Below are 144,179 nucleotides of genomic sequence, written 5' to 3'. Positions count from 1 at the left end.
TTTGCAACAGCTTAGCTAAGGTTGAGAAGGTTGACATAACCGCTACAGTATATCTTAGCAGCTCTTCATGTCTGGCGAGGGACTGTATAAGGAGCAAATAATATTTTATCATTTCTCCACTACCTACCGCTCTCTCTTCCCCTCGATTTTTCGTTATCTTCATCCCCAAAACCCTCCATTTCTCTTTCTTTTCTTTTTTTTCTCCCGAAACTCCCTTCTCTGTCTTCATCCCCTTCTCTCCGTAGCATTTAATATTGGAACCCGCAAGCTCTTTTCTTCTTTAGCCCATCGCAAGATAATCAACCCACAAGCGTCCCCTTCTCTCCAACGATCACCTTCTCCAGCGGTTGCCGTCGTCTTCATGCTCTCCAAAGTAAGTCTCTCTTTCTCGCTCTTCTCTGATTCTTACTTTATCTTCAACAGCCCGATTAAATCACCCCCTCTTTTGCATTGCAAGGTCAGTTAATTGCTTAGCATCGGCTTGCTCCACGAATCATCCCTAAGGGTCTTCTTCCTCCACAAATCTGCCACTACTGTTAGCATCTGTTTGGGTAAATACTTTGCTTCTTTTTTTTTTTTTTTTAGAATGAAATGGTATGTTGATATTGTGTATTAAATTTTCCACATATTTGTTTGGTATTTTTTTGGGCAATCATTAATATTAAAGATGATTCTTTGTTTTGGCATATTGCTATTGGGTATGGTGTATGGTGTATTGCATTGCTTTCTCTAAAATAGCAATATGGTGTATGGTGTATTGCATTGTTTTCTCTAAAAGGGTATGGTGTATTGCATTTGATATTGGGTATTAATTCTCTACCATCTCTATTTTGGCATATTGTTTGTCTATTGTGGACTGTTGATTTTGGCATTTTTTTTTTCCGTGATGACCCCTTATTTATTGCCAGCTTGATGGTTCAAAAAAATAGACATAGGCATATAGTAGCTTGATGTTTACATCATGATGTGCAACTTTTTAAGCATGAATGCTGCATGAGGAATACGATTGTTGTCTGCAGCAATCACTGTCTCTATTGCCTTTTCTCTTTTCAATTTGCTTTTCCATGGCATTGTGTATTACTTCATTTGACATTTGCTCTTCATTAAAAACTTTTCTAGATTCCTGATGGTCTCCATATTTAGCATACATATCTATGAAAGCATACTTAATAATGAAAGCATGAGACTGTTTGCCCACATCTATAGCATCTATTTGCAAAGTTACAGAGCCTCTAAATCATATCCATTCTATTGATAACAACTGACTATAGAACTCCAAGAAGTTTCATCCTTCTCAACCAAATTATATTATGTAAGACTTAATGACACTCCATTCCGTATTGCTTTTCTAATGTTTTTATTCTCTTTATTTGCCACTCCCTTTCTTTGCTTCTTTCTCATGACCCACTTTTCTCTTTTTCTTTCTTGTGTTGGGGATAATGGTTGGTTTCAAATTTATTTTAATTTTGTTGTCCCCCCCCCCCTTCAAGTTTTAGTTTTAGTTTTAGTTTTTGGCTTTGGTTTTGGTTTTGGTTTTCGTGTGTCCATTTAAAGTTTTTTTTTTTTTTTTTCGTCTAATTGTTTCTCTTTCATTGTATCCAAAAACTTAAAAAAGGGTATGTGTGCCATACTTGTCATCCCAGTACATTGTACTGATCTGATATAGCTGCTGTGAGGACCTGAAAATTGCAAAATTAGGTTCACTAAGATCCTGGGAAGAGGTGAAGTTGAATTACTAATTTTTCGCTAGTAACGGCAAAGTATAATGAAGTATTGGAAGTTGCTTCTAATGCATTACTCATTGGGCAAAGATCATGGTTGATTTCATCTAGTGTTTTCTTTAGTTTTTGATGTATGACATGAATCAGAAAATTGGATAATTCAGAAGACTACTAGTTGCTCCACCATTAGCATATTAAATTTGGTAGAAATGGGAAATAACCAATAATAGAAGAGGATACCAGAAACCCAATAGTCTGTTTAATATGCTTGACTTCATCCCAAGAAGAACCTGCATACTGATATATATATATATATATATATTTTTTTTTAGTTTGGTTAATTATTAGAGATATATCATAATATCAGAGCATTTGATATATCACACAAATATTCCAATTCAGCTAGCCCAACTTTCACGTAGTCACCATTATTGAAGGAATAACACTCTGCCCTTAAAAAAGACTATAAAAAAGGGTATTTGGTAAATGATAAAAGAAAATTTTCTACTAAAAAAAATTTTCTACTTGCATTAGATTTAAAACCCAAAAGCAAAATGTAATTGTGGCATAGACTCTACACCTATTAAATAGCTGAACATTGATGAAAGAATGGTATAGACCTTGCTGAAATTGTGGCTTTTTAATGGTGCTGACCTTGCTAATTTATTTGCTTATTTCAATTATGCCATGCCACACTTTGCCTGAATGGATGTTTGATGTTTTCATTATTCCTTTGATTTTCATTATTCAATTTTCCTTTTTTTATGCAATATGATGTTGAGATAATGCAATATGGATTGAAATACTGCAATATGATGTTGAGATAATGCAATATAGACTAAGATTCAAAAATATGGACTATTCAGATACTTTATAATTCTCAGTAATATGCTGCTGAGAATTTAATATTGGACTTGAATATTGGGCAACTTCTCTAACTCTTTGAAAATTTAATATTTTTTAAGGATAGACATACATTTTGATGATTACCCATTCTTCACCACTCTATTATAAAGTGGAAAAGGAAGTTGTAATAGCACCCCAATGTAACATTCGAATGTTGTTGTTCAAGCAACCCCTAATAACAGTGAAAAGAGGCATCCTTCAAAAAAGGGTCAAAGAGGTACATCTTTCACCATTGAAGATGATAACCTCCTCATCTCAATTTGGCTCAACATTAACATCAATGCTATAAGGGGTACTCTTCAAAAGTCAACTCAAATGTGGGAACGAATTACCACATTTTATCATGAGTATAAAAGACCAAACATTGCCAACTGTTTAGATGACTCTTTGATAAATCGGTGGTTCACGATTCAAAAATTGACAAATAAGTTTTGTGCATATGTAGCACAAGTAGTGTCATTGCACCCGAGTCTTGCAATGGAGCAAGACAATATATGTACCCTAAAACCTTTTTTCATGCAATTTGTGATAGACTTACTTATGAACTAACAAATATTTCTTCAATATTATAGATTGAGAAGACAAAGGTGTTGTACAAAGAGATGCTAGGATGTAATTTTACAATGGAGCATTGTTGGTGTCTTCTGAGACATCAATCAAAATGGTAGCAATACACCTCCACCATTGGTAAGAAAAGAAGGTTACCTAAAAAAGTGTTTGGTATTGTTGATGTTAATCAAGTTGAAGACATAGAGGTTCTAGCTGAAAAACCTCCAGGCAAAAAATTTGAAAAAGAAATGGAGAGGAAGCAGAAGTCCATGAAAGACAACAATGGTGAGATCAAGATTGTCTTAGCTAAAATGATCGAGGATAGAGCGATGACCGTGGAAGAGCGTAGAAATGCCAAGCTGAAGGCAGACACAGAAAGATCAACTGCATTTGAACTAAAAAAGAAGAAGTTCGAGGTAAAGATGATGTTGCTAGGTCTAAGTGGTTTGAATGTCATGCAACAAGAATATTTCGACCATATTCAACTCAAAATTTTTGAGGAATGGAGGAAGGATACCGGTGGTATATCTACATCTCATTCGACATCTTATAGAGGTGTCTAACGTCAAATGTTGGTAGTGAAATTGTTTTTTGAAATATTAGTGGTTGTCCAACCACATGTGGGCTAGATAAACATGTGGCTGGGTAAAAACTAAATTAAAAGACTAATTAATGAAATTTTTTATTAATTATTGAATTGTTTTGGTAATTAGTGGAATGTTTTGGAGTACATTAGTAGATTGTAGTGGGGGTTTTTTGTAAACTGTTGGTTTGTACATTTGTGGACTATATTGAAAATGTGGAAATAGAGTATTATGGATGTTAGTGTTGTTTAGAAACATAGTAGTGATTTCTAATTGTATGTAATGTTTTTTAGATATCTTTGTAAAATGAATTGCTTATTTGGAATCTCTTCCGTTTGTTCATAAATGAATTGCTCAGCTCCAAGATATAGATGGCGTTCATCTTTAACGATCATATTATATAAGATAATGCATGCGTACATAATGTCTTTTAGTACTTTAGGACGAAAAAGCCTCGCAGATCCACGCACAATTGTAAATCTACCTTGGAGTACTCCAAATGCATGCTCCACATCTTTCCTTGTAGACTCCTGGCGAGTAGCAAAGTGTTTTTCCTTATTTCCCTAAGGACATGGAATTGTTTTCATTAATGTTGCCCACGAAGGATACATACCAACTGCAAGATAATATCTCATTGTATATTCATCATCATTGATTATGTAATTACACGGAAGAGCACGATCTTCGGCCAACAAAGCAAAAACAGAAAATCGATCAAGTACGTTAATATCGTTATGCAACCTAGGCAAATTAAAAGAAACATGCCATATCCAAAGATCATAAGATGCAACAACCTCTAAAATAATAGTTGGTTCATTCACATGACTAGAATACATATCTTTCCATGTTGTAGGACAACTATTCCATTTTCAGTGCATACAATCAATACTACCCAACACATCTGGGAATCCACATCTTTATCCAGCATCTAGTAACCTCACTATATGACTGCTATTTGGAGATCTCAAATACTCATTATCAAAAATTGAGACAATTGCCTTAACAAATTTCTTTATGTTTTGTTGTGTGGTACTTTCTCTGATTCTGATGTACTCGTTCATTAGATCTACGATGACCCCATATGCTAGCATCCTAATCGTTGTACTTATCTTTTAAAGGGAAGTCTATTTAAGCCTCTCACTAGCATCTCTCTTTTGGACAAAATAATCATCATAGGAGACTACTGCAGTATGTATGCGTAAAAAAAGATCACGACTCATTCGAAACATTCTCCTAAAAAGATGGGGTGGATATATTGGTGTTTCAACAAAGTAATCATTCCAAAGGCATTGATGTCCTTCAAATAAATCACATCTGATGAACCTATAATGTTGAGGATTATGACGAGGTGTAGAAGATGTTCCCTCAGATATCATTGCAATTGCTTGCATCATATCCAACTCACGATTAGAATAATGATCATAAAAATTTGAAGAGGGATTCATAGCAAATTGAGGGAAAAAAAATAAAAGAATTGGAGGAACAAATTTTGGCTTTTGATGAGTAGAGGATGTGTCTATTTATAGGGTTTGATCCTCAACTATTAGTTACAACTAAAAAAGTTGGTAAAAGAAGAAGGGTTGGAAAAAATTAGTTCATTCAAGAATTGTAGATGGTGATTGGTTGTTATAAAAAGTTGTTGGCATGTTTGTTGGCTTCAATACAATTCTAAATATAAAAGTTGGGTAGAAGAAATATTGGTATGTTTATATATGTGATTGTTAGGTGAATGGTTGGCAAAATATATTTATTGAATAAGTAGGTTGAGGGAAAAAATAGTTAAAAAATAATAATCTGTAGTTAAATAGTTAAATAATAATTTATTTAATAAAGTTATTAACTAACATGTGAAGTATATTTGTAAAATATTAAAAAAAATCAAATATTATTAAAATATATAATATTTTATTATTATCTGGACTTTAAGATAGATAGTCCAATGTGGACTAATCTATCTAGAAGTCCATGTTAGAGCTAAAAGTTAACATTCTAGCTAAATTATAGACTTGCCAGTGTTCTACCAAATGCCAATGCAAGTCCAAACTTTAGCTAAATGTGAGAAAAAGCCTCCACATTGGACTAGCCAAAAGTTTAATTAACACTTGAGTTACAGTAAATTAAGGGAGCTCTCCATTGTTGGAGAGTTACTGTTCACCCTTTATTCAATTATTTTATTATTTTTAATTATTTTATTCTTTTTATCAACCTTACGCTCTCTCTTTACCACATTAAAATAAATTACTACATTGAAATAAATCATAAAAGTATTACATTGAAATAAATTATCACATTTTATTTTCTAATAAAATTATTAATTAATATATGAAGTGTATTTGTAAAATATTAAAAAAAATTTAATCAAATATTATTAAAATGTATAATGTTATATTATTATTTTACGTTTAAGATGACTAGTCTAATGTGGACTCATCTTGCTAAAAGTTGATGTTATAGTCAAAAAGTGAGATTTTAGCTAAACTTTAGGCTTTGCAGTAGATAGGCCATTGCGAATGCTCTTACATTGGTTTCATAATGCTCTTATATAGTCTTTGGCCTCCTATATATAGGCCACCTTGTACAGCATAATTGATATATATATATATAATTGATCAATATAATTCTAACATGGTATTAGAGCCACTACTTAGATCCTTTATATATAATGAGTTTTCATCCATCTCAACATTTTTCCGCTGCCTTTATCTTCTACAGTTGAGCCATTCAAGTGTTGCTCCCTGCCATCACATAGTTGTAATTTCTGTGAGGATTACTACAAAATTTTAGAATCATCATGCCTGGAGCTCTGGTTTGATCATGCGACATACTATTGGAAAGATCTCGCCAAGACCAACTCAACATCGGCTAAATTAGTCATATTGAAGATTGAACGTGCCTTCATGCTCTCTGTAGCTCCACTTCCACATGCCTCACAGTGCTGACGCCAGCCCTAGGCTTGTCAGCAACCACATCATCCTGCTACGTTAGCCTCTATGTGCCACGTAAGCAGTCTTCCATATAAACATTATTGACCGTTGACTTTGACCATTGCTTGACTTTTCCTATCCAGTTGTTTTCTACATATTTTCATGTGCTTATCTCATTTTTGCATTCTATTATTGCATATATGATCTCATAATGGCTCAAAACAATGAGATTCTTCATCCTGTTCATGTTATATTAGAGGGTAGAAACTATTTGGTGTGGTCTCAATCTTAAAGGCCGTGAAATTTAATTCTATTGCATGAGTGATTGGACAAAGACAGTGCAAAAAGGAGATGAATGAGCAGAACAATTTCTACAGTGCCTTCTCAAATGGGATAGCCATAATCATCAAATTCTTACTTGGATGCGCAACACATCCATTTCAACTATCTCCAATCTACTTGGTAGCTATGATGATGCTCTATCTGTTTGGACCATGTTAGTCTGATGTTATGCTACTCCTAATGGATCCAGAGAGTACCAACTTATGGTCGAGTTATATCAGCTCAAACAAAAGATTGGCCAATCCATCAATGACTTCTTTGATCGTCTTTGTCAAATTTGGAATCAGATTGATCTCTCTGACCCACTCTGGAAGGATCTCATTGATGCTAACATGTATCCCATTCATCTTGATTAGTATCGTCTCTACTCATGGCTTTACAGGATGCATTTGAGCTGATCCGTGGTCAACTGCTTAATCCCACTTCGACTCATTCCCTAAACATTGATGTCAATTATGCGTTGATCTTGGAGGAAACTCATCTGTAGATGTTATAGACTCAGAACAAGCTTGGTGTCATGGCTCCCACTCCATCAGTTGCCTTCTCTGACCAAACTTATCAATCTAGTTCTGAAAAGCATGGTCCTAGCAACTGCCACTCCAATAAGTTGTTTTGTCATTATTGTAAACGTCCTGGCCGTGTCATCGAGACCTGTTACCATCATAACAAGAAATGAACTCCTACTGTTGCTATTGCTAGTTCAAACACTCCTTAAGCCTCTAAATCCTTTAGAGATGCGCCTTAGTCTTTTGGATCCACTGTCACTCTGTCTACAGTTGACTTAGAGAACCTCCTCAATCATCCTCCTCTGCTCTTTTGGTTCTGCATGGTAAGTCTCTCTTTTGGCTTATGGATTCTGCCTATCACAATCAGATAACATTACCATCGTCTTTGTTCTCTAAAATGCATCTGCACATCCACCACTTGCTATACACACTGCCAATGGATCCATTATGCTTGCTCCTTGTATAGGCTTTATCTCCTAATATAGGCTTTTATTTTTGAAGTGCTTCATGTTTTAAAACTCTCTTATAACTTGATTTCTGTGGGGCAATTGGCTCAACTTGGCTATCGTGTGATTTTTTACTACTTTGGTTGTACTATGCAGGATCTACGGACGGGATAGGCAGTTCGGGCAAGCCCTAGAGTGAAGCATATGTTTCCAATGAGCACTTTGCATCTTCCCTCAGTTGCTCCTAGTCCACCTACTGGTGTTTCTGTTGTCATATTCGTTTCTCCTTCATTCACCCTCTTGCACTCTGGACTTGGTCATACATCCACTTCCTGAATACAATAGTTAGTTTCTCGAGGTCTTTTAGGTTATGTGTCCCAAGATAACTTTAATTATATTTCTTATCAGTTAGGAACACAACCTGCTTTGCTTTTCGCAGTTGTGAGTCAATGTCTACTAGTATTTTTTATTTAATACACTTTGATGTTTGGGGATCTGCCCCCGTAACTAGTATCAATGGATCTCATTACTTTATTATATTTATTGATGATTTCTCTCTTTACAATTGGGTCTATCTCATGTGCTCTCATTATGAACTATTGCATATTTATTGTAACTTTGCAAAAATATAGCACTATCCATCAAACCTCCTATCCAGACACCTCTTAGCATAATGGACGAGCTGAACTAAAACTTCGTCATATCCTTGACATAGTTCGAACTCTTCTCCTCTCTGCTAAAGTCCCTACCTCATTCTGGGGTAAAGCTACCCTTACTATAGTTCATACCATTAACCTCCCAATTCCAATAATCTCAAATCAGTCTCCATATGAGTGTTTGTTTGGATCTCCCTCTGACTATCAACACCTTCATTTCTTTGGTTCTGCTTGTTTTGCCCTTCTTCAGTCTCATGGACATGTAAAGTTGAAGCCATCTTCTCACCTTTGTTGCTTTCTTGGCTATCGTGAGACTCAGTACGATTATCAATGTTATGATTCTATTGCTCATCGCCTCCACATTTCCCATCATGTTGTGTTTTGGGAAGATCATCTGTTTACTGAGATATCTACTTTTAGTCCATCTATTTCTCAATTCCATACCTTAGAGCTTTTTCCATATGAGCAATCCAATCATTATCTGCTTATGTCCATATCTGATGTTCTATGCATTCCAACTATTCATTCTTTGGACACTCCTAGGCTAAGATCTCCGTCTCTTGAGCTACCTCCCACTCTGGCTGCAGCCCCTGAACTTGCCTTGCCTACGGATCACACAACTGAACTTTTCCTTTGTCGTTCTTCTCATGTAAGATCTATTCCTACTCATTTGCATGATTTTTATTGTTGCGCTGCCCTTGCTACTTTGCATGAGCCTCACTCCTACCTTGATCCACTAATCCATTGTGTTAGGATGCAATGATTGAGGAACTTAATGCTTTATCTAAGAACCATATATAGGATTTGGCTTATTTGCCTCCCAGAAAGTCAATGATTGGTTGTAAGTAGATCTATAAGATCAAGACTCGCTCAGATGGTTCTATTGAGATATATAAAGCTCGACTTGTAGCCAAATGTTTCGTATAGGAGTATGGCATTGATTATGAGGGGACTTTTGCCCCAATTACCTATCTCTCCTCTATTTTCACTCTCTTGGCTATTGCGGCCTCTTGTTAGTGGAAGCTCTTTCAGAGGGATGTAAAAAATACCTTATTGAATAGTGATTTGTGTGAAGAGCTTTATAAGCAGCCTTTGATTGGTCTCTTTCATCCACTAGCCAAGGTCTGCTGCCTTTGGTGTATTCTCTATGGCCTTAAGTAAGCTCCTCATGCCTGATTAGCAAAACTCATGACGTAATGGAAGCTAAAAGAAAAAAAGATAGAGGAAGAGCTGTGTCTTCCAAAGATAAACAACTTGTTAAAGGCAACATACTTTTATTATAATATCATCAATGATCCTTCACTCCTACAATGGAGGTCAATATATAGGGGCCTATGATAGTAAAGAGATTCATTTTAAATTGGAAAGTAAAGACAAAATAAGAAGGAAATAATGATATTTGTGGTCTAAAGGAAGTTTGTAGAAAAATCAACATGTAAATGGCAATTTGCGAGATTCAAGATATAACTTTGTCAATGCTTAGCCTAGCATCTTTCATCTTCAATGATCTTCCAGAAGAAATTCAAATGTGTTGTCATGTTTATTTCCTTATTGCTTTGCCACATTATTTCAACTTAGCTCGTATCCTTCATCAGTTTTCCTCCACTTAAAACAGAATTCAATCTTGAGTTATTATCGACATATAAGGTTTGTCAAGTAGGTAATACTCAAAGAGGTCCGCCACATAAAAAGTGGAGGAAATGGACATGTCTTCAAGAAGCTCAATCACATATGCAATGACACATTAGTGTTATTTTTTTTTTTTAAATCTAGAAAGGTCCATATTTCTTGTTCTTCAACTTCTTATAAGTGCCTACAAGGAATCGAGATTTGCATATGTGGACCATCACTAAGTCACATTCTTGAAAAATTTTGGCACGCTTGTGCTTGTCAGCTATGGTTTTATATTGTTCATTAGCTTTTTCTAGATTGTTACGAACTTCTAAATGCACTTCTTGGATGTGCTCAGCCATGTGCTCAGTTGCCACACTTAAGACAGGGAGTTTGGGAAGGGGAACGAGGTCTAGAGTATGCTCTGTGGCTGGGTATACACGACCTCAAAAGGTGTTTTCCCAGTGGAACGATTGCACATATTATTGAAAGGAAACTCCACTTGTGGAAGGGCAACGTCCCATTGCTCAAAGCCAGTAACTTTTGATTGTAAAGTTGTAAGTAATGTCATATGGCAGCTTAGTGCATCGGCTACTCTGTTTTGCTTGCCAGAGTTTGTGTTTCATCACCATGGTGAATTTCTGTATAAAAGTTATCCAATGAGCATGCATTCGATTTAAATGGCCCTAGGTGTTGATGAATGTCACAGCTTGGTGGTTACTATACAATACAAACTAACATTGAATTAAGTAATGCTCCCGGCCATGCTTTAGAAATCAGATGAGGGCATAAAATTCCAACTCATAGGTAGTCTATTTCTTTTTACTTCATTTAAATTTTCACTAAAAAAATTCAACAAGGCTTCCTTCTTGAGAGAGAACAGCTCAAATGCCAATAACAAAAGCATTGTACTCTACTTCAAATAAGTTTTCAAAATTGGGCAAGGCAAGTATTAGTGCAATGGACAATTTTTCTTTAAGACTTTGAAGCTAGTTTCCTAGTCTTCTCCCCCATTGAAACTTGCCTTTGTTCATGCATTCTTTGAGGCATGCAACAATAGTGCTTAAGTTTTGGGTGAAACATCGGTAGAAGGTTTCCAACCCGTGAAAGCTTCAAACTTTAGTAAAGGTGGTGGGATGGGGCCATTCTTAAATGGCACGAACCTTTTCTTAATCTACATGGACGCCTTTTGTACTTACCACAAAACCAAAAAATAACAGCCTGTTGGTGACAAAAGTGCACTATTTTAGATTGACATACAATTTATTACCATGTAAGACTGATAATACCTCCTACAAGTGACCTGTATGTTGTCATTCATCTTGGCTATAAAGGAGGATGTCGTCAAAATATACAATGACGAACTTTCTGATAAAAGGTTTGAGGACTTGATGCATGACATGCATGAAGGTGTTGGGCATGTTGGAGAGGCCAAATGACATTACTAGCCATTCATATAGTCCTTCCTTGGTTTTGAATGTCGTTTTCCATTCATCGTCAGGCCGAATTCTAATTTGATGATATCCGCTTTGCAAGTTGATTTTGGAGAGAATTTTGGAACATGCAAGCATATCCAACATGTCATTTAGCCTAGGAATGAGAAACCTATATTTCATTGTAATTTTGTTAATAGCACAGCTATCCACGCACATCCTCCAACTCCCATCTTTCTTTGGTGTGCGTAATGCTAGTACGGCGTATGGGTTCATGCTCTATCAAATCAAACATTTGTGGATAAGTTCTTCAATTTGACCTTGCGGTATCTGGTTTTCATTAGGGCTTATACAATAATATGGGAGATTTGGTAGACATGCTCTTAGAACCAAGTCTATATGGTGTTGGATCTCCCACATGGGGGAAGGCCCTTGGGTAATTCTTATGGAGCGAGTCCCTCAAATTCATCCAACAGATGTTGCACTTAAGGATGAACCTTCTCGATTTTTCGCTCTCCCTTCACAATTTAGGACCATACTTCCCTAGCCTCTTTAACACCTCTCATGAATTGGTCTTCAACCACTATTAGGAAAGATTTCTTTTGCCCCATAGCTATAGGATCAGAGCCCTTGATTATCATGGGTACCAACACTATTTTTCTGTCATGCCACCATAATGACAACACGTTTTCATGCCCCATACAAGTGGCATCTGTATCAAATTGCCACAGTTGCCCAAGCAACATGTGGCAAACATCTAACTCAATGACATCACAAGTGGCCCCATCCTTGTAAAACTTCTCAATGGAGAAAGGAATGCAACATATAATTGTCACTCATGCTTTTGCCTTTTTTCGGATCCAATTGATTTTGTAAGGGTAGGGGTGCTTCTCTATTTTCAATTGTAGCATTGTTACGAGGGCCTTCGACACTATGTAATTTTCACAGCTACCACTATCAATTATTAAGTTACACACCTTGTCACTCACTTCTTCCTTCGAGTCACTTTCTTCTCCTTCAATCCTATTGACTAGTCAATGTGTAGGGCCCTTATTGGAGCAACGCCCAAGTTGGTTACACAGAAAACACTTGCCTGTCATGGGTTTGGTGTATGGATTATTCTAGAGTTTCCTCTTTGTATGGGTGGCACAACAGAGTTCCTCTATGCTTGTTTACTACTGCTGCTCCTTTGGAGCCTATTGGTTGATGGCATTTGTGGGTTGTTAAGTTGTTCGTCTATAACTTTGGTTGATGGCACAAAGCTTGGCATTCATAGTGCTGGGCAAGCTAATTGCATCTCAATCTTCATGGCTAAATTGATAGCTTCTGACAAAGTCCATGCAATGTGCAATGTCACTTTGTCTTGAATAGCTACTCGTAACCCCCAATATACCTTGCAACCTATTTTCCTTCAGTTTCAAATAAATTGTTTTGTGAGTTCAACTGATAAAATTCCTTAGTATACTTATTGATAGTAAAAATTCCGTAGTATACTTATTGATAGTTCTAGTTCCTTGTCGAAAATTTTGATATTGTTGGTACAAAATTTTCTCATAATCTAGTGGAAGAAATCTTGCACTCATTAAATACTTCATTTTTGGCCTTGCATGAACTGGTTGTTTGCCTTGATGCCTTCGGTTATTTTGCATGTGTTCCCACCAAGCTGATACACCACTTTTTAATTTATATGCCACTAACTTCACTTGTTATGCCTCAGGAATATGCATGTAGTAAAAGAAATTCTCTACTTCTAGTAGTAGTCAATGAAGTTTTCCTCGTGGAGATGACCATTGAAACATGGCTGATCGATTTTTATATGGTAATTACTCATTATCAGGGGCTCTCCTATTACCTTGGTCTCCCCTAACAGGGATTTTGATTTCTTCATTGCTGGAAGAGTCATCGACTGCTTGGTGCCTTTGTTATGGTAAGTAACCATGACCTCCACCCAGTCGATCTTGACTTCCATCCAAACGGTCCCGGCCTCCATCATTGCAAATTCTGTTACCATCAACCTGAACATCTACGATGGTCTGTTGTATCTCCTGTAGCATGCACTCAATACCTTGTATCTCCTGTAGCATGCACTCAATACCTTCGAAACACTGTTGTTTTGTTGGCTTTGTGAAAATACAAATGCTCATAGGGATGAGACTCCACGTTTTGCACCACTGGAGTGATTGCTTTTAACCTCATCCTTGCCATTAGGCCAGGTGCAACTTGCTCTTATGCCAATTAACATAGCGGAAGCTAAAGTAAGAAAATAGAGGAAGAGTTGTGTCTTCTAGAGATAAACAACTTCCTAAAGGCAACACACTTTTATTATAATATCATCAATGATCCTTCACTCGTATAATGAAGGTCAATATATATATATAGGGGCCCAAGATAGTAAAGAGATTTTTTTTTTTTTAAAATTGGAAAGTAAAGACAAAATAGGAATGAAATAAATCAAGTCGTTGTCTAATGAAAATCTGCAAAAAAATCAACACATAAATGGCAATTTTGCGAGATTCAAGGTATAACTTTGTCAATGCCTATCCTAGCATCTTTCATCTTCAATGATCTTCTAGAAAAAATTCAAATGTGTTGCCACATTAATTGTCTTGCCACGTTATCTCAACTGAGCTCGTGTCCTTCATCAATTCACCTCTACGGTTTTTCGCTTGGGCTAATTCTTATGACTCGGCCCTTTTCATTCATCGTTTCAAAATGGGTCTCATTTTGCTACTACTATATATGGATGACATGATTATTACTAGTGATGATTTTAATGGCATTCAGGAACTTAAAGACTTCCTCAATCAACAATTTGAGATGAAAGATCTTGGTCACCTCCATTATTTTCTCAGTTTGGAGATCACTTCCTCCGCATATAAATTCTACTTCACCCAAGCCAAGTACGTCTCTGATCTTTCTTCTTGAGATGGCCTTATTAATAGCAAGGTTGCCGATACACCCATCATGTGGGGAATTATTATCTTGATTCACCCTTTATCAATAGCTAGTTAGTGGCCTGGTTTACCTTACAGTTATTCGTCCTGACATTTCTTATGTTGTTCATTAGGTGACCCAATTCATTTCTACTCTCGAATAGCCCACTATACTGCTGTCCTATACATTCTTCAGTATCTTGAGGGCATTCTCTTCCATTGTCTACACTTCTCTGCTCAGTCTCCACTAGCTTTTCAAGCATACTCTTATGCTTATTGGGCAGGTGATCCCATTGATCCTCATTCCACCACTATTTAATACTTCATTCTCGGTTCCTCATTGATCTCTTGGCGTAGCAAGAAACAGATTGTTCTCTCTCGATCCAGCATTGAGGTTGAGTATTGTGCCCTGGTAGACACCACTACTAAACTCCTTTGGCAGCTCTAATGTCTACTACAGGATTTAGATGTAACTTTCATCTCTGCCACTCCTCTTTACTATGCAATCACAATGCCATCCAGATTGCTCATAATGATGTTTTCTATGAGTGGACTAAGTACATCAAAATTGATTGTCATCTTTGCTATAGGGTTCTCTTCAGTTACTCTCTGTCTAGATCTCCTCTCAAAATTAGCTTGCCAAAATCATTACAAAGTCTCATCCTATGGCTCAGTTTCGTTACTTGGTTGACAAGCTCAATGTAGTTTCTCATCCACATTGAGTTTAAGGGAGCTGTTAGTGTATATCATTACAAAGTTTCAATTGGGTTAGTAATGCTCTTGTACAATCTTTCCTATATAGAAGCCACATTGTACAACACAATTAATATATACAAAATTAATCAATACAATTCAAAGAGATCGAGAGGTTCGATTGACAAAACTATCAAAGTCAGTAACAAAAATAATAAAAATTAAAACCTCAAGAAGCAAAAACAGAAAAACATATGAAATCGGGATATTTCATATTTGGTAAGAACACTACATAGAATAAATTTTCATGACTTGACGTATAATTTTTAGGAAGATGAAAATTATGTGGTGTATAGCTGGACCCACGTGCGAGGGAGCCCACCACAGAGAGAGAGAGAGAGAGAGAGAGAGAGAGAGTATATCGAACGATAAAAATCCCAAAGGTTTGCTGTAATGTACGGAAGTTAAAAGCCCCGAGTGGGGTATGAGGACGAGCCACCCAATCAAAGAAAAAAGCAGGACGTCAGGTTTAAGATGTGGCAAGACTTGACATGTCCGTGAGATAAAAATATTGATGAATGCATGTGAAAGTATCGGCTCTGCAGCGTGGAGATAAAGGCGGATTGAAACGGAAGAGAGCACGGTTATTGGTGGATGGGGTTAAAATAGGTTACGTCAGTGAGGGAAGAATGCATGGGAAGGGACACGTAGTACAAAACTACGCACTCCGCCGCTTCGCCCCCGAATCCATACAAACTACCTTACGTACTGACACCAATACCCCCCTTCCCCCAACTCCCTCCATTTTTTCTCATGCACATAAACCTAGTTTCTCTCTCTCACTCTCTCTGTGTATAATGAGATAAACAAATTAAGCCGTGGCTGGATTTATGAGATAAATTAATTCATTGGGTCCTCCGGCCCCAAACAAAAGTTTATTTTTTGTCTAGGAATTTTGATATTTGAGCGCTGAGAAACGAGTTTTTTAGTACTATTTTGAAACCTTTATCACCTTATAATTAATCTGTAATAATATTGATAAATTCTGAATTATTTGAATATAACACCAATATTATTATTGCTCATAGATTTATATTTTGACATGCATATAAATTCGGAATCAATTGATTTTATTGTTAGGGTAAATATGTTTAAATATATAAATTTATTGTGATTTTAGAAGTAATTGGGAATTGTCATATATAATGGGAATGAATTTTGGGTTGTTCACATGGATGAGGGAGTTACATCACTACTAGTGCTTGAAGAACTTAACAAATCGTACAACGTTTTTAGTGTTTTACTGTAATTAATTTTTAATTTTAAGATGCGCCATTAACTCTTATGATCATCATTTTGCTCATAAAGGTTAATACACCGTCGGTCGCACCACTCAGGTGGGAACGTATGGAGGGTGGCACAGAAACCGGAGTGAGGCTGAGAAACTAGCGGCGCGAGGTTTTGTTTTCTTCTTTCTCTTCCTTTTTTGTTTTCTTTAATCTCTCTCTCTAGAACTTTTCTCTTTTATCTCTCTCTCTCTACAGACGATGAAGTTATTGTGTAAAGAGAAACCGGCCCCTTAAAAAGAAAAACAAAAACGTATATTGAACTTATCTGCAAAATCAGGGAAACTTCCCAGAAGAAACCTGCAGAACACGCATGGGTGAGGTTCGAGTTTTGGAAATGTTTAGGCATGTGGGGGTGTCCCGAAAGCCGCTGTGTTGATTGGTTTGCCAGATTTGAAGCCTAGTCGTCCCTGCGTTTCTCTTGGTTTCCGATAATTCTATATATGTAAAAAGTAAATATCTTTATTTAATTTTGTGTCTTTCATGTGATCTAGTTTTATTGATCGGTATCGTATGCAACTCTTTGATCACTGATCATGTCTCTCATAAACGATGCAATTAAAAAACTAACAAAGTTGTGGGTTAGAGAAGAGAGGTCGCTTTCCTTGTTGCTATAATTGGATATCATTAATATTGTTTATGTTATCTTTGTTGTGTGGAGATAGAGCCAGATGCTTTATGTTGCTACTCTGTTTGAGGATCTGATCATGGGAAAAGCGGGCCCTTCTCTCTCTTGCTTCCTTAATCAGAAACAATAAAATATCTCTCTTGCACTTATCCGTACACAGAAAACACCATTTCCTTCCTTTCATTTTCCTCGTCATTCATACTTTCTCCCTCGAAACTCTATCTGTGGGCAACAAACTCAAAAAAGGGTTTCCGGTTTCAACTTTTTTTTTTTGTTTGGTTGATTTTATCGTTTCTGGGAATAGAAAGATGGAGGGCGAGGAACTGCAAAGTGAAGATCTCCAAGCAGGGGTTAGGAAATATGGAAAACCTACCGGCTCTGATGCCATGAAGGAGGAAGAGGCATTGAGTGTTGATGAGAGACAGATCTGGCTTTCAAATGAACAAGATCATCTGCTTGCAGATGTCCATGATATTTCACTCTTTTACACTGACTTCCCTCCTCTCCCTGATTTCCCTTGCATGTCATCATCTTCATCATCATCATCCATTCCAGCACCAGTCAAGGCTATCACGTGCTCCTCGTCATCGTCTTCGGCCTCTTCGTCCTCTTCCGCAGCTTCTTGGGCGCTTCTGAAATCAGATGCAGAGGAAGATGTGGAGAAGAAGAATCATCATCACAACGGCCTGCATGACCCAGTGGATGCGCTGCCTGGAGCCTTGTCTTCCACCGCCTCCATGGAGATCCCTCAGCCGCCTGATCACGGCCTTGAAGATGTGGACTGTATGGATGTGATGGAGACTTTGGGGTACATGGATCTAATTGAAAGCAACGATTTCTTCGATCCATCATGTATCTTTCAGAGCGAAAACAACCCCCTCGAGGATTTTCAACAGGAACAAATGTCTCTAGAAGAACATGCAATGCAGCAGCATGCACATCGGGAACATGACCAGCTGATGTTACAGGGTAACAACGACAAAGAGACCGGCCATGAAGAGAAGGATCCAGATGACATGGCGACGGTGTTTTTGGAGTGGCTTAGAACAAACAAAGAGACCGTCTCTGCAGAAGACCTGAGGAGTGTGAGGATCAAGAAGGCCACTATCGAGAGTGCTGCAAGGCGTTTGGGTGGAGGAAAGGAGGCCATGAAGCAGCTGTTGAAACTTGTACTGGAATGGGTTCAGACGAACCATCTTCAGAAAAGGCGCAACAAAGAATCACCCACCCATTTTCCTGAACAATACCAAGACCCTTTCCAAAACTCTAACCCTAACGCCGATCTTAATTCTGAGTCCGTGACACCTGAACCAAACCCTTGTTTTGCTACACAGTCATCATGGATCCCTCAAACACCTTATGTTGCCGAACCGACTGCCGTGCTGGGGCCACCGGCGGCTTACCCTCCAATGGTTGGGTATATGGGTGATCCTTATACACATGGAGCTTCCAATCTCAATAGCCACAGTCCTTACCCAGCTCCGACAGAGTATCACATGCTGGACTCCTCGCATTCATGGTCTCCATCGCAGTTTTCTCTGGCGTCTCATTACAACGCCTTCCCAGAAAATAATCTTCACCAGGCTCCACAACCTTTTGCAGGGTATGGAAATCAATACCCCTACCAACAGTATTTTAACGGTCACGGCGAGAGGCTGTTGAGGTTAGGTTCTTCAGCTACTAAAGAGGCAAGGAAGAAGAGGATGGCGAGGCAAAGGCGGTTTTTATCACACCATAGGCATCATCACAATCATCATAACCAGCAAAATCAGCAACAAAGCCAGAATGTAGATCAGCATGCAAGACTTGGAGGTGACAATTGCACCGCAGCCGCAGCAACTCAGGCCAATCCAGGAAACTGGGTATACTGGCCCTCTACTACAGGTGGGGTGGCTTCGGGCTCGCCGGTGATGCCTGCAGAGATGGCACTGGGAATTCCGGAGGATCCGACGGCCATGCACGAACAGAATTTCCCGGGGAGAGTTGCATCAGATAGAAGACAGGTAGCAAGGCTCTTTGTCTTGATTTTGATTTTCACACCCAGATCCAATGTTAAATCCTGTAATGCGGAATGAATATTTGGGAAGCGATTGAAATAGTGCTTGATATTTTAGTGCTTCGAATAATTAATGATGCATGCTTGTGTGGAATTGATTGAATAGGGCTGGAAACCTGAGAAGAACTTAAGGTTTCTTCTCCAAAAGGTGCTGAAGCAGAGTGATGTGGGTAACCTTGGAAGAATTGTTTTGCCTAAGGTAGTCTTCATTAATTTCTTTCTTTGATATTAGACTGTTCCATTAAATAGAGATATTTTTTTCTTGCCTATCTTTGCTGATAAGTACGCTTTTAAGGGCCAATAAAATTTCTTTTGAAAATTTAATCAGAAGGAAGCAGAGACCCATCTTCCAGAATTGGAGGCAAGAGATGGCATTTCTATTGCCATGGAAGACATAGGGACCTCCCGTGTATGGAACATGCGCTATAGGTATCCCAAACTTTAACTAATCAATGATCTTATTAATTTCCCTTCCCGTTTATTTCATCTTCATTTTAATACAATCGAAATAATCACGTCGTCTTCCTTCCTTCCTTTTTTTCCCTTCTCATGGAGTTGCAGGTACTGGCCAAACAATAAAAGCAGGATGTATCTTCTTGAAAACACAGGTGGGTAATTGCATTGCGGCCGTCTAGAGCTTTATATGTTTCATGTAAGTTTTTTATTTGATTTTAGTTATTTTGGTCATCAATATTATTTCAGGAGATTTTGTGAGGGCCAATGGACTCCAAGAAGGAGACTTCATAGTCATCTACTCAGACGTCAAGTGTGGCAAATATGTATGTTATATATGCACCCTCTGATCATTTTCTCTTCCTGCTATCGTTGTACTCTTAATTAATTTTTGCTTCTTTTTATTTTATTGTTGACTACTATTTTCTAAAATTTTGCTTATGATTCTAAAATTATATTTTGAGTAATTAAACCTCGCAGATGATACGAGGAGTGAAGGTACGGCAACCAGGGCCGAAATCCGAGAGCAAAAGGCCTGGAAAATCGCAGAAACTCCAGCATGCAACTTCAACCACCACTACTGCTCCAGCTGGTGCTGAGGGTGCAATATCATCTTCGCCCACAGCACGCAAAAAACAGTAAAGTGAGAGAAGAAAGGTGGAGCTAGCAAAGCAGCGCATGACACTTCTCTTTCATGCAAAAAAGACGAATGGACAAATGGATGGCCTAGCATGCAGTACTTCTGGATCTGAAGCTCCGTCATTGGTTAATAATTTTTGTTTCAGTCAGGAGCGCCCTTAGAATTAATATATATATATATAGATGCAAATTATCACAAACTGCCGACCGAGTGAGAGTATTAATTAATTAAGGAGATTGGCCTGGGGACTCAATGCGTGCGTACGTTGATCAGGACATTTCTAGCCACTCGTGATTATAAATCAGCAGTTAGGCTTAGCTTAATTATACTCGGTTTTAATTAGGTGTATCATCTCCATTTAATATTAAGTACTCTTCATGTAATGCTTAAAATTAGGTGTTATATATTTATATATAATATGCTGCATGCATGGGGTGTACATCAATTCAATATATATTAATATTATATATAACTACAATTGTATCATGTTTACTATTCATACTTGGTTATTATGATCACTAGGGTTGCATACGTGTTTTGTATTTCTGCCGATGACTTTCAGTAACTTGCAATCAGAAAGTAGGTGCGCCTCGATGTGTCAAGGGACACTTCTGATGCCTAAATTAGTATATCGCTTGAAGAGTTTCAAATTTCAAGGAGTTTATATGTTACTTTAGGCGAATTCTTTGAACTCTTTTTATATGAGTTGGGTGTGTGATGAGAAGGCATGCAGCTTAACATTCTCTAGTTTTTGTTGGATCATAGATTGTTAGGGCTCCATATCAGCTATTATGTCAGAGGGAATTATTCTCAGACAAGTACCACGGGCGAATATCACGCTAGATATTATTTGCATGTTAAGTCATTAATTCGTGATTAATGACATCTGGATTTGAATTCCGCATTGGCGCATTGTGGCTTGTTGGCCCTTTGATTATTGGGTTGTGGGCCCTTGACCTTTGATTCATGGATCTTCATGGTCATGAGCTTGGCCCACTCTTTAAGAGGGACTATTCGGCCCTCCAATCAGTATTTCATCAAGAATGAAAAGTAATGGACATTAATTTATATTGTGGTTTCACGTTGTTTACTAATTAGGCTCCCCGATTGGATATGAAAATGGTGCGAGTTATTACCTCTAAATTAAGAGAGTAAGATCATTCAAGATATTGATATTGGTTTTGAAACTGTTATTAATGGAGAAATGCTAATTTAGCCACAAAGAGATACAACAGAAGTTATATATAAATGTTACTTATTAATAGCCTTTTTATTTTTTAAAATTAAGGAGATGCTATTTTTTCTCTAAGCAAGCAAATATTTCATTAAGAAATGGAAAGTGAGATACATAATAAGGGAGTGAGGTTCTCCAAAAAACACCTTATTTCAATAATCACAATGCTAAGGTGAAAAAGAAATCGGGTTTCAGGGCCAAAAACTTGGTCCCAATCCATACCCTACAAAGGAGAGAGCCATCTTAGGGCTTTTGGATACCTAAATTCAAACTATCTTATCTCATATAATCATTACAACTTTAATAAATTTTCACATAAAATATAATAAACAATTCAACATTTTCAAATCTCAAAATAAAACTATAATTAAAAAATTATATTATAACAATATTTTATTTAACTTTTAACAAAAAATCTCATCTCATTTCATCTGAACTGGATAATCAAACGAGGTCTCAAATGATAGTTTTTTATAGTTCGCATAGCTGTGCAAACTATGATGACACCATTAGAGGTGGTGGATGTTGAAGATGTACTACAATTTGTTGTCCTAAGATGTTTCCTGAAGAGACCCATGTTCACTTCCACAAAATTATTGATTAGGGAAATTGGAAATATAGTAAGGAGATCGGCATATAATGGGTTGGACTGCAGTGGATTGAATTTCTTCACACTAGCCTATGGTAGCATGTGGTCCCACACATAGGTGATTGTGAGGTGGGGTGGGTCAATCTGGAAGGTTTGGAGATGGAGAGTCTTCCCGCATGATGCATGTAACCGCTAGACATATTTTGTTGCTACTACGCACCGAACAAGCTTGTCGAGACCCCAACAAAAATCATCCTAGGATAAAATCCTAGACATGTATGGACATCCAAGATTGGGCCACATATGGGGTCGAGCCTGGCTTTGGAGGACTTCTCAAGGAGTCTAGTGTAGACCCTAGGGAGGTTGCGGGAATAACGCGGGTCAATTGGAAGATGGCTCACATATTTTCATTTGACTAAGCCATGGCTCAGCCTTGATAGCCCATTGTCACTCTTATGGGCATGCCCTGACAGCCCCACGGGCCTTGCCTTAACACTGTCACTGACATGCCTTGATAGCCCCATGGGCTACCAGAATGACCCTCAACACGCCCACAGGCATGTCATGGCCCCAACCATGGCACGCTCCTGACAACACCACCATCATGCCATGGTCCTTGCCATGGCACTTGCATGATAGCCCCACAGACAGGCCATGGCCCCCGCCATGGCATGCACTTGACAATATCGCTAGCATGCCATGGCCCATTGCCATGGCACACTCATGTCAGCCGCTCAGACATGGCGTAGGCATGCCATGGCTCCTACCATGGCAGGCACAGGACATCCCAACTAGCATGTCATGGCATGACCAGGACAGTCACATGGCTAGGTTGCTTGCATGCCTTGACACACAGCCGACACCCAGGGAGATTACTGGCCACACACAGACCATGCATGTAGGCATGCGCATTCCCTTGAGTGTGCACCTGTGCGCATGCATGCGCGCCCCAGCACCATTTAGCAAGGATAGTGGCGTGCCTGTGTGCATGGCTCAAACCTGTGCCTTACAGGCAAGGCTATTGGCATGCCCACCAAGCATGCCATCCAGCGCACGGCTCCAGCCCGTGCCTTACAGCCCCAGCGCCCAAACCTTCAGCTTGGGCCATGCATGCTCATCACCCAGGGCACCAGCCTAGGCCATGCAAGACCACCGCCCAAGCCACTTGACTGGGCCTCACCGCAGCAGCACGGCACCATCCTGTGCCCACTATCAAGCCTAGGCTTCGCACCATGCCATGCCCACCATCAGCAAGCCACGCATAGCACCATATCGTGCCCACCACCAGACCAACGCATGGCCCATGCCATGCCATGCAATCGTGCCATCCAGCAACCCATGTGTGGCACCATGCCATGCCCAGCAACAAGCCATGCACGGCCCCAAGCCGTGCCACCCATCAAGCCATATACGGCACCATGTCGTGCACACTATGAGCCACCATGGCCCATCCATGGGCCATGGCATGCCACGGGCCACCATGGCCCGTCCATCACTATGTTATTGCTTTTAATTTATTTATTTATTTATTTTACTGTACTGGGGGCTTTTTGGAGATTTCCAACTTGTAAGCTCTATAAATAGGATCCTTAGGCATTTCATTTTGCATCTTTGATCATTTGTCATTTGGAGCATTTACTTGGCCAGCCTTAGGGTTGGATATCTCATTTGGTGCTTTTACACTTGGGCTCTTTTGGGTGCAATTCATGAATTCCAATGAGAGGATCATCACCGTACAATTCGTAAATTGGTGTTAATTCAATTTATCAATCTTATGAGTATTTTCTTTTGCTCATTCAATTATCTATCTTTGTTCTTGTTTATTTTCCATTCAATCTTCAAATCATTCATTTATCAATCTTTTTCATATTTCCATTTTCTATTCAAAAATCCAAAAATACTTTTATATTCTTATATTTTCTTGTTGTTCATATTCTTTCTTGCATTTTCTTCTCGCATATCAAACATATCCTAAGCCTTATTATTCTTATTCTTTGATTTATCAAAATATTCATATATACCAAAAAGAAAGCCTCAATCTTTCCTTTGTTGAGTCGTTGAGTCTTTGTTCATATTGTTCTTTCGTGTTCTTCGTATCCTTCCATCATGTTCATAATTTCTCTAGCTTTAATCCATTTTTCAAACACCACACTCCTACCACCTTGTTTCCCATAGTCCATATTTGACCAACACTTTCCAAAGCGCCCTCTTTCCATTCTCACAAACCCTAGCCAAAACCATCTAGATTCCCACTAGATAATTCCTACATTTTAGGAATCCTTATCTCATTTTTCAAATCCCATCTTATCCTTTCATCTCCATCTTCGGCCAACCACTTTTCCAAATTCAAACTCAAATTCCAATCCCAACATTTAAGGAAATCCAATCTCTAAACTCCTTCAATCATCTCCATCTTTTCAAATCCTACGAAAGACCCTCATCCGCTTGCCATATCAAATCCCTTCATTCTATGAACTACCCGAGAATCACTCAAACTTTAAATCCCTTACTCCACTCTTGCCTTAGCCGAATTACCCTAATCCCTAAATCATTTCCTACCTTTAGGAACTCATCTTCTATCTTCCAATCCATCCAAATTCGAAATACATCCTTTGCCTTAGTCAAACTCCAAGTTCTAAACAACTCCCATCGATCTTATCATTTAGGATCACACCCTAGCCACCTTATCCATCATACAAACCCTATCTTCCATCTCCAAATTCCTACACTCTAGGAACAACCCAAGACTCATTCAAACACAATCCAACTTCATCATCTTACCATATTCAAATCCTACCTTCTTCATCTTATTTCAGTCAATCCCTAAAGTCAAGGAGCAACCCTAGACTCTTTCAAACACCTTCCAAATCGTAGCAACCCATCCTAGACTCCAACCCTAATACATCACTTCCAAATTTCGTAATCCCCTTTAGCTACCACCCAAAACCCTAGTTACACTTCACCATACCAATCCTAAGCATCATCTAAGTGGTGCCAATATCAAGGGCAACCATCAAGTTGTTCCACATTGCATCAAACACCCAAATTCACCACTTAGATCACCCGAACTCATTATCATCATCACATCCATCACTAAACACCATACCTTCATTAGCTTAGGAACCCTTCATTGCCATATCTTAAAGAAGACCAAGCAAGGTGACAAGGAACATTCAGTCATCATAAGGCGATGCAAGACCCGTGGACCCCTAATGTTTGGGAACTAGACCGAGGTCCCAACAATCTACACGTGAGCTTCACACGTAGAGATTTTCGTCATGGTTCTACTTCATCCCAGTAGATTAGTAGATGTGGGGTTGCGTGGTGGTGCATGTACAGGCCATTGGTTGCTAGAGTGCAATAGATCTGACCAAAATCGAGCCGATAGAAATGAGGGACTAAAAACATTTGTTAGAAAACTTATACACAAACAAGAATTAGAAAATGAACAAAGAGAACCTCCTCTCCAGTGGAAACATTGATTGGAGAGGATGAGAACTTTCTAGAGAGAACAGGGAGTTTCTCTTTCTAGAAGAGGCAAACCACCGAACCCCCAATTAAGGGGATGCTTAGGAAATAAGATAAAGTGATAAATTTGTGAATAGTAGTAAAATGGTTTGAGTTATGATGTTTTATGGGGTTTTGAGAAAAGAAAGAGAAAAATGTGAATAAAAATATTATAAAGTTAAATATTTTTAGAATATTATAATTTTTTAATATTATTTTTGTTTTCAGATTTGAAAAATTTGAAATATTTTTTGTGTTTTATTTGATAGTTTGAACAAGTTGTAATGAATATATGGAAAAGTTAAAAATTCAAAATTAAAAACTATATGTTTGATTGGTGTTGAGATGTTGAACAATATCTCAACATCTAAACAACCCCTAAGAGACAAATGCTGAACGTTGATGATGATCATGAGGCACTTGAACAGTTTATTAATTAATGGACTTTTGATCATATAGGACTAGCTAATTAATATTAATGAATAATGATATATACAAATTCAAAATGTACAACAGACATTTTATATAATAAAAAAAATGGACCCCACCATGAAAAGTGTTGTGAAAAACTCATTTTTTCTTAAATAAAAGTCACTTTTTTACAAAATACTTGCACAAAAATTTCATCCAAAAAAAAAAGAAAAAGAAAAAGAAAAAAGTAAGTGAACTTGGATTTCGAAGCAAACCATAGAACCTGTTTTTCTATTTATCTTAAAAAATAAGTAACAAATAATATTTATTTATTATAATATACATATAAAAAATATTCTGCCTAGATGGGAATCATGCATGTTTTTTCAAAATTAATTAATTTTGACCTTGAACCGGCCGAGACCATTCAAGATTTTCATTAAAATTGTTAAAGCTACAACTCATCAATTTTATTAATTAGACCAGACAGAATTTTCAGAAAAGGATAAATCGCTCAAACTTACTACATACGTAGAAAACTAATGCATGAAGAATGGGGACACTGGGCATGCAGTTCTATTAATTATTACTTTCTTTTCCTAGCTATTTTCCTCATGACTTCCCCAAGCTGATGATGTAAGATAGACTTTGAATATCAATCCCTCTTTCTAAATACACTTCTCGATTACGCTCTTTTTTCTCGAGGTGCTCCCCTTGAGACCTGTGTAGAAGCTTTGGTTTTTCTTCATGAGGCTTTCAAACAAACGATGAGGAAGGTATGGAGGCTTGTTAAGGGTGTAAAATTTTGAGACTTGAATTCTGTTTTTACTCTCGTTGAATTTGAAGATGCTCAAGATAAATTAAAAGTTATGGGCAAAGGTCTTTGGATGTTTGACAAACATCTAGTGCTCTTGAAGGAATTTGATGGAAAGATACAGATCCATAATCTACATTTGATTCATGCTCCCTTCTCGGTACGTATCTATGACTTGCCTCTTATGGCACGAAACTTATATGTGGGTAATCTGGTTGGTAATTCATTGGGTGAGGTGTTGGAAGTGGATTTGGATATAGGGAAAATAGAGTGGGGAGAATACATGAGAGTTCGAGTGAACCTGGATATTTCCAAGCCATTGTTATGAAGGAAGCGTATGGGAGTAGGGGATGGTAAGTCCTTCTTGCTTTGTTTTGCTTGTGAAAGGTTACTGGATTTTTGCTATCAATGTGGTCTGGTGGGTCATACTCTATGTGAATGTGATGAAGTTGAGGCAACCAATTCGGATGTAGATAACTATCCCTAAGGGCAATGGCTGCATGCTGGTTTTTTTATCGATCAGAGAGGTGGACGGCGAGCTTTTGAGGTGAAAAGGTCGAGGGTGTCACCTAGTGCAGAGCCTCCGCAAAAGGTGGCTGCCAGTGGTCTAGTAAGTAGTAAAGGTGGGAGTTATGTCTTAGCATCAAAGGTGGAGAAGGTTACGTCCATTCATAAGGGAGTTATGAAGGGAGTTTCAGTTGCCACTAATGATGGGGTGGAGTGTTCTCCTGAGAAGATTTCGAATGTGAGTGCAGGTTCATAAATTTGGAGGTAACGAACAATAAAAGGAAGGAGGAGGTAGATTCAAGTTCAAAGGGGCAGGGCCCAGTGGGCTTTAAATCACGAAGGGCAGTTGAGGAGGGGGTATTAATGGATGTACCTATCCTTAGGTTGTTGAAGTGGGCTTGGGGTCGAATGGGCTTATGGAAGTGGGGGGAGCCAGTTTTCACAGAAGGTTTGTTAGATGCAAAGGGTAATCACAAGGGCCTTTCTCCTCATCAACTTAGGGCACATTCGAAAAGGACACAAAAGATTATACATGCTGTAGGAAGATGTGGTTCGTGACAAAAGAGGAAGGGGTCCGAAGCATCTACACCAGAGGCAACCAGTTCGAAGAAAGTTGTAGGAGGGGCCTAGAAGGTCGACGCTATCCAACAACCTGAGCTATCGGCGGTGGCTATGTCACAACCCCACCAGATGCCATGAGAATCCTAAGTTGGAATTCTCGTGGGCTTGGAACCCATGAGGAATTCGATCACTTCGTGATTTGATCATGAAGGAAGCTCCTAATGTGCTGTTTTTAAAAGAGATGCAATTGTTTTCACGGCAATTCGATCTTTGTACTTTTACATTTGGATTTTGAAGTTGTTTTGTTGTGAATTGTGTGGGTCGTAGTGGTGGTCTAGCGTTAATGTGGAAAGATGATCTTGATTTGTCTATTGTTAATTTCTCTAAACATCATGTGCATGCTGAATTTCATGGTGCTGATGGGAGTAATTGTTTGTTAACAGGTGTATATGGTCATCCTGACCCTAGTAAACGTCCGGAGGTATGGCAATTAATTAAGGGTTTGGGTCGTGGTGTTGAGTAGCCGTGGTTAGTGTTTGGGGATTTTAACAAGATTTTATTTCATTCTGAGAAATGTGGGGGTAGGAGTAGAAGTGAGAAACAACTAAAGGATTTTAGGGATGTGTTAGCAGTGTGCTGTCTTAGACACTTGGAGTTTCATGGGGTGCCTTACACGTGGTGTAATGGGAGGGAAGGGGACTTAATTAGGGAACGGTTAGATTGTTTTCTTGCAAACTCTGTGTGATGTGATTTGTTTCCGAATATGAGCTTGCATCATGGGGTATCTGCTTACTCGAATCATGTTCCTATATGCTGGGTTTCAGATGAAGGCTTTTCAAGGGTTCGTCACAAAAAACTATTTCGGTTTGAGACTATGTGGTTAGGGGAGAAAGAGTGTGCAAAGGTCATTGAAAGGGCTTGGAATAGGTTGGATGGGTCCCATTCTCTTAACCAAGTAATGGGCTCCATAGCTAGATGTGCTACTGACTTTGGTAGATGGAACCAACAATTTTTTGGGAATGTCCAAAAGGAGTTGTCTAGTGCTAAAGAGAGGCTGAGATTACTGCAAGAGGCTGATCCTGTGAATTTCTCTCATACAAAACATAAAAAAGCTAGAGATGATGTTCACAAGTGGCTTGAGAGGGATGAAGTCATATGGAAACAGCGATCACGGGTTCAGTGGCTCAAAGAGGGAGATAGTAATTCAAGATTTTTTCACTCAAAAGCTTCAGCACGCAGAAAGAAGAATTCTATATTTCAATTACAAGACAACTCCAGTAGCTGGAAGAGAGGATCTCAATCGGATGAATTAGTGGTGGACTACTTCAACAAGTTGTTTACTGCTGCAAATTAGGTGGAAATGGATGAGGTTCTTTCAGGGATTGAGGTTCGAGTGACTAATGAGATGAATGGGGACTTTATGAGACCATATGTAGCTGAAGAAGTTGAAGTTGCTGTTAAACAAATGCGTCCATCAAAGGCTCCAAGATCGGACGGGATGTCTCCAGTTTTTTATCAAAAGTATTGAAATATGATTGGTAAGTCTATAACTGAGTCAGTGCTTTTGGCATTGAATACTAGAGAGTTTCCCAGGGATTTGAATCATACTTTCATAACTCTAATTCCTAAAAAATCTGGTCCGACTAAAGTGGCAGATTTTAGGCCCATTAGCTTTTGCAATGTGCTTTATAAGATTTTATCTAAAGTTATTGCAAATAGGCTAAAACAAGTGCTCCCATTGGTTATTTCCGATACCCAATCTGCTTTTGTGCCGGGTAGGCAAATTTTATATAATGTTATGATAGCTTATGAGTTGTTACATTTTTTTAGGATCAAGAGGAAGGGTAGAAAGGGTTTTATGTTGCTCAAACTTGATTTGAGTAAGGCATACGATAGAGTGGAGTGGCTGTTTTAGGAGAAAATGATGGAGGCTCTTGGCTTTGCTAGAGGACTGATTAGTTTTGTTATGAATTGTGTCAAAACAGTTTCTTTCTCTATTTTGGTAATTGGGAGTCCTAAAGGGCATATTATTCCAAGTAGAGGTATTAGGCAGGGAGATCTTTTGTCCCCCTACTTATTTCTCTTATGTACCGAAGGCCTTATTAGCTTGTTAAAAAGATCCGATGGAAGGGAGGATGTGGAGGGGGTGAGAATTTGTATAGGAGCCCCAAGAGTTAATCATTTGTTGTTTGCCGATGATAGTGTGATTTTTGGTAAGGCAGATGTAGAGACTACTGCAAAAATTCAATCTTTATTGAGTTCCTATGAGAAAGCATATGGGCAATGCATTAATAAAGAGAAGACTTCCATGATTTTTAGTCGGAACGTTAATGAAGACCTAAGGGCTCAGATTATGCAGCTGTGGGGGGGTAGTCATATTCAACAATTTGGAAAGTATTTAGGTCTCCCACCTGTGGTTGGTAGGTCAAAGAAACAAGCTTTTACTAGGATTAAACAAAGGATGGGGCAGAAACTTCAATTGTGGAGGGGTAACTTGTTATCACAAGGGGGGAAAGAGGTGTTAATAAAAGCTGTAGCTTTGTCCATTCCAACTTATGCTATGAGTTGTTTCCTGTTTCATAAATCTCTTTGCATTGAGTTAGCTAACAACCCCACTAAATTGTCTACATTGGAAGAGGCAAAGGCAATTTTTTCACTTACAAAGTATAGTAAATCTATATATTCAGATAGTTACCATTCATCTATTGAATATTTTATGAATTATTTCTCTATTGTCCCACTTGATTCTCCTTCTCGACAAAAGCCCTTCTCTCTCTCTCTCTCTCTCTCTCTCTCTCTCTCTCTCTCTCCAAAACCCCAATGGCTCTCACTCTCTCTCGAAAAAACCCCAACGACTCTCATCTCTCTCACGACGGTTCTCCCTCAACAGAAACTCGTTTGCATTTATAGAAATCGGTAAGATTTTCTCTCATTGCTGGCTTCCAATTGTAGAATGAGTAGAATTTCTTCATTCTCTCTCTCTCTCTCTCTCTCTCTCTCTCTCTCTCTCTCTCTCTCTCTCTCTCTCTCTCTCTCTCTCTCTCTCTTTGTGTGGCTAAGTCGAGTCTTTGTTTCCTATTTCTCGCTTCGTTCACTAAAACATGTGAAATTCATTTCCAGGTTTTCGGTCTTCACATTCACACGTTGCACTTCCCTCATTAGCGTATCTGTTCATCACCGATGCTACTCTTCAATGTCTAATTTAGGGTAAATGAAGCTCTCTCTCTCTCTCTCTCTCTCTCTCTCTCTCTCTCTCTCTCTCTCTCTCTCTCTCTGTGTTTGGCTATCATTTTTATTACTATGATTTTACGATGAAATTGATTTTGTTGAAGTTTTGCTTAATCCAAGATTGATTTTAGGGATGATTTTAGGGTTTTTATTTACTAGTGTTTTGAAGTTTTGCTCTCACGATTTTTGGGATTATTTTAAAGTTTTATTTGTTGTTTTTAATGGGTTCATTTTAGATTTGCCATTTTGTAATTTGGAGAGAGCAAGAGTGAGTAATGGGTCTTCTGGTTTTTACAAACATGTAAGAGCAAGAGGGTTATTCTTCAACTTTATCCTCTGGTTTTGAATAACCTTTTTGTTTGAAGCATAACCCTCCAATGAGTATTGGCATTAATATATGCTAGTTGGCATTAATATTATTTTTTTCTATAAGCTCGTAATTGCAGTGAATATATAGGCTAGTTGGCATTAATATTATTATGTTTTGCTATAATAGAATGTTTATACTATAACAGAATATTTTTAGGCCCATATTTGTACTGAAGAGAAATGATAGTGTGCTGCCCAGATTGTACCTCTCAACAATTTATTTTGTATGTATTTTTTTACTTTTAATGATCAAGGAAATGATTTTTAGCGTATTGATATATTTTTTTATTTTTTAAAAATATTTAAAAATATTAAAAATATGAAAAAAAAAACCTCAAATTGTGCTAGGTGGCACGCTCTGCGGTTATTGTTAGGCAGTAGCCTAGCATGACTGTTGTAGTGAATATGTAGGATAGTTGGCATTAATATTACTTTTTGCTTTGAGAATATGCATACTGAAACATACAAACAAATGGTTTTGGCATGCTTCATCTTGAATGATAATGAGACTGTGTATGGGACTATGGGCTTATTTTGACTTGTTGGTGGCTTACAAATGTGGAGAATTGATAATGAGGCAGCACATATTTTCTGTATTTCTATAATACATGTTGCTGCCTATTTTTGTTGTTTAGTAATATTTTATCCTTCAATATTTTGTTAAAGGATGAATAATAATTAATGAAGATCTATTTTTCACCACACTCTTACAAAGTGGTGAGGGTGGTATTAACAACCCCCATATGGATAGTGCACATGATAATGTTGAGATCCAAGCGATGCAACCCTAACGGAAAACAAGGGCACCTGTTAAAAACTCTCAACTGGGTATGTCATTCATTGTAGAGGAAGATACTTTCCTCATTTCAACTTGGTTTAACATTAGCATAAATTCTATATAGAGGACTAACCAAACGTCCACACAATTGTGGAATAAAATTTATGATTATTACAATACCTGTGAAAAATCTAACAGTTCGGAACGGTCTACACTCTTTTTGACCAATCGATGATCAAGCATTAAAAGATGCACAGATAAATTTTGTGTTTCCTTAGTGCAAGTTGAAAGAATGCATTCAAGCGGTGTGACCAAACATGACCATAATGTTTTTTCATTATTAATTATTATTGTTCTAATTATTAAATCCTTCCAGTGAACTATGTACCACTTCTTGAACTATTTTGTAGATTGAAAATGATAAAATTTTGTATTGAGACGTGCAAAAAGCCAACTTCAACATGGAACATTGTTGGAATCTTTTAAGTTATCAACTGAAATGGCAAGTGCACATGGAACTCATAAGAAGAAAAGAAATTGTGTTACGTTCAAGTATTATTCCAAACTCGATACAATTAGGGGAAAACATTATTCAAGAAAATGTGCCAGTCGATGGTGAGAGACCTCCAGGCAAGAAGGTTGAAAAAGAAAGAGAGACACAAAGAACAATGCTGATGGGTTTCTTCTTGTAGATCTTATGTATTAGGTTTCTCAAAATCCTCCACCAGCATATCTCTTTTTAATTTCTAGTGACATGGACTTTGCTAGCATTTTACACAAGTTAAGAATGAAAAACTACAATATATATTGCTTGCAAGTCATGAAAATGCACCTAGTGAAATTAACAAAATACTAGCATTTTCAAAGCATACTCAGCTAATAAATTATGAATGGTCATGCGTACTCCATAAATGCTCGATAAAGTCGGCTTAGAGTTGAAAATGAGTGCCTCTACCTCTAATACGATGATGTTGCATAATAAACTCCATAAATTCATGTATATTATCGCGTGAAATTGGTTCATGGACACTATCATCCATTTGTTTGTAAATGAATTGGTCAGCACCGAGATATAGATGATACTCATTTTCAACTATCATATTGTGGAAGATATATAATCTATGCGTGCATAATGTCATTTAAAATTTCACGATCAAAATACCTAGCAGGTCCACGCATAATTGCAAATCTATCTTGGAGTATTCCAGATGCAAGCTCCACGTCTTTCCATGCAGACTCCTGGGCAGCAGCAAATATTTTTTCTTTTTCTTTTTTTTCTTGTGGAGCAAGAATAGTTTTTACTAATGTTGCCCAAGAAAGATATATACCATTGAGCAGGAATAGTTTTCACTAATGTTACCCAAGAAAGATATATGTCATCAGTAAAATAATATCATATTGTATATTCATGGTCATTGATTAAGTAATTGCACAGAGGAGCATGACCTTAGATCAAGTACATTGATGTCATTATGAGACCTAGGCAAACCAAAAAATAACATGCCATATCCGAATATCGAAAGACACAACAATTTCCAAAATAATAGTTAGTTAATTTACATGACTAGAGTACATACATTTCCAAGCACTACAATAATTTTTCAATTTCCAGTACATGCAACTAATGCTACCAACCATTCTTGGAAACCCACGCCTTTGTCCGACATTTAGTAACCTTGCTATTAAACTACCATTTGGAGACCTCAAGTACTCATCAAAAAAAATTGATACAATTGCCTTAACAAATTTTCTCATAATTGCCCGTACGATGCTTTCTCTGATTCTAACATTCTCATCCATAAGATCTATCATTACCCAGTATGTAAGCATCCTAATTGCTGGAGTCATCTTTTGAAGAGAAGACAATTCAAGTTTTCAACTAGCGTCCCTTTCTTAGACAAAATAATCATCATGAGTTTCACCTGCAGAATGGATGCATACAAATAGATCACGACCCATTCGGAACCTCCTCCTAAAAACATTAGGCAGATATATTGGTGCTAAGCAAAGTAATCATTTCAAAGTGTTGATAACCTTTCAATAGATCGCGTCTGATGAATATATGACATTGAGGATTATGACGACGTTAAGTAGATGCTCCCTTAGTAGCCCTTCATTCTTGTTCCACCGCCGTTACTTCAATTATATTGAATTCATGATTAGAATAATTTTCATATACAATATGATCAATACTGTAGGGATCCATAACAAACTAAGGGAAGATAAATTGAAGAATTGGAAGAAGATGAGTGAGAAGTAGTTAGAGGTTGATCTATTTATAGGTCTTAATCCAAGAATGTTAGCTATAATGAAAAAAAAAAAATGTTGGCAGAAGAAGAAGGGTTGGCAAAATGTGTTTGTTGGTTTCAAGAATTGTAGATGTTATTACTTGATAGAAGAAGGGTTGGCAAAATTTATTTGCTAGATTCAAGAATTATAGATATGATTGTTGGATAATTAGATTGGCAAAAAAAGATAGTTGGCAAACAATAATTTAATTATTAAATTATTAATTAATATATGGTCAGTATAATTGCAAAATATGAAAAATGTATATATATTATTATTAAATTAATAATATTTTATCATTATTTTGACTAATAGATGGATAATCTAATGTAGAAATCTCTTTTGAATGGAATAGGCAAAAGGCAAAACATGTGATTTTAGCCTAATTTTGCCTTTGCCTTTGCCTATTCCAATGTTAATACTCTTACTTCTTTCTTTTCTTTTCTTTTCTTTTCTAAACAAGCAAATTTCATTAAAATAAAAGATGATACAAGTTAGAGAGGGTGAGGTTCCCCAATAAAACACCCTAAAACAACAACCACAATGCAAATGAGGTGGAAAAAAAAAGAAAAAAAATAAGGGTTTGGAGACCAATTTCTTGGACTTTACCCAAACCCTACAGAAAGGGTATCATCTTAAAAGACATTTTGAAAGTAAGCTACCATTGGAGGCGGTACAAGCGGAAGTACTGTAGTTGAAAGTCTTGAAGTATTTGTTGGTGATGTCGTCTCTTTCACAAGATCACCGGTTAGGGAAAGTAATAATCTAGATAGACTGGCATCGGAAGAACAGATATGCAGTGGCAGAATAGCCAACCCGCGCCCTTGGAGTGGCTCATGAGGACCACGTGCCAGTGGAATGGAGGTGAGGTCATGTCGATCTGAAAGATCGGAGGGTGGGGAGTCTGCTGGTATGGCGCGTGTAGCCGACGGAGCTATCATGAGCAGCATGAAGGCCACGCCTAGAAACAAGCCGCGCGTGAAGGTCACGTGTCGACATTTTGGGCGTCGTTCTGTGACTTCCCAGTAGATAGGTTAGAGGGGAACGTCGTGGTGGGGCACGTGTCAACTATCCAAGTTAGAGAGTTGCAGATCTGAACAAATTTGAATCGATGAAAAAACACTAACATATAAGCATATTCACATATAGATAGCAGAAAGGAAACGAAAAATGGAAGCGAGATGGAGAGAAAGGTGGAGTCTAGACTCACTAGACTCCACCTTCTCACACCTTCCTCTCCAGCAAAATTGAACAAAAGGATCGGTTTTTCTATGGAGAAGTCAGAGTTTCTCTCTCTAAGGAAACTGAAAACTGCTATTTTATGTTAACGCTCTTACTTGTTAGTTGTTATTTGGGACCTTAGGTGTTAGCTTGAGCCTTGGCTAGATGGTTAAACAATCATTTTATTGCTTTTAGTTGATTTGGGAGTTGGGACTCTAAGATGAAGTTATGAATGATAGTATATCAAGAATAGCCTAAGGGGCTTACTGAATATTTATAATTTCTTTAAATTTCTATTTTTCAGGTTTGCATAACATATGAAATATTTGTAGTTATACTTCTGGTTTTTTCGTATCAAAAATGTGTGTGTGTGTGTGTGTTTTTTTTTTCTTTTTTTTTATAGTGTTTTTAGTAAACTTGAAACTTGAAAACCCACAAAAATAATCTATTATATGTAAAGTCTTGTTTAAAGCTAGGCTAAATATGAAGTCCAAAAAAATAGGAAGCTTATATCCGACTTTGATTTGATAATTCGGAGTCAGATCGGAGTCTATATATGTAAGTCGGAGTTTAGATTCGAACTTTGACAAAGTCAGTCGAAGTCAAAGTCAGATTTCTTGCATATCGACTCCAACTTAGTTAATGCTCAACCCTGGCTACTGTCCTCTTTTGTTTTTGTTTTTTTCTTTTTTTAAAAAAAAAGAAGGGTTTATATATGATCTTTTCCCTACCTATAAAATATTGCTCAAAGTTTCCATCCCAAACTAGACTTAGAGTAGGGATGTTTGGAAAATGGGATTGGATAAGAATTTTGTAAATATTATTGAAATAATTTGTGAATAGTAGTGAAATGACTTACGTTAAGATACTTTATTGAACTTTGAGAAATAAGAGAGAAAAATTTGAATAAATCTATTTAAAAGTTTGGAAAAGTTGTAATAATTAAATAATGATTAGATGATAAAGTTAAAAATTTGAAATTGAAAATGTTTTGTGTTTGATTGATATTTGAAAAGAAAATTATGAGAAGTTTTGAAATAAAATGAGAGATGTTCTCAACTCATCTTACCTAATTTATTTCTAGTACATAATTAGTACTCTACCCCAATGTGTGATCTAAAAGGTCAACCAGACTTGCCTAATTGCACATGTCCCTTGTCAGTTGCAATACGAATCACATATATATGACCCAAAGTTGAAATTTGGCTGATTCTGTTTATTGAAACATGTCTTTCTAACATAAAGAAACAAGGTTGATGAAACTCAACCGCATGCAGGGTAGAAACATAGTTTAATTAAGGAACTCTTTACTGCTTAGCAAGACTGACCTTCTACCAACTATTTGAAAGTTTTTTTAGCATTGGAAGAAGAAGAGTATAGCAATGAGGATGCAGAAAAGCTTGTGTTGTTGCTTTGGAGGTATGAGCGTTCCATCCCTGCTGATTGACCTCCACTGTGATTACAGGTTTCTTTTCCATCATTTGCAAAAGACCTCTGAAGATTAAGCATATCGGCTTTCAAGCACTGATCTTCTCTCTCCTGCCTTATCTCATTGAGCATTGCTGCTACATCTTTCATGGATGGCCTGTCTTCCGGGGAAGGATTTACACAGAGCAAAGCCACACCTAGGGTCTGCAACATTTCCTCAATTTCAGATTCTGGCCGAGCAGTACTTAAGCTTGGATCCAGCACTTCAACTACCCCTGATGATCTCTTTTGCCTCACCCAATCTACAATGTGAAGCCCATCTGGTATAGTCGGATCGATCGGTTGTTTTCCCGTTAACACTTCTAAAACCACAACACCATAGCTATATACATCACTCTTCTCTGTTATCTTCATCATGTATCCGTACTCTGCAAACCAAAAGGGCAGGAAAAGTACAGTGTGATGGGAATTATCATTGTGAAATTTCTCAAATGGAGAGTAATTCATCGCAATGTATGAATGATCTTTTATTCCTGGAATTAGGTAATTGGAAGATTATGAAAACGGTCACGGAAGGAACTATATATGTGCTGAATAGAATCTTTAAAACAGTGTTAGATCAATTATTTGATCTCCAAAGTCTTGGTTGAACGAAAGGGTCAATCCACTATAAGTATCCTTTGTTTCTATATTGGTAATGGAAAATCATACAAGCTTTGCTTGAAAGAAAAAAGTGACCAATACCTATTTACATATATAGTATGCCAAAATAATCTTGGCAATCAAGAGGCATGATTAATAGACTGTTTAATTTCGGAATTATTAACCAATACTTGAAAATCTCAAATCAAAATAGGATATTTTACTTACCAGGAGCAATGTAGCCGTAGGAACCTGCGACGGTGTTGGAAGACCGTGCAAAATCTCCATCATCAACAAGCTTGGCAAGCCCAAAATCAGCGATATAAGGTTCAAATTCAAGACCAATGAGGATGTTGTTGGCCTTAATGTCCCTGTGAACAATAGGAGGAACACAGTCATGGTGTAAATAAGCCAAACCTTGAGCTGCCCCCAATACAATCTGATATCTCAGGTTCCATTCTAAGCAGTTACCGCTTCGCTCATGAAGAATACTTCCCAAGCTCCCATTGGGCAGGTAATCATACATTAGTAATCTTGTGTTTTGATTCCAACAGCAACCCAAGAACCTTACGATGTTCTTGTGTCGGATGGAGCCAAGTGTGTTTACTTCAGCTGAAAATGAATCACGAATTCCTTTATTGATTCCGAACCTTCCATTTTGGGAATTGTATCCAGCAGCCATTTTTGTTGGCCAGAGCTTCTTTACGGCAATCAATTCCCCATTTTCCATTTCTGCACGATAAACAATTCCTGAACATCCCTTTCCGATTACATTGGACTCAACTAGACACTTCAAAACCTGTTCAACTGAGAAGTTCAACTTTTGGAATGGAGTGAACTGCCAACGCAATGAAGCCCCTCCCATCTCAGAATCATTATCATCCTTGATCATTTTCCGTGCTCGAAAAACAGCGGCAGCCCCAAAAATTGCCAATGCCACGGTCAAGGTAATTAGCAACCCAATGGCTAATCTAACTCTTTGTGACCCCTGGAAACCACTGTTGTTTGGCATACCCATTGTTGTAGAATTGCTTAGGAAACATGCATCGTGACCCTTGGAACACAATCCTTGATTCCCTGCCAACTCGGTTGCTGATAACTGTCTAAATAGCTTGTTGTCTGGAAGATAACCGGTGAAATTATTGTATGAAATGTTCAGAGAAACAAGATTTACAAGCCCGGATAGTGCCATCAAGTCGCCTTCTAGCTTATTGTGCGACAGGTCTAGTACGGAGAGTTTGTTGAGAGCTGAGATTTGTGGTGGGATGACACTAGTTAGTGCATTAAAACTCAGATTTAGAGCAATGTCAAGAGCTTCAATTTCAAATATTTCACCCGGGATTGTGCCAGAAAGTGCATTGCTGCTAAGATCAAGCAACTGAAGACTTGAACAATGGCCAAGCGAGGAGGGGATTGATCCAGAGAGGGAGTTCCTACTAAGTACGAGTCTGTTCAGTGAAGTGAGTTTCCCAAAACTCCCATGAATCTGACCCACAAACCGATTTGCAGAAACATCCAATACCTGAAGCTTGGTCAGAGCAGATAAAGGACTAGGCAAAGTGCCTCCAAGGGTGTTATTACTTAGGTTCAGCATTTGCAGTTCAGCGCAATTGCCGATCTCATCCGGCACTGATCCAGCAATGCGATTTTCAGACAGGTCCAGGAAACTAAGGTTATTGAGGAACCCAATTTCTTTTGGAATCACCCCACTGATTCTATTATTAGCTAGCCGAAGCCGGATAAGAGAACGACAGTTACCAATCTCAGGAGGGATGGAACCCGAAATGTCATTAGAAATCAATAGCAGCTTCGTTAAATTTTGAAGATGAAATAGTCCGGGAGGTAAGCTACCAGTGAGTGCATTGTGTGACAAATCCAAGGCTTCCAAACTCCTGCAACCGGCCAATTCTGGTGGAATGCTTCCTTCTAGTTTGTTCTGCCAGGCTAAGAAGACTGTTAGCTCTGTCAACATCCCAAGCTCAGCAGGAATCGGACCTGATATCTGATTAGAATCAAGCTGTAACTGAAGGAGGCTTGAAGCGTTTGAAAGCATTGATGGGACTGAACCGGAGATATTATTGTTACTAAGCATAAGCTCTTGAAGATTTGAGAGGTTTCCAAAAGAAAGAGGTATGCTTCCAGAGAAAGAATTCAATGAGAGCTCAATAGTTTTCAAGCTTTTGCAATTCCCGATTTCCGCAGGAATATTCCCATCAAAATTGTTCTGCCACAATAACATCTTTTCCAGCTTCCGAAGCTTACCCAACTCTGCTGGAAGTGAACCTGAGAGATCATTTTCGTACAGGAATAAGTTGACAAGCTCCGAACAGTTGCCTATATCTGGGGGAATCTCACCAGAGAGCATCGTAGTATAAACTGAGAGTGTCTCAAGCATGCTTAGTTTACCCAATGAAGCAGGTATTGAACCAGAAAGTTTTGTATCAGCAAGACCCAGAACCTTCAAATTGTGGCAGTCTCCGAGCTCATCTGGAATATTTCCTGCAATGTCTTTGTTCCCTCCGGCACGAATAACTTCCAAGTTTGACAGCTTGCCTAGTTCCACCGGTAATTTCCCACTTAAGTAATTATCAAATACAACAAGATTCTTGAGGCGGAAGCAATCACCGAGCTCTGCAGGAATTTGTCCAGTGAGCTGGTTGGAGTTCAAAATCAAGTCCTGGAGATTTTGGAGCCTCCCAATGCTGGAAGGAATACTTCCAACCAGACTGTTTGAACTAACATCAATCACTGTAAGTGAAGTGCAATATCCAACATCAGGAGAGATCGTTCCGGTGAGATTAGCACCGGAAACGATGAGCTTTTGGAGGAAGTGAAGGGAGGAGACGTTGGAAGGAAAGGGAAGAGCTAGCTCAATAGACTGTATACTGATCTCAGTAACAAAGTTTTCAGAGGAACAAGTTATGTAAGACCAGTTACAAGGGTCAGGATCTGAAGGTTTCCAGCTGGAGAAAGCTGAAGTGGGTGTGAGCTGAGAACTGTGAAGCCATGAATATAGTGTAACAACTTCACTGTTTCCTGTAGAAGAAGGAAAGGATGACAAAAGTACAAGGACGAAGAGAAGGAGATGATAGCTGTGGTTGTGAAGGAGGGTGGTGATCAAGGATTGCCTCGGCATTGGATGGTGGTTGTAGTCGCTGTGCTGCCTCGGCATCGGCATTGTCAATTGCCTCAAAACCCCAACCAGTCTTGGTTTTTCATTGGGTCTCTCTCTTTTTTGCTTGATTCTTATCTCCAACTCACTCTACTATGTCACCAGTACTGCCATTACTATAATAGTACTATACTTTCTTTGCAGTCAAGCAAGAAAAGGAGAGATAAAGAAAGAGAAAACAGATTGAAAGATTTGGAGCCACACCACCACCAAAACTTTCGCCTCGGGGTTCTGTTCTTGCTATAAATTTATATATTTTTTTATGTCTCTCTGAATTGAATACGCATTGTTAGAGTACACATTAGCATATAGTTTCATGTGTTATTGCATTGTTTTCCTCGACATAGTGAGTGATATGGGCTGTTTCAGTTTTGATAACTGAGCCAACCCTTTGAAATTTGAAGCTCATTCACATTACCATAATTCCTTTCTTTTTCTGTGTGCAAGTTTGAAATTTTAAGTTGCTGTTCCCCATGGAGTATTTCTTATCATCTGTGGAACTTTTGGGCAATGGATTTTCTATGCTTTCAATTTTAATATCATTGATTTTTCTTTCTTTCTATTTCTTTTCTAGGCTTCATATTTTTTTACACAAGACAATACACATGGAAGTGAAACTTGTGCTTTGTGGAATATACCAGTTTTGCAGAGAGCAATTAGGATATTAAATCCTTAGTCCTAAATTATTTTGAGATTCCCTAATATATTTTATTTATTGTTTTTTGTTCCTTTTATAGTGGGGTTCTGGGGTGTCATGCTTCTCACTTGCAATTTCCCACTTCCCAAACAGCCAACCATGGAGAGAATTATTATATAAGAGAAAGCAATTCATTCGGCACAGAAAAAATAATATAAAAATAAAATAAAAATTCACATGACACAGATAACAAGAGAGAAGCATCATCTTGATCTCTTTCGGGACAAATGCATCACAGAATGCAAAGCATATTTTTGCGCTTAATAATAAGAGTTCTCTGTCACTAATATTTTTTTTTCATCCTACATTTTCCTCGTAAATAAACATTTAGACTGCATTTAAATATTCATGAGATGAGTTTATTTGAGTTAAGTTATGAATAGAAATATTTTGTGAATACCATTAAGATGGATTTAATTTTTTTAAATTTAAATAAATTTAATTTTTTTTATAAAAAAATTAAAAAAATAATAAATTCTATCGATAATTAATTTAAAATGAGTTGAATTGAATTACGTCTTATGTATTTTTCTTAAATCAATCAAAACCTGAATTTCTTCTAAACAAATGCATCACAGAATGCGCGCATTTAATTTGGTCACGTATAATTTATTTTATTAAATAAATTTAATGAATTGCCAAATATAGAGTGATAATATTTGCTTAGCAAATACAAATTCATAACTAATTAATTAATTAATTTAAAGATATTCCTAATTTCAAGGCTAAAGCATGTGGTGGATGAACCTACTTTCAACCCCCCAATTGGCATTATTTATTTAAGGAATAAATGTGATGATATGACTTTTTATGTAAGCCTCTGCGTAAGTAAATTTGAGCAGAAGAAAGGGCGCTGCCCAATGCATGGCTTTGGGAACCTCCCCCTATGGAATCTAAACACGTTTTGTTTTGTTTTGTTTATGTCGTAATCCTCCCAAAAAAATCATAACAATTAGCACGACCAAATCAATCCCCATATTTCTCCAAAATCTTCTCCGGCCCCAACTGTTCACATATTTAGTGCGGACCTTATTTTGATAGATTTTTCATTTTATTTTCTAAAATTTCAGAGATAGGTTTGTCTTAAATTTTATAAAAAAATGGTAGTCAAAAACAAATATGTTTGGATAGAAATCTTTTTAAAATATCTTCTTAAAAATTATTTTGTAACATCCAGGTCTGACACCAAACTACTTTCTAAAATTTTTAGGTTTAGGTGAATGAAAAGCTCACTTGAGATTTATGAATATTGGAATGGAATACAAACCCAAATTTTTTATTTTGGTAGATATCAAATGTTTATTGGGCTTCTTTTTTTTAAGTTAAAATTATTAAATAATTTTGGGATTAGATAAAATTTTTTTATGGACTGAGAAAATTTGTGGAAAATTTAGATTATTTTAGGTTGAATTGGGCCCTAAAACTCAAGAAAAAAGCCCTAAACTTGCATGCCCAAAATCCAAGCCCATGAAAACCAAAGACCAATTTCCACGTCAGGCAAATTTTCATGTCATGCAAGTCTCTCACACATGGTTCCCCCACATTTTTTTTCTCATATAGGGTTTTTCCAATCACCCCTATGAATACACATATTTCTCTCTTGCAAAAAGAAGTTGTCGCAGCCCAAGTTTTCAGTGAATTACCTCCTCCATCTAGCTGCAGCCAGACACTGCCCAAAGGCTAATCTACTGCACCTCCACAAGCCACAGCAACCCATGTTCAGCAGCTTCTCCACGCCTCCTTCCATAGCCACTGATTCTCGTGACAACCACCTCAGACCCACCAGCAACCTCTTGACCTCTTTGCAGCAAACCTACACCACCAAAGCCCACACCCAGCACCCACCGCACAGCACCCCTAGCCACCTCTACAATCGAGCCCAACCAAATACACAACTCTACGTCACATCACGTGGTATTACTGCACCATACCACCCACTACACAGCAGTGCCACAAGAGGACTGAGAGCCACGCTGCCGTAGTAACCACCCTAAGCCACCCTCGATTCTCCATGTCTCCGCCACCAAGGTTGTACCGCACGGCAACCTTTGTGTCATAGACCCAACCTTTGTTTCAAGCACAGAAAACAAAGCAAGCTACTCTGTTACCTCTCAATTGCCTAGCCTTGAAATCCACGATGGAACAAGCATGAACCACCCACAAGAGCCACAGAAACCGCCAACTATGCCACCCCAGGTCCCTCATTTCCTCTTGGTAAGCCACGCCAATTCTCCCCACTATTTCTCTCTGTCTCTCTTTCTTCAACATTCTCTCTCTCTCTCTCTCTCTCTCTCTCTCTCTCTCTCTCTCTCTCTCTCTCTCTCTCTCATTGTCGTGCTGCCGCACTAACCACTTTCAACCGCTACCCAACCCTTGCTCCGTCACACACCTCCTTCTCTCTCGGTAAGGAACTCTCTCTTCTCTATTTTTCTTGTAGTTTCAGAAATTTTATTTTCAAATTTGCAGCCCCTTTCCAAAGAACCCATACATGTTTTAGTCAATTCCTAGAATATGCTTATCATTAGACCAGTTCTACCTTGGCCATAATTGTTCTTTTATTATTAAACCCACTTTGTGTGGTTTTATTTTAAATACAAGAATTTATAAAGAAAATAAATAATTTTGTAAATTGTATTTTGGTATTAAATTATTTTTTAATAAATTGAATTTTAGAAGCAAATAGTAAGCATATAGTTTTATTTTGAACACTTTAAAGTTGATCAAGTCTATTTTTATTAAACAAAGCTTTGCTACTACATATATTAGTGAATATCAATTCATTTGAGAAATGATGATATTTTAGGATTACGAGAACTTTTAGATTTTTTAAAAAAATTGTTTATTTAGTATTTCAGGTTTAAGTATAGAAATACTTATTTAATTGAAGATTTATGAAAATTATGTGACAATCTTATAGGTGACAAGTAATATTTGTTTCGTATTGCTGTAAAAAAAATTCTAAAAAGCTAAAATGCCCATAAAAAGAGGGTTCCTCTATTAAATTTTGCATAAAAGAAATAAATTGAGGTTGATTTTGGAAAAAAAAAAATATGCATGTTTTGCTATGAAAAGAAATTTAAAAAAATCTTAGTTATTTGTTCTGCATTATTCATAAAACTTAGTATAAGAATTAAGTATTTTTGTCATGACTAGTGTAGACATGAGCTTTTTTTTGTATTCTATTTATAAAATGTATAAAAATGAGCGAATATGAAAATTTGTGCACAATTATATGATTATAATCTAATTTTGTTGTGTTCTAATATGTTTTGTACTCGAATATGATATGATGTGACCTTCGAAAACCTCTAGCATGATATTCTATTTATGTTCCGCTCTGACCTTATCGTGGGTGTAAAACTGTAGCCTCTGTTCGGATTGGTACCGACTTTTCTATTTTCGATGCACCCACTTTGGAAGCCAAAGTGGTTTTTTGCGTGATCTTTCCTGTATGCACACTCAGGGCTCCTAGAATGAATAAGAAAAAGATTTCATATTTTGTTTCTACTCAGTTGGCTGATGGGATTTGCACAGCTGTACCATAGTGGTTAAACATGATATTATGTTTCTGATGTAATGTTTCAGTTATAATATACCAAATGAATTTTAAATAAGAATATTTCTGAACTTTTACTTTGATATTTTTATAACATGTTCTAATTATGCATTCTGAAAATAAAAATATTTTGTTATGGATTCTAAACTCTATAAATGCTCATGTTTACATACCAATATATGTTCTCTGCTTATTGAATTATTGATAACTCACTTCTTATCTCCACAATATTTTTCAAATAATTTTGATATCTTAGTTAGAAGTCAAGAGTATAAAGTGTTAGTAAGGTTGATGATTGTAAAGGAAAAAGTGTCAAATGGTACAAGTACTTATTGGAGAGTTTTAGTTAGTAGACTTATTATTTTATGTTATTTTGGTATTTTGAATTATGGATATGTCCGAGTTTGTAGAGATTTTAATTTATTTTATTGAGGTATTTTTATGGTGTCCTAATAAAGGAACATATATATTTCGTTTAAGTAAATGAATTTATTTTTATGGAGTCTGTGGATTATATATAGTTGTGTTATTGGAGATGGTTTTAGGTGATACGAGCTAACTCTCTAAACCTCCGAGACTAGAACGTTACAGTTGGTATCAGAGTCAGGTCAAAGATTCTATAGACTATATTAAGGAGTTTGATGAAACTTAAGGTTTGAGGTTCTGTAAATTCTAATATGGTTTGAGATTCTACGAACTATAAACATTTGATGTTTAGACATCTATGGGTTTTAGGAAGTAACTTTCAAATTGGAGGTGTGGAAGTAACTTTCAATTTGAATATCTTTCACTCTAATTTTTCATTTGATCATTTTCTTATGTTTCAATGTAAAAAAACACAAAAATAAAAACCATTTTTACAAAATCTAAAAAAAATTACTACTTTAAAATAATTATATTTAAAACAACTTTTCAATTTTATCTACACAATTTCACAAACTTTAATATAAAAATATTTCGAAAAGCTTTTACTTGAATTTTTCTGTATACTTTCACAAATCCAATAAAAATGTATCTCAAAATCTTTCAAAGAAAAATTCTAAAACATTTCTCAAAATACTTGTTAAGGAAACATAGTTGACATTCTACCTCCTAGATTTCATAATTACTAATCACATTTGTTAATGCCAAAAATTACACAACAAGCCGAAATTGGAGAAATATTCATTCCCGACACGCTATGACGATATGGACCTCGTAGGTGTGATCTAGAGCCTGGGGCAATGGTCCGGTGTGGCTATGCATATGTCTATAGAAGTGAATAAAAAATAAATACTGAAAATGTAAAAGAGATTGAGACATACAATGGATAACAAAGGTTTTGGGGAGTGAATATCCACTATAATAAGCTTATTTATAGTCTTTCACAGTCTCTAGTCATCACTATACAATGGATAACAAAGGTTTATCTTATGATGATGAGATCGTCGTGGGAGTTCATCTCTTCCCCTCGAAAAGCTAAAGTCCAAATTAAAGAAGAAGCCCCCTGGAAATTGTCTGGCCGTTTCCTTTTATCTAACTCATTCTTTCATGTGATTTTAAGGAGTGGTGAAGATTGGCAGCCTTTTTCTTACATGTCTGATTACCTTTATTTTCTCTATTTTCTCATTTTCCTTTCCGTGTTTTCCTTTCCTCCCTCCTGACACCTATGTAGGCAGTGGATTTTAGTCATTGTAGCCAGTTGTTGCTTGACCAAAATTGGCCATTACTGGTTGCTATTTCTTCTCTCTCTCTCTCTCTCTCTCTCTCTCTCTCTCTCTCTCTCTCTCTCTCTCTCTCTCTCTCTCTCTCTCTCTCTCTCTCTCTCTCTCTCTCTCCCTTTTTTAATCTAGAGAGACTCGCTGTAGCACAGTGAAGCACTGTGTTTGAGGAGATGGCAGGCATTGTGATGCATAAGTCCAATCAGTGAGTATACTTTGTTGGGTTGGCCAAGCATAATGTCTGTATTTGGTCTCAGTTGCCTCTTGCACTTAGCTAAGACGATGGTTGTCCAAGTTGTGCATGTGACATGCAAGGTGGCCCGAGTGCGTGCATATGACTTATAAGGTGGTCAGGATGCAGGTCGTTGGGAAGGTTGCTACTTTCGTGGCCGGGAGGTGGCTATTTGAGATGTGCATGCTACATGCGAGGTGACCAGGGTGCATGCACGTGACACGCAAGGTGACCGTGGTCATGCATGTGGTAGTCGAGCAAGTGAGACAGTAGGAGCACGTTGCATGGGCCATGCAACATGCCTTGGAGGTGGCTCACATTAGGTCTGGTAGCTCGATCCAATGGTGGTCATACACGGTGTTGGTGTAGCATGTTGCATGAGGTTCGCTATGCTCATGTTGAGCTCGAGATGAGTGCATGGCCGATGGGAGCTCAGCTAGCCAAGTAGTCTACCTAAGGAGCGAGAGTCCATGGCGCAAGCTGTGTTTGCCAAGGAGTTCTGGCGGGGGCATGCATGCATGGCAAGGAGTATTGGACTGGGGCGAGAAGCCAAAGGCCATAAAAAGCTTATTAGTGACCAGGGAGTTTAGTGTCAGAGGAGCTAGCAGTCAAGGAGTTTATCCTAGGCAAGGAAGACGTCTCACATGCTTTGTGGCGAGCAACATGCCTAGCCGAGGTCCATAGTGTTGGTTGGGTAGCTTTGGGGAGGAGATGTTTCCCCCTAATGGGTAGCGGGAGCAACTTGGGCGAGGGTTGGTTGCCCGCTAGTGGGTAGCAATGGATGTGAGGTGGTCGGGGGGTTATCTGTCGACAACAAAGGTCGATCGTAGCCTTGGTGGCAATGGCTGTGATGCCCACCTGCTCATGTTGGTCTCGAGGGAGGCCCTGTTGGGTGCCTGTTGCCTGTCGTGCACCATAGTGTGCGCAGGCACTCCGACTGTTCAGGCAATGATTGTCAACGGGAGAAGGGGGCCCACGACAGCCTATCTTGGCCTAGAGTGGACACTGCGTGCATGGCCAATGGCCCTCTTTTGCCCACCGTGCATCTTAATGCACTGGTGACATAGGGACAGAGGACACTGACAGTTTAAGTGATGGTCGTCGGCATCTTTTTGTTTCACATTTGGACTGGGCCAAGGAGACCATGGCAATATGCAACCATGTGCACTTGGCTGGCGTTGCTTGATCTCTGCTGAAGGGCGTGGTCGAAGATTGTCTTCAAAGTGTCAAACGATGCCGACTGTTTGTGCAATGATTGTAGCACAGCCCCTAGTTGTGCCATGACGGAGTTGTGGCTCTCTCGTAGGCATGATGTGCCCAGTGGTGTTCTCGTGCATGGCGCTTTATGTGCCATGCATGGTTGGACATGCGCAATGCCATGCCTAATGCATTTAGCACGTGTACAATGTAGGTATTTGCCAGCTGTATATATGTATGACCCTATGTCTTTTTGTGCATAGTATTTGTACAATGCACTTAAGTATAGTACACTCGAAGAATTAGGAGTAGTAAACACTCATAGCTCAAGTGATTGGGGAGTTTGGGCTCCTTGCTTTACACATTGGGTGTATAAAAAACATTTAAGTGCAATGCGCTTAATCAACTTGGGAAGGGAAAATTTACTCACCCATTTGTTGTAATAGTATTTTTCATAAAAATAAAAGCCAAAAGATTGAGAACACTTATCTGTGAAAAACATCATAGGCTCGTTCAATAAATTTAGCACACCAAAAAATCATCATTTTCTCACCTCCAATGTAGAAAATTAATCGATCTCATGGACAACGCCAACTGTTGATGCCAAAAATTACACAAGAGGTCAAAAGGGGATAAAGAGTTATTCTCCGTAGACTATGACAATTTGGGCCTCGTAGTGTGATCTGGAGCCCCTAGCAATGATCTAGTGCAACTGTGCTTATGTCCATGGCAGTAATTAGAAAATAAATACTGAAAATGTAAAAGAGAATGAGACACATAGATTTATATAGTTGGGCATAAAACATACGGCCACAAGGGTTTTGGGGAGAGAATATCCACTATAATAAGTTTATTTGTAGTCTTTCATAGTTTCTCATCCTCACTATACAATAGATATCAAAAGTTTATCTTCTAATGGAGAGATCGTCATGAGAGTTCATCTCTTCTCCTTGAAAAGCTAAGTTCAAATTAAAGAATAAGCTCCCTACGAGTCGTTTGGTTGTTTCTTTTTATCTAACCACTCCTTTCGCGTGCCCTTAGGGAGTGGTGAGAATTGTTAGCCTTTTCCTTACGTGTCTGACTATCTCTCTTTTCTCCACTTTCTCATTTTCCTTTCCATGTACATCTTTTCTTCATATTGACACCTTCTTTTTTCCCTTGTCCTCTCATCGTCTTGCTTTCATTTCTTTTTCTTTTGTTTTCTAGTAGGGACCCTTTGATAGGTTGGGCTGTTACTTAGGCTTGAGATATTTTATTCCCTTCAACGTCAATTAACATAGCATAGGCTAAGTCAATTAAATAAAATATCATGCAAAACCCGACATGTGAACTTATATGAATGAAAAAAAAAATTAAAAAATAAAAACGTCATTTCTAAAAAAGAAAAGAATAGAAGAATGAAGCGATGCAAATATAAACAGACGCAAACAGATACTAGGCTGTTGGCCCAATTGAGAGAACCTTTTCCAAAATTTGGGCTGGGTGAGGCCATCCTGCTATGGGCCTTCCGTCTCAAAGCCTCAAAGCTTTGTGAGGTTCAGAAAAACGGATACGGTGTCTGAATTCCAAATCACCTTACGTCTTGTAGCAGCTTGTTTGATGAAGTACAGTTCAGCAAACATGGCTTCCTCTGCTATTTTCCATAGTATGTGCCTCATTTCACCGCCCACTCCAAAATGTTACAAAAATCAAGCCCTACGTCTCACCCAGTCTCAGTTCATTTCCTCCGAATCCTTTTTGAATTTAAAAAAACAATCTTTGCTCTCAAGCATCCATCTTAGAACCCAAAAATCTCGTTCATCATTCGCTGTCTTCGCTGCGCAGTCTAATTTCTTGAAAGGTTAGCTTCAATGGGTTCTCGTTGTTTGCTTGCTAACAATGGTTTTCGAATTTGCTCCAACGTGGTTGAGTAATGATCCTATCTGTGTTTGCGTATTTTGGTTAATTATGAATGCAATTGTCTGTTTTTTTATAAAGAATGGAAAAAAATTACCAGTGGACTGGTTTGTAGGGATAATTTTGGAGGCAATTAAGAGTAACTTCGCAAATTAATATCAAAAGAAAATTATCATTTGATTGTGGCATTGTTTATTGAGATTCCTATCTTTACTGGAGTGGAGAAAAATAAAAACGTGTGGAACTAGAAAATGCCATTATATTTTAATTTTTGAAATAAGATGTTTACCTAGCTTGTGAGGCAAGGTTGAATTGAAACGAGACTTGCTAGTCCGCTTGCCTATAGATGAATGGTTTTGCATTAAGTTCCTTTTTCTTTTATTTTATTTTTTTGGATGTCGGGACCTCTCCAAAGTTGGGCCCTTTGGCCCACTCATGTTGAGTAAAACCCAGTCTCGTACACCGCACCTTCAGAAATTTTCCTAACTGATTAAATCACTAACTTTTTATCAGAAGGTGTGGCCCCAAATGATTGTTTGCAGCCCTGAGGTGTCGAACCTTGGATCTTGAAGGGAGTGATATCCCAAGACCAAGGCCTTTACCACTTGGGACAATCCCTTGGGGTTAAAAATTAATATAGAAATTAGTAAGGACACTGCCCTGATGTTCATGATACACAAAAGAATCTTACACAACCTTTCGAAGATACACGGTAATGTTAGAAACCCCTGTAATAGAATTGTTGAAGCATTGTACTAATTTGGGGCAACTTGATTACCTTGAGAAATTTAACCTGAATGGTTGAATGAGGTGCATGATATCTTGCAATTTCTGAATAAAACCTACTATTCCCCAAGGAACAGCATACTGCTGAAATCAGAGTTGTCTTCTATCTTTTTTCTGCGAGCACTCTTGGTTTCTTTAGCTTCTTGCCAATTGCTGTATTCAAACTCTCTCTTAAAGCACACCCTTGATTGTACAAATTGACTAAATGACTAATTATCGTTAGTTTTATAGTTTTCATTTTAAGTTACACCCTTGTTACTGAAACTATGCTTTTAATCAGGATCGTTTTGGTCTTTTTTCTTATGTACTTTTGAAAACATTAATATGAATAACACAAGATAGTGCTCAGGAGAGCTTTATGCTAGAGTTTAAATGCTACCAAGTATTAAAAGTACGTTCACATTAGATGATTATACTCCCCTGCATTTGAAGCTCTTATTGTCATTCTATTAGATATCCCAAGTGATGGAATTTCTCTCGTTTATGACAAGCAGATTGCCATGTAGGATTTGTTGTTTGCTCAAGTAGATTACCAATGAAAAAATGTTTTGTTCCACCTGAATGATGTGACAGAGTTTTGCTTCCAAGTTTCTTAAGCATTCTAGGTTCTCTTGTAAAGGATCTGTTATTATTGTTTCTTACCCTCTTCGCTTCTGGACTTTCTAGAATCCATGGAATTATGGAGGGCGACCTTTTTGCAGTTTTATAACCAATTGCATAGATTTTCCTACGCCTCTAATGTTCTGACATAGTTGGGAGCATGATGAAATAGTGTTGTAATTAGATTTATTTGGAATTGAGGTTTCTTGAAGGAGAATAAAGGAAAAACCTCTTTTTGGGTGCTTAATCAAGTAAATGGTAACAATTTTTTATTTTTTGGATGACATGGAACCTCACAAGAGCAAGGGTCCTCAAATCCATCCCCAGGGGATAAAATCCAGATACTCAAATCCACCCGCCAAAATCATGTATCAAGGTCACAAATCACCATCTACAATTGCAAATGCGAACTCAACCCAAGACTTGTGAGTCAGCAGCTCATCCAAAGATTGCTCTTTGACCACTAGGTTTCATCCTGATGAGTATAGAAATGGTGCAGTTTTCAGAAGAATATAGAAGCTAGAGGGAATTTTTGCTGACAGTGAAAGGTCAGATATCCTTGGACAGCTGCCATAACCTCTACTTATAAGAGATTAAACCCTAAAACCAAAATCATAGCCCTTAATTATGTCCCTTAATTATGTTTAGCCCTATCCATCCATATGACCAGAATATAGAATTAAAAGGACTTAAAGTCTCTATTTTGAATAATATTTCTCTCATGATGTCAGCCCTGGTTTCTTGAATGGCCCTTCTCCTTCCATGAATCATGGGGCTTTAGCATAACACCATGAAAGGTTGACATCTTGGTAAGAGCCAGTTTTAAAGTAACTTTGACTTGATATAACATGCTTTCGTCCAAAAAGCCCATCTTATGATCTTGGGCATGGTTTGTTTACTGTATGTTTCATTGATTTATTCAGATCTAATGTGATGCATTCGGTTATACTAAAAGGATTCGGTGCCGGTATTGAATTTCTTGTGGATCACTCTAAATCAGAGTCGACAATTGGGCTAGCTTTCTGTATTTCACGAGTTGATGATATCCTGCACTTTGAAGTAAACAAAATATTGATTGTTGAGTTTATGTTTTAATTGTACTAACTTCCATTTTGGTTCCGTTAAATAGCTCTTCAAACAGTGTGGAAGGTTGGGAAGGATGGAATCGAGGCAGGAACCAATCTGGTGCCTGTAAGTTCATATTGTTTCCTTTCCAAGTCTACCCTATCAAACTTACCGGCTGTTTTGTGTATGATCTGGACCTACTGTTATTCTTCATTGTGGTAGCACTAAATTCTCATATTTTTTCAACATTATTTTGGTTCTAGGATTCTGTACCAAGACCAATTGCAAGGATTTCTGTCACAGTAGCTGCACTCGCCGCTACATTGTTTGTACTCTCGTCTTTCTTGTCTACAGCTTTCTTTGTGCTGGTATGCTGTCTATTTCTCTTTGCTCAATGGTTCACTTTTATGTGAAGGAAGGAAACAAAAGGGGAAAAGGGGGTGGGGTGGATTTTTCAAAGTTTAAAGCGATAACATCATGCAATATCAATTTTTCTAAAGTTTTTTTAGTATTTTATTTTAAACGCAAGGAATAAAGCACCATATGATTGCAGGCCACCATGGGACTTGTTTATTTTGTATTCCTTGCCTTCAATAAAGATGACGGGCCAAGAGGGGGTGGTGGCACCACCTCTACAGATGACACTACCCTAGAAGAAGCGAGAAGAATAATGGAAAAGTACAAGTAACACCAGTAAGACTTTTAAGCTGACTCTCAATGATTCACTTTGCGCAGGCATTTTTGCATGTAAAGTTGTGGTTATGCACTGAGAAGAAGAACAACAACAAAGCAAAGTATTTCTTTTTGTTTTGTGCTCAACTGGGAATTCAAGTATATTTATGTACACGAGATGCTCCTTTAAATTGCTCGAGTTGTATATTAAGTTAGTTGTAAATAGATGCTCCTTTACATTGCTCCAATCATCTAGAGTTCTGCATTGCTTTATAGAACTTGCAGTGTTTACAAGTTCTCCTTCTGGTTGAGCCCTACCTCTACTCCATATCTAATCTTGGAGGAAGCCTTCCCTCTAACACGACGCCTTGTTAGCTTCCTTTTGCGTTGAAGTGGCTGTATGGGGACATTAAACCAAACGTTCCATGCGTCTAGCGTGTAGAGTGCCATGCACATATCGATATGTCATCCGTTACAAGTATACTTTATCCCATTGCCCGTTTGCGTTTGGGAATGCTGCATCTAACTTGACCAGCAGGCTGCTATGCCATTCCTAGGATTGTGCATTGAAGCTCATAACGTGGTCGCATAAAAAGCTAATCCTCTTTCTCCCGGATCAGGAGTCGTTGACTCGTTTTTAGAAGGTAAACTGTTACGACAGCTAACAATTGGATTCCTCCCACTTTTCTTTGAAAGTTATATAGAAAGCAGAAAAACGTTGTAAAGATATTTGTGTTTGTGGTGTTCGGATATTGAGATGGAATGAGATGAGATAGGATAATTTGGGAGGATTTTGCCATCCAATACCTAATAGAATAATGTACAGAATAAGTTATCTGGAAGGTTAGATTGAGATCCTAAAACTATATGAATCTATGATGCAACTTTGAGAGAGAGAGAGAGAGAGAGAGAGAGAGAGAGAACGAACCAGTCTTGTTAAATGTTTTGTATCATGCACGGATACCTAAATAGATGCTGAAGGGAATTTCTTCCCTAGAATTTAGATAGAAAATTATAGGAAATTTTGATCCTAAGAATAGACATCCTCTTATTAAGACACCGTTTCATCTCAAAGTGATTTTCTTCTTCTAAGCAAATATATTATAAATATATTTATAGGATATAATAGTCAACAAGATGGGAGGCCTTAACATTCATCTTAAGGACTTAAATAAAAAAATACAATGCAAGAAATAATAAAAAGAAGGATCTTGAGCCAATGACTTACCCCACCCATTTTCTACAAGAGAAAGCCGCTTTGAGCAATTTTGATATAATTTGAAAAATAGACTGTAATACTATGAATGGAAGTTGAAGTGAAGTGATTTGCGCTACGTTTTGCTAGTCTAGACTGACTGCAAGAGACTTTCACTATCTTTTCCCCACGGTCATTGGGTCGGAGAAGCGAAAAAATAAAAAATTAGCAAACAAGAAATGCGTTGAATTGTCAATGGATGATTGTCAAGGACTGTGGTTGCCCGTTGAGTCCATGCGCCACTCTAGGAGAGTGGAGGTTGGTCAAATCTGAAGGATCCAAGGTCACTAGTTCAAAAAGTGCATGCGTAATAGCAACAAGCACTCTTTGGTGTAGCGGCGTGTAGATCTCATGCGTGGTTCGAGTAACGCATGTAATACACTCCATTTGACATTTTGCTTCAGCTATTTGAAAAGATTGATAGCTGGAGAGTTTTATGGAGAGGTGTGTAGCGATCACAAGGGGTCAAAAAATAATAGATCGACGTTTCTCCTTGCTATGGACAAAAAACAAAATAAAAATTCAAAAAATTAAAAAAAAAATTGAACAGTTTCTAAACTAGCCAAAGCGGAAGAGAGAGGGAGGGGTAGAAGGTAGATGGAGAAGGTGTGATGTTTGGATTTTTCTTTTAGAGCAAATAGCATGAAGAGAGAACATAAAAATAAGTCCCGCCTTTATCTCAAAGACTCAAGCCCTATTTGGTTGTTGGAGTGCATTGAGATCAACTCAGTTTAGTCTAATTTTAAGTTGAGTCTAACATCTAAATACACAATTCTTAAATCACTAAACTTATCTCAATTTAAAACCTTCTTACATATAAGACCCAGAACTTTTTTTCAACTCAATACTTCTTTAAATAGGGGATCCACAACCCTTTTCAAATTTTCATAAACAAATTTAAACCCATCTTAACATCCAAATACATTTAAATTCATCTTATATAGACCACATAAAAATAATTTCACTATCTCAACTTACTATTATTCATAAAAAATTAAATTCATCTAAACTCAATTCAACATCTATAGTCTCAAAAGTGATTGCTTTTGCATGTTCAGCATTTTACTTTTACCCATATTTTCTGTACCTATTATCGAAGCAAAACTTCAGGCTCTTTAATTCCTACATTAATCAATGAGTAATGGTATACACTACACTATCATTTTACTTGCATCTCACTATATATGATATATCGTATTTATCACTATTTGATGATAAAAAAATATGTAATAAATGATTATTCAATAGTAACAAATGTGCCCCACTTTACTTAATGGAATATAAGTGAGATGGTAATATGGTATATAAAATTTTCCACAATCAATTAATCTTATAGTTTAAAAATTGAAATAAGGATGATATTCTTTGATATAATATAAATAAATCTTTTTTTAAATATATATATATATATAATAAAGTAAAAGAATAATGCCAATTCTGCTGAAAGCTCCAGTTGGAGGGTTGGAAATTTTTATTATTATTATTTTTTATTACGTGATTAAAGAAGTATTTTTTAATAATATTATTTCTTATAAAAAATATTTAAAAATATTAAAAATATATATATGAAAATTTAAAAAAGAAACACACCAAAATAATTAACTGTACTTCGGGAGCAACCCATAGTAAAAATAAAAAGTAATGTTATATTTAATTATTTTTGTATATTTTTTTATATATTTTATTAATATGATTAGTTATATCAAATTTATTTTAATATATAATTAATTAAATCAGTAAATAATATAAAAAATTATGTAAAAATAATTCACGTAATTTTTTTAAAAAAAGACAAGAAAACTGGATATGACAAGTTGACGTGGCGTTAGACGATTGAAATGCCAGCCGCAGTTGTAATGGCAAGTTATCTCAGCTCCCACGTCTTCGAGTTCAGCAGAAAATCCAATCCACAAAGTTCAGTCTCTGTTCTTCTAAATCCCACTGGGTCTCAGTCTCACCCCCATGAATTCCACAATCTGCAAGCCCACAATTTCTCCTCTTCGCCCATCCTCATTGTTCCCACATATCACACTCTGCAAAACCATCAGAGACCTAAAGCAAGTCCATGCCATCATGATCAAGACCGCCCAAATCCACGACCCTCTGGCCGCCGCTGAAGTCCTAAGATTCTGTGCGCTTTCAAATGACCGCAATTTCAAATACGCACGCAAGGTTTTCGACCAGATGCGCCAACCCAATTGCTTTTCGTGGAACACCATAATCAGAGGTCTTTCTGAGAGCAATGATGATGACAATCTATTGGGGGCCTTGTTATTGTTCTGTCGAATGGTTTGTGATGGTTTTGTGCAACCCAATCAGTTTACGTTTCCTTCTGTGTTGAAAGCCTGTGCTCGAACGGCGAGTATTAGAGAAGGGAAGCAAGCTCATGGGCTGGTTGTGAAGTATGGGTTGGATAGTGATGAGTTTGTGGTTAGCAATCTTGTTAGGTTGTATGTAATGTGCGGGATTATCGAGGATGCCCATGTATTGTTCCATAGGAATGTGATTGAATTCGGTAAAGGGGATGCAGTTATGACGAATAAGAGAAGGGATGAGGGTATGGTAGTTTTGTGGAATGTTATGGTTGATGGGTATGTGAGACTTGGGATGTTTGGTGCTGCTAGGGAGTTGTTTGATAGAATGCCTCAAAGAAGTGTGGTGTCTTGGAATGTGATGATATCTGGCTATGCACAAAATGGGTTTTTTAAGGAGGCAATAGAGATGTTTCGTGAGATGCAGATGGAAGATGTATACCCAAATTATGTGACATTGGTTAGTGTTCTGCCCGCAATTTCACGTCTTGGAGCACTTGAACTGGGGAAATGGGTTCACTTGTACGCAGAGAAGAAGGAGATTGACATTGATGATGTGCTTGGTTCTGCCTTGGTTGATATGTATTCAAAGTGTGGGAGCATTGAGGAGGCGCTTCAAGTTTTTGAGAGGTTGCCGAAAAAGAACGCAATCACTTGGAGCACAGTGATCGGCGGGCTTGCAATGCATGGGAAAGCAAATGTTGCGATTGATTATTTTTCAAGGATGGACAGAGTTGGAGTGACACCTAGTGATGTTACTTATATTGGGGTGCTGAGTGCATGTAGCCACGCTGGCTTGGTGGACGAGGGAAAATACTTTTTCAACCACATGGTTAAGGTAGTTGGTTTAGAACCTAGAATTGATCATTACGGGTGTATGGTTGATCTATTCGGACGTGCTGGACTTTTAGAAGAAGCTGAAAAGCTTATATTAAACATGCCAATCAAGCCTGATGATGTGATATGGAAGGCCTTGCTTGGTGCTTGTAAGATGTATGGAAACATGGAGATGGGAAAACGAGTAGCAGAAAAGCTGATGGATATGGCTCCTAATGATAGTGGATCCTATGTGGCTCTCTCAAATATTTATGCCTCTTCAGGAAAGTGGGAGTCAGTTGCTGAGGTTAGGTTGACAATGAAAGAGATGGACATACAGAAAGACCCTGGATGCAGTTGGATTGAGCTTGATGGAGAAATTCATGAGTTTCTGGTAGAAGATGACTCCCATCATAGAGCCAAAGAAATACATGCCATGTTGGAGGAAATTTCTAACCAATTGAAGTTGATAGGCTATAGACCAAACACTGCACAAGTCTTACTCAACATGGATGAAGAAGAGAAAGAAAGTGCCTTACACTATCACAGCGAGAAGATTGCAGTTGCCTTTGGCTTAATCAGTACAAGCCCTCATTCGCCACTTCGGATAGTTAAGAACCTACGTGTGTGTGAAGACTGTCACTCTTCAATGAAACTAATCTCAAATATTTATAAACGTAAGATTATTGTGCGTGACCGGAAGCGCTTTCACCATTTTGAGGATGGGTCTTGTTCATGTGGGGATTATTGGTAATTTTTCAATTATAGGTGCATAATTGGCAGCCTCTAGTGCAGTTGTAAATATGAATGAATCAAAATTTTAGGAAAAAGAAAAGTCATACAAATGCATTCAAATACCCTATTTCTTCAATGCTGAGCCCTGTTTGTATTCATTTGGTGGATGTATCACAGTTATACAAGAGTTTGATATCTTACAGTGCACAATGATATCTACTTAAAGATACGGGAATTTTTTTTCCCCCCCTCAAGTTTAATGATAAAAATTAGACCAGTGTTATTTGTCAGTTCTAGTAATTGGAATGTGTAATTTGTTACAAATTGCACTATTTTCCCGCCAATGTTACACCGCACGCTTATGTTAACTACCACCAATAAGGTTGGTTTCTTTTCTTTTCTACTTTCTTTTTTTTTATTTGTTTTTTAAATTATGGTGTTGTGGGGGTGATGGGGGGGTGTGGGTGCGGGGACCTCAGCCATGAATTCGTCAAATGAGATCGATATAAGACTGATGTAACTTCCTTTGACCAAAAGTTGTTGTCCACAATTCTGGAGTGATGTTCTAAATAATAGTTTGGTAAATACATCATTTAAAAATAATGTTGTTGGGGACATAACCAATAAAGTAATCAGCATGTTTCTACCATGCTGAACAAAGTTCAATGCCAATATGCTTCTGGTGAAAGAAATATTGGTTGGTAAATCCGAGTGTCCTCTCTATGCATAATTGAGACTCTTAACATAATCTGTGTCTTTTGGCTGTCCTCCTAAAATGCTAGAAAGCTGTTACCCCAAATGACACTTGAAAAGGGTGTTGAGTGGATGCCAGGGCATCTACAGACAATAGAACGATCTACTCTCTTAAGGAAAGCGGCTTTCCAGGTCCATATGTGGCATCTATATCTACTATATATATATATATGAAAGCATTGACAGAGTGTTTAGGGATCTTATGGTGTTTGCTTTTTGCTCGCTCCAAAACATTGGATGGCATGCCATGCAAGACCATGAAATAGTTGCTGAAAAACCATATGCAGCGCAGTGGCATCTGGTTAGAAAGATTTTTGGTGTTGGCTGTTATATTCGACTAGCTTTGGAGAATATACTGCAGTTCTGCTGCGCCTTGGAAGAGTAATCTTCTTAATTATAATTGAACTAAAACCCTATTGGTCTCTTCTATTATTGGAGTGTAATCTATAAATTATATGATTTTGAAATGCAAATGGTAGAACACTTGGTGAGAAAAAATTCCTTTCTCATTCCAAGAACAGAGCACATAAAGGTTAAAGATCATGATAAAAAGTAGGAGTGAGGAGAATCTTATTAGAAGGTTAAGGAAAGAAATGATTGCTTATGCTGGCGTGAGTCTGCATAGTGAACTGCCAAGCAACATGTTATGTGCTGGGCTAATCGGGTCTCTCTTCCTCAAATACCAACCACTTTATTCTCCGGATCCAAACTCCACTTTTTGAGTAATAATACACTCATAATATTTTTTACTGTTCTTTTTTATATATTAAATTAAAATTTGAATAATAATTTTGATATTTTTAATGAAGAAACATTATCATACTAATGACATTATTATATTAATTAATTAGTAAAAAAAAAAAAATTGTATGGATATCATTATTTGTAACGGTCAATTTTTTGTACATTGATTTTGCTTACAGTCCAGACAAGCCTCTCTTAAAAGTCTCTGTCTTTTTCCCTTTGACAAGTCTCTTAGAAGCTGATATCAAATTAGCAACAATCCAAACAAATATCAAGTGATAGATTTTGCAACTTGGTTTCTACTGTACTACTTTGATTGAACCACAAAAAAATGACAGAGAACCAAATCATTTAAATGAGAAATTATAATAACGGCTGAACTTTGGTGAAAAGGATATTTGCTAAGCCTAAAGTGAGACCCACCGGATAGATAGCTGGATCTCACTCCACGTGAACAACACCTTTAAACTTTAAAGTCCTTACTTTATCCATCTTCCATGCTCACACTCAATGACCCTCTTCTTCACGTCTGAGAGCTCACAAGCGGTGGAACATACATTCATAGATTCATATCTTTTCTTCTTTAGGTTTGCACTCTTCTTTGTACTCGGACCCAGAAGCACAATGGCCCCACCGAGACCCACAAATAATACATATCACGGTACATCACGACAAGCACACACCCATCATCCCCCATCGCAGGTGTCTGATCAGACGTCAGGGGTCAAAGATCAACAATGCGTGTATGGTGGTAATAAACATTGAAGGACCAAGTGTCAAATGCACCTGCGATAATCCCTCAATCCTTGTCTTGAAATGACACGTCTTGGTGTCGTCCTGCAGTGCAAGCGTTTCTTCCTCAAAGAATGCAAAACTGCAATTTCGAAGGTGAGCGTGCAGGGAAAAATAGTATAAAAACAAGAGCAATAGGTTATTTATTTATTTATTTATTGTTGACGACCTGTCTGTGAGGGTTTAAGCGCTACCTCTTCCCTAATTTGCCACTGTGGAATCATCGTTGAAGTCCTTGGTTACTGTTTTTGTAACATCCAACGGTGTAGGACCAAGGAGGAGGATGCTTACACTTGCAACATAGTATGAGATGCATTCTCAAAATCATGACGGTAAACATTATTAGACTATCAGATTACTCACAGTCAACACTCTGTCAGCTTTCCCAAGAAAAAGAGAACCTCTTTTGACGCATCCACCAGCGCCACGCTCACCACCTTTGCGCTCTCTCTCTCTCTCTCTCTCTCTCTCTCTCTCTCCAGCTTCATCGATGGCGCTTCTGAACCTTTTGAGTCCATACATTTTCTTCTTCTTCCTGCTTGTCTTCTTCACTGCAGGCTCCACACACGCTGAGTCTGCTTCTTTGTCTTCCGCTTCTCCGGATGTTGAGCTTCTCTTGGGAAAGATCAGAGCTTCATTGCAAGGTAACTCTGAGAACCTTTTGCTATCTTCATGGAATTCTTCTGTACCTTTGTGCCAATGGAGAGGGCTCAAATGGGTATTCTCCAATGGCTCTCTTTTGCTCTGTAATCAAATCTCTTCCCCACAATGGAACAACCTCTCTCTCTTCAAAGACCCATCTCTGCACCTTCTCTCCCTTCAGCTTCCCTCTGCTAATCTCACCGGTTCGCTGCCCAGAGAGCTGGGTGAGTTTTCCATGCTTGAAAGTCTCTTCCTTAACTTCAACTCACTGAGTGGAACAATCCCTCTAGAGCTTGGCTATAGCTCTTCACTCTCTGAAATTGATTTGGGTAACAACTTGTTGAGTGGGGCTTTAGCACCGTCTCTCTGGAACTTGTGTGATGGACTTGTTTCTCTTAGGCTTCATGGTAATTCACTGTCTGGGTCAGTCCCTGAACCTGCATTACCGAACTCTACGTGCAAGAATTTACAGGTCTTGGATTTGGGTAACAACAATCTTACTGGGAATTTTCCCGAATTCATAACCAGGTTCCGTGGGCTTAAAGAGCTTGATCTTGGGAATAATATATTTTCTGGTTCAATTCCAGAGAGTTTATCTGGACTAAACCTTGAGAAATTGAATCTTTCCCACAATAATTTTAGCGGGGCCTTGCCTATTTTTGGAGAACCAAAATATGGTGTGGAGGTGTTTGAGGGAAACAATCCGGGGCTTTGTGGATTACCTTTGAAAAGTTGTGGTGGAAGTTCTGGATTGAGCCCGGGCGCAATCGCCGGCATTGTGATTGGTTTGATGACTGGAGCAGTGGTTTTGGCTTCACTGTTGATTGGGTATGTGCAAAATAAGAAGCGGAAGAGTAGGGGAGAGAGTGGAGATGAATTTGAGGAAGGAGAAGATATTGAAGATGGCGATGGTGATGGTGATGTAGGCGTTGGTGTTGGTGTTGGTGGTGGTGGTGAAGGCAAGCTTATTTTGTTTCAAGGTGGAGAGCATTTGACATTAGAAGATGTGTTGAATGCAACCGGGCAAGTTCTGGAGAAGACGAGCTATGGAACCGTTTATAAGGCAAAGCTTTCCGATGGAGGGACCATTGCTTTGAGATTGTTGAGGGAAGGTAGTTGCAAAGATAGGAGTTCGTGTTTACCGGTGATAAAGCAACTGGGAAAGATTCGCCATGAGAATTTGATTCCATTGAGAGCTTTCTATCAGGGGAAGCGAGGGGAAAAACTCCTCATTTATGACCATCTTCCTCACAGAACCCTCAATGATCTATTACACGGTATGTACTTTTTTTCTTCTGTGCTTTCCTCAGCATGTTAGTCATCCGGTATCTCATTCAGATATGGAATAACTGTAGCTCGTTATCACTGTAAAGTAGAAAAGTTAACATCGCTGTATTGATTTAGTAAAAACCCTTATTAAAGAGTGAATCCTCGTTTGATGAAAACTAATTCCCATCATTGTTCATATCTTACCCCAAGTCGGGGTTTGAGAAGATAACACGAGCACCCAAGAAGTTACATCATTAACAGTCCTTGGCTATCTGGCTATGGAACAATACTACTATTTATTCTGAACCTAGTCATCCCCAATGCACATAATGATGTGTCACATTTCAAGGTCCACTGGCATTGGAAAACATTACAGCATGAATTTTCTGAATTTCTTATTAAAAAAGCTGGCATTGGAAAACATTAGAACATAAATTTTCTGATAATTCTTTTTTTTTTAAAAAAAAAAAGGGGAAGAATTTTTTTTGAAACCGACCATAGGGATACCTCTAACTCTACATTATAACCAAAGAATAAAATCTTGGGTGCTTAAACTCCAAGGAGGCAAGAACCTTCCTACGAGTTGTCTTCTAGGAATTGATAGACCTTTCTCGACCCATGTCTCACAAACTAGTAAAAACCCTACCTAAATAATGGAAGTGGACCAGAACTTCCATTCTCATAACAGTCCTGAAAAATGAATTATCAGGACAGGAGCTGCCCTCAGGTTCTGTCATGAGATTATGTAGACCTGGAGGGTGAAGCAATACCTTTTGATCCACTGTGTTCTTTCTCATTACTTATGCCTAGTCACTGTCAAAACTCATGAGAGCCTACTGTCACGGTGATATGTAAGTTTCAAATATGAGCTTGCAAGATGCAGCGAGCCACAACTTATGTGCAATGGAGAAATGAGTTGCAAGTTCCAGTTGTCATAAACACCCAAACTTGTTATCTTTTATCAGTAAAGAAGAATTTTATTAATTAGAACCCATAGGGGTTGGCTCAAGTGGTAAAGGCCTTGGGCTTGGGGATTCAAATCCTCTTAGATGCAAATAATCTCTATGAGCCATTGGACTGAGAGATTTTCCTCTTGAATTACCCGAGGTACACACTACACTTGTGGGAAACTTCTTGCCAAGGGCCTGTGCACCTCCAGAATTAGTCAGGACGTTGTTCTTGGAAACCCGGTGCCAATCAAAAGAAATTTTATTAATGAGAATAGGCATAGCCCAAGTACACATAACATATACAAGAGCAACACTAGTACATGATTGTCTATAGATACAAGCACAAACGCCCGAATTTAAAAGCTCTTTGTTACTTGTTTAGACATACAATCAAAATTAAAAGAGAATAAGTGAGACTGATTTAAAAAGCCATCTAAGTTGGTGCATAGTTTACCTGGGTGCTTCTCTATCATTTTCTTTGCATATTTTGAGTACTCATGATAGTTCAACAAACTGTCATTTTATCTGTTCTGGTTGGCTGCAGAAACTAGAGCAGGAAAACCAGTGCTGAACTGGGCTCGAAGGCACAAGATTGCATTGGGTATAGCCAGAGGACTATCATATCTTCATACAGGTCTTGAGGTACCCATTACTCATGGAAATGTGAGGTCCAAAAATGTGCTTGTAGACGAGTTTTTTGTTGCAAGGCTCACTGAGTTTGGGCTTGACAAGCTAATGGTCCCAGCCATAGCTGATGAAATGGTGGCACTTGCAAAAACTGATGGTTACAAAGCACCAGAGCTTCAAAGAATGAAGAAATGCAATTCTAGGACAGATGTCTATGCATTTGGGATATTTTTATTGGAAATTTTGATTGGAAAGAAACCTGGAAAAAATGGAAGAAGCGGGGAATTTGTTGATTTACCTTCAATGGTGAAAGAGGCAGTTTTGGAGGAGACAACAATGGAGGTTTTTGATGTGGAAGTCTTAAAGGGAATAAGGAGTCCAATGGAAGAAGGTTTGGTTCATGCATTGAAACTTGCAATGGGTTGCTGTGCTCCAGTGGCTTCAGTTAGACCTACAATGGATGAAGTCGTGAAGCAGTTGGAGGAGAATCGACCTAGAAACAGGTCTGCTTTATACAGCCCTACAGAAACAAGGAGTGGAATAGCTACACCATTTTGAGCCTGCCTTTTCTATATGCTCATCTATATATACAAGTTCCATTTTATTGTCTATCTGATCCTCATTAAGATGGTAACTGTAGTGTATGGTGCTAATGTTTTTCTGAAGAAGGTTATATTTCTAGGAATTGGTAATGTGTAATTTATGAGACAATGCATCACTTAAACAGCTATCTTGGAATGTAACAAATGTTTGATATACCCCGATTATGTGTGCCTGCAACTCCTATTGATTACCTTTCCAGTTTCCGGCACCCAAAAAGAAACCAGTTAAGTTTTAAACGTAAAATAAAATCAAAATAAAAAATATAAATATAAAAAATAAAATTTGAAGTAGTACTCCAAACATCAGAGAGCTTCTTATTCAAAGAAGTGCCTTTTAAGTTTTTAACACTACGAATTTTCTTTACAAACCTCTGGATGGATTGTGGTATGATATGCTAGATGTGTTAAGAAAGAAATATTTGGTAATTACAGATATTTTACGTAAACTTAGGAAGAAATATTTTGTTTTTAATTTTTATGTACTTATAAAAAAATTATAAATTAATATACCTTGATGATATGTTATATTATAAAATATATTTAATGTATTATATCAAATTATGTCATCATCTAAATTTATTTTTATAAAATTTATGTACAATCTAACATTCTCGATTGTAAAAGATTATCTAGAATGTGAGAGCATAGATTTTAAGTAGGTTGATTTTATCAAAGCCCTAGTTGTAGTTGGGCATGAAACCAACATTTATGGACTCGAATATATATTTTTGTGGAATACACATAAAATGAGTTTAGATATTTTTATAGAAAGTTGAAAAAGGTTATAGGTCCTGCGTGTAAAAAGGTATTTAGTTGAAAAATATGGTAGGTCTCACGTGCAAAGAAGTCTGACGTTGAGCGATATTTAGTAATTTAGAAATTGTGTGTTTAGATGTTGAACTAGGCTTAAATTTGAACTCAACTCATCTAATCTAATCATTACAACTTTTTTAAATTTCCACACAAAATAAAATAAATAATTCAATCTTTTCAAATCTCAAAACAAAATTAATATTAAAAAATTATATTCTATCAATATTTTATTCAATTTTTAACTTTTATTTCAATTTATCCCATCTCTTAAGAAAAAACAAAATGAGGTAAGTTATTGGAATGTACAACACACCATTTACTTATTGGACTTAATCAATTTAGAGCACTTGTAGTGAGTTAGTTATAAATAAAATTTAGCCAAAGTTTAGTTCAAAATACCAAGGTTTTAAAATTCGTTCCGTTCCAGCCGGAATGGCCGGAATTTTTCGTGCCGGAACAGTGACCGGAATGGGATAGGGATCTGTTCCGTTCCGGGTCAAATTCCGGCCATTCCGGTCAATTCCGGCCGGAATTCCGGTATTCCGGCCGGAATAGTAATTCCGGTCCGAAAAAAAAAAAAAAAACTCTCTTGTAAATAAGTTGAAAAATAATGAATAAAATTGTACTTTTAGAATTCAAATACCCCTTTCCGTGCACTAGAAGTATTGTTACTTTTAATAATCTGTCTATTCTTTAATTGTTTTCCTTTATTTTTGTGTCTTAATTCAAGTTTATGAATTTTTTTCAATATATATTCATTTTATAAATCTTTAATTCTTCTATATATTTACACATATACATATCACACACTTACATATGTATATATATTTATTTTATTAATTGTTAGTTTATATATACATATAAATATTTATATATAATATATAATTAATCCCGAAACGGTATACCGAAACGTACCAGTACCAAAATATTCCGTTCAAGTGCCTCAACCGGAATGGTCTCCGGAACAGATTTCAAAACTTTGCAAAATACACCCCATAGCAAGTTAAGTAAATGAATAGTAAATTTACAGATCTAGCCAATGAATTTGGTTGGCTATTCACTTTTTTATCATTATTTTATTTTTAAATTCTACCATCAACGTCTACGTCAATGTTTGCATCAGATTTTTCATTTTGCATTTCGCACGGCTTCATCTCATTCGGAGCTTAACGAGAAAATAGAAAAGCCCATCATTTCGATTTCTTCTCCTCCGATACAAATTTCAAATACCTAGTAAATCAGCATCTACAAACTTTTTCCTCAACTTTTTCTCCCATATTCACTTAAGTTTTATATATATATATATGTGTATATATTAGGCCTATGCAAAAGGGTTCTAGATTCGACCCGTTCGATGGACCTGACTGGACCCATCCGAATAAAAGCGGGTTAATCGGGTTATGCAACAAAGTTGGGCTTAACTCTCTCAAAGTCGGTCGAAACCGATCACCGACCATAATTTCTTTCTCCTCAAACCCCAACCGCCGTTCTTCCTCTCTTTTTCTTCGCTGCTATGCCACCACCCACCAAAATTAATATCTTGTGAAAATGAGCTAAAGGGAAAGGATTCCGTAAGCTTTTTTTTAAGAGAGCGTATGTAGATGTACAACTAGTTTTGCTAGACTCTTCACAATCCTCCATCTAGGTTTCTCCTCTTTGGCGTTTTAATGGATTCTCTGCTAGACCAAACGGGTAAATGAAGATAATGAAATAATATAGCCTATTGCATGCAACAACGATGTTACATACTGATACCTACAAGGATTTTGCAACCAGAGCACAGTAAATGTGAGCAAGAAGAGGACGCAGAGGCGAGAGCTTCAAGAGCCATCCCTCTCTTTCACTGTTTCTCTCTCTCTCTCTAGCCAGAGTGTGTGAAATTTGTTTCCGCCACCAACACACAATATATATCCATTTCATATTCTCAGGCCCTTTTTCATCTTCTTTATTGTTTCTTTGATTTTGAAATTATTCCCTTATGACCCATCTACCATTTGTGCATAAGGAAAAAAAGCTATTCGCTGGTAATGACAATGGCCAAACTTTTTTCGCCATCTACAGGTTCTTGTTTGTTCCTGTTCCTGTACCATTCCTCCTTCTCCTCCTTTCTTGTAGTTGAAGCTGCACAGCAAGTATCTGCTCAGGTTTTCTCGAATCTTAGTTGTAGAGATCTCCACCAGCTGGCTCGGTCTTTGCAGCTATCTCTGGCTGCGGCTATGCGTGCATCTGATGATGAGGATGTTGTATATGGCTAGCAGTAGAGTTGCAGTTCCAATCACCACCAAGCCGAAATTCAAAGTGGGTAAGTTTGATTTTGGTGGAAGAAGTGGATGTTGCTGTGGTAAAAGATGCAAGCAGCAGAGTAGGAGCAGAGATTGGGTGGAACTCTGCAAATGAAGGTATCGAAAGCAGAGTAATGAACGGGTTCGACCCGATCTGTAAATTTTGGGTCGATCGGGCCACATAAATGTGTCTTTTCCTTGGGGTCGGATCGGACCAAAATCAGTGCTGGCCGGGTCACTGTGCAATTATATATATATATATATATATTTTCCCACTTGATAGCTCTATTTTTTGTTGGAGTTTCCTACTTCGTTTTATTTTATTTTATTTTTTTTTTCTCACTAATTCATTTTAACCGTAAATTAAACGGAAGGTGCTATTTTGAAGAGTCTAATGTGTGACTTTCGATAGGAAATGAATATTCTCGTTACCATGAGAATAGAAAAAAAAAAAGTAGAAATGAAGATCAAATATGAATATTTTAATAAAATGAAGATATATTTAGAGAGTTTATTATTTGATGTATATAAAAAGTAGCTAGATGAAGTTAAAAATATATAATTAAGTAAAATTTTGATTAAAGAATAGCTAGTTTGTTACTAATGCTCTTAAACTTCAAAAAAACTCAACATTATAAAAAAGTTCACCAATTACCTTTTTTTTTTTTTTTTTTTTTTTTGTCTTTTTCACTTTCTCCCCTCCCAGAAGCTTAGCGATTGTTTGAGTAGCGAATTAGACAACTTATCAGTAAAAGAATGTTAGTTATGGAAGCAATTTTAATAGAATAATTCTCTTTATCATCTCCACACACTACATACTATATTAATTTTAATTTTTTTCAAGTGTATAGATAATAAATAGAATAACTCAATTAATTTAATGAGAATAAAAAATAAAAAAAATAATTTTAAAATATATAAAATATGAGGTATAGGATGATGAGTAGAATCTACATATATATATAAATATATCTTCTATATATAAAAAGTGTGTATGAAACGGAAAATCTTGTTTTAACGGTTTTTCTTTTTTTTTCCGTTAAAGTTAACACCGTTTGTTTTAACGGTTTGACATATAAAATGAAGACATAAATGTTGTGAGACATAGCATTCAATGTTATTATATGGTTTATTAATCACAATAATTATAATACTTAATAGTTTATATAATAATAAGTAATTAAAGATTAGTTATTATATTTTTCTCTTTTTCCTTAACATATACACATGTATTAGGTGCATAAGACGTAAATCTCTAAGTATAATATACGTGTATTATACGTTTCATTAACTCAGATTATTGAGTATTCCAAATTTAAAAATCTCATATAATATATAATACAAATGTGTTTAATCAAAGTGTTTTTTTTCCATGGTAGTAGGACGTAGCTTCCGCTAAGTCATATTCCACACGTGGGCTTGCTATGATCGGTACGTGACAAAGGCTGTGATTCTTGAGCTAATCAAGAAAGAGTAAATTCGGCCAACAATTTCAAAATATATTTTAGGATTTATATATATGTTATATATAGAAAATATTATACCACAAATTTTATAAAAAGATTATGTTTTAACTTTATATTGTCCCTGATCGACTCAACTAATAGCAAAATAAGAATTTCAATGTTATCTCTATTGATCGTCTACAGGATGACATAAATTGATGAATAATAATACAAACATCAAACGACATATATTTTGAACTACCGTTTGTCTTAGACTTTTATTAAATTTTTCGTATACATTTTTGCTAAAATTATGGATGTTATAAACATGTACTGGATTATATGATATTTTGAACTAATTTTTTTATTTTCTTCAATATGCCTTAAATTATTAAGTGACATCAATAATTTTTATAAAATATATATTATTTTTTACAAATAATCATTTCATAAAATTAGACAAACGTACTTTGCACGTTACTCCCACCTAGTATATATATATAGATATATATATTGTCATGCGAATTGCTAGCTCTCGTACTTATTATGATCCAACCGATATTATAGTACGTATAGCATAGATTAGAGCATTGGCATTGGCTTCATCAAAGCCAATGCCAAATGCAAAAATAGATGAATTTACGAAAAATATGCTACATTGGATTAGTCAAACCCAGAAATGGATAACTTTGACCTACAGTAAATGTATCGGGTCTTTCATATTTGAAGCGCTACTGTGCACTTCATCTTCATATTATTTTAGTCTATTTTATTTATCTACCGGTCACTTTTCGTTTCCCTCTCTCCCCGTTTCCTCCCCGCGTTTTCTCTCCCCATTTCTCTCATTTTCATTTCTCCCAATCACTTCGGCTCTACACTTCGAATCTTCGCAGCCATTCGATTCTTCAACGGCAAGAACACTCGGCTCTACACGATCTTCTTCTCCAAAGGAAGCCGGTTTGTTTTCTCTCCCACTTTCTCTCTTTCTCTCGTTTTTAAGGTTTTTTTTATTCTTCCTTGGATTCTTGGTGCAGAATCATTCGGGGGTTTCTTCTACCGGTTTCAAGTAGATCAGATTCGTGCGGAAGGCATCCGATTTTAGATTCGGCCGATTGCTTTTCTTTTTGAACCCTAATCTTGGATCTGTTTTTTATTTCCATTCAGCCCCGATTGGGGCTTTTGCTTTCGGTTGTTTGGGTGGAAAAAATAAAAGGAAACTGAGCATTCGACTGAAGTTGGGTCATTGATTTTGTGAATTTCTTGCAGATTTTCTTCACCAGTCAATCCCTTCGGCTCAAGCAACCACACTCATTCTGGTATTGTAGTTACTAAAACTGTAATGTATTGTTGCCTATAGGAAGATTTGTGTGGCTGTGTGTGAATTGGTTTTGTATGCACTCGGTGATATGGAGTTCTTCCCTAGCAATTGATGAATATGGTTATGTGTATGGTGGTATATTTGCTTCGGGATGATGAGCAAGTGATACTGTTGAGTCTGTTGTTCATAAATTTTTATTTTTCCCATTGATGAATATTTTGGAGTCTGTTGTTCTTGTGTGTGAGTGGGTAGATTTGACTATCATCTTTGGTTTGTTACTATTGAAAACTACATCCAACATGCAGATCAATTGGATGTAACTGATTTGAATTGGACACTATTATTTGATAAAAAGAAGGATGACATGCTTGTGTTCTTGTTTGTGTTTGTTTGGAAGAATTTGGTTTGTTCTTGTTTGTGTTTGGAGTTTTTCCTCATGAACAATCCAACATGCAGCATCTATTTTTAAAACTTGGTGAGGTTGGTAATGTAAAGGATGCCATGATGCATGATTAGTATAAAACATCCAATATGTTAGTTCAAAGAGGTCAATTAAATTGTAAGGACCCATTTGGAAAAGTGCTTGTGGATCTACTGTTTTTGTAAGGACCCATTTGGAAAATTGCTTATGGATCTACTGTTTTTGTAAGGACCCATTTGGAAAATTGCTTGTGGATCTACTGTTTTAGAACTTAGAGGTTCCTAATAAGATCGTGTCAATATTGTGTGAAAGCACTTCGCCTAATAAGCTTTTAGAAATTGTGCTTCCTCAACTGATTCTTCCATTAAAAAATTGATGGAGTCTTCCAATTGTTTTGTTTTTAGTTGCACTATTCGATCTTGGAAGTTCTTGTGTGAGGTTTTTGTTAATCCCCCATATGATAGAGCAGGTGGATCTACTGTTTTTCTATTTTTTTATACTGTTTTTCTGTAAACTGTCTTGCTGGACCTTGTTTAATGCAAAATACGTTGTATGTGCTGCTGTTTTTCTGTTTTTGTTCTTTTTTTTTTATCTGTTTTGTAGTCATTTATTTATACGAATTTTCTGATTTTGTTATACAGTTTTTATGTAAGCTGTTCTGTCTTGTTTAGGTATTATATTGTTTAATGCAGTAATTTTTGAATTCCATGCCTTGTTTATTGTTTCTGAATTTGGTTGTGTCTGACAACTTAAAAATTGTAATTTTTAAAGGATGGACAATCTTTTGGAGGAGGACCCATTCTTCACCACTCTCTTACAAAGTGGAGGAGAATGTCCTATTACCACTCCAACATTCACACCCCATTTCTAATATTTTGGTCAACCCAACTCCCCTTCACGGTGAAAAGAGGCCTCCAACAAAAAAAGTTCAAAGAGGAGCTTCTTTCACTGTTGAGGAAGATAACGTACTTGTCTCTGGTTGGCTGAACATTAATATTGATGCCATCTGGGGAACTGATCAGAAATCCACTCAAATGTGGGAGCGGATTTCTGATTTTTACCATGAATATAAGAAACCACATAATGTGAACCGTTCGGTTGGGTCATTGATCAATCGTTGGTCCATGATTCAAAAATGCACAAATAAGTTTTGTGCATATCTAGCACAAGTTGAGTCATTGCACCCGAGTGGTGCGACCGAGCAAGATAAGGTATGTTTCATTTTCCTTTAATAATGTGGTCTATTTACGTAAGATTTAAGAAGCTGACACTATTTCTTAAAAAAATTTCAGATTGAAAGAGCAAAGATATTGTACAAAGAGATGGAACGAGGGAACTTCACATTAGAGCATTCTTGGAATCTTTTGAGGCACCAACCCAAATGGCATCAACACATGAGTACGCTGATTACGAGGAGAAAGCCTGTCAATAGACAGTCTTCCAATGAGCAGTCAAGTGAAGTTCTGGGCGATGTTGTGGAGGAAATCGTTGAAAGGCCTGTTGGAAAAAAGGCTGAAAAGGAAAGCTTGAAGAAGCGGAAGGCACAAGAACAATCTGATGCTGAGTTCAACACGGCATTAGGAGCAATGATCGAGGATAGACGATTGTTCATGGCGGAGAGAAGAGAATGGCAGATGAAGGCTGATCGCGATAGAGGTGCACAACTGGATCTTGATAAAAGAAAGTTTGATGCTAAGATGATGGGCAAGGATCTTTCTGGTATGAATGCCATGCAGCAAGCTTACTTCCGTAAAGTTCAAAAAAAAATTTGGGAAGAGTCAATGAGTGATGAAGATGGTATATCCGAATGACTTTCTGATTTCCAGCTTGTAGTGACTGCTTAGCCACAAGACTTCAGCATTAAGCATGTGGCTGGGCAGCCACTATGATAATGGATGACTTTCTATTTTTTTGAATGGAAATACATTGAAATTTCTGAATGTTAGTTTAGTTTTTGGACTTGGTTTTGTGGATAGAAAATCTGTGAAGTACCCATTTTGATGGAAGTGTTTGTGGATCTGTTTGTATGTGATGCAACTTGTAATTGCTGGAAGTATTTGGTGAATGGAGGTTGTATTCTTAAACTTGTCTGTTGGATCTGTTTGTGGACAATATATATGATAATGGTGTCATTTAGTTAGGCTGATTTTGTATGCTTTTCCGAATGCTGTATATTCCTGTTTTGAGGCTGTATTTTTTATGTCATGCAGCTGAATTTGTATAGTTTTATTGGTTCCAAATGTTGCAGCTGTATAGTTGCAGTCAATAATATAGTTTGTAGGTTTTATTAGATCCATAGGAGATGTATATTCCATATTGTGTACCAGTTTTAGACACTAATAATTTGTAGAGTTGTGTAGAGATAAATCCTTGTTTTAAGAAGTTGGTTTTATATGAGATGTGTAGCTTTTAATCCATTGAATTTGTATTTTTATTTAAGAAGATGTTGCAGCTGTATGTCATTTTCCTTTATATCCATTAGAGCATATTGTGCAACTGCCTTGTTTAGTATAAATATTTTCCTATATACTGCCTTGACTATAAATATATATATATATATATATATATCCAAAAAGAAGTTAATTATACTCACTAATATACACGTTCGACGTTCAATATAAATATGGATATATATATATCCAAAAAAAGTTACTAAAATATATAATATATACTGCCTTCAATATAAATATATATATATATATATATATATATCCATATAAGTTAATAAAAGGAACAATTGATACTGCCTTCAATTAAACAAACTAGTGATAGGTTCTCAACATTAAAATAATAAAAAGGAAGTCATAAAAAGAAGTTGAATTTTAATGAGCACTACAATACACCAACGAAGATGACGTTGGCTTTTCAAGAAATCCATATTATGCTCGGCCATGCATATTCCATAAGTGCTCCATAAGGTCGGCTTGGAGTTGAGAATGAGTGACTCTATCTCTAATACGATGATGTTGGGCAATGAACTCCATGAATTCAGGTATATTATCGCGTGAAATTGGCTCGGATGGAGTATCATCATTGGCTTCATAATTGAATTGGTCAGCCCCGAGATATAGATGACGTTCATCTTCAACAATCATATTGTGCAAGATAATGCATGCGTACATAATATCTTTTAGAACTTCAGGTTGGAAATACCTTGCAGGTCCACGCACAATTGCAAATCTAGATTGGAGTACTCCGAACGCACGTTCGACATCTTTCCTTGCAAACTCCTGGCAAGTAGCAAAATGTTTTTTCTTTTTCCCATGTGGAGCAAGAATTGTTTTTACTAATGTTGCCCACGAAGGATATATACCATCAGCAAGATAATATCCCATTGTGTACTCGTGACCATTGATAGTATAGTTGCATGGAGGACCACGGCCTTCGGCCAACGCAGCAAAAACAGAAGATCGATCAAGTACATTGATGTCGTTATGAGACCCAGGTAAACCAAAAAAAGCATGCCATATCCAAAGATCATAAGAGGCAACAGCTTCCAAAATAATAGTTGGTTCATTTACGTGACCAGAGTACATACCTTTCCAAGCACTAGGACAATTCTTCCATTTCCAGTGCATGCAATCAATGCTACCTAACATTCTTGGAAATCCACGCCTTTGTCCAACTTCTAGTAACCTTGCTATATCATTGCTGGTTGGAGACCTCAAGTACTCACCCCCAAAGATTGACACGATCGCCTTTACAAATTTCTTCATACTCAACCGTGCAGTACTTTCTCCAATTCTTACATACTCATCCATAAGATCTGCTGTTACCCCATATGTGAACATCCTAATTGCCGCGGTCATCTTTTGAAGGGAGGACAATCCAAGCCTCCCACTGGCGTCTCTCTTTTGGATAAAATAATCATCATGAGTGACAACTGCAGAATGTATACGCAAAAAAAGATCACGATTCATTCAAAATTGCCTCCTAAAAACGTTTGGCGGATATATTGGCGATTGAGCAAAGTAATCCTTCCAAAGGCGTTCATGACCTTCCAATGGATTGCGTCGGATGAACATACGAGGTTGAGAATTAGGACGACGTGAAGAAGATGCTCCAAGAGTTGCACGTTGTTGTCTATGTACGGCCATTGCTTCTATCATAAGATCCTCATGATCGAAATAATCTTTATCTAACATATAAAGAGTATTGCTATAGGGATCCATAGGGAAATAAGAGAAGAAAATGCGAAGAATTAGAAGAAGAAATATTGGTTTTTGATGAGTGGGAAGTAGTTCAAGAATGGATATATTTATAGGGTTTAATCCAAGACTATTAGCTACATCTAAAAAACTTGGCAAAGGAAGGACGGTTAGCTACATCTACAAGTTGGTTTGAAGAATTATGGATATGAATGTTGGGTATTGTGTATGATGGAATGAATGTGTTTGACCAAGGATAGAATTGTAGATGTAAAAGTTTAGGTAGAGAAGAAGGGTGGTTTGTAGTTAGTTTCAAACATAATATTTTATTTTGGATGAACAAATTGTATATGTGTTTGTTGTTCCTTAAATTATTATATATTTGATTATTAGGTAGAAGAAGGATTGACAAAATGTGTTTGTTGGTAATTAGGTTGAGAAAAAAAATTAGTGCTTGTAAATCAATAATTTAAATATCAAATTAAATTATTAATGGACATATAGTAGGTTTAATTGCAAAATATGAAAAAAAAAAATTATTATTAAAAATATAATATTATATTATTATTTTGATGAATCTAATGGCTAATCCAATGTGGGATTATGGATAGGAAGATTTTATGATTCAACAAAATATGTACTTTTCATCAAAATTTGGCATTGGCTTTGATGAAGCCAATGCCAATGGTCTAAAATGAAGTTAACCAACAACGTCTTGATCAGGTACTTCTGTTCAGCATATAATTGAAGTACAAGAGACCAACATGATTTTACAACCACGCAGAAAATGTGATCAGCTGATCTGATCTTTGATCCAAGTGTACTGTCATCACCGATCATCGATCTCCATATCTTACTATTTAGATCCTTGATTCAAATTAATTCCTTATCATTCTCTGTCGTTTGTCTAGGAAAAACAGACAAAAGTACGTATAAATATAAAAGAAAATATATAAGACCCTAGTTAAAACAATGGAATTAATATTTTATTAATAAGATTTAATTTAGTAAAATTTATTTTTTAAATCATGTAAACATTCATTATTTTATTATATATATATATGTGTGTTTTACACATCGATCGACTTCGTCAGAATATATAATAAGAACTTTATAAAAAGTTTTGGTCAAATGTGTCTGGTTTTTGTTGAGAAAATTTGGCTAAGCTTAAGAGGACCATTTACAACATATATAGTGAATTATAATATGTTAGCTGATTACTTCTTTAATCTCCAATATATGATGTAGTCCAATACCTTCGTGCATTAATCCATCTTTTACCTTAATTAGCCGACAAAAACCCTATTTCTATATATATATATATATATATCATGAATAGAAAATTTAGATCGTTAATTTAGAGTCAATATTATAGAGTGTGAGAAAGATAAAGAAAATAGACCATATTGTATTTATTAAGTATGCAATTAATTAGCTACATAAAGTTTTTAAGGATAAATATTTCCCACATACCAATTTCAGAGAGTCAAGATTAGATTTAGGGGTGTACAAGAAACCGGCCAATCGACCTCCACCGACGGCAACCGACCGGAACCGGCCGGAACCGGCGAAGAACCGGTCGGCCGGCGGTAGAAATAATCAGGAACCGAGGTCGGTCGGTTCGGTTCCGGTTCGACCACAGAGGAAACTGATAAACCGACCGACCGTATATATATGTATTTTTAAATATATATTTGATATAAAAACGGCGCCGTTTCATATGAAACGGCGTCGTTTTATTAGAGGACTTAATAAGTTGGACGACGCCGTTTGGTCTCAACCAAACGGCGTCGTTTGGTTGGGAACGGGTTAGGGTTATTACCCTTCCCGTTCCCCCTTTCCCCTCTTCCCTCTCCCCATTCTGTTCTGCCGCCCCCCCCCCCCCCCCGATTCTCTCTCTCTCTCTCTCCCTCTCCGATTCTCTCACTCCGTGACTTGCTCCGTTGGACGCCGCCGCAGGCTGAACCGGTGAACCGCCGCAGCCCATCTGTAAGTTTTCTTGTGATTTTACAATTTTTTTTTTCTATTATATATATTATTCGAAATATGTTTGTTATATAGATATAATCTGTATATATAATGTTATATATAATGTTATATATATAATCATATATAATGTAATCATATATATGATGTATATAATCATATAATCATATATAATGTATATAATTTGTTATATATATAATGTTATATATATTATATATATAATGTATATATATTAATCGTATTTTATATATATAATTATAATGTTATATTATATATATCTGTTATATATAATAATATGATTATATATGATTATATATATAATGTATATATATATAATCATATATAATGTATATAATCTGTTATATATATAATGTTATATATATTATATATATAATGTATATATATATTAATCGTATTTTATATATATAATTATAATGTTATATTATATATATCTGTTATATAATCATATATAATGTATATAATCTGTTATATATATAATGTTATATATATTATATATATAATGTATATAATCTGTTATATATATAATGTATATATATTAATCGTATTTTATATATATAATTATAATGTTATATTATATATATCTGTTATATAATTTGTTGTGTAATGTGTATATATATAAGAGATTAATTATTTATATAATTGAGAGAAGATGAGTGAACAACTTAGATTAGAGTCTTAGACTTGTGATGTTTGCCATGTTGCAAACTAACTGCTGGGATATTTTGTGTTATGTTTGCCAATTTTCAAATTTGTGATGTTGTATAACATTTATATTTTGTTTTATAATTTAGATGGATTCTTCTTCGTCTCCTATTGATGTTGATACAAATGAAACTCAACCAACCATTAATTTGGAAGATGTGAGAGAGACCAATGTTTCAAAACCCCTTACTGCCCCTACTAGTAGTACTTGTCCATTACCTAAGAAACGGAAAGGGACGGACAAGTCGATTGTATGGGATCATTTTACGAAGGTGGATGGTTGTCCTGTAGATGATCCAAAAGCTAAATGTAATTATTGTGGCAAGATGTATGCTTGCCACTCAAAGAGGAACGGAACTTCAACGATGTAAAATCATTTGCCTTCATGTCGTAAAAATCCCCATAAACGTGGACCTTTGGATAGGTATCAAAAAACATTGACAGGTGAGGCATCACCTGAGGAGGGGATTGGAGAGAGTGATGGTAGTACATTAAGGACTCTTGTAACTCAAAATTTAGTGAAGAGATTGCGAGGTTAGCTATTGCAGAAATGGTAATTTGTGATGAAATGCCATTTAGGGTTGTTGAAGGACAGGGATTTAGAAAATTTGCTTGGTCTCTTGAACCCCGGTTTAAAGTTCCATGTCGTGTCACAGTTGCAAGAGATTGTATGAAGTTGTATGAAGTAGAAAAGGGGAAGCTTAAAAAAGTGTTTAGAGATGGTGGCATGAGGATTTCCTTGACGACAGATACATGGACATCAGTACAGAATTTGAATTATATGTGTCTGACTACACATTTCATTGATAAGAATTGGAAATTGCAGAAAAAAATAATTAACTTTTGTTTAATCCCTAATCATCGAGGGGAGACCATTGGAAGATATGTTGAGTCGTGCTTGCTTGATTGGGGTATTGATAGAATATTTACTGTAACTGTTGATAATGCAAGTTCGAATGATACTGCAATTTCCTATTTGAAACAGTTTTTGACAGGAAATTTGTTGGGGGGTAAGTATATGCACATGAGATGTTATGCTCACATATTGAATCTTATTGTGAGTGAGGGTTTGAAGGAGTGCAATGATGCAATTACAATGGTTAGAAATGCAGTGAGATATGTGCGTTCATCCCCAGCAAGATTAGAGAAGTTTAAGAGATGTGCAGAAAAAGAAAAAATTGATTGTAAGAAAATGTTGTGTCTTGATGTACAGACACGATGGAACTCAACCTATTTGATGTTGGAGGCAGCTGAGAAGTTTGAGAAGGCTTTCAGGCGGATGGAGAGTGAGGATTATAATTTCCTCTCTTACTTTGATGATGGGCACATGGGACCTCCTAAAGCTACAGAATGGGAGACAGTGCGGGTGTTTGTCAAGTTTTTAGAGATGTTTTATGAAGCCACTACGAGATTTTCTGGATCTTTATATGTGACAGCTAACACCAGTTTTTTAGAGATTTGTGATCTCCAAACAGAATTGATTATGCTGAGTGAGAGTACTAATACTTGTTTGAAGAGTATGGCCATAAACATAAGAACCAAATATGATAAGTATTGGGGGTCATTAGATAGGATGAATTTGTTCATGTTAATTGCTGTTGTGCTTGATCCACGAAGCAAGTTAGGACTTCTTTCTTTTCATTTGAAGAAAATCCATGATGAGTTTCGTGCTGAGGAGTTGGTTTCGAATGTGAGACAGGTATTAGCGGATTTGTATGAAGAGTATAATGCTACATTCGGTTCCACCACAAGTACTCCTGCTTCTCAACCCCCTCCAATATCTAGATCCATGAATGTTAGTGATGGCAAACATGAGACCAAATGGTTCAAGGAGTGGTATATGGCATCTTCCACCATGGGATCTAATATTACCAAAACTGAAGTGGATCGATATTTATCAAATGCTTGTGAGGCACTCAGCGAATCATTTGACTTGTTGACTTGGTGGAAAATAAATGAGGCTAACTATCCTATACTTGCGAGGATTGCACGAGACTTATTAGCCATGCCTGTTTCCACAGTTGCATCCGAGTCAGCATTTAGCACGGGAGGTCGTGTGCTTGATCCTTTTAGGAGTTCGTTGGCTCCGAGAACTGTTGAGGCACTTATTTGCACTCAAAATTGGTTAAGGCATCCGGCAACACACATTGATATCTGAGAGGCGATGGATAATGTCGAGAGCTTTGTAGTAGAATCGGGTAATGTTTTCAAATTTTCATTGTAATTTAATTTTGCATATTTTTCATAATATGAATTCACTAACATTTGATATTTTATTCTTATTTATTCTTATAGAGTTGACCGCACAATCGAACGTGACAAGTATTGACGATTGAAGATGAAGACTTGAAGCAATATTTTTCATTTATTTATGTTATTTGTTGTGCTTGTATTTTTGCTATGCTTAAGACAATTTGGTTTGTTTTTCAAATTTATAATATGTAATATTAAATATCTAGTGAAGTTGTTTTTATTTATTTTTAATTATGTAGTAAGTAATATAGTAATTAGTTAGTTAATATGATGAATGCTTTGGTTATTTATTATTTTTATTTATTTATAATATGAATTATGATAAATGATGAATTATTAGTTAACAACAAAAAATTAAAAAGATGTTGGATGATTAATTCAGGAAAAATGTATATATATAAGAAAAAAAAAATCCAAACATATTGGATAAAAGGGCCAAAATAGGGCCTCAAACTGGGCCCAAAACCCACGGCCCAAACAGGGGGAACCGACCGGAACCGGCCGGCAAAGGAACCGGCCGGTTTCCTTTCCCCAGCACGGTCGGTTTCGGCCGGTTGTTTCATTGGTTTTTTAAGAGCCGGTCGGTTTCGGTTTAGACCTAAAACCGAAACCGGCCGGCCGATGTACAGCCCTAATTAGATTCTACCCCTTCTTATGTATGCATATTACAAAAAAACTGCTTATTTATGATCAGTTATTTCTAGCAAAATGATTATTTTCAATTAAAATGAGTTGCCAATAGTCTTTTGGTTATAAAAGGTTGATCACAAATACCCATTTTTCTTATTATGATGGGGAGGTATTTGGAAGGCAAAAAAGTATTTTTTGAGGTTGTAGATGGAGAGTGGGGATGGAAAATCCATTAACATATGGACAAATTTCTGGTTGCTAGACCATAAACTTATTCCAAATTATTCCAATGCACCTATTGATCAAGATTAATCAACAATGGCAAGCCTTATTGATGATGCCACAAAATGGTGGAATGTGGAAAAATTCAGAAGAACCTTACCTCCCCAAGAAGCAGAAGATGTATTGAAGATTATGATCAATTTAAAAAGTAAACCAGATTGTCTCATATGGGAACATGAAAAGAATGTAACTTATAGAGTTAGTGCATATAGATTTTTTCATGCACTTGGTCAATCTAGACAGGTAGGGGAATGCTCAGATGCTAAGGAATAGAGAAAGGTGTGGAAGATGATATAGAAAATGAATATACCAAATAGAGTGAAAGTGTTAATTACATGGAGGGCCTACAAAGATGAAATTCCAACTCTGAAGAAGCATCGAAAAGTAATCCTGGAGGAATCTTGCAAGTGGTGTAATGATGAGGATGAAGATGTGAGTCATGCACTCATCTACTGCCCTTCCATAAGAGATTGTTGGTGACAACACTTTAGTTACTTGATGGTATTTGAAGAGAAACAAGACTTTGTGCAGCATGTATATAAGGTTATGTTCTGGGGGAGTAATGGGGATGTAGAGAAGTTTTTTCTTATGGCATAGAGAATGTGGTATGGAAGGAATCAGAAGATATATGAAAATAAAATTTTAAAACCTAAGCAAGTAGTAGAGTATGCTCTATCCTTATCTCTGAAATATAAGGAAGCTCAAGAATATCAAAAGTAGAAGAAGTTGTCCAGTTGCAGTTGGCTGCCTCCTCCATCAAGGGCATTGAAATTGAATGTTGGGGTTATATTCTATGATCAATGTAGAGTAGGTGTGAGGATTACATTTAATAGATGATAAGGGTGGAGTCATCTTATCTACTAGTAAAAAAGAAAATGAAGTGAATGATTCAATGGAGATTGAACTGATTGCTAACTTTAGAGGTTTACAAGTTTGCATACCTTTGGACTTACACGAGCTCTTCATCGAAAGTAATTCTCTTCTTATGATTAATGAGTTATTTGCTGATGGAGAATCCATGTATTTACTAGGCAACCTAGTATATGAGATTAATGGCAGGTTTGATAAAAATATCTCAACTCAAAATTATCATCTTAATTCAAAATTTGTATCTCATCATTGTAACATTTTCAAATTCTCACACAAAATATATAATAAACAATTTAATTTTTTCAAATTTCAATTCAACTTTTTTAAATTTTAAAATAATAATAATACTTAAAAATAATATTTTAAATTTTCATCTTAATTAAAAATTCTCATCTACCAAATCTGCCTGAGAACATAATGAAGTTGACTCCGAAATGCACTATCCAACATACTAGTATGCAATTGACCGGATTACGTAAGTGTGGTTGTTTTTGAATAAAATGATTTTTTGACATGAAAAAAAGAAAAAAAAAAAAAGAAAAGTATGCAATTATTATGAAGTTATTAGAGCCGAATATTTATTAATTTAATTAAGCATTTAATCCGGTCAATTAACTTGACCATGGTTTATTAGAGATTGAAAAGAGCCCAGCCGGACTTACACATGATGGACTACTTATTCCGATATAAATACTTGGCTCCCCCCTCAACTCTCCATCCTGACTGCCTTCGTCCCTTTTTCATTCTTCATTCCTCCCAGCGAGAGGAAGAGGAGCACAACATTTACCATTGGAGAGAGAGAGAGAGAGAGAGAGAGAGAGAGAGCAACAATGGCGGTATCTCTGAGATGGTTTTCTGTTGGCTCATTGCTGCTGGTTCTAACGCTGCTTTTTATAATCGTGATGGCCTCCAAAGAAAAGGATCAACTTGTACAGTCAAGGTTAGTTAATTTACTTGAATTTTTTGTTTTTTCTATCCTCCATGCTATGTTTCAGGATTCTTGAATATGCTTTGTCACAAGCACAAAGTTTCCTGGAAAATATGTTCGCGTTTCGGAACAGCGCCGGAGCGCCGTCTTCTCGTGTTATTATTTAGACGCCTTCTATTTCAGAAAACGGTAGCGGTTCTGACATGAATTTCTACTTCCTGCGATTTGGCCGGGACAGGTTTGCAGAGGCAGAGGAGTTGCAGAGCTCCAAAAATGCGTCAATGGCGGACAGGTCAGTCAAGTAGTACTCGATCGGTGCCGAGAATTTCAGCTTCGATTTTACCACTAATCCTGACGGTCCACATGGCAAACATCTGTACGAAGGCCGCTAGATGATATATTCGAATACAGGAAATTTAATCTAAAATCCGAATAATCTGGATCGTTTGGATGAGATCTGAAAAGAATTCGCGTCGTTAATTACGTTCTATAAGTCGGTTTTATATTTAGATTTAAACTTAAAAATTTTAAAATGATAATATCTCAAAAAAAAAAAAAATTGTATCGTTAATTGGACACCATACATGTACGTAGTACGTCGTACGTACCATTTAACAAACAAAACGACCATGGCATGGTGCAGTGTTCTGCTCTCACCAATGTCAACTGTCAAGTCTAACTCAGCTCTGTTGAAGGAAAACAGTTTAGACGATATCATGATGATCAGTTCCATTTTCAGGTCAAAGGATGAATGGAATGAGCACGCTGTCCATGATCCAGAGGAGGTAGCTTCTATGGATGATCTGTAAGTCTCTCTCATTTCATTTCCCATTGTTCATTGTCGTGTATTTCCCGCTATTTCTTGATAGAGTATATAGCCAAAGGAAAAATAAATAAATAAACGGCTGAAGAGTAGATAATTAGTGGCGCCAAATCATCTTATTTGGCCGGTGGTCCATGGTCATCATATGCCAATCTGCTGTTCGTACGGCATCGTTTTTTCTTCTTCTAAAATATATGCTCCTCATAATTCTGTGTGCTCTCTGCTGCTGCCCCCTGACCAATTCTCCTCTCTAAATTCTATTAATCTTCGTTGCCAGCCTTACCCACATGCCCATGTCCTGATATCCGCCTGTCATGCTCTTACAGTATTTCCCAAATATATATATCTCAAGGTACAATACCTTTTTATACCTAAACCAATGATCCAGCAGCTTTGTGAACTTTTCCATATATCTCAATGTCCTACTCAATAGCTTTTGTAAAAGCCATTCCTTGACTGTACGTTCATGGAAACTCAGACCCCTTATCTATGCGTTGACACTTATAGCGAAAAGATGCCACTCACAACATATAAAATGGTATGGTGACAAAAGAAAGCCCATGTTGTCACCAGCTCCTTGGATTGGATTGTACGGGAGATCCTGGATTTTGCTACTGCGGTCTTTCCGTGCCACACCTTCTCAATGCACCAACCGGCTGCAATCTTTTTCTTGTTTTGGCCTTTTTTTGGCAAAAAAACAAGGATTTGTTAATTTATACGATGAAGTCTTGTACTCATATGCACCAAATTGCATGGTTTTAAAGTGGGAACCCAGTGCTTTTATGTAATCAGTGCAATGCTTTTAACTAGATCTTGTCATCCATTTCGCATGATTTATTTGTCCTAACCTCGGAGTGAAAGCAGTAAAGGAAATCACCCTTGTCTCTCTGCCTCTAACCCTTAATAGTTGATCCAGCCTGTCATGAGTCGTATGAGATCAGCTCAACATAAATAGCAGATCTTGTCTCAATTCTTCTCTTTTTGGGTAATGAAACAGATCGATTTGGTTTCATACCGCAACACTTCTGAGCAGAACTTCTTTTGTCCCTTCATCCAACAGTTGCTTTTATTAGCATGTTAATCGATGAGATCCCCATGACCTCATTGAATGTGTCATTTTTGTTGAAGTCGCTCGCCTACGCGTATCCATCTCCACGTACAACATTATGATCACATGGCCTACTCAGAACAGGGCACAATATTGTTTAATCACATATTTGAAATTCTGATCTTCACATGTCTCGGTGATGATTTCAACATGAAAACTTTAAGAACAATAGCTCCATCAGTAATAATAGATTAATGATAGCAAGCATTGTAATAATTATGTGTTTTAAATTTTTCAGGAGAATTCGCAATAGCACTCATAGGAGGAACTTGGGATATTTTTCATGTGGAACAGGGAACCCGATCGACGACTGTTGGCGCTGTGACAGGCGCTGGTACTACCGCCGCAGGAACCTAGCCAACTGTGCCATTGGGTTTGGAAGGAATGCGGTTGGCGGCCGTGACGGCAAATACTACGTTGTTAGTGACCCCAGTGATGATGACCCTGTTAACCCTAAACCGGGTACGCTCCGCTACGCAGTCATTCAGGACAGGCCTTTGTGGATTGTGTTTAAGCGGGACATGGTGATCACACTCAAGCAGGAGCTTATTATGAACAGCTTTAAGACCATTGATGGTCGGGGTGCTAATGTCCACATTGCTTATGGGGCTTGCATTACGATCCAATTCATTACAAATGTTATCATCCATGGCCTGCACATCCACGATTGCAAGCCGACAGGCAACGCCATGGTCCGGAGCTCGCCCAGCCATTTTGGGTGGAGGACAATGGCTGATGGGGATGCCATTTCTATTTTCGGTTCGAGCCATATTTGGGTTGACCACAACTCACTCTCTAATTGTGCTGATGGCCTTGTCGATGCTATAATGGGCTCCACTGCCATTACCATTTCTAACAACCACTTCACCCACCACAATGAGGTCCTATATGTCACCCATTTACTCATTTTGCTTTTAATGATTTTGGTTATAGTTAAGCAATTGGGGGACTCATTTTCTATTCTTTGGTTTGTTTTTACATGTTAATGAAAAACAGGTTATGCTATTGGGTCACAGTGACTCCTATACAAGAGATAAGCAGATGCAGGTGACCATTGCCTACAACCATTTTGGTAAGGGACTAATCCAGAGAATGCCAAGGTAACATACACATTAAATTATTGTTAGTCCTCAGTTTCTCCTCCTGGATGCTTTTTGGTTGATATTATATTTGTCTAAATTTTTAACCAGTTTTTTGGGTGTCAAATCAAAATCTTGCAGGTGTAGGCATGGATATTTCCATGTGGTAAACAATGACTACACACACTGGGAAATGTATGCCATTGGTGGAAGTGCTAATCCTACCATTAACAGTCAGGGCAATAGATATCTTGCACCTGCCAACCCATTTGCCAAGGAGGTACCTAAAAAAAAAAAAAGAGACCAGAATTTGTAACATTAATGATGACGGTGATAATTTATCATTGACAATAATGATTGACCTGAAATGGGCAGGTGACAAAGAGGGTGTACGCAGAGAATGGTGCATGGAAGCACTGGAACTGGAGATCAGAAGGAGATCTTCTGCTTAATGGAGCCTACTTCATTCCATCAGGAGGTGGAGCTGCAGCCAGCTATGCCAGAGCCTCAAGTTTGGGGTCTAAGTCCTCTTCCATGGTTGGTGCCATTACTTCCGGTGCTGGTGTCCTTACTTGCCGCAAGGGTTACCAGTGTTGACTCCCAATTCCATCAACAGAATAGAGAGGGAGAGAGAGTGAGAATAATTACTCATTTTTTCTTCCTTTTATCATTGTCATAGCACTAGACATCGAGTGTGCAGCTATTTCACACACATTGCTTCTTTGAACTTGTCCCAATCAAATATTTGAAAGGTGTAGATTTTCACATGTACCAAGTTTTCGCCACCTAAATATCCATTATTCCACTCGGCAGAGTGGCTTATCTCAATTGTCAGGCTGCTAAAGGTACCCAAGCACTTCCTTCTTCGTTTTCGATGTCTACTCAAATGTCTTCAAGCGTGCCCATTGAGTTGGTCAAGTCAAAGACTAATGGGTGGGGTCTCTCTCCTTCACGCAATGTCAGTTCTAGCATGGCCTCAATAGCTATGAATCACTACTCTATCACTACTTATTTATTACTTATAAAAAATTTGAAATTTTTTATTTTCTTATCATTTTCTTTTAGGTATTTTTTTAACATCCTTAATCATTAAAAAAATTAAAAATATATATATAATTTTATTAATAATCACTTCTTTAATCAATAAATAAAATTAAAAATTAAAAAAAAATTAAATATAAAAAAAAAATAGTAAATGAGTAATATGAAAGTTGTAACTCTTATCATTTTCCGGCTTGAATAACTGAAGATAGGAAAAATAAGATAAAATAGAGAAAGAAGCTCAAAAAACAAAAACTGAACGGCAAAAGCTCTGTAATAAATATTGTAAGCACCAAATTGAGCTATATGCACCTTTTATCATATTCCGTTGTAATTAAATAGATGTTCTTTTCTTATTGTTAGAAAATATAATAAAATTGAGAAGGATATGGAGAATAGAGAAGGAATCTTTACTATTCTCAATTCTTATTGAATACATAATAAATGTTCCCATTTATAGGTAAATGAGATTAGAGAAAAAAATATATATAATAAATCAATGATATTAATTAATTTATACAATAAATTAAAAATAGTAAAGAATAAGTGATATTATAATACACATACTATAATATTCTATCATAAGTATAGTAATATTCTAATACTTTTCATCTCTGTAGTCATACAAATCTTCGTAGAGGTGATATCCGCATGATGCGGGGTGGGAAGGACCCTTTCCAGCACCCTGCCCCTCACCGTGCAGGGGAAGCTTTTCAACCCTACACCGGGTCAACCCACCCTTACTCTTGTTGGGCTTTCACTCTACAAGGCAGAAGGGGGCAAGTTAGCAGGGTGTGGGCCCCTGCTACTCATCCCTAAATTCTAGTACTATGTATGTCCCATGTAGAGGTTATTAATAATGGATATTATTTTTTATTATAACATAAATTTTTTATATCACATTAAGTAATATCAAATTTATTTTTATAAATTAACATTCTCCAAATAAGATTATAGGAGTGATACTCCCATATTTTGATTTGACTTTTTTTTTCGTTTTTAATATCTCTAATAAAACTGTTATCCTCAAACAAAAATTCATCCTGTTGTATAATCAATATAAGTAAAATTGTAAATGCAAAATACTATATTCCCCCTCCTAAAGGAGTCAAGGACCGCTCACTTTGGCCGCTAGTGCGATTTTTTTTTTTTTTTTTAAATATTTAAAAACAAACTGCACTAGAGGTCAAAGTGAGCGGTCAGTTTTCAAGTTTTTAGAACAGGGTAGCAACACCATTTTCTTATTTATTATTAGGTACCTTTTTAGTACGGATGGTGTGATACTCGACTCTTTTAAATAATGTCGTATTATTAAAATAGTAATTTCACTCTTTATTTATCTTTTTATTATTTTATGATCTGATAATAGATTATTAAAAATTATTTATTATATGTTTTTATAAACTTATCATCTAATGTCATATTATGAGAGAATGACGAAAAAATAAATGATAAATTAATTTTTTCAATATAGAATTCATATAAAAAATTAATTTCTTAATAATAAACCGTCTTTTTTTAAAAGATATACACGTCACTTATACAATTATAATGATATTTAGCATTACTCTACACACATATATATTTGCACATGTTTATATATTTGATCTGTCTTACTTATTATTGATTAATTTCTAAGGATCTGTTTGAGGTTGTGATAGGAATATTAAAAAAATACTTAAATAGTGTTAAAAGCTTTTTAATAAAAAAAAAAAAAAAAAAAGGTTGTTTTGTGCCGCCTCCACCATAAAATTTTATAGAATTTCCATCCTTTCCAAAAAAAAATAAAAAAATATATATATATATAATATTTCTTTTTAGAAATAACGTAGAATTTTTAGAATGGCTATAATTACAAAGCAAAACAGCAATATATACTTATAATACCCAGTTAATTTAATACAAAAGGAATATGTGTAATCTATATTGTAATATTACAAAAAAACAGATGAGTTTCTATGGAATCTCAAAACAGAGTGCATATCATTTAAGAGGTGGCTGTAAAGAGCAGTAGCAAGGCCAATCTTCTGGTTTTCAATTTCTATCAGAACATTGGACTAAGTGTGTGTCCATTTCAATGTTCCTCAAGATCATGAAGTTCAAAGACAAAATTATTGCCCACAATCAGATTGTAGTATTGGAAGTGTTTGGTGAGAAAGAAACTAATGAAGGTGGAAGGAGCACAAATACTTTTTTCTTTGCCGGGCTTGGAAATCAATCCATGATCACCCGAGAAAGTGAATATTTTTAGTTGGGGAACTCTGACAAACAGATCAAAGTCATCAAACGTGGTTAGACCTATATACCAGGCCTTGAGATCACCAACTGATGATATTGATACCTTCCAAACAAAAGATGAAGATGGATCAATCGATCATGAATAGGTGGGATTAACCGATTAAGTACTAGTGGCTGACTTTGAAACAATATATATATATATATATATATATATATGTCAACTACTTCATCAAAAAGTAGTCCAATTGGAGATAATTAGGCACCATTAAGGCAACTTCATGCATGCTCCATAAACGCAATCTCCGGCTATTGGAACTGACATCAGATCAACGTAATAGTGATTATTAATTCTGATCTGTCATTTGTTTTGCCAAATATTAATGCTTTTATATTTTTATTTTTTTGTCATGCAGGTTGTAATTGTAAATTTTCTATCTTACACGAACTATGCCATAAAGTTGCTCTTTTTTGTTTTGGACGAGACTTTTCTTTCTAAAAAGTTCCTGTTGCTGTGACAACGAGAAGTAGTACTACTCTATTTGAAAGAATTATTTATGTAATTTGACGTAATGTGTTATATTTTTTTATTATAAAGTAGATCTAATCTCATATCATATAAACACACATATATATATTTTGCTTATCAAAATTATCAATTATAGACATAAATATATATATATATATATATGCGTGTGCGTATTGTGAGAATGTTTCTTGGCACTCGGGCTTCTGGTACGAACGTATATACATGCAGTCATGCATGCACGCATGTGACCAAAGTATTCGTCTATATATCTCAAACTCACACTAGCATGTATATTGCGTCTCTACTTACTTTTTCTTTCCTTGTTTGTTTTTTTTTTTTTTTTTTCAAATTAACATGTGGGGAATTAAGTTGTGTCCTCTGCATTAGTTCCTCTAACATGGGCTACTTTCACCTGATATTTCTTTCTTTCTGTGATTCTGTCACAACCGATATATATATATATATATATATATATATTAATAAATAAATGTACGTTTAAAAGCGAAACTCGTGTTATAAAACAACCAAACCCAAATAAGATAATCAAATTGAATGTTAAACCAACTAATATATACTTCGTAGCAGTGAAAAACACATGGAGGACCGAGGACCTTCTGAAAGAGTAGATCAGGCCAGGAAAAATAAAGCAGAAAAAAATGTACCGACATTTGAGTTTCTTGGCGTTTGATCTGATCGAAATGACTAGAAACAGAGAGTACAAGACAGCAAGTTCTCAAAGCCTTGGAAAATGTGAAGAGCGAAGTCTCTTTAGGTCTAATTACTTGAAAACAAATTGTAATCCTCATTCCATTATTATACAACACGTTTTTTCTTTTTCATTGTCAAATATATGGTATATAGATGATGAGTATAAGAATTCTTTTAATTTAACAAGAAGAAAATAAAATCAAATGTAGTATATGATATTACGATAATAAGTAGAAGAATTCTGAGAGGTACATGGGCTTTCGGAAGAGAGAGAGAGAGAGCGACATGGTAGGGTTGACAACTAATAGCATGGGTTGTTTTCAAAATTTAGGAACCCCTTAAGAGGCTAATTTGTAGAATAGTGGAGTACGGATCGAGAATTGTTACTTAACATTTCTGCAATATACTAACATATGATTTATCATTTTTTTTTTCTATTTAAACAAATATCTATACATCTACATATGTGTATTTAAATAGAAATGTAAAAATAACAAGTCACATGTTAGTGTATGGTGTAGGCGATGACAAGTAAAATTTTTCAATTTTGATAGGATAAGGACCAAGAATGTTAGCATTTAAGTTCTCTCAAAAATCCACCTTAAGCATGAAAATTGAAAATCATGGAAAGCTATCACCAGTTGTCCTTTTATCACATCTCAACCGGCTGGGAAACCCACTAGGTCGTGGAGCCTTATTTTTCCATTCATATCTTTCACTACCTCATAAAACTCCACCGCTTTCAGGATCCAACCAATGACCCTTTCAAATAGGTCGGTTTCTATAGCGAGCGTGTGTTGATGACCATTTTCCAAATAAATTATTAATCCTTTTTTTTAAGATAAATTAAGCATAGCCACGAGGATTATTAGATTTAACAGTAGTGAAGGACAAGCTATACAAAAATGCATACCAAAACGTTAATTTGAGGGAAGCTTAATAAAATCACGGAACAGGGATCACGTACCTGGTAAAGTTTTATAATACCAGTGCTGTGCGAGCAAGACATTACAATAATTCCATGAGTCTGTGATTTGTCTGGCTCTGTTCTCTCCCACATGATCTGATGTCTATGTGCATGGATTTATGCTTTTGGACTTAGCATACCAGCATACAATTTGATAACCTGTGGTAAATGCCAACCATAATGGAACCCACTAAAGCGGACCATTCAGAGACACGGACGATTCACGTCCAAGGTATTTATGAATCAAAAAGAAACTATCAAGCAGATCCACGAAATAAATGCTTAAATAATCATTGAACATTTTATTTTCGGAGTAACAAAAAATCGGGGGAAGAAGAAGAAAGCATTTCTTGAAATGAATATATAATGGCTGAAATAAATACATATAATCACAACACTGGAAGAAGTGGGAATCGGATTCTGTGAAAAGAATACCCCAGTAATTTGCTTTTCATTTTTTCCTTTCTTTTTTGTCCCGTCCCCTTTTTTGGGAGAAAACTCGCTTTTTTACCTTTTTACTTTTTTAGGACATTTTATCAGCAACATAAAATAGCTCAACAAGAATTATAAAACATCCACCACCAATTTCACGAACAACCAAAACAACTACTTATAGAGAAAAGACTCGACGGCACTGGTTCTGGCTCTAGTCCGGGCGTTTTGGAAGGAAGATGCTTAAAGAAGGCTTTCACTGCTCCAGTCACACCATCCTCGCTTTCCATGGCCTTTGCAAGCTCCACCGCACGCTGTTTCACCTGAAATGATTCTCAGATAAGTTCATCATGAGGTAATTCAAACTTGGTGAATCCAGAATAAGTGGTTTTCTTTTCCCTCTGAGAAGTAGAGTAGCTGAAGTTTACCTGATAGGCAGGCACAAAAATTTGAATAATTTAACTATTTTTTGTCACAACAAACCCAATTTTGCTTCTCTACGCATGGTGTAAAATAGGTTCATCATAAAACATTAAATTCAGTTTTCAGCTCCCATGTTTGAAATGATGTTGGAAATTCTTACTCCAACAAATTGTGGTACACGGATATCTAATTTAGAGCCTCCTCGAGGAAGCACTCTAAGACACTGAAGGTATGCATGTACCATTAAGTCATCCCCATCAATCACACTGAAGGTAGAAGAGGAAGACAGAAATAACACACTAGCATTTAGCGTAACAAGCCAAAACAGATTCTACAAAGTGAATCCAATTTTTCTTTTAAACGAGGGAGTTTGTGCATTTATATTTTTAGTGACCTGAAGACTCACCAAGATAGCCTTTTGGACCCACCATTGGGAAGTAAACCCTGGAAACACCATCCCACCCACCAGAACTATGTATCAAGTAATCCAGAGAACTCCAAATGCGAAATTAAACCCAGGATATCTGAGTCCTAGGTAACATGGATAATATCATCTACCTTCAGGATATTCAGAATTACCTTTGGATCTAGCATAAACTTTATTGCATCAACCAACTTGGGAAGTGTAAACTCATCAACTCGAATGGGTGCAGGACCCACTCCTCTTGCATGTACCCGCTCTCCCCAGAATAATTGGTCACCAAAGAAAGGTACAACAGTTGTTGGGCACTATATTGGAAAAACAACATGGATCACAATAAACCAATAGCCAATTACATGGAACAGAAGCACCATAAATACAATAAGATATGAAACTATTACTGCAGCTTTGAGACCCGCAGCTGTCGTTCCAGCACCACCATGATGCACCTGAAAAGAATGGAAAAAAAGGGATAATGCCTGTTAAATAATAGAAGACTTTCGAAAAGTACAAGCACATGGAAGGACAAGGCCAACAGCTTTCAAGCGAATCAAGCCTGACCAAGGCACAAGAAAAAAGTTGGCATTGTAAATCTGGTCAGGGCGAGGTTGGTTTGGTTCATTGTCATATCTAGGATGATTCTGTAAACTACAGATTTGAAACAATAAAACTACACTTTTAACTCTCACCACAGCCTTGCATTGCAAGAATAGCCAGTCGTGAGGAATGTTGTCCAATAAGTATATGGAGTCCTTTGGTTCTGCCACTGGGGAGAAACACAATTCAGCTAAATAAACTGGCATACTGGTGTGATCAGATGGTAAAAGAGTTCATGATAAGACAAAAGCATGCAAAGCTTTAACTGGAAACTAAAACTTAACAGTTCCCAAGGCCACCCCAGCCTTTGTTGATGATGCCCCTCTGTCCAGTCATCTCCAATGCTTTCACAATAATTTGTGTCATTTTTTCTGGCTCTTGAACCGGCTGACAATAAAAAAAGGATAAATAAAACACAATTGACTAAGAAATCAAAGTCAGAAGCCAGGAACATGATAAAAACATTTAAATTTTTCTGGATGCTTTTAAGACCATCACGAAATAAAATTATTGCATAGAAAGATAGAATTCCAAAGAGTGCTAGCCACATTGCATTGCAAATAATAGATGATCAACCGTTTCCCCAATCCAACACATACAACACCAATTCCTCACCAAAACAATCCTCTTCTGCAAAACTCAAATGTACAAGAGAAAAAGAAAAAGAATATTAATTCTTCTAATTGAAATTGACACATCATTGATCTTTGTTTTCTCTTAACAAAATGATCAGTTGAAAACAATTTGCTCGGTGATTATTGTTGAAACTGAAAGAATCGAGACTAAGCAAATTAATCTTTTACCAAGATCATTAACTTCTGGCTTTTCACTTTCAATCAGTTGTCTACCAGTGAAGCTGCCCACTCAGTAACAACGCTCAATTGTTGCCTTTTATTGTTGATGACAGGAACTGACGTTGTCAGCAGTAAAACTTTCATTTTTCCATTGTTAGGCATTGATTCATGGTATTTTCATTTTCTAAAAGAAAGAATGTTAATTATAGAAGCTTACTTTTGTCTCTTTACCTTGGAGAAAAAGAGCATGCATGGAGATTTTAATCTTTTTCTATGAGCTACTCAATCTTAACAAGGGAACAATAAGGCACAACTCAAGTACTCGGGGATCAGAAAATAAAAGAGAAAGCACCCTACTAGAGAGAAGAAAAACACAAATTGGGCAAGTTCGAGCTACTATGAGCAGACATTCAGACACAGTTTTCAACATAAACAAGCTCTTTCACTGGCTTCTCACAATCATTTCGTTTCTTCCACCACATCAGAAATGAGAGGTGAACCATTCTCTAAGCTTCAATGCTAACTGGCACACATTCTGACTCCAAACAGCCAGTACAATGACACTTTTGTCCTTTGGGCATCATCCAAACAGTGCCAAAAAGATTGAAAACTGGACCTAAACTCTTCTAGCTACTTATCAGTAGCTTTGAATGGAAGAAGTAGAAGGGGTGCACGATTGCTGTGGTAATGAGCCATAAGAAAGAAAGATGAGCAGAGCAATACACAGTTGAATAGGAATAAGGACTCTCAATCGCAGCAATGATATTATAATTTTCTTCATCTTGACCATAGATAGATCATATCATTCTACTTTCTTTATGTGTTATCTAGGGATCATCTCAACCAGTATTGATGAGGCCGAGATCCAATAGTCTCACTTCCAATCGGCCAGTCCAAGAAGAAAAAAATCCAAGAAAGTCAAACCCAGTCCTAGTGCACCTAGAGGAGTCCAGAAGCCCAACCCAAACCACCAATTTACAAATTTCATTAACCACATAATTTAGTGAGTGGCGCCAAATCTTTCTATGGTCGCTGCCCTAGGTCTGATGAGACGTCACAAGATAAAGGCTCAGACTCAAACGATCAAGAAGCAACGCTCCCTTCATTACTCACCTGGGTGGCTTGTGGCAAGAGGTTTGGAACCACCCAGCTCCACCAGTTAACATAGAGGACTAGTCTATCATATAGAAGATATAGAAAAAGCTGATCAATCCAAATAAATCTTACTTCTGGAAAGGGGGTTCAAATAGGTATTGTTTGTGTTTAAAAGGTGATGAATCAAGGCCATAGAGACTATTTTTTATTCCTTTGTCTCGAACTTCTCTCTTGCGTTATAAATAAGAACAAATTGGATCGACTTGACGGATATGATAGATGGAATGGGTTGGTCATTCCTTCTCCATGTCTTGCTAAAATCACTCTTTTCCGATTTTGATGGCTAGGAGCAAGGATTCCAGAAAGTTAAATTCGATATGGCTACTTAGCAATGCAACAATAAATGCCAACTATCACCCTGCTCTTATGCACACAACACCAATCCATTACTAATATTCTCTTCTTTGCAATTTTTTTTTTTTTTGGATGAATAAGAAAATTTTATTGAGAAAAGTAACAAAGAAAAGTCAAGTGCACAGGAAGTATACGAAAACTTAACCTAATTATAAGTCAGGAACTAGAAAAAAAAAATAAATAAATAAGAAAATCATGGACACTAGTTCCATTAAACACAATAGCTGAAGCCCACTGCAATAAGGTATTAAAGAAAAAAGGTTTAAGTTCATCCACCGAGTGTTCCTCATCTTCAAAGCATCGGCCACTCGTCTCAACCCAAATACACCACACAAGGCAAAAAGGGATCATATTCCAGACAGCAGCAATTTGCACATTACCCTTAAACCTCTCTAGCATGCAAAAAGATCCACCACCCTCTAAAGCATCACCCAAGCCATTCCACTCCTATTGAACACTTCATACCATAACAGCCTAGTCACTTCAGAATGTAAAATAATAAATGATCCACCAATTTGCCAGATTTCTTGCATAAGAAACACCAATCCAAAACAATTAATCCACATTCAACGTCAGAATCCTCCCTAAAGAAGCAGACCAGCCAAAGAACGCACCTTTGAAGGCACCTTACTCTTCCAAGGAAAAGAGTGAACCCCATTCAGCCGACTGTGTCTTATACCAGGAACGAACTGAAAACTTCTTGTTACCAGTGTACATCCAGGACCATCTAATCCCTCACATCCCGCCCAAGCTGAGTAGCGTACAATAAACCAAACAATTCAGAAACTGCCCTCATTTCCCTATCATTCACAGTTCTAGAAAATACAACATTCCAATGGGATGAGCCACTTGAACAATCCAAAATGTCAGCCACAGAAGCACCTGGATTCTGAGAAATACTAAAGAGATCTGGAAAAACAGCACAAAGAGCCCTACCACCACACCAAGGATCATGCTAAAAACGAATTCTGGAGCCATCCCCAACTACAAATATGACATCTTTTACAAAAAATCCCCACCACTCCTAATATTTTCCACACCTGTACAGCATAATTACCTCTTACCTCATTAGAACCCCCCCCACAAAAAAAGAAAAAGAAAAAAAGAAGGCATTCCCATGTTTAGATTCAATCACAGTTCTCCACAATGAATCACAATCCTGATGATACCTCCACAACCACTTCCTAAGTAGTGCTTTATTAGAGAAACTCAACTTCCGAAACCCCAACCCACCACATGACAAAGGAGTACAAATCTTATCCCAACTAACCAAATGAAACTTAGCTTCCTCCCCTATACCTTCCCCACAAAAAGTCTCAAAATAACTTATCCAACTGATTTGCCACACCAATTGGAGTAGGAAATAAAGATAGAAAATATGTAGGAAGGTTAGACAAAGTACTTTTGATAAGGGTGATTTTCCTCCTTTTGACAAATACAACCTCTTCCATTCTGCCAACATTCTCTCCCTTTTCCAACACTCCCTTGCAAACCGTACTTGTCTTGAATGTAGCCCCCAATGGGAACCCAAGGTATCTAATCGACAAAGAGGAAACCAGACAATCTAGAACACTTGCCAACCTACTCATATTTCTCACCTGGCCCACAAGTATCATCTCGGACTTACCAAGATTTACCTTAAAGCCCAACACAACCTCAAAACAAAGTAGAAGCGCTCACAGAGTTTGCACATGACTTGGATTCATGTCACAAAACAGCAAAGTATCATCTGCAAAGAAAAGATGAGAAATCGTGACCAAGCCATCTTGAGGCCCTCCCACCTCAAAACCTGACAACAAACCACTGCCAACCGCAGCCCCCAACATAAAACTAAGAGCATCCATCACAATGACAAAGAAAGGGATATAATGGGTCCCCAATCTCAATGTCTGATCTAACTACACCACCTCCCCCCAAAACCACATTTACCCTAGAAGACAAAACAGAAAATTCCAATTAACATGATCATAAAATATGTGTTCAAGATTTTGCTAAGATTTTTTTTTAATACCAAATCTTAAAAAATTATAAACATTTTTTTTAAATGCTCAAAAGTTTGGCTCCAAAAGATTTATCAAAGCCAACTTGAACATATAATATATATATATACATATAGATTCTTTAAAACCCATTATGCTTGATTTTTCAATATCTTTCCCCTAGTCTCTTCATTTTGTCCACAACCATAATTTTGAAGGGAAATGACAAGTTTTAGATTGAAGATAGAAAACCATCATTTGGAATTAGTGTCCTTAAAAGATAATTTTTTAATCAGCAAGAATTTTATTGATGAAAACTAGGCATAGCCCAGGTACATGGGGTCCTTAAAATATAGTTAACAATATCCTTGTTTTCAATGTGGTTCTCAACAAATTAACAGTTTTTTTAACAAGTCAGTCATTCAATGACTCGGTTGATTTGTTATAAATCCTAGCATGGATTGAGAATTTCGAAAGATTCACCTCTAAACTGTTGATAAAATCTTAAGCTTCGATATGTAGGAAACACTATAGGGTAAGTACATAAATGAGAGAATAAGAAGAAAAACTCACAAGGCTGCCAAATCCAATGTAAACAGGTTTTTCACCAGCTTCAAGCCATTTTACGAGTGGTTCAGGAGGTTCATAGTTTGATGAGAGATCAAGGAAACAAAATCCAACCACATCAACCTTAGGCCCCCAATCTGCAATCCAAAAGGTAAAAGAACATCATAAATTCACATGCTTGCGTCAAAACTAACGACTGCCAATTTTGCAAGGATGATGCCCATTTTGGAACAATGAAGCACAATATGTTGTTTCAAGTAAAGTAAGTGCTGTCTCACTTAAACAAGGAATAAGATAACAATAAAATCAAAAGGAATAAAAAAAATGATATAAAAACGAAGGTGGAGAGGTTGCTTGAGTAAGAACATGCCTTTTTCTTTAAAAAAAAGTGTAAGAACATGCATTTCCAGCGAATTTAGCTGTCTTCTAGAGATACCATGATCCACTTACATTCCAGGAAAAACTAATCAAATGGACTAAAACTAGAGGAGAACACTAGAATAGCATATGCAAATGGCACAAGAGTGCAGCCCAAAGGAGAGGCATCCTCTCAGCCCCAGGCAACTCTGCCCAAACCCAACTCCTTTTATATAAAATCAGATTCATAAAACATAGAAACCTCTGATTCTTATAACTGTAATTGACAAGGTAACCTTCAAACAGAGATATGGGAAAATATGCACTTAAAAAACAGGATTGAAAACCACATGGTGCTACAATCTTCATGGGCTCAACGAATAAAAAATTGTTTGCTGCACCTGACATGGTAACAGATGGATTCCATATAAATTTCTTCAATGGGATAAGTTTTATGAATGATAAATAAAAAATAAACAAAGGTAATATTAGCGTAAACAGGCAGTATACATCAAACTGACAATCACACCAAAGTAGAGAAATAAAAGAGAGATCAAGAAAATCCTGGAACTAAGTTAGGACTCCAAATAAATGATTGAAATAAAAAGCTAACACCTTTTGGTTTAGGAACTAGGTGAGGACTCCAAATATATCCATGTGGGATATCAGAATCAGAGCCTTGTGAACCACTTAAATATGTTACAGGACGAAGCTTCAGCTTTTTCTTCCTAACATCATTGATCATGTCGCGAATCCCAAGCCAAATCAAGGAGTCAACAATTTGATATGACAGCTGAAAAAAATTAAAGCACAGTGCCAAAAGTTAACTAGAAATTACCAGAGCTGGAAGAGGCAGAGAAGCTACCAAACAAATTAGACAGGAAAGAAAACCAACAGAAAGAAAGAAATCAATAGACTGCACAGAGCCGAAAGTTAACTAGAAATTACCAAAGCTGGAAGAGGCAGAGAAGTTACAGTATAAATTAGGCGGGAAAGAAAAATAAAATAAAGAGGAAAAACAATAGACTCACCCTATATCCAGATTGCTGCTTCACACGGGATAAAGGATGTGGAAATTCGCTGGTTGGCCTGGTATTAGAAAAGGAAAAGAGACGCAATGCAGTTCAAAATTCTCCATAAGCAATATTACAAAGCATGAATAGAACTATACATGTAAATGTACTTGAAACTAGAGAACACTTAATAAAATTCCATTACCAAGACAAGACTTACGTCCACGGCATTGTGAAAAATATATGAATCGGTACTTTTAGTGCCTCTGCCACATGGATATGCCCTAAAGAAGTATAGTGATGGTTACTAAGACAATGGGAAACAAGGAAACAAAACCTCAAGTTCAATAAAGTGTATCAGAATTATGATCAGGTGCTACCACAATCATTTTCCAAGTGATGACAGAATATACAAGCTTCAGCCTAGTTTACCTTCAGCGCAATCAAGAATTTACATTATATTTCAAAGTTTGCAAATTTCAGTTAAAAACATTTTGAAATGCAACCAAAAATAAATCAGAATGATGGTTGGGTAAACAAACTTGGGTTCAAATTCAAACTATTCTGAAAATAAAAGTTTAGAAATCAGAACTTAAAAAGTTAGGAAGTTCTGTGTCTTCTAGGAAAATTCATCCAAAATTCAACCTATTTGTTTTTTTATAAGTAAAATTAAAGTTTTATTGATATGAATGAAGCAGGTGAAGCCCATGTACACAGGAAGTGTACAAAATAACACCTAAATACATCCTAGGAACCAGAAATTAAAGACAGAAAATCATGAACACTAGTTCCATTAAGCATAATGACTGAAAACCAAAGCAATAAGGTGTGTACAAAGAAGTTCCAAAGTTGCTCCATCGTGCGCTCCCTATCTTCAAAGCACCGATCATTCCTTTCCATCCAGATACACCACATAATGCACAAAGGAATCATCCTCCAAATTGCAGCCACTTGGGGCAGCCTTGAATATTCGTCCAGCAGACTAATAAATCCACCACCCTCAAAGGCATAACCCAAGCCACCCAAATTCTTCTAAAGACCTCATCCCACAACACTCGTCACCTCACAATGCAGTAATAAATGATCCACTGATTCCCCATCCTTCTTGCACAAATAGCACCAATCCATAACTATGAGACCTCACTTCCTTAAATTATCCGTGGTCAAGATATTCCCAATAGAGGCAGTCCATACAAAGAAAGCTACTTTAGAGGGCACATGGGACCTCCAAATGCTCTTCCATGGGAAAGCAACATTACCATGTGATGCCAACATCTTGTAATAAAATCTCACTATAAACCGTTTGCTCCCGTTGGGCCTCCACTGCAACCTATCCCATGAACCGCTAGCCCTTCTATAGAATATATAAGACTGAAAATTTCAGAAACAATATCCATTTCCCAAACATGAACATCCCTATTAAATAGAACATCCCATTGGTGAGAGCCATGGGAAAGTGCCAACAAATCTGACACAGAAGCATCCTGATTCACGGCCATGCGATAGAGAGCTGGGAAAGCCCTATAGAGAGCACGATCTCCACACCAAATGTCATGCCAAAATTTGATTCTAGAGCCCTCACCGGCCACAACAAATATGAGTGGCAAAACTCTTCCAACCCCTCCTAATGAATTTCCATAAGCCCACACCATACAGCCCCCTCACTTCATTAGAACACCAACCCCCCCAAGCACTTGCATATCTACAATCAATAACCTCCTTCCAAAGCAAATCTCCCTCCAAGTAGTACCTCCACAACCATTTCCCCAAAAGTGCTTTATTGAATGTCCTCAGATTGCGAATCTCCAAGCCTCCATTAGAAATTGGGGAACAAACTTTATTCCAATTAACAAGATGGAATTTAGTTTCCTCCAAGGTTTTGAATATCGTGCCATACCGGCCGGTTTTTAACATGCCGGAATAGTAATCAGCACAGTGGAGGTATGTGTTTCGTACCGGGTCAAATACCGACCATACCGGTGCGTTTCGGTCAATACCAGCCAATTTTCGATGTACCGATTGAAATTAATGTATTTTGGTAATTAATGTAAAAATCCTTACAGTTTCGTAATTTTCACTCCAATTCTCACATCTAAAGATTATTTTCTTAACTTTTTTTAATCCCATTTTCTCGAGGACCGAAAATCAAATCTCTACTCCCTTTTCATGATGAAGATGAGTGATTATTTTTCTAATAGTTGGATTGAGAACTTAGAAGTATTATTGGGTTCTATAAATATATGTTTTTTAACTTTTTAAGACTTGCATTGATATTATTTTGAAACATAATTTATACATATATGATTAATTTATCTATATATAGACTATTCCAAAACGGTATCCATACCGAAATATTTCATTCCAGTACCTTAACCAAAATAGTCACTAGAATGATATTCAAAACTTTGGTTTCCTCCCCTACACCACCCCCACAAGAAAGCCCGAAATAACTTATCAATTCTATTGGCCACCCCTACCAACAAAGGAAATAAGGATAAAAAATAAATGGAGAGGTTGGAAAGAGTACTCTTAATTAAAGTGAGTCTACCCCCTTTCTACAAATACATCCGTGTCCATCCCGCCAACCTTGTCTCAACTTTCTCAACCACCCTATCCCAAATGACTTTAGCCTTAAAAGCTGCCCCCAATGGAAGACTCAAATATTTCATAGGCAATGAAGCCACTTTGCAACCCAAATAACTCACCAAACTATTAATATAACGCACCACACCCACCGGAACCGTCTTGGACTTACCAAGGTTAACCTTGAGACCCGACATAGCTTCATAGCATAACAAAAGTGCCCTTAAAGCTTGAATCTGGCCACAATCTGCTTCAGAAAAAAGGAGGGTATCCTCTGCAAAAAGGAGATGGAAAATTATGGTGGAACCATTAATACCATTTCCCACCAAGAATCCGGATAAAAAAAGCCTCCCCCAACGGCAGCCTCCACCATCCAACCAAGTGCCTCCATAACAATAACAAAGAGAAAGGGATATAACAAATCCCCTTCCCTCAGGCCACAAGAACTGTTAAAAAATTCAGCAAGAGTGCCATTTACCAGCACTGAGAAACGAGTAGTAGTTACACAATTTCAAATCCACAAAATCCACCTATGGCTGAAGCCACAACTCCCCAGCATATGAAAAAGGAATTCCCAATTCACATGATCATACGCTTGGAACTCCCTCCCTCAATCTACCATCTAAGCATTCATTGGCAATGAGAGTGAAATCAAGAATTTGTCTCCCCAGAAAGCCGTTTTGAGGCTTAGAAATAATTTGATCCATAACTGTACTCAAATGATTAGCTAGAACTTTTGAAATAATCTTGTAAATCCCACTCACAAGACTTATAGGACGAAAATCCTTAACTTCTGTGGCCCTATGTTTCTTTGGGATGAGAGCAATATAGTCACATTAAGGCATTTCTCAAACTTCTTAAAAGAATAGAACTCAAGAAAAACCCGCATCACATCCTCTTTCACAAGATCCCAACAAGCTTGAAAGAATCCCATAGAAAAACCATTCGGACCAGGAGCTTTATTTTTCGCCATTCTACCAATCACCTGATAGTTCTCAGTTTCTTCAAAAGGTCTTTCCAACCAACTTGCACTCTAAGGAAACTTGTCTTCAAAAGGTCTTTCAAATCTATAACTTCATCCACAATAATTGTCACCGTAGAGTATTTTGCTTGTAATACCATAGTAGCATTTCTCACTACCACGAAAAAAAAATATGGAAGCGCAATCTAAAATGTATTATGGCTAAAATTATTGAATGGGATGGTTCAACAATTTATGATATGCTAAAAGAGTGTATCCAAGAAGTGAATCTTCTTTCATTTAACTAGTTACTAACTTACTAAGCCCTTCCCACCAAGTTCATTCTGCCAAAGCATCCCCAGCACCAATGTTAGAGAACATGTTTGTAATTAGTATAAGTGTCAGGGTATTAGTGTCAATTGTATGTAATGTATATATATGTTTGTACATCAATGAAATAAAGATCTTTCCCATATGTTCTGACATGGTATCAGAGCACCTGTCATTGGATAGATCTAACAAAATTTTGTGTTTGGGTTTGAACCAGTGCCGACTTAAAAACTGAGCTAAAACAGGAATAAGCTATCCTAAACGAGAATAAGAATATCATCTACATGTTACCAAATAAGTGTTAATCCGAATAGGAATACAATCTTACTCCATGTTTTGGCTATTCAAACCCAAGGATTGGATAGCTTATACTTGCAACTTGTGTTACTCAACATCCGATTAGTCAATTTGTCTCATATCATGTCTTATCTCCTTCATTCTCATGTTTTAGTTCTCAACTTTCAAAACATTCTATTCCTTAGATAGTTCAGGATGCTTTATCTGATTCGAGATGGAGGATAACCATGAAAAATGAAATTGATGCCCTTCACCATAATGAGACATGGGATCTTGTTCCACTACCACCTGGTAAGCAACCTATAGGCTATAAATGGATATATGCAATCAAATTTCATCCTGATGGTTAGGTGGAACGTCTGAAAGCCCGCTTGGGTTGCTAAGGGTTACGCTCAAACATATGGCAGTGATTACGAGGAGACTTTCTCCCCAGTTGCCAAAATCTCCTTTGTTTGAGTGTTGATCTCTCTTACTACTAATTTAAACTAGCCCTTATTTTAGCTAGATGTTAGGAATGAATTTCTGCATGGTGAATTGCATGAAAAAGTTTATATGGAGCAACCACCTGAGTTTGTTACTCAGGGAGTATCGAGGTACTGTATGCAAATTAAAAAATGCATTATATGGTTTGAAACAATCTCCTCGAGCATGGTTTGGGAAGTTTTCTGATGTTGTATAGGCGTTTGGTCTTTATAGATGCCAAACAGATCATTTGGTATTTCACCTACATAGTGATGCAGGTCACATTTTGTTGATTATATATGTGGATGACATTGTAATTACTGGGAATGACTACTGGAATTGCTAGGCTAAACAACGTTTACATTATCAGTTTCAGACAAAAGACTTGGACAAACTTACATATTTCCTTGGAATTGAAGTCAATAGATCTAAAGAGGGTATTAAATTATCAAGCCACAGTGCATATTGCCTCTAATCCTGTGTTCCATGCAAGGACTAAACATATAACGATTGATTGTCATTTCATTCAAGATAAGATACTAAGTGGTGAAATTGCTACACCTTTTGTGAAGTCTGCCAATCAACTTGCATATGTGTTTCCTAAGTCTTTGTGTTGGAGTTGGTTAAAACTTATTTGTTTCAAGCTGTGTTTATATAATATATATATATATATATATATGCCCAGGCTTGAGGGGGAGTGTTAGAGGACATGTTTGTAATTAGAATAAGCGTGAGGGTACAAGTGTCAATTGTATGTAGTGTATATATATGTTTGTACATCAATGAAAGAAAGAAGATCTTTCCCATATGTTCTGACAACCAAGAAGCTTGGAAATACTTGCAACTCCTTGACTTCCAAAGAAATACAACCTTGACAACCAATTAAGCACTAAACGATCATAATGATTTATTCACTTTCTTGCCAAATTTATTTACCTTTTACTTCTAAACAACCAATTAATCAATATCAAAACTGATTAAGAACTACATCAGAATTGCTTCTGAACTAAATGCAAAAACAGAATTTTATATGGTAATTTTTTCATTTTGATAAGTAAAATCAAAATTTTATTGATACGAATGAAATAGGCAAATTCAGAATTTTATATGCAAACCTCTTGTTTGCGCCCCATTTACCAGAACATTCTCTACTTTACAAGTATGATAAGCATTAGTTTCTTCCTTTGAGCAAGTAATAAGAAACATTATTAATTATCTAAATAACATTTCATAATGCTTACTCAAAGGAAGAAATGAATATTCATCATACATGAAAAGGTACAACAAATAAAACAGTGACAAGATCTAACCATATGCTGGGGGGTTGGCAATAATTGCATCCGCTTTAAAGGGGATACCACAATCCAGATCAGGGTCTTTGCAAGCTGGAAGTAAAGAATAAATAATTTCCTTCATTTGATTTCGTTGAACAGGAATCTCAGAAGGCCCTGATGGCAAGAAACCTTTATTTTTAACCATATCTGTTTAAGAAATGAGATCCGGAATCAGTAAAGTAAAAAACAATTCTATCAACTTCAGAGGTAAAGAATAAATAATAATAAATGAATCATAAATAATGATGATAATGATAATTCTATCATCAGTAATTATTATCCATGACAATGATAATAAATAATAGCACCTACAATAATGATAAAACCAGCCTCCACCCACAATAAAACTACCACAAGCAGAAGTAACAATCAAAGAATCTCTCCGATATGCATGTATTCATGCCTATGGCTCTGCTCCTCCATTGGTACCCATGTGAGAGCAGCTCCTTTAGATAACATATATTTGGTGAGAGGAAGAAGAGAAAGGGTGGGGGGGGGGGGGGGGGGGGCCTGATAATGGATCTGTTTTAAAGGTAACATAAAACTTTTTTTTTTTTTATAGGGAGAGCTCACAATGAATATCATAAGTGTAGATTGTAGAAACCTGAAAATATTAAGCAAATAATTATAATTTTAGCCAAAGACTCAACTTCAGGACCTAAGTTTGAATCTGACTTTCGTTTTCTTTCATCCAAAATTTAACTTTCCACTTTCTTTTCTATAGTTTATTGATGTGCCATACACCCCATGTGCTTTGGCTTTGCCCTGTTGTAATTTTGTTGAAGTGATTACTATTTATCAAAACTAATTATTACTTTAGCATGCAAAACTAATGTGTGAAAAACTCCATAAAAAGAATTAAAACAGATTGAAAACAAGGAAATGAGAGAGAGAGAGAGAGAGAGAGAGAGAGAGAGAGAGAGAGAGAGAGAGAGATGGGGGTAAAAAAAGACAGAGACAAGTAACTAGGTAAAAACCTAGAGACATTCACGTACCAAACTATTTGGCAGAGGATAGGATCAAGTACCCATTCACAACCAGAACAAGTGAAAGACATGAAAGTCAATATTCCATGGCTGAGAAAACCATATAACATATTTCATGAAAAGCAACAGCACTGCTTATTTTGGCACGCAACATAGCCTCTGAACTTTGCTAATTGATTTCTGCTAGTTATGTCTTATTAGTTTATATACTCATGCTTATTCATGGTGACACATTCCTAATGAGCATAAAAAGCAATCTAAAAAACCAAATATCTTATTTAAAAGGGGTGACGGTACGGTGAACTTTTTTGATTTTAACTATGATGAACTTGAAAGCACCGTAAGAGCACGCCTCAAATACACCACAAAAACACCATAAAAGCCATTTATGCATCAAAACTCAGTGAAAGCAATTTCAAACCAGTGCTTGTCAATCAGAGATAACAAACTAGTTTGACAAGACAGCATAGTCATCATTAGATCAAATGAGATAACCCCAATAATTCCAAAATAAATGGCGCTTCGGTACATACAACCAGCAAGAACTTTTGGATCTCCGCCTAGAGGGTAAAACTCCAACCCAGCAGTCAAGACAAAATCTTTGAAATTTGAATGAGTTGCTAGTCTAACACGATGGCCATAGTCCTGCATGCAAAATACTCTTGTAAATGGACTAGAATTACCCTCAGTAATATCTTGAATGGCTAGCATTTATGTAAATATAAATACAAAAATATAGACAAATATGCACACATACACATCCAAACACTGAATTGTTTCTCCATATCTTTGATAAGTGAAATGTCATCACTTTTAGTTCCATCCATCATATGGTGGTCTAGCAACCTGTAGGTATAAGAACCTTGGTCTAATGGGATGATGTTAGCCCCAAGATACATCTTTAAGAAAGTGGAGAGTTCAAGATTCATTTGCCAGTGTATATTAGCACTAGGGCACCACTGAATGGCATATACATATTAAGTTTGGACTGTTGTTACAGTTTGGGCTAGAATATCAATTGACAAAAGAAGTTCAATAAAATAGACTCTAGATGAAAATCACATCATAGATCCCACACAATACAAAGATGTACTCAAGTATAATTAATTTCAAACTCACATTTTTAGAGGAATAAGGAGATTTAGGGATTAGGTACTCTGGATCATTTTTGGTTTTTCTAGTTTCAGTTGCATGTGCAGAAGAGGGGGAGAGTCAGTAGACCACCTCCTTTTACAATGTGATACGGCAAGGGCTCTCTGGAATGAGGTATTCTCGCGACTGGATATGGCTTGGGTGATGCCTAAAATTGTGGAGGAGGCGTTGGCCAGCTGGTCAAATATACGGGGCAGAAAACCAATTAAAGCTATCTTGAAGATGATCCCCCTATGCATTATGTGGTGTGTGTGGCGGGAGCAAAATGTGCGGACCTTCGAGGTCCAGGAAAGATCAGTGGAGGAGCTTAAACTTTTATTTTTTAGAACACTTTGTAACTGGGCTATTGCTGTGGATTTTAACAGCATGGCCCTGCATGATTTTCTTCTCTAATATGCCTACCTAGTTAGGGCATTAGGGTTGTAATACTGGCTTTGCCATTGATCAATATAATTTGTTTATTTATCAAAAAATAAATAAAATTCATCATTACTCTACTGCATAAGTGGACTTGATAATTTGCAATTGCATCACAATGTGAGTTGCTATATTTTACCCCTTTACGTCCAATTTAGTTTTTTAATAACAAGATCAGAAATTGACTACTAAACTAGTCAACAAAATGATTCTTACATTTTTAGGCTGGTTTGGTACACAAAACCAAACTATTTCATCTCATCTCATATAATCATTATAACTTTAATTTCCATACAAAATATAGTGAACAATTCAATTTTTCAAATCCCAAAACAAAACTATTATTAAAAAATTATATTATAATAATATTTTATTCAACTTTCAACAAAACATATAATCTCATCTCATCTCATCTGAACTATGTAACCAAACGAAGCCTTATAGGACCCCATTTGGATGGTAAAAGTGTTTCATCTCATCTCATCATTATAACTTTCCCGAATTTCCACAAAATATATTAATAATTCAATTTTTTCAAATATCAAAATAATAATAATATTAAAAAATAATATTCTAACAATATTTTATTCAACTTTAACTTTCATATAAAATCATCACATCTCATCTCATTATCCAAACCGCACCTAAGTATCATTACCTGTTATACGCCATTCTAAATGATAAAGATAGGTAGTGTATGCAATCGCACATTACTTGAGAACAAGAAGTTCTTGCTCTCTATAATAGTTCCAATAGAGCTCCAATTATATCATTGGCTGGTCTTTTTGGAGTATAGGCTCAGATGTGGCTTAGGCCTCCCTTGGAGTGTTACAAATGGAATCAAAATCTATACCCACAAAAAATGTGGGACTTGAGTCATGCCACTTACAATAAACGTGCCCGACGAGAATGTCAAGAATTTAAAGGGGGGAGATTGTAATACCCCATTTTGGATAATAGAGATAGGTGATGTATGAGATCCCATATTGTTTAGGAAGGAAAAGCTCTTGCTCTTTACAATGGTTCTAACGAAACTCCAATTTTATGATTGACTAGTCCTTCTAGAGTATAGACCTAGATGTGGCTTAGGACTCCCTTGGGGTGTTACATCACCACCACTGTAACATATACCTTCCATGTAAGCCAGTCTCTATCCATCGTTATTTCATTGTATCATGTGTCTGCCAAGACATATCCAATCCAAACCCCAGCAAATTTCTTATTCTCCCAAAAATGTATTATCTTTTTACGGAAAAGATTACCTAATTCGAAGAAAAATAAATCCTATCAGCACTTAGTTGCATGTCCCCGCTGAAGACAAGTGAAAGAAGCCTTCATGTATGTAGCTCTCAGTCACCCCATTTCTTGATTCTGATTCTGATTCTTCTTCTTCTTCTTCTTCTTCTTTTCATTTTGTTTCTTGTTGCTCATTCTTCATGGACCTAGTAATTGCCTTCCTTGAAGGAGGCAATTGTATCCATCATAATGACTAGCCTGCTTGAGCCTCATCCTTTCTGTCATGATGATGATTAGAAGGAACAAAGAAAAATGCTGACCTATGAGCTCTATTGCATTAACGATGACCTCAAACTAAAACTCATCTGCTATCGTTTAATGTGCAACATCGGTGAACAGTTGGGAAATGTGCAAATTGGCCAATACACTATAATGAAAACATTATCATATAGTGCTCACACATTTAAAAAAGCTTCAAACCCAGCAAAACAAATGTGTACCTTTTGTTTTTTTTTCTTTGTTTGTCAGAAGAAATATTTACTATACAACAGTTACAAGCTAGAGTCCTATGACATATCCTTTATAAAGGAGTTATTGCTTAAAAAGATGTGCACATAAGCTACGACTTGTATAGCCTAAAGAAAATCACAAAAATTGAACCTGACTTGCATTTGCAGCTTATATTCTGCACTACTCTTCTAGATGAAACATAATCATGTAAAAAGCAAACAATAAATTCAAAAGCTTGAATTACCATCCACACATAACTTAGAACAGAAAAATAAGTTTGTAAAGATTAGACAAGTTTCAAAACCTGCAAACGCTTGCCGATTGCAACAAACGGCTGAACATCCCCGCGAGTGCCAACAATAAGCATTACTATTTGCAATGGCGGTATGTACGGAAGGTCTGTTGCATCTAAAGTCTCATCATCCACAGCATCATTGCAGGCATCAATAGATCCAGTAGCAAGCACTTGTGGCTCAACATCTGCAGGAACTTCAAATTCCACAGTTCCATCATCTTTTACAGTAGCCATTCTGTTCAACAGTTTTATCTGCATAGTTTGAAATTTTCAATAAAGACCCAGGTAATGCTATGCTGGAAAACATAAATCAAGCAACATAATAAGAAGTTCACCTTCTGCTTGACGGGTACTTTGGCATCAAAAATTTGAGCTGCCTCTTCAGCACATATGTTGTTATGTCTTTGCCTCTCAGTTTTTGATCTTTCCAACTTAATTTGACCCTGACCCTTAGATTCCAATTTGTGAATGTTTGATACCCCGGCCGGCAATGTGTTTACTTCAGAGACATTCTTGCTAGCAACCCCTGAAATAAAACCTGGATAGATCATTAATATATACCCATCCATGCACAAGAAATAAGTAAAAATACTAAATAGATCCTCTCTCTCTTTCTCTCTGTTTTCTCTAGTTTTGAACCTAAAGGCCCATCCCCATTCCACCAAGTCAATTTGCCACCCGACCCAAGATACAGGGTTGAGCAAGCAAGTAGATTCTATGGGTAATAGACAGAAAAATGACTAGATCAACAAAGGAGCTCAAGTTTCACTGGCAAACAATTGCTACAAACAGAAGACCTACTAGCCCAAGGTCATTTGTGTATAAAGAACAAAAATGCGCTGAGATTTCTTTTTCTTTCAGCGTTGAAAAACAGACTTTCCTTTATATCCTTCTATATTTTTCATATAGGTCCAACAAATAGAACATGTCAAATGAAAAAAATAAATTTCCTCGGTGTTTCTGCTTGATTTCTGATTTTCTAAAATGGATATTATGTTCACAGTATTATAGGTCAACTCCTTTAGCATCTGCTTAAATATTCATTCATATAATATTCTCACCATATTGGCCATCCCAACTATTTGCATCGTATAAGTTTTTTTTTTTTTTTTAATTGGTAATAAAGAAGTTTATTTGTAAAAATAGGCAAAACCCAATTATACAGGGAGTAGAAATGAGAAGTACCTAACTAGAGTTTACAACTAATGGTAAAAAGTCATGGACATTATTTAGTCCGTTACAAACAATGGCCCCACCCATAAGAACAATGTTTTAAAGAAGAAAACATCCATCTCCTCCATTGTTCTCTCGTGGTTTTCGAAGCTTCTATAATTTCTCTCCCTCCAAATACACCAACACATACATATAGGACTCATTTTCTAGATTGCTGCAACTTGTGAATTACCTCAGAGGCCTCTCTAGCTTGCTAGAAAATCCACCAATCTAAGAGGCATGACCCATGATAATCCAATTCTTGCAACAACAACAACAAAAAAAAAACATCCCACATAGTCCTAGCCGCCTCGCAATGTGGAAGCAAATGATCTAATAATTCAACATTCTTCTTACACATACAATACCAGTCCAACACCATTACCTGACATTTCCTTAAATTATCCGTGTGAGAATTTTGTCCAGGGATGTTTTCCAAACAAAAAAAGATGCTTTTGAAGGAGCTTTCGTTTGCCAATACTCTTCCATGGGAATGTGGGCATGCTTGGGCTCGTTAAAACTTTGTGAAATGATCTGACAATGAATTCACCTTTTTTGGAAGGGCTCTAGATCATCTTATCTATGGTACCCTCGGGCATACTTACGGAATACAGTACTACATAGAACTCTGTGATAGCCTCCAACTCCCAGTCTTGGGCTATCCTAGTGAAATCAACATTCCATTGAGGGGAGCTACTAGAAAAGGCCAAGAGTTATGCTATCGTTGCATCACTTGCTCATGTGAGCTTAAATATGGCAGGGAAAGTGTCTTGGAGGTTTCATTCACCACACCATTTGTCATACCAAAATCTGACACGAAAGTCATCACCCACTACAATATGTGCATGTCTCTGGATGGTCCCCCAACCCTTTCTAATGTATTTTCACAAACCCACCCCATATGGACCGCGTATCTCATTCGAGCGCTATCCACCCCAAGCCTCCCAACTTGTGCATCTATAACAAACTTCCACAAGGCCCCCCTTCCATGTTGGTACCGCCACAACCATTTACCCAATAGGGCTTGGTTGAACTTCATCAAGTTACGAATCCCCAGTCCACCCCCAGAAATTGAAGTAAAACAATTGAGCCATTGACCAGATAAAATTTGAACTCATCTCCCAATCCACTCCACAAGAAGTCGTGTTGTAGCTTCTCAATTCGGATGGCAACCTTTGCTTGGAGCAGGAGCAAAAACAGAAAATACGTGGGTAGGTTAGAAAGAGTACTTTTAATCAAAGTGAGCCTACCACCTTTAGACAAATACAACCTCTTCCAAGATGCCAATTTATGCTCCACTAATACTTCAGGGGTAGAGAATATGACTTGCATCCCAAACGAGAGGCTAGAGTCACCACTTCAGGGAAAGTGCCCACCAGTACCAATTCTGACTTTGAGAGACTAACTCTCAAACCCGAGACAACTTTGAAACAGAGAAACAGAGCCCTCAAAGATTGGATATGCCCAAATCGATTCGGTCTTAAATGATTGTATAAGTAGAGCCCTCAAAAATTGTATAAGTTAAGCAAGAAAAATTTTTAAATGATTTCAACTATGTACAAGCTACATTAGAGAAGGAGAAAGACTGAAAATGTCCAAGGTAATCCAGCGAATACATGTACAAGAAAAGATCAGGCGTATGCAGAAGCAAGTTTCTTTGGCAGCTTTGTTTCAAGCAATATGTGCCAAGTAACATATTTGCAAAACCATATTCTTTATGGTTTCATGCTCTAAAGTAGGCAAATCTTAAGCACTTTTTGTAGTACCTGAAATGTTACTTCTATAGATTTTGCTTTCATACGGATGGTACTTGTGCATCTTGAATGGTAGTACATGAGCGGCTTTCAAATGTTATTTGACAGAGTTACCAAACAAATTTTTGCTTCAGTTAATTTCACTTTATATAAAAGGGTGCTTTATGAAATTATTATTATGATACATAGGGTTGCTTTCTAGAAATCAAAAGGCAAAATGCAGAAAGGTTTGACCAAAAAGAGGCTAAATGTTTTTATATTACTGTTCAAGGAGCTACTCCTTCTAGAATGATAAAGTGATCTTTAAGGTTTCATAGCAGTGGTACAATTAATCTATTGTGGGATATATTTTTCCTTGTTTCTTATAAGTAAGAATTTTTAATAAATAAAAAAATGAGGTGTTAGCCGTGTACATAGGACGTACACAGAAGATACACCTAACCAATTTTCGGAATCAATTCCATAGTGTCGGGATAATTCCCATCATTTACCTCCACAAACACCACATCAGTCATAATTCAAGAGAAGCTCTCCAAGCAGTTGCTCTCCTTTATGCTTACAAATAAGGGGCTGCTTACTCTCTTCAAGTGCATCAAAGAAGATAATCTTACTGATCATGAAGCCAAAATTCTTCTGAGGTAACATCTTGGGATGAGAGTAGGATACACAAGTAGGAGAAGTCCATTGTCTAGATTTCACCCAACAACTAGACGATTGCTTTGGCAGTCATTGCGACATGACTGGATGTCAACTCATGTGATGCCCCATACTGAGTAAGTGAGTATAAGGGGTGTCTAAGATCCTACATTGCTTAGGAGAGAGAAGTTCTTGCTCTTTATAGTATTCCAAGGGGCTCAAAATGTATATAGGCTCAGATGGGGCTTGGGCCTTCCTTGGGGTGTTACAATCTGCCCCTATAGCATTTGATCAGTATATTATTTATAACTTGGGAAGATGACCAATGCAGCTTGCTTCCAAACCACTGCACCAAGCAGGGGTAAAAGCATTGGGCGCAATTAAGTACAAACGCCACTTGGAGCCTGGGCGCATGCACGCGCCTAATTGAAGAAAACACGTGTCTTAAGAAAGTGTACAATAAAAAACAAATATTCATAAAATACAATAAAATCATTTAAAAAAACCAAGATTGTAAGATATTTAGCCTACTAATTTAATTGCTTAGAGCATCATTCAACATGATAATCAAGTGATCACCTAATAAATAAAATTTAAAAATTGCATTTTATATAATTATCCTGCACTTTACAAAATGTATACAACCATGATATTTGAAAGCCATAATCAAGATTAAGTAGATGTATCAACAGATAAACAAAAGGAAATGACCAAAACAGCACAAGAATTGTAGGTGTTGACTACCATGCTAACAAAAGCAATATAATGCAATCCTAAACCATCTAATCAACCTCATCATTCATCATAGTCCCATCATCTTCCTCATCTATCTCATCTAAATTATTAGTACAAACAAACAGTAATAGTTAAAACTAAATATATATACTTTTCAAAAAACAAATACAGAAGCGCAAAAGGCACACTTTAAGTTCAGTTAAAAAAAGTGCCAAAACAATGTGCTTGGCTTTTGGTAAGCAAAGCGCTTTGGCCTTAGAGCATAAACTTGCTTAGAAAGCCATTGCAAGTTAGCACATTCATTGTCTTGCTCGTTAGGACGTTAGAAGGATTGAGAGTCCTCTCAATAAACCTATTAGTGTAACTCCCCAATGGAAAGCCCAAACCACATAGCCTATACTCCAAAAAGACTGGTCAATGATACAATTGGAGTCCCATTGAAACCTTATAAAGAGCAAGAACTTCTCCTTCCCAAGCAATATGGGATCCCATACACCACCTACCCTTATCGTTATCATATGGGATATCACAATCAGTTTTGTGTTTCAGAATATATACCTATCTGCAGCCAACCATACATTTTCCTCTTGGAAACATCCAGCACTCTACCTCATCTATCATATTATATTATACAGATAGACATCTTGACTGGTGGCAGTAAAAGCCAGGCGTCCATTCAAAACTGTAACGTAGCCCTACTCCAGCATTAACATACCTGCAGGTCATCCACTAAGATTTCCCATCTGAGGAAGCAGTAGAAGATTTTAGAATTGCCTTCCACAACTAGCAGCCGCCAAACAGGGTCAAGCACAAGATAAGTTGGCCCCAACAGAAAATAAGTGCCAACCCATTCTTGACGGAAAATTCCCTATATAATACCAATTTCCAATATCTCCAAGCTCATTTACCTAGCAGGCTAGCAAAGTCACATTTAACATGAAGACTTAAAAGGCAAATGCATAATCTACCACTTCCCTTTTCAGTTCCTAGACCTTCTCTAAAATAATCCCTAAAATGGCGATTTCTGGTTGAAACAACAGCCAAACAAAGAACCTAAAAAATAACATAACACCATGAAACCAAATTCAAGATTCCCCCAATAGAAGTTCACATTAATACAGCTCTATACCTCGGTACAAATCAATGCAAGCCCTAGAGTTTTCAGAAAGTAAATTAACTAAGAAATTACACTAAAAAAATAAGATGTATAGATACATTTTTTTTCATAAGTCAGAAGATATTTTATTGAAAAGAGATATAAATACTTTATAAAGAACAATATAACAAGCTCGCATTCTAACTCTAGTCACTTCTTTCTTTCTTTTCTGCACGTCTTTAGGCTTTTAAACTAAGCATAACAATACCAAAATTTGATAGGTGAAAAAAAAGGGAGAGAGACTTTGGAATCAAAATTGGAACATAACTTTCACTCCTGTATTTGTTTCAGCTGAAAATATTTTCTGGAAAAACATTTTTATCTCTTGACTTGTTTAGGAAGGACGGGAAAGAGCGGTTTATGGAAAATGGCTAGTGGATTAATGGGAAAATCATGTGAATAAGATAAAAAATGACTTTAACATTCCTCAGGGCAGTCAATCATTTTCCACCCCTAGCTTTATGAAATTTTCTTCAGCCAGGCAATAAATAGGCATCGCTTTTTGTTCAAATAAAATTAAAGAAACTTTTGCTAAAAGAATTTTACTATTGTAAAAGATTATTAGATTTGATGATTTCTTTCCCTCACATGCTCTCTCTTCATTCCCGATTCTACATTTAATAGTAATACAAAAATACTTCATTATTGTGAATAAAATATATTGGAAATTATTAGATTTATTTTCTATTATTCTAGAATATATTATTATCATGAATCAAAATTAGAAATATATAAAGTTATAAATTATTTTCAATGCAATCAAACACCAAATAATTTTTTTTTAAAGGGGTAAAGCAAACGTGGAAAAATAAGTAATTCTTCTAAAAAATTATTTTCATCTGAATAGGTTTACCTATTTTCCTCGTTTTAAGTCCAAACAAACGCAACCTCACATCATTTTCCCAGCCTCCAAGAGTCCAAACACAGAATAAAATGAACAGAAATTTTCACAGACCTGGAGAGCTACTGCCACCGTTGTTCAAGGAAACAACATTGCCGACCTCTTTGCCCTCCACTTCTTCGCTATCACTACTACTTCCCCCAGCAATATCACGCTCGATCTCAACAGAAACCTCGAGGGAAGTCTCGGTATCACTCCGATGTTTCTCCGAAAAATCCGCCATCGAATCCGGAGAGCTTGCCCGCGCGACCCGGACCCGCTGGTCCTGATCCCGATCCGCAGAAGTAGCCAGCCTCCACACAAGAACTACGACTAGAGAGCGTCTTTGGAAAACGCTAAATATAGTCAAAGAAAAAGAAAAAATAAAATAAAATAAGTCGACGATTACTCAGAGAAAGAATCTTTATTCTCTGAGAGGGAGATATCGATCAAGGGAGAGACCGGAGAGACAGAGAGAGAGCACGTAGCAGGAGTTGGGGTTCGAGTAAGGGACACAAACGCGACCGTTCACGTGAGGAATGAGAAGAATTCGTAAACTACACAACGATCGATCCAACTGTTAAAAGCCGGTCGGGTAGTCTATTTTCTTATTATAGAGCATTGCTACTCATTTTATAAAGCATCGTGATTAAATATTCGTTCAGTTAAAAATATAATAATATATCTCGATTAATGCTATTTGGCCATTTAAAACGTATTGTTTAGATAGTATTTTTAACCTTTCAAAAAAAAAAAAAGACAGTATTTTTAATGTGACAGAACCATATCATACTATATGTCTTATCAAAAAATTAAAATGCAAACACAATAAGATTGAGAAAATCTAATCATTAGAATTTTTTCAAATTTTAACCCAATATATAATAAACAATTTAATTTTTTTAAATCTTAAAATAATAATAATATTAAAAAATAATATTCTAACAATATTTTATTCAACTTTCATCTCAACATCAAATCCAACCGTAGTTTTATTTTATTTTATTTTTTGTATTTACTTCTTTTTTGTTTGAATATAAGTTTTTTGTATTTTTTCATTTTTAATAAATCACATGACATTACGTTATGGTGTGACGTTAAAAAAATTATCCGAGTGGTAAGTTTCAAATAGCGCAATAGTGCTATTCAATATATACCTACGAGTAGGAGCGTGTAAATTTTGTAGAAGCCTTAGTTCATTTTCTTACCAGCCTTAGTTTATTTAAAGATCTTAATCTATCTTATTTTTTGAAAAATGATTATATGAAACTTATACATATTACCTAAATTTATAATAAAATTAATTTTTTTCGTATTATGAAATGAATTGATAGCATCGTAAACGATGTTGAAGTGATAAATACTTATATTAGTTTTTATTTTATTTTTTTTTATTTGAGTTATGTAAGGGATGTTAACATATCTATTTTGCCTAACTCAAAAATCTGAAAATCTTTATTGGCTTTTTAAATGTCCATAATGAGTTACTCAAAAAAAAAAAAAAAATTGTGCATAATGACCATTGAGCCCCCATAAGAGAGACAAATTGATGGGCTAATGCTACTCTCAAAATTAATCCCTAATACCAAAGTAAGAGTATACCCAAAATAATTATTGAAGGCTGCAGCCCAAGTCCTTATCCACCTAAGTTAATATAATTTTCTTTGAGTTGGATTATTCAAATGAGATGAATAATACTATGTATAATCATGTAGTGCGCGAGTATCATGCAGTCGTTTTGAAAAAAAGTAGAATCTACTATTAAAAAATTAATTTTTTAATGTAAATCCCTTATAATTTATTCATTTTTTTCAAGTGATAGGGAGGTATTTTCGCACTCACAACTGCAAGTATCATTTTTTAAAATTTAATTATTTGTTTAAATTAAACAAAATAATTCAGTTTTCTCAAAATTTATAGGTCATCAAAGTATGTGTAAATGGTGCACATTGAATTTGAATTATTAGAGAATTTAGGTTTCTTCCTTCAAGGAAGGATCTTGCACGTGGAATTGGATTAGTTGAACTGTTTGTTACCTAACTCGCTTATATACTTTCAATGAGTCCAACCATGAAATGCTGGCATTTCTATTAAAGATTGAAAAAGGTGAATGCCATTTAGTATTTACAACAAGGAGAAGAATGGAATCAAATGATGCTATTTGCTTTATCATTTGCTATTTGCTTTAGAAATTTGTTGTGACAGCCTGACGATGGAGCAGCTTACGCCATGCTTCAAACTAACAAAATATACGCATGATCAATGCTTATGTTATAGGGAAACTTTAATGTCACATCTAGCATGCCTTATGTGTTTGGTCATTTTGATAACACCATCCATTTTAAGTTGTAACTTTTTTTAAAGGTAAAAAATATATATACATTCTCGGTTTATTTGATCTCATTTTTTATGTCTATCTCAATATCCCTTCTTTCTCCCCACTTTATCAGTGGCTCGAGCTTTATGGTCTAAAGCTTGAGCTAAAGAGGTGGACGAAGGAGAAGTGAGAAAATTAAGAATGTATAATTGAAAATGAAATGAAATGAAGTTGATTTTGCTATAAGGTGGGCCCAAAACTTTAGTTTTACATCAAAAATTTTTAATCACTTTAATTAAGATCAAAGTAACTCAAAGCATGAAAAGCGTCGTGTACTTTTTTCCCATCATATATGGCAACATCGGCAAACTTTTACTACTTTATATAGAAGTGTTAAAAAAGAGGAGAGAAATTAGTGGATAACCACTTGCAAGTTGTTAAACATCGCCTCCTATATATCTTAGCAAAAGAAAAAGGAAAGTCTAACGCACTGGAGTTTTTTGTTTTTTGTTTTTTGTTTTAATTACTTGTATTTTTACTTTTTTTTTTTGTTAAATATTCTTTTTAAGTCCTTTTGTATTGTTTTTTGCCTACACTAAATCTTTTCCTAAAAACCCAAAACCTAAACTATTTTGGAAGCGATATTGGGACTGAAGAATTTCATTTTGCATTATTCTTTTGGGAGAAAGTGAAATGCATTACAAAAAAAATTGGTTTCTTGGAAAAAGATACGTGGGGCTGTTGAAGACTAGGGTGGTATGGGCATAAAGAATTCATATGATGTCATAAAAGCTTTGCAGTGCAAACTTGCTTACAATCTGATAGGTTCAACCTCTCTTTGTAAGGCAGAAGTATTTTTCTAATGTTGTATTGTTGTAATCAATTTCAGCAAGACCATCGCATTTTCATATTTGGAGATCTATATGTGTATATCTGCCATTCATACAATCTAAAAGTCACTCGAATTAGAAGTGGTAATATCAGTTTTTGGCATGATGACTGGAAGTGTAATGGGTCCATTGCATCCTTGGGTTTTCCTGTCACTTTACCAAATAAGAAATTAAATGATTTATGTTCTACAACTGGTTGGTAGAGAGATAAGCTTGAAATTCTTCAAAATCCTTATTGATACATCATGTTCTTAACTTCAAAAAAAAAAAAAAAAGCCAAGAGGTGGTGATGATGATAGTTATTGGAAGCATACAGATGATGGTAAATTCACTACTCAGACAATATGGACCATTCTTAGAACCCAACATTCTTGATTTTCTGTTACTAAATATATCTGGAGTAAGAGTCTTCCACTGAGAATTTTTATTTTTGTTTTTGTATGGAAGCAAACTGTGGAATAATGGGGCAGTTTTGGACATAAATGTTCAAAAATGTGGCATAAGCTTGGCCTCTAAGTGCAGTTGTGGCTACAAGGTTGTAGAGTCTAATTTACATATTTTTAATGATTGCGATCTTGCTATATTTGTATGGCATCACTTCTCACATATTTTTGGCATCTTATATCTTCCTGCTTTGGGTGTAGAGATAAATTGCTAACTTGGTGGTTGGTTTTACATGAAACAAATCATATTCATATAATTGCTCAATTAGTTCCCTGTTTAATATTTTGAGAATTGTGGCTAGCAAGAAACTCAGCCAAATATGAAGGTATAATCAAGCCTACTTCTTGCATTATTTGAAAAATTGCGAAATGGTTGCATGAATTAAATCTGATGACTAAACCATCAAGGAGCATAAAAAGGTTGGATGATGTTTCTATTTTAAATTTCTTGAGAACTCCATTGCTAAAGACTAAACTGAAAAAGTTTAGTTTAATTCGTTGGTTGATCCCCCTATTAATAGAATGAAAGTTAATATCGATAGGGCCTTAAAAGGGCAATCCTGGGCTTGGTAGTTGTGGTGGTATTATTTTGAATCATTATAGGCAGTTAATACATGGGTTCTCCATTCATTTGGGGGTTGGTACAAATATTTTTGCAGAAATTTTTGCAGTTAAAGCTGGTCTTTCTTTATGTTACCAGCTTGGTATTTATGATGTCATGGTTGAATCTAATGCATTGCTGGTAATTAACTGGTATAGAAATAGGAAAAGCCCCTACAAGTATGTGAATATTTGGGAGGATATACTTGACTTTAACAAGTTTATACATTTTGATGTGTAGCATATATACAGAGAAGGTAAAGTTATGGCTAATGGATTAGCTAATCTTGAAGCTTCAGGTATTACTTTGTCTTTCTCTTCTATTTTATAATTACCTAAAAATTTGTATGGAATTTTTGTTATTGATAAATCTAGTTTCCCAAATTTTAGATGGAAATAGTTCATTTGGATATTTGCTTTATTTCTAATGTAGATACTTTGGAACAATTAATGCAAGTAGTAGTTTTTTTTTTTTTTTTGTTTTTTCTTTAGAATGATTTACAAGAGCTTTGGTTTTGAGATTTATGTAACCCTCAAATCTCTTACACCAATTGTTAAATGTATTCATCTGCCAGAAGAGATGACTATTAATAAAATTAGAGGTATTGTCCTCTTCTAAAAAACAAATTGACTTCCTTTCCTAATTGTTATACATTGATTCATAATTGCAACCTATCATGATCAAGGAAATATAGATCAAATTACCTATTGAAGACATCTGTTCTAACTCATGGTATACTTGGAAAATACATGGAACTATTAACCAAAAACTATATTATAACTTAGTACATTTCTGTCTGTAATGTAATGTGTTGTGTCCCAATTTACCAGTACGATTTCCTTCCATTCCTCTTTTTAGCACCTATTCCATCGTACTAGCAGATAGCTTAAAAAATAAGCAGCCCATATATACACTTCCCACGTCTAGTGCTAATTATGTTTGCTAAAATACAATAAAAGTCAAAAATCCGGCCAGCTAATCCCATATACAGGGTTTCTATCAATACTTATTTTCATATTTTCTTCAGTTTAAAGCTAAAATTATTTGCAATGTTCAAGTTGCTATAAGCGCCAAACCTTCGAGGTTACCCCCCATGATGTTACTCCACGTCATGGAAGTTTTGTTACCGATTTAGAATATATATATACATATATATATATATATATATATATGTTTGTGTATGTACCCTTGATTACGCCCAAAGAATAACACGGTAGTTGTAGCACAGCTTTGGGGTATCGATTCCACAGGGAGACAAATTAAAAGAATAGCAAGAGGAACAAAGAAATTAAAGAAAAAAATATTAAATAAGTAATAGAGAACAAAGATTAATTTTAAATGTAAATTCAAGTGAAGCAAAGTGATTAACAGAAAAATTACTCAAATTTAACAAACAGTAGAGCGTCAGGAATCCCTTGCACAAATCTGGTATTTTAATTATTCTTAATTCATTGGATAACTCAATTAGGAACTCAATTCCCACAATTCCCAATCGGAAGGTATAGATTTATAAACCAGACTTAAATCAAATGTAACCCTTTGAAAAAAACATTCACCACTTTTAAAAAACGTGAATTACTACCCCTATTGATAAAATCCAATGACGACAATATACTCAGGAAGCGATATTGCAGCAAAAAATTAAATCAATATAGATAAATAATTGATCCAAACATAATCAAAGAACTAATCCATTCAATAGAAAAAGCATGACTGAATCCATAAACACAATAAATTCTATGATTATTCGGAGAAGAAAACATCAACGATGAATTGAGAATGATAAAACAAAAGAGTTTTAGCAATTGAAAATCAAATACATGAATTAAGAATAAATTAGAAATACCATCTAATGTGCAAGTTCATCCCTAACCCTACTTGAGAATTTAGCTACCCATAAATATAATGGACAACAAAAATCTCTAGAGAAAACTGAAGCGAACAGTGGCCATGGAAGTGATTTTCTCCTCTCTTCAGATCTGCCTCTTGTGCCTCTTCCTCCCCTCCATTTCGTGCTAATGATATGCTTATATAGGGTAAGAAATAAACCCTAATGTCCTCTTGATTTCCGCATAAAACAATGCCTAAATTTTAGGACTTATCTTGGCAGCCACGTACAGCCTTCAGGAGTTCGAATTTGGAAATCCTTATTAGAGACAAAGTTATATCCCTTTAAGATAGCTTTCCAATGCATCAAGAATCGCATCAATCCGATATATGAGTAAAAAGATACAGTCAAAAGACTAAAGTATGTCCAGACTGTCTCCTAACGAATTTCGGACTTTGACTTCTTGTGGTTTCATTTTGTGATTTTTTTCTTTTTCTTTTCTTCCAAATTGCTCTCAAACCCCATGAATGTCCTCCTTTGAATTTGGCTGGGCTTGACTTGCTCTTTTATAAACTCTGAAATTAGACATAAAAAAACTGTTTAGGAGTATCCCAACGTAAATAGAAATTTAATTTAAGAATACACATTAATTCCTATGATTTCTATTCACATTTTAGTATTTTAGTCCAATAATAGGGTATATAGAGTGCACTTTCGCACACTCATCACGCCCCCCAACTTACTCATTGCTAGTCCCTAGCAATTTTCATGTCAAAACAACGAAAGAGACCAAAGAAAATCACACATAAAGGCCATCAAGTCACACTTTCCAGATTCACATATCAAAACAATATAAGGAATCCAATAACCCATCAAGATCAATCCACCTATAGCAATCCACAGAGTGTGTGTGTTCTCCAAGCCATAACCATCGTACCACTAATCTTGACGCATGCAACATCAAGACCATCTTAAGCAAAAGGTTCAACTCCATAACTCACGGGTATAATAGTGTTTCGTGTAAGGGCTCTCTCTATGGAGTTGACAATGGGTGTATACACACTCTCATGGAAAATTAGGCAATTATGTACAAGCAACAAGCAAACATTGATCTTATGGTAGGAACACTAACAAATGAGACTTCCATCAATCTTTTCAACAGCTTATTTAGGATCAGAATGGTCAACACAAAAGGTTGTAATGTGGCTTGGTTTTGGGGTTATATGAAAAAAAAGGATGAAAGGGATTCAAAAACTTCCAAGTACATACAAAGGAATTTTATTAAATATCTCAATAGACCACACTTCTCACTTAATATACTCTCCAACTTTTCAGATCATCAAATAATAATGTTTTTCCTTCTTCTTCCTTTTTTTTTTTCAACAATTTGATGGACAAACACATGCCACTTTTGTATTCTTTCCATCTATACTAACTTCTTTTTTTTTTTTTTTTTTGGAACTTACTCAATTGAACACTTTGCAACGTGTACTCTTCTCTTTTTTTCCGTCGTCTTCTTCTTCTCTTTTTTTTTTTTTATTTGAAAATGATAAAATTAAAGAAAGAAAATACAAATTCCACACCTAGTATACACTTGGAAGTAAAAAGGGTAAGAAAATCTGTATATAGGTTATACTCCAATGTGGAGAGGCATGGATGATATGGGCATATGAAAAGAAAAAGCTACAAGTGTTTTATTGGCTCAAAGTTGGCTACTAGGGGTCTATGATGGAAAGGATAGCTTGAAAGGCTCAAACGTTAATCCTAAGTTGACCTTCGTCATATCCCAAGTATATCCACCATTGTACTGCAAACCATGTAATGATATTCTCAAAAGAAGTGCCCAATTCAACAGATCAATGAACGCTTATCATAATTTACTGCATTTGTATGCTCTCAATCCTCTCCAAACTCACATGAAAACTTAAGCAAAAGAGTTCTCTAGCTACATGTGTCAAACCACCATCTTACCACAAAACTTGGATAAGTGCATTAAGGATTCTGTGAATGTTTCAGCAAAAAATGATCTGGTGGGTTTGGTGAATTCACGAAGATGGCTATGAATGAGAATGAGTACACATGTGAAAATGATGCACATGTGATGCAAATTAAAAAAAATTGACACATGAAAATATGCCACAGAGTTCCAACAAGCATTTTAAAAACTGAATTTGCACCACCACCCCCCAACTTAAATGAAACATTGTCCTCAATTTTTAAGAATCAAAATTGAATGGGGAGTAACTGAAAATGGTAGAATACACCTGATGAGTGATGTGGGTAGCTCCCTAAACACCAAAGATGGTAATCTGAAATGACGAAATGAAACTATTCTGCAATCAAAAACAAAGAAAACAACAGCAAACAAAAAGGAAAAGAAAGAAAATAAGAAAAAACAAAAACAAAACAAAGCAAAACAAAATAAATAAAGAAACACATACCTTGGTGGTGTGGTCAAGGTTGATAGACTGGATCCACAAGTGGAATGTCTTCCACTTCCGGAACTTGCCTATCAATTAATATTTTAAGGCGTTGACCATTTACTTTAAAGATCCGACCATCCTTAGGATCTTCTATTTCTACCGCCCCATTTACAAAAACATTCCTTACTAAAAAGGGGCCAGTCCACCTAGACTGAAGTTTTCCTGGGTGCTTATGGAGTCTAGAATCATATAAAAACACTCAATCATTAAGCTTAAACGTTTTTCTCAAAATATTTTTATCATGAAACGCTTTCATTTTAGCCTTATAGATTCTAGAGCTCTCATAAGCATCATTTCTCAACTCCTCTAACTCGGTCAACTGAAATTTTCTAAGCTTACCTGCTTCTCCCATATCAAAATTGAAATGCTTGATAGCCCAATAAGCTCGATGCTCGAGCTCCACAGGTAAGTGGCAAGGCTTCCCAAAAACAAGCCTATAAGGTGACATACCTAAGGAAGTTTTGAAAGCTGTACGATAGGCCCAAAGCGCATCAACTAGTCTTAAAGACCAATCTTTGCGATCTGGATTGACCGTTTTTTCTAAAATTTGCTTAATTTCTCTGTTTGCAAGTTCTACCTGTCCACTTGTCTGGGGGTGGTAGGCAGTAGAGATCTTATGTACCGCCCCATATTTTTTCATCAAAGTCTCAAAAGAACGGTTGCAAAAATGTGTACCCCGATCACTAATGATAGCACGTGGTGTACCAAATCGAGATAACACATTCTCTTTGAGAAATTTGATTACCGTCCTATTATCATTGCTCCTGCAAGCTGCTGCCTCTACCCATTTTGACACATAATCTACTGCCACAATAATATATTGATATCCAAAAGAATGAGGAAATGGTCCCATAAAATCAATGCCCCAACAATCAAAAATTTCAATCACTAAAATTGGGTTTAAGGGCATCATATTACGACGGGATATAACTCCTAACTTTTGACACTTTTCACATGAGCGACAATAAATGTTTGTATCCTTAAATATGGTGGGCCAATAAAATCCACACTGCAGAATTTTTGCAGCGGTTTTCTTCATTGAAAAGTGGCCCCCACAAGCTTGAAAGTGACAAAATTCCAAGACGCTAGCAATCTCTTCATCAGGGATGCAACACCTTAAAATTTGGTCAGGGCAGTATTTGAAAAGAAAAGGATCATCCCAATAGAAATTACGTACCTTAGTTATGAACTTCCTCTTGTCCTGAGCACTCCAATCCACCGGTATCTCACATGCAGCCAAATAATTCACAATATGAGCAAACCATGGTAGAAAAGTAATAGATAGTAAATGCTCATCGGGAAAATCATCCCTAATTGGCAGGTGGTCAGAGGTGTCCTCAAATGTGAGCCTCGAGAGATGGTCAGCCACTACGTTCTCCACTCCTTTCTTGTCTTTGATGGTGATGTCAAATTCCTGCAAAAGTAAAATCCATCGTATTAATCGTGCCTTAGCATCCTTCTTTGTAAGAAGGTACTTAAGGGCTGCATGATCCGTAAAAATAATAATAGGAGAACCAATCACGTAAGCACGAAACTTATCCAAAGCAAACACTACAGCTAGCAACTCTTTTTCAGTGGTGGAGTAATTCATCTGAGCATTATTTAGAGTTCTACTAGCATAGTAAATGACAAAAGGCTTTCCCTCCCTTCGCTGTCCAAGTACAACACCTACAGCAAAATCACTTGCATCACACATAATCTCAAAAGGTAAAGTCCAATCAGGTGGCTGCATTATGGGTGCTGAGGTAAGCTTGCTAATTAGCGTTTTAAAGGCCTCTTGACAATCTTGTGTCCACTCAAATGGGGCATCTTTAGCTAGGAGGTCACATAGTGGTCTAGATATGGTAGAAAAATTCTGTATGAACCTCCTATAAAAGCCCGCATGACCAAGAAAGGATCTCACGTCCTTTACTGTCCTAGGTGTAGGCAACTTAGAGATTAATTCAATCTTAGATTGATCTACCTCTATCCCCCTAGAAGAAATAATATGCCCTAACACAATACCTGAAGGTACCATAAAGTGGCATTTTTCCCAATTCAAAACCAATTCCTTCTCCTCACAGCGAGTCAACACCCTCTCTAAATTCAATAAGCATGCATCAAAAGTAGATCCAAAAACAGTCAAGTCATCCATAAAAACTTCCATGCAATTTTCAACCATGTCACTAAAAATGCTCATCATGCAACGTTGAAAAGTAGCAGGTGCATTACACAATCCAAACGGCATTCTACGAAAAGCATAAGTACCTAAAGGACAAGTGAAAGTGGTTTTATCCTGGTCTTCTAATGCAATTTCAATTTGATAATAACCAGAATAACCATCCAAGAAACAATAGAAAGGATGACCAGCCACACGCTCAAGAATTTGATCAATAAAAGGGAGAGGAAAATGGTCTTTCCGGGTGGCAGCATTCAATTTTCTATAATCAATGCACATCCGCCACCCAGTCACAAGTTTTGTAGGGACTAGCTCTCCTAAGTCATTTTTCACCACAGTAACACTTGACTTCTTAGGAACAACCTGTGTAGGACTTACCCATTTACTATCAGCAGTAGGATATATGATTCCTGCATCTAATAGTTTCAACACTTCATTTTTCACCACTTCTTTCATAGTAGGATTAAGCCTACGCTGGGGGTCTCTACGAGGGCTAGTTCCTTCCTCCAAATTAATTTTATGAGAACAGACCAGGGGACTAACACCTTTTATATCAGCAATGCTCCAACCTAAGGCTGACTTATGCTCACTTAGGATCCGAATTAATTTCTCACCTTAAGACTCAGACAATTCAGATGAGATAATAACAGGAAAGTATCACCTGGACCAAGGAAAACATGCTTTAAACCCTTAGGCAGAGGTTTCAGTTCAACTTTGGGTGCTTCCACACTTGAAGGAATTTGCTTTTCCTCTCTCTCAGGCAACTCCTCAAACTTCGGTTGCCAGGCCCGAGTGCCATAATCCTGAGTTCTATCAAAGATAGCACAAATATCAACTACATCAGATGGATTACTAATAGAATCAAACTCAGAATTAACAAGAAAATACTCAAGGGGGTCAAAATCATGAGCTATAGAAACTCCCTTTTCTATGAGTGAGTCAATCATGTATGTCTGGTGGCTCTCGTCATCATCTTCTGGCTGTCTTGCAATATGGAAGATATTCACCTCGAGAGTCATGTTTCCAAAAGAAAGCTTCATGAGCCCATTCCTGCAATTAATAAGAGCATTAACAGTGGCAAGGAAAGGCCTACCTAAAATCACAGGAATTTTAGAAGTAGTATCAACAACAGAGCTAGTGTCAAGGATTAGGAAATCAACAGGATAATAAAATTTATCAATTTGAATTAGAACATCCTCTACCACACCCCGGGGTACTTTGACTGAACGGTCAACCAATTGTAATACCACAGTGGTTGGTTTGATTTCTCCCAACCCCAACTGCAAATAAATAGAATATGGCATTAGATTCACGCTAGCTCCTAAATCTAGCAAAGCTTGCCCAAACTCATGATTTCCAATGTTGCATGCAATGATTGGGCAACCAGGATCCTTGTACTTGGGAGGAATCCGCTGCTCAATTAGAGCACTAACTTGCTCTGTCAGAAATGCTGTCTTCTTAACATGATGCTTCCTCTTGACTGTACACAAATCTTTAAGAACTTTTGCGTAAGTAGGAACTTGTTTAATAACATGCAAAAGAGGGAGGTTAATTTTTACCTGCTTGAGATTCTCCAAGATTTCATTGTTAGGATCCAAAGTTCGCTTATTCAGTTTTAAAGCTTGAGGAAATGGTACCTTAACTGGGCTCTTTATTACCTCGGCTTCTTTGGGCAGCTCGGCACCACTATTGCTTTGATCCTCTTCCACATCCTCTAATTTGTTCGTTGTTGGGATGTGTAATGACTTACCACTTCGTGTCACAATGGCATTCACATCCTTCAAATTCTCTTGTGCCATGTGTTGACCATGGGGTACGAATTGAGCTTGAGAAGGAAACTTACCTCGCTCATTCATACTCAAGGAGCTCATCAATTTGGACACTTGGCTTTTTATCTCCTTATTTTCTTCAACAACCTGCGTAATCAAAGATTCAAACTTTTGGTTAGTCTTACCTTGTGCCTCAATAAAAGCATGTAAAGTATCTTATAAGGGGCTCCTAGAAGATGAAGGTGCATGATATGGTGTAGGATATGATCTAGGGAGTTGTGCAGGTGGCTGGTTTTCAGACTTCCAGTTAAAATTGGGGTGATTACGCCACCCCGGATTATAGGTGTCAGAGAAATGTGTAAAAGGCTTCTTGTACATACCTAAGGCATTACATTGTTCCTCATATATTCCTCTCATCTCAGCCAATGTGGGACACTCTTGGGCAAGGTGATCTACCCCACCACATACAAAACATGGTCCAAAAGACTCTGCATGATTAGCCACGTGTGTTGGCTTTAAGTCCTTAGTCTTCAATGCCTCTAGCTCTCTAGTGAGCATCTCAACCTTAGCTTTTAGGTTATCTTCTTCCCTGAGATGGTAAATTCCACCACCATTTAGGTTTCCTGCAGGTCGTGACCTATTTGTGCTCTCAGTAGCACTAGGTCCAGTCCAAGTGTGAGCTTTTTCAGCAAGCTCATTGAGGTATTCTATGGCTTTATCAGGATCTTTCTGTAAGAACTCACCATTACACATCATCTCCACAAATTGACGCTCTCTAGGTGTAAGTCCCTCATAAAAATAGCTCACTAAGCGCCAATTCTCATACCCATGGTGAGGACACATACTCAATAGCTCCTTAAATCTCTCTCAAGACTGATACAAAGTCTCACTGTCCTTTTGTACAAAGGTGGAGATTTGTCTTTTTAAAGCATTGGTCTTATGTTGGGGAAAATATTTATTAAAAAAGACCTGAGTCATCTCATTTCATGACCCAATAGATCGTGGTCTCAAAGAGTATAGCCAACTCTTAGCTCTATCCTTCAAAGAGAAAGGAAAGAACTTAAGTCTCATAATGTCATCAGTTGCATTTTGACTATGAAAAGTCGCAACTATTTCCTCAAACTTCCTAATGTGCACATATGGATTTTCATTTTCCAAGCCATGAAAAGTAGGGAGTAACTGTATCATCCTTGTTTTAAAATCCAATTGGCGAATATTAGCTGGAAACATGATGCATGATGGTGTGGCTGTGCGTGTAGGGTGAAGGTAATCCTGAAGGGTCCTAGTGGGTTGATCTTCATGTTCACTCATTTTCTCAAAATTAGAAGAATTATCAAACAAATGATCAGAAAAATTAAACTCTGACTCTAACACAGGTCTACAAGCAAACCGACCCAAGGCGTCTCTATATCTGTGCATGCAAGGTAGAGAAAAACTCAACACTAAAAAAAAAACTACAAAAAGAAAAAGAAAATAAAAAACAAGATGCAGCAAGCTAAAATAGGGAACGGAGTTACCGCCTTTACAAACTCTTGAAAAGAAAAACTATCTCACAATTCTTCTACCGTCTCCCCGGCAACGGCGCCAAAATTTGATTACGCTCAAAGAATAACGCGGTAGTTGTAGCACAGCTTTGGGGTGTCGATTCCACAGGGAGACAAATTAAAAGAATAGCAAGAGGAACAAAGAAACTAAAGAAAAAAATATTAAATAAGTAATAGAGAACAAAGATTAATTTTAAATGTAAATTCAAGTGAAGCAAAGTGGTTAACAGAAAAAGTACTCAAATTTAACAAACAGTAGAGCGTCGGGAATCCCTTGCACAAATCTGGTATTTTAATTATTCTTAATTCATTGGATAACTCAATTAGGAACTCAATTCCCGCAATTCCCAATCGGAAGGTATAGATTTATAAACCAGACTTAAATCAAATGTAACCCTTTGAAAAAAACATTCACCACTTTTAAAAAACGTGAATTACTACCCCTATTGATAAAATCCAATGACGACAATATACTCAGGAAGCGATATTGCAGCAAAAAACTAAATCAATATAGATAAATAATTGATCCAAACATAATCAAAGAACTAATCCATTCAATAGAAAAAGCATGACTGAATCCATAAACACAATAAATTCTATGATTATTCGGAGAAGAAAACATCAACGATGAATTGAGAATGATAAAACAAAAGAGTTTTAGCAATTGAAAATCAAATACATGAATTAAGAATAAATTAGAAATATCATCTAATGTGCAAGTTCATCCCTAACCCTACTTGAGAATTTAGTTACCCATAAATATAATGGACAACAAAAATCTCCAGAGAAAACTGAAGCGAACGGTGGCCATGGAAGTGATTTTCTCCTCTCTTCAGATCTGCCTCTTGTGCCTCTTCCTCTCCTCCATTTTGTGCTAATGATATGCTTATATAGGGTAAGAAAGAAACCCTAATATCCTCTTGATTTCCGCACAAAAAAATCGCCTAAATTTTAGGACTTATCTTGGCAGCCACGTATAGCCTTCAGGAGTTCGAATTTGGAAATCCTTATTAGAGACAAAGTTATAGCCCTTTAAGATAGCTTTCCAATGCATCAAGAATTGCATCAATATGATATATGAGTAAAAAGATACAATCAAAATACTAAAGTATATCCAGACTGTCTCCTAGCGAATTTCGAACTTGGACTTCTTGTGGTTTCATTTTGTGATTTTTTTCTTTTTCTTTTCTTCCAAATTGCTCTCAAACCCTATGAATGTCCTCCTTTGAATTTGGCTGGACTTGACTTGCTCTTTTATAAACTCTGAAATTAGACATAAAAAAAACTATTTAGGAGTATCCCAACGTAAATAGAAATTCAATTTAAGAATACACATTAATTCCTATGATTTCTATTCACATTTTAGTATTTTAGTCCAATAATAGGATATATAGAGTGCACTTTCGCACACTCATCAACCCTATAGACACATATTTGTGAGGAGGGTTGCTGCCTATAGTCCCTATATGTGATAGAAATTGAATAGCAAACAGAGACAGAAATTGTAAAACAGTGAGACAATTGTTAATCTGTCTCTTAGACAAACATTGCATTCTACTCGCAAATTGAGTTTTGCAAAAGAAATTTGACAATTATGTCCTCAGGATACAATATTGTTGATATAGTATGCAGATTACAAATTCTGAACATTAATCTTAAAATGAACAGATGCAAATAGCAGCAATAGATGTAATGTTTCGTTTTAATTTAAACAAAACGGTCAGAAGTGCTAAGTGTGTCTAAAATGTCAATGCGTCTATGTGAGGCGTGCTCGCATGTGTGTGGTCAGTACTTTGCATTGGGTGACACTGTGTATCTACTCTTACATTCTATTTTATATATCATGAAACTCATTCATTTATAAACTACTTCAAGTTTGATTGTCTTTTCAATATGGGTCTAACAAAAAATTATATTGAAGGAAAACTCTAAAAGATAAAATTTATTTAAAATATTTGAAATAATCCAACAATATGAAAGAGTAGTTGTCTTCCTCAATTCTTATATATATTTTAGTGGGGTGGTCACCTTCACCCCTGCCTCTGCTCTTTTATCTTTCTACCCGTATCCACCCAACTATGAACGTTGGACTTAGTACCTTTTTGTGTTAAGTATTTTAGTGTTGGCTAAATTTAGCATTTAAAATATTTGTAGTGCTATATAATATCTTATAATGTATAAATCTCACATATTCTTTTTGAAAACAAATTGAGATCATTATTAAAAAAAAAATTATGTGAGTCTTAAATTTATCTATTTTGTTTTAAAAAATACGTGAAGACTACACACACTACAAATATCATTTCTTTTAAAATAATAAATAAATAAAGATTTAAATGCTAGTATTCTCTCTGGTCTCCCTAGAGAAACGAGGGGTGAATAAAAATATGGATCATGCTAGAGCCACTACTGGTGGCTCTCGATGGGTCCACTGCTAGATTTAAGAAAATTTTTTTTTTTGTTTTTGTTTTTAAATCATTTTTAATACTTTTAAATATTTAAAAAATATAAAAAATTTATAATAATATTAAATAATTGTTTTCTTAATCATTAAGAAAAAGAGAGAGAAAAAAAATAGAAGAAAAAGGCCTAGCAGTGACTCGGCGGTGGCCTAAGCATTTTCCTAAAAATATACATTTGTTCTTAAACAAAGGTAGACGACCGTATTCAAGCAAGAAAAAGTTTGATTAAGAGAAAATGAATGAACTGGAACAACAATGGGAGAAGCTACTGTTGATGGAAGAAGAAAATTTCACAATCGATATAGGAAGTGGGGTTTCAGAGGAAGTAAAAAGTAGAGGGGATCGAAGTGTGGTAGGAAAGGTTTGTACAGAGAGGATAATCACTCAAGAGGTGCTAGGGTCAACAATGGCAAGGTTTGGTGAATCAGCAAACTAGCGGTGTTCCTGGAAGTCAGGTGGAATACATTTGTCATTACCTTTTGCTACACAAGCTGATAAACAGAGAGCCTGGGATGGAAAACCATGCCTTTACTTGATAGTAAAGGAAAAGAGACCAAATTTAGTCATTGAAATGGATACTAAATTAAAAGTTAGAAGGTTTGATCATTTGGAAAAAAGGCTTAAGGGGATGCTTGAAGAATGAGATGAAATGATAATTTTGTAAATAGTATTAAGATAGTTTGTGAATAGTAATGAGATAGTTTGATATAAGTATCTATTGAGTTTTGAGAAATGAGAGAGAAAAAGTTGAATAAAAAATATTATAAAATTAAAATATGATTAAAATATTATTTTTATTTTAAGATTTAAAAATGTTAAATTGTTTTTTGTTTTTTATTTTTAAAGTTGGGAAAGTTATAATGATTAGTTTGAAAATGTTGAATGATTAGTTTGAAAGTATTTGTATTTGAATGATGTTTGGAAAAGAAATAAGATGTGATGAGATGAAAAATATTTCCAAACATCTCCTTAGTTTTGACAGTTATTTTGTAGTGGAAGCTTTGGGTATGAGGGGTGGATTGGTTCTTTTATGGAACTTAGAGGTGAGTGTAGAAATTCACAATTATTCTCAGAGGTACATTAGTGTCTGGATCACAAATGAGTACATAGATGTGAGGTGGTTGTTCACAGACTTCTATGGACAGCCTAAGGTTAGTAGAAGAAAAGAGGTATGGAAGTTCTTGCATCTCTTAAACCCTCTAATCACCAAGCTTGCTGTGTGATGGGGGATTTTAATGAGATAATATCAAATGAGGAGAAAGTGGGGAGTAGACCAAGAGATGAACAGCAGATGGTAAATTTGAGAGAAGATTTAAAGGAAAGAAAATTATATGATCTGAGTTGGAAAGGGGACAAATATACTTGGGAGTAAGAAGCATGGGATGACTTTCACTAAAGAAAGGCTGGACAGGGCAGTGGCTAATCTTTATTTGTCTAATATCTATAAAGTATGTAGGTGGAAGTTCTTGCTGCCAGAAGTTTAGATCATAAGCCAATAATGCTTTCTTTCAACAATTCTAGTGTAAAATGAGTCAAATGGAAAAAGAAGCTTTGATGAAGAGAGTGAGAAAGTAATAGAGAATGAATGGAAAAAAGAGTTAATAGAAGGAATCATATTTCAAAAGTGTAGCAGTTGATGAATTCTTGCAAAGTAGCTTTGATAAAATGGTGCAAACAAACATCACAGAATAGGGGCAAGGCAATTCAAGAAAAGACCCAATTCTTACAAAAGTTGCAAGAAGAAGGAAGCCATAATATAAAGGAAATAAGTCGACTGCAGAAGGATTTGGGAGCTCTATTAGACTAGGAGGGTTTAAAATGGAGACAAAGGGCAAAGAAGGATTGGCACCAACATGGAGATAGAAACACAAAATTTCTCCAAGTTTGTGCCAACCAAAGAACGAAGAAAATTTTTATAAAACAAATCTATGATTCACAAATTAGATTGAGGAAAATTCCATAGGACATTGGGAAAGTTTTTAAGCATTATTTTAAGAATCTATTTACTTCATCATAGCCTACACCTAATGACATTGCTACCAGTTTGAAGAATGTGGATCCAAGAGTAATTGTTGTTATAAATGAAGAACTTACACAAAGTTTTACCAGATTTGAAGTAGAAACAACTCTCAAACAAATGGCGCCTTTGAAGTTGCCTAACCCAAATGGGTTTGGTGCTTGCGTTTATCAAAACCATAGGAGGGTTATAGGAGATGAGGTTTGTCAAGCAGCTTTATCTTTCTAAATGGTAATGTATTGAACCCCTCTATTAATTACACTTTTATAGCACTTATTCTAAAGAAAATATCCTCACAGTTAGCCAGTGGCTTTAGACCTATTAGCCTTTGTAATGTGCTGTTCAAAATATTGTCTAAAGTTCTAGCCAATAGACTTAAAGAGAGTGCTATCTATTATCATATCTCCTACACAAAGTGCACTCATAATAGAGATGCTTATAACCAATAACATTATGGTTTCTTATGAAGTTTTACACTCCATAAAGTCTAGAAAGAGAGGCTCTATTGGTCATATGACGCTTATTAATGGTAAACCAGGGGAGCATATCTACCTACTAGGGGTTTGAGGCAGAGAGATCAACTGTCTCCCTACCTATTCATCTTGTGTGTTGAAGGTCTAAGCCCTCTTTATAATTATTCATATTCTAAGGGTTTACTAAAGGTGTGATTGTAGCTAGGGAGTACAAAAGTAAATCACTTTCTTTTTACTGATGATTGTGTTTTATTTGATAGAGCTAAAGAAGAAGAATGGATCAAGCTACAAGGTATTCTTCACCAAAATGAGAAAGTTTCTGGTCAGTTCTTAAATAAAGATACCTCAATCTTTTTTTAGTTCAAATACAGGAGCAAATAAAAAGAGAGCTATTTGGATTGCAGTAGGAGCAACTATCAGTGGAAGTTATGAAAGATATTCGAGTCTTCCTAATTTGGTAAGGAAATCAAGATATAATACTTTCATATGTGTGAAGGTGAGAGTGTGGCAGAAGATTAATAATTGGAATTAATCCTTTCTATCATAAGCAGGGAAATTAATTTGATCAAGGCTATCTTACAAGCTATTCCTACCTATACAATGAGTGTATTCAAAATTCTTAGGGGCCTATGTAGAGTTTAATGTAATGTTTTCCAGATTTTAGTGGGGCAGTCAACAACAGGAGAATAAAATTCAGTGGGAACCTGACATAAAATAGGAAAACAAAAATCAAAAGATGGTTTGGGATTTAGGGATGTAGAGTATTTTAACTCAGCCCTGTTAGCCAAACAATTATAGTGTTTTATTCAAATTCCTGGATCAATGGCAACCACTACTTAAAACAAATATGTGTTGGATGCAAAACTTGGCATAAATCCATCTCTAATATGGAGAAGTTTGTGTTCTGCAGGTAGATTGTTGAAAGAAGGGATTAGATGGAGGGTGGGTAATAGAGAAAACATTCAAATATGGGGACATAAATGGTTATCCTCACCATCATCCTATCGGGTTCGATCATCTATTAAAATCACAAGTGCAAAAACTAAAGTGAAGTAACTTATTAATCAAGAGAGAAGAGAATGGAATAAAGAACTGATTCAAACCATCTTTGAGAATGAGAGGCAAAGTTAATATGTAGCATCCCATTAAACAAGACTGAAGCAAAGGATAAATTGATATGGGGATACACTTCAAAAGGAGCTTACTCTGTCAAGAGTGCTTATTATGTAGAATTGGTAAGGAAAAAGGAAGTGATAGGGGAAACTTCAATGGAGAAATTGCAGGATGACAGATGGAAATCTATATGGAATTTATAAGTTCCAAGGCTGGACATAATGTTCTTGTCGAAAGCTAGAAATGATTTTCTGGCCGCAAGGAAAAATCTTTTCTGCAAAGAAATAGCTGAGAACCCAATATGCCTCATATGTTTAAGCAAGGAAGAAACAATTATGCATATAGCGTGAAACTATCCAGCTGCAAAAGATGTATGGGCTGAATCATACTAGAAGATGACTTTCTAATGCTTTGGGGTAAGTTGATGAAAAAACTCGACAAATCAGAATTGGAATGGATATCTACTACAATGAGAAGAATTTGGCTAAGGAGCAATGAGTTTATTTTAAACAGTCCAAGTAGAGTGGTGCAATTAGTCCGAGAAAATTTGGAAGAATTTCAGGCAACTCAAAACAGCCTAAAAACTCAAACAAAATCACAAACTACAAGAATAAATGAGGATCTATGGAGAAAACCAGATAAAAGCTATGTAAAAGCTAATTTTGATGCTGCTTTAGATTAAAAAAAAAATAAGCAGATGAAGGGATAGAGATTATATTTAGAGATGAGGATGGAGAAGTTATGGTAGCTGTTTGTGATCAACAGGATAATGTTGCAGATCCTGCATTGGCCTAACGTTTGGCACTCAGGAAAACTTTGGAGATGTGTATGGATCTAGCTTTTAGTAAAGTGATCTTAGAAGAGGATGCTTTAGTAATAATTAAAGCAGTCAACTGTCAAGAGGAAGACTTATCTTGGTTCGGGCATATCATTGATGATGTTAAGAGTTTTATTGCTACCTGGGAAAGTTAGAAAATACAATTCATTAGAAGATGTGGAAACTAAGTAGCTCATTCTCTATCAAGAGTAGAGCAGCATTGTCTTATGCTGATGAAGTAGTGTGGATTGAGGATTATCCTGAATTCATTTCTAGTTGTTTGTTAAAAGACAATTTGTGTACTGCTTGATTTGATTATCTTGAACGAAATTAATGACCATTTTTCTCAAAAAATAGTAATAATAATAATAATAATGAATAAGGTATTTTTTATTGAATTTGGTTTTTTTTTTTTTGGGAAAATAGACAAGATTTATGTATAAAAATAATTGGTAAGGTTTGATAGGAAATCAAATTTATCTTCAAATGTAGTTTAATTAGAAAATTTTGAATATTAGATAAGATCGAAAGTTTGAAAATCTCATAATTTGAATACTGGATGAAGACCATGTTATCTAAAATTCTAAAATGAGAAATCGTGCTCTGTTAGTAACTTCTCACGACGGCCTATTTACACATTTCCATAATTGCAATTTTGAAATTCAAGAAAAGTTTGTTCAACTCAAGAACTATTCAAGCAGCTCAAAATTGACTGTTAAAGTTATTCATTCAAAGATTGGGGTCCGAGTTGAGTGTGCCAAGAGAGATTTTTAGAGCTTTCACAAGAAAAATCTCTCTTTAATTTTTTGGTTATAATCACATAAAACACAACGATGGAGATCCGTTTGATGTTAGACATGTTTGAACTACTTGTAATTTTTCTTTAAATAGTGAATTGGTCTATGTAGACTATCTCGAAGGGTCTTATCTTTAAAGGGTCATTTAAAGGGTTTCCATTCATGAACAAATTGTTGGATTTTGAATAAATCCGAGATCACCAAGATCTCTTGCAAATTTGTGAAGAAAATTAATAAGAAAACATACCTCCAATCACTAGTGATGGATTTTCCATAGAGTTTTAAAGTTCCTGCAAAAGAGAAGAGAAGTTCGTTTCTATAGAGCAATACTACTCCATGCCCCTTATGTCTGTATGTTTCTCTTCGTGTCTAAGTCCTCTTATTTTTCAAAGAGAAGAGAAAGGACCAGCAGAACACACATAAACTCAATGGGCTAGTTCTATTTAATTGGGGTGAGAGTAGGGGCCTCCATGTGTTTATAAAATGGCCTGTCCAATTATAGGCCTAATGATTAACTTATAATGCTAGTCCATTATAAATAAATACAACAATCTCCCACTTGGACAACATTATAGTTAATCACAACATAAATACAAACAAGCATATCAAAACCAAAAACCTTGTTCAAAATGTGCCTTCAAGTACAAGCTAGTGAACGATACACTGACAGGGCATACGACACATGACCAATAATTGCAATCATGTAACTTAAGCCAATGAGATGCAAGTGCATTATGGAAATAATCAAAAGAGTGACAAAGACCCATTTCCATAAGAAACCCTAGAGACAAATCTAAATGTCTTTAAAGCAATAGACCTTGTCCAAAATGCAGTTGCTGCACCTAGTCTAGTGACTATATCGACAGGATATATGACACTAAACTTATACTCACAACTACCTGACTCGGGCATGGACTAAAATAGATTATCTCTAATAAGTAATAAGCCTTGTCCACAGTGCGTGTGACTCAGACACGAGACTAATCAATATGTCTTAGTACATAAAGTATGTCCCGTCCAAAATGCACGTGACTTGGGTATACATTGACATTGATATATTTAAAATAGAATATGAGCATAAACAATATAGCCAAACAGTCAATGATCACAGAACTCTCACTAACTAAATATAACAGAAGACTCTAACAATTCCAAATGAGTCACATGCTCCTAAAACAATTTTGGAGCTAAACCTTTAGTTAGTGGGTCAGCTAACATGGATACTGTGGAAACATACTCAACACAAATACAAGACTCGGCTATTTTCTCTCTAACAAACAAATACTTAATATCAATATGTTTGGAATGAGAAGAGCTCCTAGTGTGTCGAGAGAAAGCAACTGCTGTAGAATTGTCACAAAATATCTTCAGCGGTCTCGAAATAGTGTTCACAACACCTAACCCCAAGATAAAGTTCCGCAACTATATAGCTTGACATGTAGCCTCATAACAAGCTACATACTCTGCCTCCATTGTAGAGGAAGCTGTAAGTGTCTGTTTGACACTTTTCCAAGAAATAGCTCCTCCTACCATCATAAAAACATAACAGGAGTGGATTTCTTGTCATTTGAACAACCTGCAAAATCGACATCAGAATATCTAACTATATCAAGAATGTCAGATCAGCGATATGTAAGTACTAGATTTTTAGTGCCTTGCAAGTACCTAAGTACTTTCTTTGTAGCTTTCTAGTGAGCCAAACTCAAGTATCTTCCAAGTACACCAATAACAAAAGCAATATCAGGTCGTGTACATACTTGAGCATACATCAAACTACCCACAACTAATGAATAGGGAACTGTTTGCATTTGAGTCCTCTCATTATCATCCTAAGGGCATTAAGACTTAGAAAACTTATCACATTTTATAATAGGTGCTTTCCCAAGAGAACAAGAATGCATATTAAACCTACTTAGAACTCGATCAATGTAGGTTTTTTGAGACAATCCAAGAACGCCTTTAGTTCCTCATGAAAAATCTGGATGCTCAAAACATAAGAGGCCTCACCAAGATCTTTCATATCAAAATGAGATGACAACATGCGTTTTGTCTCAAATAGAAGCTCAATGTCATTTGCGGCGAGTAATATATCATCAACATAAAGAACAAGAAAGATATACTTACTCCCACTGATCCTTAAATATATGCATTGATCAACAAGATTCTCCTTGAAACCACAAGAGGTAATAATCTTATCAAACTTCAGGTACCATTGTCTTGATGCCTGCTTAAGCCCACAAATGGACTTATTAAGCTTACATAACATGTGTTCATTTCCTTCCACTTGGAAACTATTTGGTTGCATCATGTACACATCCTCAAATAGATGTCCATTAAAAAAAGCTGTCTTGACATCCATTTGATGCAGCTTGACATCAAAATGAGCCACCAATACCATAATAATCCAAAAAGAATCTTTGGTAGAAACAGGTGAGAAAGTGTCTTTATAATCAATGCATTCTCTTTGGTTAAAGCCCTTAGCAACAAGCCTAACTCTATAGGCCATTTGCAACCAATTGGCCTATAGCCACATGGTAGTTCAACTAAGTCCCATACATCCTTTCGACACATCGATGTCATCTCATCATGCATAGCATCCATCCAATATGAAGACTGAGGACTATCAATGACCTCCTTAAAAGAGTCTGGATCAAGAGACATATCATTATTAAACTCATGCTCCTACAAATAGATAATATAATCATCAGAAATTGCTCATCTACGACTTCTCTGTGATCTCCTCAAAACAATATCATCTGTTCTCACATCAACATCAGTTATAGTGTCAACAACCTAGTCTTGGACAATAGTACTAGTTCTCTCTGTCAATGGTGGTGCAGCCACTGATGGGGAAGTAACTTGAACAAGTATAACAACACGCTCCTCCCTAAATACAACTTCACGTGGCGCTAAACTCCCACTGTCACTAACATCCTAAAAGAATATGGCTTGATCATATTAAACAATTCTAGTAAAATTAGAAGGGCAATAGAATCTAGAGCCTCTTGATCCCACACAATAGCCAACAAAATAACTAGTAATGGTCTTAGGATCAAGTTTCTTCTGCTAAAGATTATAAGGCCTTATTTCCGCTTTACAGTCCCAAACATGGAAATGATGCAAACTAAGCCTCTTACCTGACCATAACTCATATGGAGTTTTAGGAACTGATTTACTGGGTACTTGATTCAAAACATATGTAGCAGTTTTCAAAGTCTCACCCCACAAAAATTCAGGTAAAGTGGAATGAAAAAGCATACACTGCACTATATCCATAAGAGTACGATTTCTTCTTTCTGTAATACCATTTTGTTCAAGAGTTCCAGGCATTGTGTACTGAGCCTCAATACCACATGCCTTGAGAAATCTAGCAAAAAGTCTAGGATTTTTACCAATTTCATCATATCTCCCATAAAACTCACATTCTCTATCTAATCTTATCGCTTTGATTTTCTTATTTTCTGGAGTTCCATAACAGTCTTGAAAGCCTTAAAAGCTTCCAATAAGTCTGATTTTTCTCGAATGAGCTCAATATAATCATAGTGAGAATAATCATCAATAAATGTAATGAAGTATCTATAATTTTTCAAAGCAGCAGATGAAATGGGACCACAAATATCAGTATGAATTAAATTTAGAATATCCTAACTTCTACTAATCTTTTGCTTTCTAGTTTTTGCTGGAAGTTTCCCTTTGATACAAGCAGCACAAGTTTCAAAATAAGAAAAATCCAAGTCAACTAGAATGCCATCTTTAATCAACCTTTCCATTCTTTCTCTAGAAATATGACCCAACCTTTTGTGCCACAACATGGAAGAATTCTTATTGAATCTAGTACGTTTAGAGCTAACTTGTTGAGGACCTTAGTTAAGCCCTCAAACACTAAGGGTTCTATCCTCTCTTTGTTGCTCCTCAAGTGATGGATAAGACTCATTTGCTTGGTGTAGATCACGTGTAGCCCAAAGGGAGCTTGGGTGAGATGAGGCTAGGGTTCAATGGTGGGCGGTATGGATAGTGTTTGGGTTAGGTGATGATGGTGCACGGTAATGTGACTCTTAGGATGATAGGTGCCACTTGTGCATTAGGATTGGATGATGGGCACTCTTGGCTAAGGTTTAGTGTAGGTTTCGGCTAAGGCAAGAGTGGAAGGTGGCTAGGGCTTAGGTGGCAATTAGATATCCTACAAGTTAGGAATTGTGCAATTCCTAAAAAGTAGGAATTGAGATCTTGAGATCTAGATTGACAAGGGTTGGCCGAAATTGAATGGGATGGATAAGGGGCTGATTTTATTTTGGTGGTAAATGGAATTTGAGTAAGTCAATTAAGGGATGATGACCAATCAAATTATGGATGGAAAATGGAATTGAGAAAATGTAGGATCTAGGGTTTCGGCCAAGCTAGGGAGGCTATGATCAAATAGTGTGTGTGAGATCTAGGGTTTTGTGGCTTGTTTGGTTATGGGAATATGGGGGTGGTGTGTAGGGCTTGATGTGGGGCTAGGGTGTTGTGGCTTTGGGCTTGATGTGGGAATATGGGGGTGGCGTGTAAAGTAAAAGAAAGGGGCTAGCAGAATATGTGTTTGGAAAGTGGGATTCTTCAAGAAACTTCAAGGAAATCTTATGAACATGTGAGAAAACACATGAACACAATAGATCTTGCAATCCACAATACAAACCGAAAATCCCAATGAAGGATTCGGCCTCTTCACTCCAAATCAATCAACAAAACTCCAACACAAGCACAAAGAGAAAAATGAAAAGAATAAAAGGAACCAAACAATCTTTGATTCATGAATTACACAAATAATTGAATGGAAATCTCAAATATATTAAAAGATAAATAGAATCATACATATTCACGAATTGCAAGGTGTGATCCTTCTCCTTGGGATTTACGAATTGTACCCTAAAAGAGCCCAAGTGCAAAAGCACCAAAAATGATAAAATCCAACACTCTGGCTGGCCACTCAATGTTCCAAAATGACCAAAGATCCTAATGAAATGTCTAAGGGTCCTATTTATAGAGTTTACAAAGTAAAAACTTCCAAAAGGTCCCTAGCTAATTAAAATAAATAAATAAGCAAATGAAATAACAATTAAACAAATAATTAAATAAAATAATAAAATAGATAATTAGCCTATGGTGCCCGTGGCATGCATGACCCATTGTGGGCTATGGTGGTGCATGGCCCACGGCTAGGCTAGTCATGGTCTGATCCACAGCTCGCTACATGGCATGGCATGGTGCTATGTGTTGGTCTGATGGTGGGCACGACATGGTGCTGTGCGTGGCCTGCTGATGGTGGGCATGGCATGGTGCCAAGCCTAGGCCTGATGTTAGGCACATGGTGATGTCGTGCTGCTGTTGTAGTGCCTAATCAAGTGGCTTGGGCGGTGGTACTGCATGGCCCGAGATAGTGGCCCGGGCGATGGGCATGCATGGCCCAAGCTGACGGTCTGGGTTATGGGGGTGCAAGGCACAGGCTGGAGCCGTGCGCTGGATAGCCTCACTAAGTGGTGTTGGGGCACTCATGCATGCGCACAAGTACACGCTCAAGGGCACCCGCAGGCTTGCATGCATGGTCTGCGTGCGGCCAGTAGTTTCCATGGTTGCCCGCTGCGTGTCGTAGTCTGAGCCAAGGCATGCAAGCAGGCTAGCCATGTGACTATCTTGATCCTTCAAGAGTCGTGTCGAGGTGTAGTCCTAGGCAATCCTTCTAGGAGTTGTGACACAAGTACAGTATTCACAACAAAAACACTAGAAGAAGCATGATCT

At 36.5% G+C, this 144,179-nt stretch overlaps 8 protein-coding genes and 1 non-coding gene across 10 annotated transcripts; 6 read left to right on the top strand and 3 right to left on the bottom strand.

Annotated features, from left to right (window-relative positions):
- The first annotated feature begins 16,883 nt into the window (after positions 1-16,883).
- Positions 16,884-20,819, top strand: LOC122303727 (B3 domain-containing transcription factor ABI3-like). Its single transcript, XM_043115634.1, has 6 exons — positions 16,884-19,281; positions 19,441-19,533; positions 19,663-19,763; positions 19,896-19,942; positions 20,037-20,113; positions 20,268-20,819. Exons 1-6 carry the CDS (start codon positions 17,587-17,589, stop codon positions 20,427-20,429), a joined length of 2,175 nt encoding a protein of 724 aa, XP_042971568.1. The 5' UTR covers positions 16,884-17,586; the 3' UTR covers positions 20,430-20,819.
- A 16,311-nt stretch (positions 20,820-37,130) lies between these two features.
- Positions 37,131-41,485, bottom strand: LOC122303946 (LRR receptor-like serine/threonine-protein kinase RGI2). Its single transcript, XM_043115939.1, has 2 exons — positions 38,234-41,485; positions 37,131-37,791 (listed from the first exon to the last, which is right to left on the bottom strand). The coding sequence occupies exons 1-2, from the start codon at positions 41,181-41,183 to the stop codon at positions 37,274-37,276; spliced, it is 3,468 nt and encodes a 1,155-aa protein (XP_042971873.1). The 5' UTR covers positions 41,184-41,485; the 3' UTR covers positions 37,131-37,273.
- Positions 41,486-50,112: 8,627 nt separating this feature from the next.
- On the top strand, positions 50,113-53,826 carry LOC122303726. The gene is made up of 4 exons (XM_043115633.1): positions 50,113-50,399; positions 52,971-53,032; positions 53,170-53,274; positions 53,460-53,826. Exons 1-4 carry the CDS (start codon positions 50,159-50,161, stop codon positions 53,592-53,594), a joined length of 543 nt encoding a protein of 180 aa, XP_042971567.1. The 5' UTR covers positions 50,113-50,158; the 3' UTR covers positions 53,595-53,826.
- A 2,849-nt stretch (positions 53,827-56,675) lies between these two features.
- On the top strand, positions 56,676-58,891 carry LOC122303725 (pentatricopeptide repeat-containing protein At5g48910). Its single transcript, XM_043115632.1, has one exon. It carries the CDS (start codon positions 56,796-56,798, stop codon positions 58,713-58,715), a length of 1,920 nt encoding a protein of 639 aa, XP_042971566.1. The 5' UTR covers positions 56,676-56,795; the 3' UTR covers positions 58,716-58,891.
- A 2,104-nt stretch (positions 58,892-60,995) lies between these two features.
- On the top strand, positions 60,996-65,229 carry LOC122303724 (putative kinase-like protein TMKL1). Its single transcript, XM_043115631.1, has 2 exons — positions 60,996-62,904; positions 64,391-65,229. Exons 1-2 carry the CDS (start codon positions 61,476-61,478, stop codon positions 65,029-65,031), a joined length of 2,070 nt encoding a protein of 689 aa, XP_042971565.1. The 5' UTR covers positions 60,996-61,475; the 3' UTR covers positions 65,032-65,229.
- Positions 65,230-74,233: 9,004 nt separating this feature from the next.
- LOC122304596 lies at positions 74,234-75,451 on the bottom strand. The gene is made up of 2 exons (XM_043116855.1): positions 75,352-75,451; positions 74,234-75,237 (listed from the first exon to the last, which is right to left on the bottom strand). Exons 1-2 carry the CDS (start codon positions 75,449-75,451, stop codon positions 74,234-74,236), a joined length of 1,104 nt encoding a protein of 367 aa, XP_042972789.1.
- A 7,503-nt stretch (positions 75,452-82,954) lies between these two features.
- Positions 82,955-87,012, top strand: LOC122303723 (probable pectate lyase 20). The gene is made up of 7 exons (XM_043115630.1): positions 82,955-83,186; positions 83,413-83,466; positions 83,914-83,979; positions 85,344-85,986; positions 86,102-86,205; positions 86,326-86,464; positions 86,560-87,012. The coding sequence occupies exons 1-7, from the start codon at positions 83,077-83,079 to the stop codon at positions 86,779-86,781; spliced, it is 1,338 nt and encodes a 445-aa protein (XP_042971564.1). The 5' UTR covers positions 82,955-83,076; the 3' UTR covers positions 86,782-87,012.
- Positions 87,013-91,928: 4,916 nt separating this feature from the next.
- On the bottom strand, positions 91,929-117,293 carry LOC122303721 (sterol 3-beta-glucosyltransferase UGT80A2-like). 2 transcript variants are annotated; one of them, XM_043115628.1, is made up of 15 exons: positions 117,155-117,293; positions 116,768-117,048; positions 110,655-110,857; positions 110,329-110,571; positions 107,243-107,354; positions 105,700-105,870; positions 99,977-100,040; positions 99,775-99,832; positions 99,359-99,536; positions 98,393-98,523; positions 93,822-93,924; positions 93,630-93,706; positions 93,342-93,389; positions 93,099-93,248; positions 91,929-92,419 (listed from the first exon to the last, which is right to left on the bottom strand). In XM_043115628.1, exons 2-15 carry the CDS (start codon positions 116,934-116,936, stop codon positions 92,252-92,254), a joined length of 1,875 nt encoding a protein of 624 aa, XP_042971562.1. In that variant the 5' UTR covers positions 116,937-117,048; positions 117,155-117,293; the 3' UTR covers positions 91,929-92,251. The 2 variants fall into 2 exon arrangements, with proteins under 2 accessions (XP_042971562.1, XP_042971563.1); XM_043115629.1 differs by having other exon boundaries at positions 110,655-110,845; positions 116,768-117,292.
- Positions 117,294-130,004: 12,711 nt separating this feature from the next.
- Positions 130,005-130,112, top strand: LOC122305910. Its single transcript, XR_006241343.1, has one exon. It is a non-coding gene; the product is annotated as a small nucleolar RNA R71 (small nucleolar RNA).
- The last annotated feature ends 14,067 nt before the right edge of the window (positions 130,113-144,179 follow it).

This window comes from Carya illinoinensis, chromosome 3, assembly GCF_018687715.1.
Source record: "Carya illinoinensis cultivar Pawnee chromosome 3, C.illinoinensisPawnee_v1, whole genome shotgun sequence".
NCBI lineage: Eukaryota > Viridiplantae > Streptophyta > Magnoliopsida > Fagales > Juglandaceae > Carya > Carya illinoinensis.
Note: the sequence above shows the minus strand (reverse complement) of the source record. Positions and strands in the feature narration are given on the sequence as shown.

Excerpts from the sequence above, each read along its gene's own strand:
- LOC122303723 (XM_043115630.1), top strand. The coding sequence starts at position 83,077 with ATGGCGGTATCTCTGAGATGGTTTTCTGTTGGCTCATTGCTGCTGGTT. Across the intron at positions 85,987-86,101 it reads ACTTCACCCACCACAATGAG|GTTATGCTATTGGGTCACAG; the intron begins GTCCTATATGTC and ends AATGAAAAACAG. Across the intron at positions 86,206-86,325 it reads CTAATCCAGAGAATGCCAAG|GTGTAGGCATGGATATTTCC; the intron begins GTAACATACACA and ends AAAATCTTGCAG.
- LOC122303721 (XM_043115628.1), bottom strand. The coding sequence starts at position 116,936 with ATGGCGGATTTTTCGGAGAAACATCGGAGTGATACCGAGACTTCCCTC. Across the intron at positions 99,537-99,774 it reads AGCAGCAATCTGGATATAGG|CTGTCATATCAAATTGTTGA; the intron begins GTGAGTCTATTG and ends AATTTTTTTCAG. Across the intron at positions 98,524-99,358 it reads CCTAGTTCCTAAACCAAAAG|ATTGGGGGCCTAAGGTTGAT; the intron begins GTGTTAGCTTTT and ends TTTGGATTGCAG.
- LOC122303946 (XM_043115939.1), bottom strand. The coding sequence starts at position 41,183 with ATGCCGATGCCGAGGCAGCACAGCGACTACAACCACCATCCAATGCCG. Across the intron at positions 37,792-38,233 it reads CTACGGCTACATTGCTCCTG|AGTACGGATACATGATGAAG; the intron begins GTAAGTAAAATA and ends TTTGGTTTGCAG.
- LOC122303725 (XM_043115632.1), top strand. The coding sequence starts at position 56,796 with ATGAATTCCACAATCTGCAAGCCCACAATTTCTCCTCTTCGCCCATCC.
- LOC122303724 (XM_043115631.1), top strand. The coding sequence starts at position 61,476 with ATGGCGCTTCTGAACCTTTTGAGTCCATACATTTTCTTCTTCTTCCTG. Across the intron at positions 62,905-64,390 it reads CCTCAATGATCTATTACACG|AAACTAGAGCAGGAAAACCA; the intron begins GTATGTACTTTT and ends GGTTGGCTGCAG.
- LOC122304596 (XM_043116855.1), bottom strand. The coding sequence starts at position 75,451 with ATGGCCGTACATAGACAACAACGTGCAACTCTTGGAGCATCTTCTTCA. Across the intron at positions 75,238-75,351 it reads CCGACGCAATCCATTGGAAG|TTGTCACTCATGATGATTAT; the intron begins GTCATGAACGCC and ends TACATTCTGCAG.
- LOC122303727 (XM_043115634.1), top strand. The coding sequence starts at position 17,587 with ATGGAGGGCGAGGAACTGCAAAGTGAAGATCTCCAAGCAGGGGTTAGG. Across the intron at positions 19,282-19,440 it reads TTGCATCAGATAGAAGACAG|GGCTGGAAACCTGAGAAGAA; the intron begins GTAGCAAGGCTC and ends TTGATTGAATAG. Across the intron at positions 19,764-19,895 it reads GTATGGAACATGCGCTATAG|GTACTGGCCAAACAATAAAA; the intron begins GTATCCCAAACT and ends ATGGAGTTGCAG.
- LOC122303726 (XM_043115633.1), top strand. The coding sequence starts at position 50,159 with ATGAAGTACAGTTCAGCAAACATGGCTTCCTCTGCTATTTTCCATAGT. Across the intron at positions 53,033-53,169 it reads CAGGAACCAATCTGGTGCCT|GATTCTGTACCAAGACCAAT; the intron begins GTAAGTTCATAT and ends TTTTGGTTCTAG. Across the intron at positions 53,275-53,459 it reads CTACAGCTTTCTTTGTGCTG|GCCACCATGGGACTTGTTTA; the intron begins GTATGCTGTCTA and ends ATATGATTGCAG.